General features: G+C 51.2%; 3 protein-coding genes, 2 long non-coding RNA genes and 3 other non-coding genes across 9 annotated transcripts in view; 3 read left to right on the plus strand and 5 right to left on the minus strand.

Moving 5' to 3' along the window:
* Positions 1–19,341, plus strand: part of ZNF287 (zinc finger protein 287) — a 21,748-nt gene extending 2,407 nt beyond the window's left edge. For both annotated transcript variants that reach the window (XM_012747989.3, XM_012747988.3), the window contains exons 3-6: positions 433–530; positions 2,706–2,832; positions 3,304–3,390; positions 12,988–19,341. In XM_012747989.3, coding sequence (XP_012603443.2) covers positions 433–530; positions 2,706–2,832; positions 3,304–3,390; positions 12,988–14,558 — 1,883 coding nt within the window. In that variant the 3' untranslated portion in view covers positions 14,559–19,341. The remainder of the gene's footprint in view (positions 1–432; positions 531–2,705; positions 2,833–3,303; positions 3,391–12,987) is intronic.
* A 35,898-nt stretch (positions 19,342–55,239) lies between these two features.
* On the plus strand, positions 55,240–96,461 carry LRRC75A (leucine rich repeat containing 75A). Its single transcript, XM_020281266.2, has 4 exons — positions 55,240–55,568; positions 84,128–84,256; positions 91,289–91,404; positions 93,802–96,461. The coding sequence occupies exons 1-4, from the start codon at positions 55,317–55,319 to the stop codon at positions 94,340–94,342; spliced, it is 1,038 nt and encodes a 345-aa protein (XP_020136855.1). The 5' UTR covers positions 55,240–55,316; the 3' UTR covers positions 94,343–96,461.
* On the minus strand, positions 95,754–98,324 carry LOC105862012 (uncharacterized). Its single transcript, XR_001149837.2, has 6 exons — positions 98,182–98,324; positions 97,846–97,931; positions 97,565–97,605; positions 97,045–97,120; positions 96,703–96,775; positions 95,754–96,476 (listed from the first exon to the last, which is right to left on the minus strand). It is a non-coding gene; the product is annotated as an uncharacterized LOC105862012 (long non-coding RNA).
* On the minus strand, positions 96,546–96,618 carry LOC142862337 (small nucleolar RNA SNORD65). Its single transcript, XR_012913400.1, has one exon. It is a non-coding gene; the product is annotated as a small nucleolar RNA SNORD65 (small nucleolar RNA).
* Positions 97,202–97,272, minus strand: LOC142862318 (small nucleolar RNA SNORD49). Its single transcript, XR_012913384.1, has one exon. It is a non-coding gene; the product is annotated as a small nucleolar RNA SNORD49 (small nucleolar RNA).
* LOC142862319 (small nucleolar RNA SNORD49) lies at positions 97,686–97,756 on the minus strand. The gene has a single exon (XR_012913385.1). It is a non-coding gene; the product is annotated as a small nucleolar RNA SNORD49 (small nucleolar RNA).
* A 2,110-nt stretch (positions 98,325–100,434) lies between the features above and the next one.
* On the minus strand, positions 100,435–118,205 carry TRPV2 (transient receptor potential cation channel subfamily V member 2). Its single transcript, XM_075994050.1, has 15 exons — positions 117,968–118,205; positions 116,229–116,517; positions 113,583–113,716; positions 111,651–111,941; positions 110,881–111,179; positions 108,994–109,167; positions 108,389–108,544; positions 107,821–107,916; positions 106,941–107,011; positions 106,258–106,423; positions 103,963–104,029; positions 103,524–103,858; positions 102,393–102,520; positions 101,528–101,607; positions 100,435–100,648 (listed from the first exon to the last, which is right to left on the minus strand). Exons 2-15 carry the CDS (start codon positions 116,423–116,425, stop codon positions 100,554–100,556), a joined length of 2,289 nt encoding a protein of 762 aa, XP_075850165.1. The 5' UTR covers positions 116,426–116,517; positions 117,968–118,205; the 3' UTR covers positions 100,435–100,553.
* Positions 118,206–118,258: 53 nt separating this feature from the next.
* On the plus strand, positions 118,259–121,686 carry LOC142861905 (uncharacterized). The gene is made up of 3 exons (XR_012913007.1): positions 118,259–118,331; positions 120,378–120,523; positions 121,428–121,686. It is a non-coding gene; the product is annotated as an uncharacterized LOC142861905 (long non-coding RNA).
* Positions 121,687–122,360: the final 674 nt, after the last annotated feature.

Here is a 122,360-nt window from a genome sequence, read left to right on the forward strand (position 1 = left end):
TCATAAAAGAATAACCACATACAACCAAATTACCCGTGTGAGCCCTCAGAAAGTTTGCCAGCAAAGGTTTGCACCATTTTAATAAATCGTTTGCTTTGTGAGTTGAATTTTACAATGACATACTTCTAAAAAGGTAGGAAAGGTCTAGAGAACATTCCCTTATTAAGAAGAGGCAACTCACAAAATTAACATCATATAAAGATTTAGTAAAAAATTGTGAATTTTGTATCTATACTTAAGAGCTCCAGAGCAAACTTGTTTTTGCAGTCTGCGCGAGCATCTTAGGACACGTCATGCTTTGAAGTAGGAGTTCTGTTTTATCTTTCCTTCTGACTTCTCACTTTAAGAAAGCATGGGCATCTGTTTGGTGAAGGGTTTCCTAGGCTATTCAAACAGGACTAATCTCTGTCATGGTCTCTTTCTCTTCCCTAGCTCCTCAGAACTCTGCCCTTTCCCAAGAGACCCCAGAGGAAGACTCCAAAGGAAAACGTACTTTCCAGACAGGGTGGCTAAATGACTTGGTGACCAAAGTGAGTTTGATTACTCTTGTGGTTTGAAAATACATTAGTGTGTGAGGACATTTTCTGTCCTGGCCCCTTAACTACTGTGCCCCCAAAAGCTCTATCTAGGACTTAAGCCTCAGTTTCTCTTCTTAGTTATCTTGGCCTGTCAAGGGAGGTGACTGTACTGTTTAGGAAATGGGCTTCCATTGCCTTCCCTTGATATGCTGTTCCTCATTCTTTGACTTAAGGTCAGCAAGATTGCATAGAGGTTGAGGGATTGACCTTCACAGCCAAATGGATCTAGGTTTTGGTACCTGGCTCTACTACTGAATATGTGTTTTGGGAAAAAATACTTAACCACTCTTAGCTGAGTTATTCAACTCTTGTAAATAGAATTTGCCTCTTAAATTGTGAGGATTAACTATTATGAGACTTACAGTGAGCCTAGATTACAGTAAACGATTAACAGATAATAGTTGCTAAAATTATTTTTTCTCATTAACAAGTAATTAAAGACCATGAATTCTGTAATATTAATGTTGATCATGAGTCTGTAATTTGAAGGAATAATAATTCAAGCCACCTTAAAGTAAAGATTTACTGTAAAAATATAGTCTTTCTGAAATTAGAAAGCCTTTGGTAACCAAATTAAAATGATAATAGATGATATGAATATATACCTGGAAAACCTAAGGAAACCAAGGGGAAAACTGTTAGAAACAATAATAGAAAAATTGAATAAAGTTACTGCTACAGAAAATGACATGCAAAAATTATTCATGTAAGTATACGTAAAAATCATGTAGATGATAAAATGAAAGATTTCATTCAAGTATCACCCACCCACCCCCCAAAATAAATGAAAATATCTAGAACTGAGCATGATATAAATTTTATAGTACATTCATGTCTTATATCATTTTATAGGACAAGAAAGAAACCTTTACTATTGTAAAGCCATCAGTTCTCCCTAAATTATAAACTGAATATAATTTAAAATACCAGTATGCCTTTTTAAAGATACTGACAACTGTATGAAAAAATAAACATTTAAGAGTAATTTTTTTAACAAAAGAAGAGAGCAAAAAGGGACACTAACCTTATCATCTAAAAGTGCAGCAGTTCAACATTGTGATTGTTGATATCAGTTTTATTTTAAGAAAGACTCTGCATTTCATTATAGAGCATGTAAAAGTATCTTAAAAATTTAAGCCATATCATGTTGAATTTATTCTTAAGGCAAAGCTTGAAAAATAATACCATTCAATTCTGTCATCTGTTTAAAATCCTTTTTTTTTTTTGAGACAGAGTCTCGCTTTGTTGTCCAGGCTAGAGTGAATGCCGTGGCGTCAGGCTAGCTCACAGCAACCTCAAACTCCTGGGCTCGAGCGATCCTTCTGCCTCAGCCTCCCAAGTAGCTGGGACTACAGGCATGCGCCACCATGCCCGGCTAATTTTTTATATACAGATCAGTTGGCCAATTAATTTCTTTCTATTTATAGTAGAGACGGGGTCTCGCTCTTGCTCAGGCTGGTTTTGAACTCCTGACCTTGAGCAATCCGCCCGCCTCGGCCTCCCAGAGAGCTAGGATTACAGGCGTGAGCCACCATGCCCGGCCTTTTTTTTTTTTTTTAAGAGACAGAGTCTTGCTTTATCACCCTGGCTAGGGTGCAAGGGTGTCATTGTAGCTCACTACAACCTCAAACTTCTGGGCTCAAGCAATCCTCCTGCCTCAGCCTCCTGAGTAGTTGGAACTATAGGTGCTTGCCAGCAGGCCCAGCTAATTTTTCTATTTTTTGTAGAGATTCAGTCTTGTTCTTGCTTAGGCTCATCATGAACTCCTGAGCTCAAGCGATCCTCCCACATCAGCCTCCCAGAGTTCTAAGATTATAGGTATGAGCCACCACACCCAGCTAAAACCCTTTCTTTTATGAGATGGAGTCACCAATGCATAGAGTAGTGCCAATTGAAAAATAATAAGTTCTACTTTGTTTTCAAACTTCCCTTTAGGGTCATTGAGAGATTCTCTGGGACTATCTGTATATTGGAGGGGGGTTTTGACTAGACCACTTTCATGGTCCTGCTAAAGCTTAAGATTCTGTGACTGCTCCCGCTCCTGCCCACTACACGTGTACCCATTGTTATCACTGTACCCCTTCCCACTAGTTCTTGAACCAAGTTAAATTATATTTGATATTTTAGGAATCAATGACATTCAAAGATGTGGCTGTTGACATCACCAAGGAGGACTGGGAGCTAATGCGTCCTGTACAGAAGGAGTTATACAAGACTGTGACATTACAAAACTATTGGAACATGGTGTCTCTGGGTAAGGATCATCTGTAGCCCTCCTTCTCCCAACCTGCCCACCAGAGTATCTTTTTTCTCTTAGTTGTTAAAAATGGATTGGGCCTCTGAAGTACTTAGCTGACAATGGAGTCTAGAAACGAGTATCCTCATCTCATTCAGGCACAAAAAAAATGGCTCTGTTTTACTGCCTTTTCTCAAATGAAAAGTTTCTGAGTGAAAGATCATTGAAAGCTATGATACACAGCTGCACAGCACTGCCACCCAATGCTGCCCTGCCCTTCTCTGCTACTCTAAGGGAAGGTTTCTTTGTGGCAGCAAATTTTTATCCTAGCTCTGAAAAGGATGACAACCTAATTCTCTTATTAGATCATGTCCATGAACTATTATTTTCCTGTAGAGGTCTGTCCTCCCAGATAAGTAGAAGTCAGGTAATAAACTTTGAACAACTATTTATCTCCAGGATAAAATTCATTATATTTCTCCTGAATAGGACTGACAGTTTACAGACCAACTGTGATTCCTATATTGGAAGAACCATGGATGGTGATAAAAGAAATTTTAGAAGGCCCTAGTCCAGGTAAGAGAAAAACTAGCACATGAACTTCTTTGCACTTAAGAGTTTATATTCTGGCTGGGCGCGGTGGCTCATGCCTGTAATCCTAGCTCTCTGGGAGGCCGAGGCGGGTGGATTGCTTGAGGTCCGGAGTTCGAAACCAGCCTGAGCAAGAGCTAGACCCAGTCTCTACTATAAATAGAAAGAAATTAATTGGCCAACTAATATATATAGAAAAAATTAGCTGGGCATGGTGGCGCATGCCAGTAGTCCCAGCTACTCAGGGGCTGAGGCAGCAGGATTGCTTGAGCCCAGGAGTTTGAGGTTGCTGTGAGCTAAGCTGATGCCACAGCACTCACTCTAGTCTGGGCAACAAAGCGAGACTCTGTCTCAAAAAAAAAAGAAAAGAGTTTATATTCCCTTTTTTTGTGTGGTGAGATAAGTTTTTTAAGTATGGCCAAGTCATGTCTGCAAAGACATCCCAGCTTATTAAGAACACTGAGCTATTTGGCATTGTTTCCTTACAGAGGCTGTCTCCAGGAAGAGAGTTTCCAAACATCATTTTGATACCTTTCTCCTATCTATTCTTGTTTTATCCTTCTACATGACCTGTAGATCCCATCTCATAGAGCTTTCATTATGCCATTTTTCCCCTTCCTCTATATTTAAACATGTATGAATGCCCCTTAAAAACTTAAATTTCAGGCCGGGCGAGGTGGCTCACGCCTGTAATCCTAGCTCTCTGGGAGGCCGAGGCGGGCGGATTGCTCAAGGTCAGGAGTTCAAAACCAGCCTGAGCAAGAGCGAGACCCCGTCTCTACTATAAATAGAAAGAAACTAATTGGCCAACTGATATATATATAAAAAAAAAAAAAATTAGCCGGGCATGGTGGCGCATGCCTGTAGTCCCAGCTACTCGGGAGGCTGAGACAGAAGGATCGCTCGAGCCCAGGAGTTTGAGGTTGCTGTGAGCTAGGCTGACGCCACGGCACTCACTCTAGCCTGGGCAACAAAGCGAGACTCTGTCTCAAAAAAAAAAAAAAAAAAACTTAAATTTCAAACCTCCTCCTTTTTGAGTTTCTTTATTCTGCCTCCACTTTCCTAACTTATTCCCCTTTTTTGTTTTATAATTATTTAAAAATATAATGTGTTCACAAGATTCAGTAATTTTAAAACTGTGTACGGTCAGATTTATACAGAGAAGTCTCCCACCTATATCCCACATTTACCCAGTTCATCCAACTTCCCAGCATGCAACCCCAGTGGAGATAGATCATGTCCGTGAACCATTGTTTCCCTATAGAGGTCTGTCCTCATGGATAGGTAGAAATCAGGTAATAAACTTTGAACAACTGTTTATCTCCAGGATAAAATTCTGGCTTTATCCTGGAGATAAACAGTTATTCCAGATGTTTGTTTTGCTTTGACTTTTTTTGCATGTAAAGTCAATATAAAAATATTTTTCTCCATTTTTTAATATATAAGGTAGCATACTATATATACTATATTGCACCTTGCGTCTTCTTTGCTTAAAAGTATATCTTCAGCTGAGCATGGTGGCACATGCTTGTAATCCCAGCTACTCAGGAGACTGAAGTGAGAGGATTCCTTAAGCTCAGGAGTTCAAGTCCAGTGTGGGCAACATAGCAAGACCCTGTCTTTATTTAAAAAACAAAAAAACTGGATATCTTGAAAAGTGTTCTAAATGAGCATGTAAAGAGCTAAGAGCTCCTCATTCCATTTTTTATACCTGCATTGTATTTTTTGTGTCTCCTATTTGTTAAACTTGTTCTTCATTGATGGACTTTTGGGTTGTTCCCATTCCTGCTTTCCTCCACAAATTCATTTTGAAAGATTTTAAACCTATAGAAAAGTTGCCGGGCACAATACATTGAACACCTATGTACCGTCCACTTAGAATCATTAATTATACCTTTTTTTTTTAAGACAAGAGTCTTGCTCTGTTGCCTGAGCTAGAGTTACGTGGCATCAGCCAAGCTCACGGCAGCCTCAAACTCCTGGGCTCAAGCGATCCTCCTGCCTCAGCCTCCCTAATAGCTGGGACTTTAGGAACGCGCCACCATGCCCAGCTAATTTTTTCTATTTTTAGTAGAGATGGGGTCTCGCTCTTGCTCAGACTGGTCTTGAACTCCTGAGCTCAAGCAGTCCTCCCACCTTGGCCTCGCAGGGTGCTAGGATTATAGGCGAGAGCCACCATGCCCGGCCTCATTAATGATACTTATTCATCCACTTTTGCTTTATCTCTTTACACACACACACACACACACACACACACACACTTTGTTTTGACACTAAGCCATTTAAAGTTTACAGGCATTGTGACATCTTACCCCTAAATATCTCCTAAGAACATGAACATTCTTCTACATAAGCACAAAAGCATTCTATCACTCTAAATATTTAACATTTATATAATAATTTAATCAAATATATAGTTAAATAGTCACATGTCCCCCACTGTCCCAGAAACATCCTATATAGATATTATTCTCCTCAATGCAGGATCCAGTCAGAAAACACATATTCTACTTATTTATCTCTTGTCTTTAGCCCTTTTAACACAGTGACTGCCACATTAGAAAAAAAAAGTTTTTCCCCTGAGGCTATGGTGTTTTATTAAAATGATCCTTTCTAATTTGTTATTTTTTATTGTTTTCTGTGTATGTGTTACATACAACCCAATCCATGTTTTTAGAATTAAATTGTCAATATTAATTGCAACAATAAGAACATCAACACGATTTTCATAAACTGCTGGATTCTGTTTCATGAGGGCTGGGCTCAAAACTAGCGTGAGTTAAATACAACTCACATGGCAGTTAATGTATTAATTAGAACTGTTCCTAGACTTTTCTTTTTTTCTTTTCTTAATCTTTCATGATATTGACATTTTTTTTGAAGGATCCAGGCCAGTTTTTTTCCTAATGACCCGCAATCTAGATTTGCCTGATTGTTTCCTTAAGATTAGACTCAGGCCAGTTGCGGTGGCTCACGCCAGTAATCCTAGCACTCTGGGAGACTGGAGCAGGCAGATCATTTGAGCTCAGGAGTTCAAGACCAGCCTGAGCAAGAGCAAGACGCCGTCTCTACCAAAAATAGAAAAAATTAGCCGGCGTGGTGGCACATGCCTGTAGTCCCAGTTACTCAGGAGGCTGAGGCAGGAGGATCGCTTGAGCCCAGGAGTTTGAGGTTGCTGTGAGCTAGGCTGACGCCACGGCACTCACTCTAGCCTGGACAACAAAGTGTGACTCTGTCTCAAAAAAAAAAAAAAAAAAAAAAATAGCCTCTCCTTCCTCCTATAACATTTTTATGTGTATATATTATACTACTATGGATAATGGAATTTTTAAAAATTCAGTGTGATTCATCCATTAATTCCTGGTTTTTGTTTTGTTTTCTGTTTTTGTTTTTGATGCTCACTTATCCCAAATTTGGGCAATGGCAGCCCTTCAAACCAAGTCCAACATCTTTGTGACATGTCCTCATTTAGTCTTTGAGCATGCCCTTGCTTTATGGCATAGCAAGATGTTCTTTAGGCTCATCTTGTGCTTGCCTTACACCTGGAATTTCTCCAAGGGATACCTGGTTCATTTTAGTGGGGAATAGTACTTAGAAACCAAGATCTGGGCAATAACTGTATTTACTGTTGTGATTACCATTGCTTCTAGGTCTGTTTACTGGATAGAGCTGGGAAAAATATATGTATGTATTTTTTTTAAGTCATGAGTTCATACTGATAACTCTAATTCAAATCCAACACCACAAGGATATTCCATTTTGTATATTCCCATATTCCATTTTGTATTTCCTTTCTCATACAGTTAATAACCTCTTTTATAACATCAATATATTTACTTTTTTGCTCTATTATGTTACAAAAAAATAGTTTCAAATTTATATCAGTACCACTACTAGTAACAAACTGTCTAGATGAAGTTCAAGATTTCTTTGAAGTCCTTTTTGTCCTTAGAACAGTAAGATTTCTTTGAAGTCCTTTTTGTCCTTATAACACTAAGAGTAGTGTTTTCTTGCTTTTTAATTATTTTTCATTTTACATTTTTGAGTAAATGTATTAACACAGTTCAGAAGTTAAAACTGTATAGAAAGGTATATACTCCCATCCCTTCTTTCCCATTCCCATCTACTCGCTATAGGTAACCATTTTCTTTTTTTTTTTAAGACAGAGTCTCACTCTGTTGCCCAGGTTACAGTACTGTGGTATCAGCCTAGCTCACAGCCACCTCAAACTCCTGGGCTCAAGTGATCCCCCTGCCTCAGCCTCCCAAGTAGCTGGGACTAAAGCATGTGCCGCCGTGCCCAATAATTTTTTCTATATATTTTTAGTTGGCCAGTTATTTTTATTTTTAGTAGAGATGGGGTCTCGCTCTTGCTCAGGCTGGTTTCGAACTCCTGACCTTGAGCGATCCGACCACCTCAGCCCCCCAGAGTGCTAGGATTACAGGCGTGAGCCACCACGCCCGGCCGTAGGTAACCATTTTCATTTGTTTCTGGTATATCTTTCCTATGTTTCTCTTTGCAAAAATAAATCATGAATATATTTTTAAATCTCTTTTTGTGTACAGAAGTAGTATACTATGCATATTCTTACATCGTACTTTCTTATTCCTTTTTTTCTATTTAAGACACTGACTTTGTGTATGTCTGCCAATATTAATGCTAGAATACATTAATTAAACAGGACAGAATATAATATGCCACCTTAGAGTGAATTTCTTCACTTTTTCTAAAAACTTAACTTTGGTCATTAGGTATTATAAGGGTCATAATACTTAAAAAGCTAATTCTTGGCCGGGCGCGGTGGCTCACGCCTGTAATCCTAGCACTTTGGGAGGCCGAGGCGGGCGGATTGCTCGAGGTCAGGAGTTCGAAACCAGCCTGAGCGAGACCCCGTCTCTACTAAAAATAGAAATAAATTAATTGACCAACTAAAAATATATATACAAAAAAAAAATTAGCCGGGCATGGTGGCGCATGCCTGTAGTCCCAGCTACTCGGGAGGCTGAGGCAGTAGGATCGCTGAGCCCCGGAGATTGAGGTTGCTGTGAGCCAGGCTGACGCCACGGCACTCACTCTAGCCTGGGCAACAAAGTGAGACTCTGTCTCAAAAAAAAAAAGAAAAAAAAAAAAAAAAGCTAATTCTTCACTATAATTTGCAGCCTTAGTTGGCAGAATATAACATACGCTTATAGCACAGTAAATTATTTGGGGAATAAAATCGGCACACTGTAAACACTGAAAAAACATACATATTGTAATGGAAATAAACCTGAACTAGAGTCAGGGTAGTCTTCTGGGAGATATTGCCAGTCTGGGATCACTTTAAGTTAACTTCTCAAAATGAGGAGTTGTATAGATCATTGAGAGAGCTTAAGTTGGGGCTGTAAATCTTTAAGAAGGTGCAGTATATAGTTATAAATTTGGGGAGGAGATTTTTCCTCCCTCCAAAGAGCACCAAGACTGAGAAAAGCAAATTCCTTTTTTCCTTTTATAGAATTGAGGTTTCTGGGTTTTGTTTTTCTAGCTGCTGTTTCCATTGTGTGTAATCCTCTGTGTAAGGGACTCCTGTCAACCTCCCTTCTTTGATTGGGCTCCAGGCTTTGTCTTCTACCCCCTAAGCCCCTTGCACCCTCAAGGTGAAGCTTAAGGTCATGAGCATGATTAAGGAACTATGTCAGGCAGCCAGCTTGAGTTCTTGCTGACTCCCTGCCTTCCAGCTTTTATTTAATACTTGATTTTTGGCCTCTGAGGATTTTACTTTCTTGCCAGCTCAGAGGTGTATCCAGTTGAACCTTTGGTTAGGATATCTACAGTGTACTTCAGGAAGTGAAAGCTTTGGTCATTCACAACTAGAATAGTACTCTTGATTTTTAGTGGCCATTAATATCTCAGAACTTTTATAGTTCTTGATGTTTATGCAGCAACTAGACATTCTTTCAGGGTCAGTTCAAATCATACCTCCACCGTGAAGCTTTCCTTGATTACCTGAGTCAACATTGATCTTAGGTTGGAAATACTATACCACTGTCTGGCTTTATTAACCAACAGATGCCACTTCTAACCAACACTTTGGTTAGTGACATATACATATTTAAGCCCTGCTTTATGATCTCAATTTTGGAATTTGTAATAAACTGATTTGTTTTAAAATGTACACGTACAGTAGCAATTTACTTGTGGTCATTGTTCAGACTTGTTACTTTAAGCTTGCTAACTATAACTTCAATACTTCCTTTTCAGGTTTATGTGTAATCTGCCACAGACTGATTCTAATTCCATTGATGTTAGAGTCAGCTTCTGGTACTATGACCTTTTTGTATGTGTGAACCGACCTATACAGTCCATTCACATTCTCAGTCTGTTTTGGAGTGGAGAGTAACAAATCCTAGTTTGAGAAAATTGATTTTTTAATTTTTTTGTTCTATAAAAGTAATATAACTACATACTTAGTACTAAACAGCAATAAACGTAATATAGCCAATTTATTGAGAATTAGAAAATAGAAAAGAATACCTATAATTTCATTGTTGGCATTTTGGTAATGTTTTTCCGCTTCTAATGTTTTTTCATACTAGCTGTGGTAGTGTTTTTTTTTTTTTTTTCATTTAACGCTACTCCTATTTTTTGATGTCAACTATGATTTTTGTATTTGAATAAAAGTAGTCAAAGGACTTCATAAATTCATGCAGTAGAAGGAAGCAAATTAAGTGTCTCCCTCCCCTCAATTATTACCAAAACTTTCTCCCCTTAGATTATCAATATCTGTGTCTGTCTGTAATACATATAGCATATCTTTATACAGATGGGATCTCTTACTCTACATTCTGTTATATACCTGCTATGTTTTTGTTTTCTTTTTTCTTTTTATTTATTTATTTATTTTTTTTTGAGACAGAGTCTCACTTTGTTGCTCAGGCTAGAGTGAGTGCTGTGGTGTCAGCCTAGCTCACAGCAACCTCAAACTCCTGGGCTCAAGCAATCCTGCTGCCTCAGCCTCCCGAGTAGCTGGGACTACAGGCATGTGCCATCATGCCCAGCTAATTTTTTCTATATATATTAGTTGGCCAGTTTCTTTCTATTTATAGTAGAGATGGGGTCTTGCTCTTGCTCAGGCTGGTTTCGAACTCTTGACCTTGAGCAATCCACCCGCCTCGGCCTCCCAGAGTGCTAGGATTACAGGTGTGAGCCACTGCACCCGGCCTGTTTTCTTTTTTTACTTTATGTGTCCTACACACCTTTTCATGTCAATGGTCTCAGTCTTTGGACATTTTATTTGTACCTGGATTTACCTAATTATTTTATCAGTTATCAATATTCCATTATTCCTTATTCTAATGAGTCCCTTACTGATGGGATATAGCTGTCATTTTCAGGGACTGCATACTATTCTATTGAATGCATGTATTTGTAAAGGTATTATACTTTGATATGCATCTTATAAAGTTTCTGAACTATTCAGTACATTTTACTATATTATAAATTATATATTTGATAACACATAAGTTTTGATACTTGCAACTTATGTTTCAAAGGAGAAAGGGGTTGTAACTTAAATTTTCTTTTAAATCATCATACTATAACCATAATTGGCATCAACCAAATACATATTCGACTCCCTTATTACAGCTAGGTTTGGGGTCAGTTTTTTTTTTTTGTTTGTTTTGTGTTTGTGTGTGTGTGCGTGCACATATGTGTGCACTTTCATTTGAGTTTACCTTTTTACAAGTTACTGTAATTTATTTTACCAGTTCAGTTGAGTGGCCACCATATCCAGAGTCTTGGGTTATTTTCTGAAGGCAGTGTAAAAGAAGGATAAACTATTTCCAGAGTTTGCATCTAAGTTGGAAATAAAAGAAATGCACAAAATTGTGAAATACAGTCTTATACTGCATGATGACATTTTGGTCAGCAATGGACTGTGTATACAACAGTGGTCCCCTAGGACTATAATGGAGCATATATAGAAGCCTAATGTATGATACTTGATATTGGTATTGCAAATCAAAGTAGGGGAAATTGTTGATACCCAGTAATGGTACTGGGACTTTTGGGTTTCCATGTAAAACGTATATAAAAATAAAAAGATATATACCATCTAGGTTTGTGTAAGTATTCTCCACAATGTTGACACAGCAACAAAATCACCTCACAACGTTTCTCAGAATGTAATAAAGTGTGACTGTGATCATATAAAGCTAAGTTCTATCATGAGCCCAACATTATATTAGGTTGAACCGTATGAAACTACTGATATTCAGGCATCTTTATGTATTTTAAAAAGGCAGTTTCATATGTGATTCAACCTACTCTGTATTTTAGATTCTGCAAAGGAGTATTTTAGAGGGAAACACAACAGGGCTATATAAACATCTTTTTTAACACATTGACTGCCACACTAGAAAAAGAAAATTTTTTCCTGGGGCCACAGTGTTTTGTTAAAACAAAATGATCCTTTCTAATTTGTCATTTTCTATTTTCTGTGAATTGTATGCAACACAATCCACATTTTAAGAATTAAATTGTCAATATTAATTGTAACAATAAGAACATCAACAAGTAAGATTTTCATGAACCAGCTGCAGGATTTTGCTTCACAAGGCCCCAGGCTGAAAACTAGCCTGAGCTAAATACAACTCACATGGCAGTCAATGTATTATTAGATAGAGAATGTATAAAAGAAGGCCTAAAGTCTGGGATTAGTATGACATCTATAGAAAAGTATGAAGAAGTAGAAGGTAACTTTAAACTTTAAGTTAAGCTGAATATGAGGTATAATAGGAGATTTAGTAGAGTAGAAAAGGCTAGAATACTTCATTATTGAATCCCAAGTGGAGGTATTTTGAACTTTTTTCTTTTTCTCTCTTTAACTTTTATCTTTTAAGACACTAGTCCTTAAACTTTAATATATAGCAAAACCACCTGCAGAGCTTACTAAAACAAATTGCTCAGCTCCACCACCAGAGTTTCTGATTCAGTATGTCTGAGTGGGACCCAATAATTTTAACACATCTGAGATGATAGTGATGTTGATGCTGCTAGTAGGAGGACTGTATTTTGAGAAACATTGTTTTAGGCTGTGGGATATTTATTAGAAATATTTGTGCATACACAATACTCCATGAAATGATGTAGAATTGTAGAAATATGTAGGAATTCCTATATGTGAGGAATATTCCTATATGTATAGGAATATGATGTAGAATTGTAGAGAGTAGATTGGAAGAGAGTGTGATAAGAGTTAGCATGCCTACTTCATGAGCCCATTTTATAAATTAATCCATGAGGCCATCTCAAGTTATCCCACACAGTTTTAGCCATTATTTTCACTTCTCTTAGCTCTGTCACCTGACCTAATCTATTTTATTTATTCTGTACCCATATTGAATAGTGAAGATCCCCTTTTCAACGAGTTAGTCTCCCCTTTTTTTTTTTTTCCTCCTTTCCCAGGCTTTATGGGCCATTTTAATGAGGTTGTCAAAGTTACAGTCTTTGGACATTTTATTTGTATCTATTATTTTGTTTCTATTTTTCCAATTTCCATTCTCCAAATAAAGGAAAACTTTTAAATTCTTTTTATTTCAGAATGGGAAACTGAAGCCCAAGTGTGTACTCCAGTACAGGATATCTCTAAACTCACAAATGATGGAACCCAGACCATCAAATTAGAAGAATCATATGACTTTGATGACAGATTACAGAGGCAAGCAACAGATACCTTCTGGAAAATTCCCACTAATGAAAGAGATTTCATTTTGAAGTCAGACCCTTCACAAGAAGATGACCCTACAGAAGAATATCTTAGTAAATATGATATATATGGAAATAATTTTGAAAAGCATTCAAACCTAATTGTACAATTTGATACCCAATTAGATAATAAAACTTCCATGTATGCCGAAGGCATTGCAGCCTTCAATCATGTCTCACATGGTATTATACATGGGAAAATACTTCCTGGAGACAAGCCTTACAAATGTAACGTGTGTGGGAAAAAATTTAGGAAATACCCATCCCTCCTGAAACACCAAAGTAGCCATGCCAAAGAGAAATCTTATGAATGTGAAGAATGTGGGAAAGAGTTTAGGCATATCTCATCCCTCATTGCACATCAGAGAATGCATACTGGAGAAAAACCATATGAGTGCCACCAGTGTGGTAAAGCCTTCAGCCAGCGTGCACACCTCACTATACATCAGAGAATTCATACTGGAGAGAAACCCTATAAGTGCGATGACTGTGGGAAAGACTTTAGTCAACGTGCACACCTTACTATACATCAAAGGACACATACTGGAGAGAAACCATATAGATGTTTGGAATGTGGTAAAACCTTCAGCCATAGTTCATCACTGATTAACCATCAGAGAGTTCATACTGGAGAAAAACCATATATATGCAATGAATGTGGGAAAACTTTCAGTCAGAGTACACACCTTCTTCAGCATCAAAAAATACATACTGGAAAGAAACCATATAAATGCAATGAGTGTTGGAAAGTGTTTAGTCAGAGTACTTACCTTATTCGACATCAGAGAATTCATTCTGGAGAGAAGTGTTATAAATGTAATGAATGTGGAAAAGCCTTTGCTCATTCCTCAACTCTTATTCAACATCAAACTACTCACACAGGAGAGAAATCCTATATATGCAATATATGTGGGAAAGCCTTCAGCCAGAGTGCAAACCTTACTCAGCATCACAGGACACATACTGGAGAGAAACCATATAAATGCAGTGTGTGTGGGAAAGCATTCAGCCAGAGTGTGCACCTTACTCAACATCAGAGGATTCATAATGGAGAAAAACCCTTTAAATGCAATATATGTGGGAAAGCATATAGACAAGGTGCAAATCTTACTCAGCATCAAAGGATTCATACTGGAGAAAAACCCTATAAATGTAATGAATGTGGGAAAGCTTTTATTTATTCTTCGTCACTTAACCAACACCAGAGAACTCATACTGGAGAGAGACCCTATAAATGTAATGAATGTGATAAAGATTTTAGCCAGAGAACATGCCTTATTCAACATCAGAGAATTCACACAGGAGAGAAGCCCTATGCATGTCGTATATGTGGTAAAACTTTCACCCAGAGTACAAACCTTATTCAGCATCAACGCGTTCATACGGGTGCCAGACATCGTAATTAATTGATAAAGGAGACTTCATTTAGGTTTTACAACATTTAAATTTTATTTTGTACACTGTGTGTTAAAATATTATTCAATAGAAGAAATCTGAAGTGCAATATGATACCACTCAGAAGTATCAGAATTAGTAATATGAATATAACCTATTTAAATTTAATGTGAAAGTTAAGGAAACCTCATTGACTTCTTAACCTTTATTTGATATCAGTTTAATTCATTCTAGAAAGAAACCCTATAAAGGGGTATTCAAAAACTTATAACTCATCAATTCTTACTGTATTTCAAGTACTTCTTTTTTTTTTTTTTTTTTTTGAGACCGAGTCTCACTTTCTTGCCTAGGCTAGAGTGAGTGCCGTGGTGTCAGCCTAGCTCACAGCAACCTCAAACTCCTGGGCTCAAGTGATCCTCCTGCCTCAGCCTCCCAAGTAGCTGGGACTACAGGCACGAGCCACCATGCCCGGCTGACTTTTATATTATATATATTAGTTGGCCAATTAATTTCTTTCTAGTTTTATGGTAGAGATGGGGTCTCGCTCAGGCTGGTTTTGAACTCCTGACCTTGAGCAATCCGCCTGCCTCGGCCTCCCAGAGTGCTAGGATTACAGGCGTGAGCCACCGCGCCCGGCTCAAGTACTTCTTAATGAGGCCTTATGAGTGTAACTTGGGAAAATGTCCATCAAATATAGATTTCACACTAGAGGGTAATCCTGAGATTATGAGAGAAAAAGCTGCTTTCAGGCCTTTATATCTTCCCAGTATTGAAGCCTTAAAATATGCAAAGGATTGCCTCCCCTTTTCCTGTCATGCCATAACTGCCATATGGAGCCAGTAGATTTGCAAAAAAAAAAAAAAAAGCTGAAAGTATTTTAAAGATTTATATGTGACCACTGTTTAATTCCAGTTTCCCTCAAATATTGAATTATTAAAGGAAGAAAAGCTTACTGAAAAATGATGTGCTAGCATAGAAAAACTAATGTGTATATAAAACTTAGACATGTGTACAGATTTAGTCAAACAGGTAAAAAATAAGACACTCCAAGCTTAAATTAATCTTTAAAACATGTTAGGCTTAGTTTCACTGGGTTTTGACATACAAGGTCATCCTGAAGGAAAAGATAGGCATACAGTTCCCATTTTTTTCACCTGACTCCTAAATTCATAACTTAAGGTTTCTCTGTGACTGTTTACTGTAAAAAGTCCATTTCTTCCACTGAAACACATGTTTCTTGAGTACCTACTGTGGTCAGGTCCCAAATTTCCTAATTGGATCCTTTCAGGGCTTAATACAGTATTAAAAATCACAGCTGATTTACACAACAAAAAGTTTTCTAGAGTAATGAGAAAGGACATGATTTTAACTTTTATCATGGAGTAAACATAAGAAATTGCCAAAATGAGTTGCCAAATGCTACCCCCATATCCCAAGACAAGGAAGTAGTGAAAGCAGCTATGTGAGAAAAATAAGTAATGGAAAATAGATTTTTGAGTTCACTGCTCAAAGTGGGTTAGGGAAAAAGGTGAAAGCTTAATGGAGTGAGGAAAGAGAATACATAGGTAACTTATACGTGAAATGTAGTTGAACTTGCTTTACCTAAGAAAATAAGAGTGGCTACATAAAAAAAAAAAAAAGCAAAATTCATCCTGTTTATAAGAAGAAACTAAAAATAAACTGACTGATTTTTAAAGAATAATTGGAAACCTGGTACTCCATACATACAAGTAAAATAGAGATTACTCTTAGTATGTCGGAAAGAAAATTGATTGGAAAAAACATTGATGCAGAAACTTTCATTGGTGCAGTCATCACTAAACAATGATAACTGAATTTTTGGGTCCTAAACAACATAAAACAGAAACTGGCAGGAATGCAAATTGAAATAGGTACAAATACTATTAATATTATAGTTAATATTCACAGCATTCTACTATCTGAATATATGACCATATTCTGAGAACTTAGATTCATCCTGTTCATATTTGTTTCTCCAGTGCCTTGCATATAGCATGTGGTCTATACATATTGGTTGAATTAATGAATAAATTACATAAATTAGAATTGAGTAATAAGGTAGAATTGACTGGCATGGATTGAAAATTGGTAGAACAATACTTTTTTGTACATACATCAAGGAAATATTTAATAAGTATTATTTACTGGGTAATAGGAATTGCTTAAAAATGGAGAATCAGATTTCACGGGACATCTTTGCACAAGGAAATTTTCCTGCACTAAATGAGGGAAAATTGATATATTAATAGATTCTGGTGCCATAAACATCAATTTAAGCATTATTGACCATGCAGCTTCATTTGGACATTACTGTTTATATAAACATCTGACAAATAGATGCTGAAGGAAAGACCTGGGGTGCTAGCATCTTCAAAGTTATGTTGAATGTTTTCTTTAACAAATTGTTGCTTTCCCTTTTCCTCACATTAGTTAACCTTGATGTCAAAGTATCATCCTTCACAAAGCACAGGTTGCAAGATATTCAAATTGTGCTTATTCCATAGTTCTCATGTTAAAAAAAAAAAACCACAGCTGTGTTGAAGATACACTTTTTATTATGCCACTTCATCCCTTACACACACTGCTTTCTCTAGGATGAACATGTGGAGTGTTACAGTCCGTAGCACCTTTCTTTGCATTACTTTGTATTTCCTGCCTTCCTGTGTTTTATGTAAATAATCCATCTATAAAGTCTTCCAATGATACACAGAGGCAATTGATGCCCTTAGAATAATAGTGGAGAATCCTAGATCTTTGTATATTTTTCCATTTTTTACAGTTGTCTGACCCACAAATAATTCAACAGTTTTTAGCAAATAGTCTTATTTTCCATAATTTTCTATTATGAAAGTGCTCATATACAGGAAATTTTAAAAATAAAATGAACTGTGTACCTTCCACCTAGATTTAAAAATTAACATTTTGCCATATTTTTTACTGAACAATTAGAAAATAACTTAGTCATGACATTTCACCTCTAAATACTTAAGCATTCATCTCATAAAAATAAGGACAGTCTTTTACATAACTATAATATCATTACATACCAAAAAAATGAACAATAATTCCCTAATATCTAAAGGCCCTGTCCATGTTTAAATTTCCCCGGTTGATTCAGTCAGTTTTTACTGACTGAATACAATGACTGATAATATTTGTCATATCCGTTTCATCTATCTAGAATAGTCTCCACCTTTGGTTTTTGCTTGTTTTAAGAGAGCAGCACAGTTGTCTTAAAGAATGTCTCACAGTCAGGATTTAACTAGTTTATATGTGGTTTTCATGTGGATTGTTCCTATATTCTGTCAATTAGAAGTTAGGGCCAAAGGCTTGATTGGATTCAGGTGAAACATTTTTAATGGTAACGCTTCACAGATAAGTTTCATATTGTGTCATATCAAAGTGTCATTAATATCCAGTTGACTTACTGTCATTGACGTGACATTTGATCACTCATTTGAGGTAGTAACCACCAGATCTTTCCAATAGAAAGGTAGTTTTTCCTGCTACAGTTTAACAGTGTATGGACTGACACTTTGACAGCTATGAATATCCTGTTTGGCAACTTTACACATGGTGATTTTAGGAACCACTAGTGATTCTTCAATCAGTTGTTTCATGAAGGTTTGCAAAATGCTTATTTTCTAATTCTATCATTCTTTATCATGTACTGACTAGCATTCTCCATGAGAGAACTTTCCCTCATCAACTGGGAATCCACTAGAGGCATGGTCATGCTCAATTCTTTTCCGTTATTTACCAGTTTAGTAGTTTAATTACCAGTGAGGAGTTTAGTGTTATCATCTGCAGTAATGACAAATAAGACAGCATGTTACAGTCAATTATAAATTGTTTCTGATATTCAAATTCTCCCAAATTTGGCCAGTTGGAATCTTTCAAGTAGCTCTTCCGTTCTTTTGACAGTCCCTCATTGGGCAACTTAATTGCCTTCTGACACAAGATATCTTAAGTTCACCTTGTACTTTCAATGCCCCAGACATAGAATGAAACATGTCTCCAGGAATTCCTGGCTCCTTTTAATAGGTAAACTATTTAAAAACCAAGATCTGGCCACTAGGCATGCTCACTGCTACTGGAGCAAGCCTCATTAGCAAGTCTTTGCAACCATTCAACTTAGTCTTCATAAAGACAACTCTCTGCACTCATGTCATCAGTTACATAATATCTCATTATGCAATCAGGGATATAAACTTTTAGGAGGAAAAAACTAAGTCTTGCTAAGCATATACCTAAATTAGAACAGTTCCATATTATGTATACCAGAAAGCAGCAAACTTAACTGCAAGAGGTCCTGTGCCAAGGCTATCAGCAAATTTTACACAGGGATCGGAGCTTGTCAATCTGGCAAATGGGTTAAGTAGAGGGCAATTAAGAGAATGACTAAATGTATGATACCTACTATATTGTGTTTTATTAACCATTACATATCTTGATAACTTACGGTATTTATAAGCTAATAACCCTCCTTTCCCATCACATTTCTTATGGCAGGTTTTTGGTAAGACCTAAATTTTAATCCTGAAGATCTGCTTCATGTAAATCTAAGTATTGGTTTTTCTTACTAAACCTTTATTTGGTCTTTAAAACGTTAAAGCTGTTTTTTCACTGTCTTTTGGTGTCAATTCATTGGCATGTGCCTGTAAATGTATTCTTAGCCCTCTATGTTATTCTCCCTATGGTTCTATATTTCATCATAATTATTAGCCCCTTAGAACACGATAACCATTAAAAATGGCAAGCATGCGCACAACAGTGATATGTGTAAATATGTGAAGTAAGCTTGCGAGCAACACCGGGTCCTCTGCTCTGCGTGGGTGGGGAAACTGAAGCTTGTGATGCTGGAGTGTCTTGCCTGAGGTCATATATCAGCAACAGAATAAGGACTGGAACCCGACAGCTTTAGCCCTTAGTTGAGTTCTTCTTATAAAATAATGTTAAAAGAAAATTCTGAGTACAAATAGTATGTACCTACAATTCTATAAAATTAAGCATTTTTATGAGATTAGAGCACTGAAAGTTTTTTTAAATCCATTTTTCTCTCTCACATACAGTTCTTAAATTCAGATGTTTAAATTAGAAGAACCCAACTCAGGATGCACCTCCCCCTGCCAATTTTTCATCTGTCACCAAGATCTTTCCCAAGTTTCAGAACCATACAGTCATTTTGCTGAAGAATAATCTTAGACCATAACAAAATAAATTCTCATTCCAAAAGTTGAAAAGTAATGATCTCACTCCACTATACATTGACTAAAAACTATACCTGGAGTATTACATTCCTTCTGAGCACCACTATTTTATATAAGCACAGTCATCCCTCAGAATCCCAGAGGATTGGTTACAAGACCCCTGTGGATACCAAAATCCACAGGTGCTCGAGTCCCTGATGTAAAATGGCATAATATTTGCATATAACTTATGTATATCCTCCCATATACTTCAAATCTGTTACTTATAATACCTAATATAACATAAATGCTATGTAAATAGTTGTTAGACTGTATTTTTTTACATTTTATTTTTGTATTTTTTGGGGGGTTCAAATATTTTTCATCAGTGGCTGGTTAAATCCATGAATGCAGAACGTTCAGATACCCAGGGCCAACTGTGTAATACATTACACTAGGGTCCTAGGAAACTGCTGTTACCAACAGGACTCTAGCACCATTAACACGGAGGCAATCAAGAGTGCTGGGATAGCCCACCTATGGTCCTACCCTTTCTGGAACTAAAAGAAAGCAGTAATGTAGAGGATTCACTTGAGAACCATAAAGGCACCAAACAATACACAGTAGGCACTTAAATATTAACTGAATGAATAAATCCATTCACTATAATAAACCTGCATTGTGCAAGATGATGGCCAGATACAGCTGTTGAGGGAAGTGCAAAGTATTAATATTCAGTAAAGATAGCTTCTTACCACTGGACATAGTGGCTCATGCCTGTAATCCCAGCACTTCAAGAGGCTGAGGCAGGAGGATCACTTGAAGCCAGGAGTTTGAGACCAGCCTGAGCAACACAGTAAGAGCTACTTGGGAGGCCGAGGTGGGAGGATCATTTGAGTCCAGGAGTTGGAAGCTGCAATGAGCTATGATTGTGCTACTGCACTCCAGCCTGGGTGACAGCAAGACCCTAAAAATAAACAAACAAAAGCTTCCCATTTTCCAAGACAAAGATGTGTCAACCATCATTTTTTCTTTACTGTACTATTTGTAGAGTACTTTATAATTAAAGCATTTTTTATATTATCACATTCATTTCCTCTTTGCATGTGTTGGACCCCAGAATGGAAAGAGACTGCCTCTCTTCTAGTACCCAGAACACTGATCATGGATGAAACTTAACTTTAAAGAGATTATGTAGTGAAGGAAGAAGTAGTTATCTTGTGAAAACTAGAGCCCAAAAAAGAAAGAAGGCCCAAACCTGAGACCTAGCTGCAAAAAGCAACGTGCCATTTCTTCCCCTGCCTCCCAGGAATGAGCAGGAGTGTAAACCAGGAGTTGGAGGCTGCAGTGCCCTACCATCACACCTATGAATAGCCACTACACTCCAGCCTGGGCAACAAAGCCAGATCCTGCCTCTAATTAAAAAAACAAACAAACAAAAAACGAGCAGAATTACAAAGAGCTGGGAAGGAAAAGAAGCCCAAAACTCTCCAGCTTACCTTGACAGAATTCCCACTTATCAGTAGGTGCTATATACCTTGCAATTCCCAAGTGAGAGGGCAAATGAGGACCTTAAATAGTCCTACTCTCCCAGGTACAGAAAAGCAGGCCACGAATTTTGTCATTTTGGCCAGCACCCCTCTCCCTGCATTCCCAGATCTAAGTGAAGGCCTCTGTTCCACTGCCAGCTGGTGGCCAGAGCTAAAAATGATTTTTACATTTTCAAACGGTTGAAAAAAATATTTTATGACACATGAAAATTGCACTAAATTCAAATTTCAGTGTCAAAGTTTTGTTGGAACACAGCCACACTCATTTGTTTAAATTATTGTCTATGGCTGCTTTTGTGCTACAACAGTTAAAACTGACAACCATAAAGAGACCCCAAAGCCTAAAATGTTTACTATCTGGCCTTTTATAGAAGTTCGCCAACTGTGTCTACATAATGGGGTGAGGGTGTCTAGCTCTATTCACTAAGCCAAACACAGTAAAGTAATAAAAGGAGCAACACTCCTGGGGTTGGGAGACAGCGAGAGTATCAGGAAATTAAAGCTCTGAAGCATGGAAATGAAGGAGTATAGCAGCACACGGCGAGAAGTCCCTGTTAAGGGAAGAATGGTTAGTCTCTGTCAGGAAGCAGGTGGACAGTGCTGCCGAGAGAACTCTGGTCGAGCAGTGATGCCTTCTGTCCATATTTCATGACTAGGCGCCTATAACCCTCCATCTAAAATCAGGGTGGAAGCATGTGGAATGTAGAGTGTACAGATAACTTCAGAGAGTTATATGAGCGGGTTCAAGAATAGTAGCCTTCCCTTTTGGAAGTGGCTTCGCTTACTCTTTCGCCAGACTAGGAAAGAAACGTGGGTTCAAGTTAGCACTTCGCTCCTAACAAGCCGTGTTGCTCAGGCATCCCTTTCCTCTCCCTGACTGCAGTTCCCCACTCAACATAAAGCCGTCCGCAGGGGGGGCAGCTTTTGGAAAGTGAGTTCCCTTTCCATTCTTAACTGTGAAATACCCTTCTGTATAACCCCCCACCCCACACACACAAACACACCCTCCGTCGAAGCTCAACTGCGCCCCCCGCCCCCCGCCTCGAGGTGCGAGTCCACCCGCTGGCGGGGTAACCCCCGGCCCGTCCCGGGAGGCCACCAGCCGTCTGGACGAGAGGATTGTGAAGGCCAAGGAACCAGAGCCCACCTCCCGCAAGATGAGGTTCGGGCCTAAAGATCGTACAAAACGGCCCCCAGCGCAAGACCTGCCCCTTAAACTGCGACTCCCGCCGCCTTCAATACCAGCGTCTCCTCCGCCCAGAGAAAGACCAAAACGGAAGCCCCTCTTCCGGCTCGAAAAGGATTCTGGGACACTGGTCGGGGCCGGGCGCGCCAGCGTTTCTGGGAAACGTGGTCTGCAGACCCCGCGGCGGGCGCGCCTCCACGCAGGCGCAGGGGCCGCGTCCCGCACGCGCGCTGCTCGAGGCTGGCGTCCCCGCGCACACGCATGCGCCCTGCCCAGGCGAGCGGCGGAAGCGGGCGGTGGGGTGGGCTCCTGTGGCCTTCGCGGCCGAGCTGTGGTAGGAGCAGTCGGTTTTCTTAAGGCTGACTACAAACTGAAGTGGGCAAGACAGGCGGAAGGTGTCCGCGCGCCGCCCTGCGTGCACCCGGCCATCTGCAGCGGGGCTGCTGCGGGGAGCTCCGCTTCCGCCGCCTGGGAGCTGGCTGGCGGGGCTTGTTTGCGCGGCCGCGCTGGCCCGCGTCAGGCAGCTGATGTCCTCCCCCTCCGAGATCGCCGCGGCCTTCTCGTTGGGCAGGTGCACAGGGACTCTATTTACACTTGTATTGCTACATCTGGCTGTCGGCCTAGCCAGGGCAACAACGTTCTGTCGTGGCCCCACCTCGCAGGGCAATCCCCGCGGCCCCGACGGCAGGAAAGCCATCGCCTCCAAGGGTGTTAGGGAAACTGAAAAGTGCGCTGTTCTTAGGGCTGGACTCTTCTACTGGAGTTAATATTCACAAACCCTGGAAATGAGACTAAACCAAATTTCTAAATCAATAACCAAATTAATGTTATTCCCTACTGTCTTTTACAACCTAGCAGCAGCAAGCATTGGAGCTGTCAAATCTTTACCCACCCAATGGAAAAGACCAGCAAAGCCGCTTCTTTTGAACACTGCTGATTTTCATTTGCTTTTACTTTTTCCAGTTGTAGTAGACATCTTCCCAGAATGCTCTATACTTGGTAAAAAGATTTTTACAGACTTACAGATAAGATTTTCTCTTAGATGTGGAGTGATTGGTTAAACAATGAACAACTCCACTCTACTTTAGCTCTCCAAGATAAAGCCATTTCAAAACACAAAAATCGCATTTTAAACATTTTCTGTATGTTCTTACAAGTTTAAATCTCTGAAATATGAAAAATTGCGAATGTCTACATTCATTGCACATCAATAAATATTTTGTTATTCCTTTGAGCCACTGTTTCTCTGATGCTCATAAGAGAAATACCTAGAGCTTTGGCCCCCAACTCCTGAGCTGTGGATTGGTACCAGGCCTTGGCCTGTTAGGAACCGGACCCCACAGCAGGAGGTAAGCAGTGATGAGCCAGCGAAGTTTCATCTGTATTTATAGCTGCTCCCCATCGCTCACATCACTGCATAAGCTTCGCCTCCTACCAGATCCCCAGTGGCATTGGATTCTCATAAGAGCGCAAACCCTATGGTAAACTGTGCATTCAAGGGATCTAGGTTGCGTGTTCCTTATGGGAATCTAATGCCTGATGATCTCAGGTGGAGCTGAGGTGGTGATGCCAGTGCGGGGAGTGGCTACAAATACAGATTATGATTAGCAGAGAGGTTTGACTGCACAATAAATGTAATTTGCTTGAATCATCTAGAAACCCTCCTCTCCAACACTCCCACCCCCACCCCCATCCGTGGAAAAATTATCTTACATGAAACCAGTCCTTGGTGCCAGAAAGGTTGGGGATCACTGACCTAGAGGAAAGGACAGCATGAGTCGAAGGTTTAAGCAGTTTGAAGAGTTCAATATGAAAATGATTTGCTTTATTTTCCTTTACACCTTGTGGTCCCCAGGAGAGAGCTCCACACTCACCTTGCTGTTGTTCTGCAAACCTGCTGGTCACCCCATTTCCTCCTCATTTACAGAAGACTTCTGACTTCTGTTCACAAACCCCCTCTCAACCCTAAGTCCCAGCTTCACACTCAGTGGAGTCAATGTGCACAGCAAGATCAGCCCCCACCTGCCTTGCTCATCTTTGAGCATCTCTTCTCCACTCACCCGTCCCAGGCCCCCCACACCCTGCCAGCACCAGCAACTCCACCACTGGAACATTCATTTCAGACACGCTCCTTTTATCACCACCTATGTGTCAGCTACTTGCTTCAGAATCCAGAATGCTCAAATCGCTAACCGCTGGCAGAGCTCCATTGCCTGCCCCCACATGCTCTCTGGATCTGTTAGTCCTCACCCCGACAAGGTTGGTCACATGGTCCCTCACTATACTCACTTTCTTGAAACAACCCAGGCCCTCCAGGAGGTCCAAATATGTACGATCTCATTTTTTTGTGTTCCTCGTAGTCAAAGTCACCACAGATGCTTCTCAGGCCTTCCATCCCCATATACATTGAAATTAATAAAAATAATTTTATTTTGTAAATACAGCCAAGATTTTGAGTTTAAAACTGATAATTATATATTTTCTTTTCTTGGGCACCTTCTTATTATAATAGGAGAAAGGGGCTCTTCAGGCAAACACACACAAATAGGAATAAAGGAGATGGGAGGAAACTCTGGGAGGTTATGAATATATCTAAGTCCTTGATGGTGGTGATGGTTTTATGAGTACATGCATATCCCCAGGCTCATTGAGTTGTATAAATTAAATATAGCTCTTTGACTGTCAATCATGCCTCAATAAAGCAGGTTAAAAATAATGGTCATGGCATCATATTAGCTTGAAATACAATTTTAAATGTTCATTTTATGGGAAAATGAACAATTTATCTCCTCAGTATCTGTACTAGAAGCTACTTCTGAAAGCAAGAGATCAAGTTACTGGCCTTGAAAGCTATCAAATGTTATGAGAGGCAGGAAAATCAGTTTCCTAACTAGTTCAATGAATAAATGCCAAAGGCCTCAACTAAAGTAAAGACAAAGAAGAAAAAAATAAGATTGAAAAAATCCTGGGTACATACAGATAAAAGTTCTAGAACAAATATCAGAAACTCAAGGTTCTACTGGGAACAGGAAGGTCACATGTATCATGAGGCTGCCTGGTGAATCCATGTCTCGCAAAAATATTCAGGTGATGGTTCAATTCAGAGACAGAGCACACGAGAAGCCAGAAAACTAAATTTTATGTAAAAGCTCTCAGTTTTTCCAATGTCGGCATTTATTTCAAATCAATTTAAAATATTAGCTAAATTGAAACTCGTCTGATGATCATATATGACTGTTTTTGACTTCCGAATTAGAGCCATATGAAAGCATAAATGTAAACTGACAGCTGATAATGAACAGTGCAGGTAAACACAAACATAACTCAGGAAAGCACGTGCAAAACAGTATTATCTGCCAAATACTGGAACTTGGACTGTCAGATAAAGTAGTTTCCAATTACACATGGGTGCATTGGATTAATTCATTCAGAATGTTTATTTTGCAGTGCATGTTTTTTAATATGTGGATAGATTTTGCACATTGGTTTTACATATACTTTTTTTTTATAGTCATACAAAAATGTGTTTAGTCCAACCAAAAAAATATAAGTTGTGTGTTGCTCTCCCTGGCTTTCGTAGAATTGCAGTCTCCTCTGAACTGTGGTTTGCAGCCTGGGGTTAGGGGATGGTTCTGGGTGAAAATGGAGAATGAGGCCCTTACTGGGAAGTCCATGTCCATGAGGGTTAGAGGTGGGTTAAGGGCATGGGGGCACCAGAAAGGGGAGGGTTGTATGTAGTGGGAGAGCCTGGGGCAGGTGGAGGCTATGGCGGGGAGCAGCATATATATGAATACAGGAATAAAATTCTACCATTATATATGTGTAAATATAGCATTAAAGTTCATATTAATGGAAAAAAATGTTTCTGTACTTTTACTACATATGTATGTATATACAAATGATATGTGGCATTTCACCTGTTGTTAGGTTCTATGTAAAGAGTATCGTGCGGTGCACGTCTTGCTGCGTTTTGTGTTATTTATATTTTGTTTTCAGATTTATCCATGTCAATCCCTAGAGCTCTGGTTTATTCGTTGCAACTTCTGTGAAGGAACCCACTGTCGGTGTTTCATGCGCTTTGCCCGTTTTTCTATTGAGTTGGTTGTCTTTTTCCTGTTGAATTTGTTAAAGAAAACATAATTCAATGATACTTGTTAGCATGGTAAGGAAGCCTTTATCCAGGACCATCGTGACAGGCGTGGGGACCCTGCAACGGGGTCTTGCAGTGGGGGGAGCTTGGGCTCAACTCCAGTCACAGCGCGGCAAGTGGGAATTTAGAGCCAAGGAGAGGGGTGGTCTGGGGGGGGGGGTGAGCCGGTGTCAGTGGGTGGAAAATCCCAAGAGGAGACATCAGGGTGAGGGGGATTCTGGCCAAACCGACCTAACAGGATCCTCGCTGAATTCAGGCCACCAGACACCGCGTGGGGGTGGGGGAGGCTGAGGAGCCGGAGCAGATATCCAGGTGACCGGCTGTCCAGGCTGAGGGCTTCTGCTCCACTCACCTAGCAGCTCTCTGCTAAGACTGGGTGCTACAAGGAAGGGCAGACGGGCCTAGGAGAAGGTTCAGGAGCCTGACTAGAGTTTGGTCAAGCAGGGAGTATTCGTCACACTATAAGAATTCTTTCTGCATTTCAACACTAACTCCTTTACTCCTCCAAAGTGATATCTTCTCAACACCGACTTCCCAGGTGAATCCAGTGGCATTTTAGAGTCTTCTCCTTCCTCCCCTCTTCTCTTATTTCGTTGGCAGGTGTGTGTTGGGTGTATTGGGTGTGGTGTGGGCAGAGCGTGGTGTTGACTTCTATCCCCCCACACTCCTGCCTCTGTTTGATTTGAGGCCCTGCGGGTCCTGGCCCATGGCTCCCTCATGGTGTCTTCACATCTGCTCTTCCCTGTTCCCTCCACGAGGTTTGCTCAAGGACGGCATGGCCCACCCTGCACCCTCTGCTCCCTGTGGTCACAGAGCTTGACATGTCTGGCTGCTTCAGTCCTCAGTTCTCTGCTGACACCTCCCAGTTTTGAATTCTCAGACCTATGGCCTCTTCTAAGCTCTGCTTCCCTCTTTCCCACGACCTACAGGATAACTCTACTTGAACGGTTGACACCATGGAGAAAGAATTGGGTCGCTTTTAATACATTTCCTCCTCCTCTTTCTAGTTCCCTATAGTTTGTCCCTTATTTTTTAGAGACAGGGTCTCGCCCAGGCTGGAGTGCAGTGGCGTCATCATAACTCACTGCAGCCTTCAAGTCCTGGGCTCAAATGATCCTCCTGCTTCAGCGTCACAAGTAGCTGTGACTACAGGCACACACCACCACACCTGGCTAATGTTTTGTATGTTTTTTGTAGAGACGGGTCTCACTATGTTGCTCAGATTGGTCTTGAACTCCAAACCCCAGGCCTCAATCAATCCTCCTGCCTTGGCCTCCCCATCACAATTTTTTTGTTTGTTTTACTGCAAAAGACTTTAATTTCCAGCAAGTAAACACTAGTTTGAGAAACTTTAAAAGGCATATGGCTGTCTAACAAAAAAAAAACATGTGGAAGGATCTCCCTTGTGACCATAGCTTTCCTAGATCATTGAAAAGCTTAATTCAGGAAATATGATAACCACTAGGACAGGATTTTAGTGCCCAGACTGTGCCTTGTGTTTTGTTTTTATTTTTTTAATTTAAAAATATTTGTCAAATGAAGATTGAATAAATTCAAGGTGTGCACGCGCTGATTGGCATATATGTACAGCATGCAATGAATACCACAATCGAATTAACACCTCCCTCACCACCCCTGCTGTGCTTTACATCCACACGTGTTCCTCTTAAAACTCGAAAGTGTGCACCCTGTGACCACCATCCCCCCATTTCGTCTCCTCTCAATTTTTATTTCTTCCTTTGAATTGGCTTTGCTGATGTTCTCTTTTATCTGTATTTTCTAATAATTTTTTTGCCACTTAATCAGTGAAAATATCTTTTTATTGTTTCTGATAGTACATGATTGTGGTGGGTTGAGTTGTGTCCCCTCAAAAAGATACAGTACGTTGCAGTCCTAATCCCTGGTACCTTGAATAGGATTGGATGAGGTCTCCTTTGGAAACAGGGTCTTTGCAGATGTGCTCTAGTTAAAATGAGGTCCTTGCCTGGAGGAGGGGGCCCTAGCCCACCGCCTGGCACCCTTATAAAGTGAGGGGAAGTTGGACACAGACCACAGAGAGGAGAACCCCACGTGGAGACAAACACAGGGAGACCGCCGGAGACGGCACGGGGCATCCGCAAGCCTGGGGACACCCAGGGTTGCTGGCAGCCAGCCCCCAGGAGCCGGGACAGAGGCGGGGATCAGCCTCTCGCTCAGAGTCCCCAGAAGGAACCAACCGTGCTGACACCCCCGCTTCAGACTTCCAGCCTCCAGAACCGTGCGAGAGTAAATTTCCCTTGTGTAAGTCCCCCCGTTTGTGGAGCTTTATTACAGCAGCCCCAGCAAACTAATACAACAGTGCCCGGAAATTGCAAAGCCAAACAGAGATAAAAGTCCCAACATAATGTCACCGCGCTTGCTCCTGGGCAGCCCTGCAAGCACCGTTTGCAGAAGCCATTTTAGCGACTTGGAATAGAGACTTCCGGACGGCCTCCTGCCGATGGGTGCTGAGACTGTCCCCAGCCCCTCACTGTCGTAAATAATGCTGCTGTGAACATCTATTACGTGTGTGTGTGAGATTAAGCCTGTGTTTGTAACGTTCGATTTTTTTAATGGAGAAATCCAAAGCAAATGTGACAAAATGTTAACCTCCGCTACATCTATGTGACAGATGTGTGGGTGTCTTATTTTCTGTAGGTTTCGGGATGTTTGAAATATTTTGTAATCAAAACTGTATTCAAAAATCAGTCAAACAGAATAGGAAAATGGCTCAGTTGCAATCATACTGTGATGTTAACTTGTTTTGATATCATTCATCAGGTGACACCCACAGAAAACCTGCTGTGACTGTGTGTGTGTGTGTGTGGTAACATACACATAACATAAAAGCCACCATGGTAATCGTGTCACGACACCGTGCAGTGGCGCCTAGCACGTCCCAACGCCGGCCCGCGCTGTCGTCAGCGTTCCGCCGCCCTCGGGGCTGCTCCGCCGGCCCAGCCCTCGGCAGCCACCAGTCTGCTCTCGTCTCCGTGGGTGTACTTATTCTGGATGTTCCACACGAATGGGGTCACGCAGAACGCGGCCTGTCGCGTCTGGCCGCCTTCGCCGCGCACGTGTGCGAGGGGCGCGTGTGGCCCGTCGGCTCTGCCCTTCCCCGCGGAGTGGCGCCGCCGCGGGACCGCCACCCGTGCTCGCCGCCGGAGTCGCCAGCATCCGGGTCTTTCTGCCTTCGCTGCCACGCGCTGTGAGAAGTTGCATTCAAATTTGTTTGTTCGGTTGGACGCCCGTTCTCAGAGCGCCAGCTGTGTGCCTGGCGCTGGGGTTGCCGCGCGCGTGGTGACCCGTTACCGGGGCTCGCTCGCCCCGAGCTGCCCGCTGCTTTCCGCGGCCGCGGCTCCGCTTCGCGTTCTGCCAGCCATTCGTGCGCTTCCAGTTTCTCCTCGTCCTTGCCAGTGAGATGGGTTTTCTTCGTGTTGCTTTTTTCAGAAATCATTATAGCCATCCTGTGAGCGTGAAGTGGTTTCTCGTTGTGGCTTTGATTTGCACTTCCCTAATGACTAATGATATTGGGCATCTTTTCCTGTGTTTGTTGGCCATTTGTGTGTCATTGGGGAGATTATAAATACTTTGTTTCCTTTTTTGTTTCTTTTTTTTTTTCCCAGAGACAGAGTCTCACTCTGTCACCCAGGCTAGAGTGCAGTGGTGTCATGATAGCTCACAGCATCCTCAAACTCTTCGGCTCAAGCGATCCTCCTGCCTCAGCCTCCCAAGTAGCTGGAACTACAGGCTCACATCACCATACTCAGCTAATTTTTTTATATTTAGTACAGACGGGGTCTCACTCTTGCTCTTGCTCAGGCTGGTCTTGAACTCCTGAGGTCAAGTGATCCTCCCACTTTGGCCTCCCAGATGCTAGGATTACAGGCATGAGCCACCACACCTGGCCCCAAATGACCGTTTCTTTATGCAACATATTTAAACTACTCTTTTTCTTTAAAACCTTTAGTTTTATCTAAAGACCTAGTGAAGTTGATGCCTTAGAAAGAGTAGTTTGATAGCAGTGTGCAACGCATGGATGAATCAAGAAAACAACTGAAAGGCTTAGGGTCGTTAGGGTCCTGACCCTTTGATTGAAGCTTAGAGTGAGGCGGGCCTGTTCTCTGGCCTAACTCCATGCCTTTTCCCACTCTGTCATTCTTCCTATTCCATCTTTTTTATAACACTGTCCCTCTGCTCTCTACCTGGTTGGCCACCTTCCTCATCTGGCCTCCTGCGCTCCTCCTCCTCGCTCCAGGCCAGCTCTCTGCAACCTCCCTGCTGCCCAGGGAGCAGTCCCTCCGACAGGGTCAAATTTGAAACTTTCAAATCTTCTTGTCCTTTTCCCCCCCTTTGTCCCTCTCTCAACTCACTAATTTTCTCTTTGAGTCTGTCAAGTATCAAGTTTATCCCATACGTATAGTAATTTTCTAAATTTCAGTGGCTATTTTTCATTTGAAGATCTGAAGATTTTTAGTAGTATCTTCCTAACGTCACCTGTTTCTCTTTTGCCTCTGGTTGTTTTTCCCGTCTTTTCTTGCTCTTTCTAAAATGGAAGTCATCCCTTTTTGGATCTCTGAGTACGCTACATGTCCTTATTTTCAAGGCTTTGTCAGTCTGCTCCACAGTGTGAATTTGGAGTGAAGTCACATTCTACTTTTTTATTTTGTTGGAAAGTTTTTGGTTTTCCTTTTTTTCTCTCTCACTCTGGCCTCATCCCTCCCAATCTAGTGGTTTTGCAGTTGCTCCCACCTGGCCTCTGGCCCAGCCACCGTCCTACAATGACGTTTGAGGGTCTCCTGCCCCTGCCACTTTCAGAGTCGCGCAGAGTCATATGCCTGACTGGTGGCTTGGCGGTGAGGCTCGTCCGTGTCTTCCAGCCTCCCCAGTCTGCAGCTTATGACATGCCATCTCCCCAGGTGGCAGTCAGGAATAGCTGTCTATTTTGACCCAGCTTCCTTTCATGACCTACTCTGCCCTTCGGTTCCACAGTGAGCCTTGGTGGAGCATTTTTACTTCTCTGGATCCCATAGGATGCCAACTCCCAGCCATTGCTACTGACTTCCAACCTGACTTCCAGCCCAGAGCGCAGCAGACCTGAGGCTGGGAGCCCTCTCTGTGCCTGACATTTCTGTTCTTCAAGTATTCATCTCTTTTCTGCATGGTCTTTTCTGTCTTCAATTATTCCTCTTATCTTTCAGTTTATGTAGTATTTTTGGTTTTCAGTTTCAATACTTCATCTGTCACTGCTGTGTGTTTGAAACAGTGAATATGGCCAGGCATGGTGGCTCACGCCTGTAATCCTAGCTCTCTGGGAGGCCAAGGCAAGTGGATTGCTCGAGGTCAGGAGTTCGAAACCAGCCTGAGCAAGAGCGAGACATCGTCTCTACTATAAATAAAAAGAAATTAATTGGCCAACTAATATATATAGAAAAAATTAGCCAGGCATGGTGGTGCATGCCTGTAGTCCCAGCTACTTGGGAGGCTGAGGCATTAGGATTGCTTAAGCCCAGGAGATTGAGGTTGCTGTGAGCTAGGCTGATGCCACGGCACTCACTCTAGCCTGGGCAATGAAGTGAGACTCTGTTTCAAAAAAAAAAAAAAAAAAAGAAAGAAAAGAAAGAAGGAAACAGTGAGTATCTCTCAAAACATAAACATTCCATCTTATCCTCTTGGCTTTCTTCCCTATCCCAATTTTTTGTTTTGTTTGTTTTGTTTTGTTTTTTGTCTAGTGGCTACTATACAGGAGGAATTTAGTGTCTTTCGTGACAGTGGTGGGTGTGGGTGTGAGTTCATACCCAGCCAGTTACCAGATAGTTTCATCAGCTGCTGGATCTTTGATGAGATAGATAGGGAAGGCTCCTTAGGGGTGGTTTATTTCTGAATGGCTTGCTAGATTATAAATGAACCTCTCTCTTTTGTGCCTGGAACCACTAGATATTTGAATTACAAAATCTGAGAGTTTGGTTCCGGATGGAAAACCCACCCCCCCCCACGATTAAGTCATTACATAAGAGGAATGCAAAGCAACCAAGTTGTTAGTGAGAGTTGAATCAGTGATTTTCCAATAACCAGATCTGCTTATGAGCTTATTAGCTCATCTCATCTCAGGGATGTCTCACCAAACGGCGTGCTATAGCCTCTCTGCAGAATATCCACGCCGGTGACTGACTGGGGTAAAGCTGGACACATCCAACCCTGGTACGATACCTCTTACTTAGGAAGCTCCTTTCCCTGAGCCAAAGCAGGTCCTTCACTCACAAAGGGAGGGAGCCCACCACCTTGTGGAGGAAAGCAAATTCAGCACAGGGCTCCAAAGCATGGGTTCTGGAATCGAATTGCCCGAGTCTGAAGCCAGCTCTGTTACTGGCTGGCACTATGATAGGCAACTTAACTCCTTCCACCTTAATTTCCTCTTTTGCTGAGAGAGGAATAATAGTTGTCCTCTCTCCTAGAACTGTCATGAACATTAAATGAAATAATGTGTGTAAAATACTAGTCTGGAATAGCATAGCAGTTCCTTAAAAAATTACACGTGAAATTATGATAAGATTCAGCAATTCCACTTCTGCGTCTATACCCAAAAGACTTGAAAGCAGGGAGTCGAACAGCTCTTTGTACACCCATGTTCACAGCAGCGCCATTCACAATAGCCAAGGAGGAAGCAACCCAAGTGTCTGCCGACAGACGAGGGGGTAAAGAAACTGTGGTATGTACGTGGGATACGAGCCAGCCTTCCCTGCAAAGGAAGTGCATTCTGCCACCTGCTACGACGTGGGTGAACCTTTAGCACATTAGCTGAGCGTAATCAGCCAGTCACAAAAGGCCAAAGTTAGGTTCTGAGCTGGGAGAGACGCATGAAGCCTCATGTAGCAAAACCCTGTTTATTTTGAGCATCTGAATGGAGATGGGTGGAGGCCAAAAGAGTGGAGGGAACGCCTTGGGTTTTATAGAGGGTTTTTGCTGGGGGGGGGGGTGCGGTGAGCAACACCTGCAGAGGTAGGGGAGGGAGTGGCCTCGTCCTTGTCAGGGGGCTTAGGAATGCTAGCGTTGCTGCAGCTGTCTGTGGATAGAGTTAGATTTACAACCTCCAGACTCCCCGGACTCCTGCGGCTTTTGTTTCGCAGGCTTTATGGTCTTTCTAAGTTTTCCATTAACCTCATTGTGCCCTGTACATGCTTTTCGGGGTCCCACCCTCAGCAAACCTAACGCAAATGTTGTACAGTTCCACTTATATGCGGGACATAGAAGAATCAAAGTCATAGAAACAGAAAGTAGACTGGTGGCCACCAGGGGCTGGGGGAGAGGAATGAGAGTTATTGTCTGCTGGGTGTTTGGGTTGGAGATGAGAAGGCTCTGGGGTGGATGATGGTGATCTTGCACAGCAGTGTGAATGTGCTTAATGCTGCTGAACTGTACACTTAAAAATGGTTAAAATTTTAATACATGTTATGGTATGTATATTTTACCACCATAAAAAAAAGTCTTCCCAAAAAGCAAACAAACAAACAAATGGTCTAGGGAGGGCTCAGTCACAGAGTCGCACAGTCACTGGGTTCTGTAAGTACCTCTGTGAACCCCTATCTGTTTTTTAGAATCCTCTCCCTTAACTAACTACTTGACCCCTTGAATTGTTTCCCAGAAATCATGGCCTCGAACTCCTGGCTTCAAGTGATCCTCCTGCCTTGGCCTCCCAAAGTGCTGGGATTATAGGCCTGAGACACCACACTAGGCCTGAAATCATTGATTTTCTACAAAACAAAGGAGTTGGGACTCTGAAGGCCCCAGAGCAGACCTCCTGACACTGGGGCTAATGTCCCACTCTACCTGCCCGAAGGCATAGGACCCCACCTTAAAATGCCCAGGGTTTCCCTTAGTCAGAGAGACAGATTTGAGGCAGCTTCTCCTGTTCTCCCAACAAGAACTCTGTCTTGCTATAGCAATCCTCATTGTCCCAATAACTGGATCTTTGTGCAACCAGCAACTGGTTCCAAACAGAAACCCCCTTGTGGTTTCAACAATGCTTCCCCTGCCTGAAGGGTTTATATGCCTGCGCCACGCTTAGCTCAGGCGTGCTCCTGGGATTTGTAGTTGGTAACATCCAGGCAGGGACTCAGGGCCTACATGGGCTCCCCTGCCCTTTCCCAGCCCCTCTGATGGCAGAAGCACCCCGGAGCCCGCACCAGCCCAGGTCCCTGTGCACGCAGCTGAGACTTCAGCGTCTAGCACCAAGAACTGCAGAACCCTTGACACGTGAGGACTCCATCCTGACCTCCACGCTGAGATGGCTTCTAGCAGCATAAGGCTCTGTCCCCGGGAAGCAGCCAGCCCCATTAAAAGGCCCGTGGGAGGGCCGGGTGTGGTGGCTCACGCCTGTAATCCTAGCACTCTGGGAGGCCGAGGCGGGTGGATTGCTCGAGGTCAGGAGTTCAAAATAAAAGGCCCGTGGGAGAGAGCCCGAGTCTGCAGAAGAATTTATTTACTGTTTGTTCGGGCTATACCCTGGCAACGACAGGCAGACAGGCCCCTGGAACCCCACCCCTCAGAGCAGTTACTCTAGAAAGTTTGCAATTATAAATCCTTTCTCTGCTCTCTGAGATGTAAAACTAGCACCCAAATGGTTTCCAGGACCTGAGACTGAGAGAGAAGTCTCTAGAATGCAAACATTCGGGGGTCACTGTCTGTCTCCCAGTCCCTGGGGAGGTGCTCTTGGGCGCCTCTCTCCCACCCGCTTCCCATAAAGCCAGGGGCGGGGTCTTCCTCCTCCAGACGATGCCAATCAACTAATCGGGTGGCCCGGTCACATGGCTGACCCCCAACACCTTCAGCGCCTTTCCCTTTGGGGCAGTTAAACCGCCTCCAGCCCTTTGTTTCAGGGAAGGTGAGCTCCCTGTGGCGAGAGTGCGACAGAAGTAAACCTGTCCTTACCACTTGGACCAGTGCCGGCTTTGTTTAAGTTGGACCAAGTCCTACTCTCCGGACTGACAGTTAGCTGTTATTCTTACTGCTTTTATCATCATTTGCCAAGGGAGCTGGCTTCTGCCTCTGGCAGCCACCCCGTCCCTGCTGTGTCTCTCTTACCTCGCCAAGCCGTGGGACCTCAGTGATCACGCTTAGAATTTCCAGACTTCTCAGCATCACCTTTTTTAGTTTCAGAGCTACATTTCCCAAAATAAATCGAATCGGAGAAAGCACATCTCTTGAGTGAATCTTTAGAATCCACCTCGACTGCAATGTGTCGACGTAAGTCAGCGAGAACCCGTGACTTATGAGTATATGAATCCTGAATTTCGGCATTTCCAAAGTCCGGCGTCTGGTGGCATTTGGAGCTGATGCTCTAGAGAAAGTTGCTATCACATTTGATACAGATTTCTGCCCAACGACTGTTTAAGTATCTCAAGCAATTAGATGTGTGCTGCTCTGGAGTGTGCCCTAACGCGTGACCGCCATGTGAGTTGTATTTAACTCACGCTGGTGTTGAGCGGGTGCTGAAGCACGCGCACCTGGCGCGGCTCTTTCCCGTGGCAGCCGCCGTGCGCAGGCAACCCCCGCTGCCCTGCCGCAGCCTCTGTGTTTGCGTAATGAGTGGCCCCCTGGGCAAAACCACAGAAAACAATAAAAAATAACAAATTTGCCATTAAATTAGAAAGGATTGTTTTGTTTACGAAGTTTTTATTCTGTTTTCATGATAACACACCATGGCCCCAAGGGAAAACATTTTATTTTTTAGTCTAGCAGACAATGTGCTAACGTCATGACATGGCACAGCTACCAAACCACTCTCCCCTCTCTTATCCCTCCAAAACAATGCCGCTCCCTCCTGGGCGGCCGCAGCTGCAGGGACTCACATAATCCTCTTATCCATCCACCAGATGGCAGGACAGCGAAGTCCGGAGAATCCTCTGTCCTCCCAGAACCTCATTAGTTAAGTGAAATGTTATGACTTCCTAGTTAAACGTTAGTGTGGACTCTCAGAGAGCAGCCGGGCTCAGATTCAGGCGGAGCCTCCTCCAGGGGAACGGGTTGTCTCCTGCAGTACAGTAGGGTGGCCCTGGTGTGGAAGGGGACAGGGCAAAGCAGGGAGGGAGCTTGGGCAGGGAAAGAACTGGTGCTGATCAGGTGTCCTGGGGTGAACTTGCCCGAGGTCTCCCGGGTGACTGTGGCGGAGCAGGACCCTGAAGCCCCACTCCAAGCCCTCTGCCTCCTGAAGACCCCTGGGCAGTAGAGGACAGGCCCACCAAGGAGGCCAGCACTGGCCTGCAGAAGCTCCCTGCCCTCTCTGCTGGGCCCTGTGGATGTTTGAGGACAGACACACTAGAAAGCAAGACCGGCCCAGACCCTCTGTAAGCCACGGGCCAGGAGCCAGGCCCCAGGTTCTGAGAGGGGAGAGGCAGGCATGAGTTGTGCAGCAGCCTCGTGAATCCCAGCAGCCCTTCACTTCTTCCTCACAGGCATTTTTGAAAACGCCGTCCCATCCCTTAGCTCTCAGTGCCAACACTGAGGCCAAGCACAAAGAAGTGACTGCCAGGAGCTCCCCGGCTAGTTGGAGCATGCCCGCTGAGACTAGCAGATCCCAGCGTCTACCTCCCAACCTGGTATCTTCCCAGCACACTGGGCTTTAGGGGAGAGACCGTGTGATTTGCCAGGGGGCCTGCCGCAGCCTCCCCTCTCAACCTGTACAGGGGGAGGGGCAGCGAGGCTCCAGACTACAAGCCTGGCCTGACGCCCAGCCACACCACTCACCACCTGCGTGACCTTGGGCATGTGGCTTAGCCTGTCTGGGCCTTGATGCCTCATCTGTAAAATGTGAATTCTGATTGTACTTGCATTTTAAGGCTGCTATAAGGATAAAATGAGATTGTAAGTGTCAAGGGCTTCCCACAATGCCTGCCATGTAGAACTTTATAAATGGCAGAACCAAAAACCAGATAGAAAATTTAATAGATAGACACAAAAACAAACAACCAACCTACAAATGGGCAAAGGACTTGCATAGACATTTCTCCAAAAAGGATATACAAATGGCCACCAAGCACATGAAAAGATGTTCAACATCACTAATAATCAGGGAAATGCCACGATGAGACACCTCCTCACTCCGACTAGGATAGCTATTACCAAAAACTAAACCAAAGCAAACCAAGCAAAAAACAGAGAATAGCAAGTGTTGATGAGGATGTGCACGAGTTGGAACGCTTGTGCCCCATTGGTAGGATTGTAAAATGGTGCGGCCACTATACAAAACAGTACGGAGGTTCCTCAGAAAAATAAAAATAGAAATATCATGTGATCCAGCAATCCTACTTCTAGGTATTTATCCAAAGAACTAAAGACAGGATCTAGAAGAGATATTTGCACTCCCATGTTTATTGCAGCACTATTCCCAATAGCCAAGCTGTAGCACCAGTGAAGTATCTACCCTCAGATGAATGGATAAAGACACTGTGGCCTGTGCATACAACGGGACATTATTCAGCCTTAAAAAGGAAGGAAATCATGTCATATCCTGCAACATGAATGAACCTTGAAGACATTATGCTAAGTCAACTAAGCCAGTCGCAGAAGGGCAAATACTGCCCGATTCCATTTATGTGAGGTATCTAGAGTAATGAAACTCCAGGAGCTGGAGGCTGAATGGTGGTTCCGGGGAGGGGGCCTGGGGAAGAGGGTTGGGCCCTGCTGTTCAGCGTGTTTAGCTTCAGCCACACGAGATGAGAAAGTTCTGAAGGTCTGTGTACAGCATGTGCTTATAGTTAACGGCACTGTGCTGTACACGCAAAACTCGGTTAAGAGGGGAAATTTCATATTATGTATTTTTTAGAGAGAGCCAGAACGAGAGCGAGCCCCTTCCAGGCTCACTAGAGCCAACCTCCCTCCCCTCCCATCTGTGACAACTGCAGCTCTTGTCAGTAACGCTGATATTCAAAGACTCAAAGAGGCTGATAAAGCTCCTCCCCACCCCCTTCCCCAAAGGCGAGCCTGGATTGAGCTGGGAAAACTGCTCTTCTTTCAAGTTGCCCCTAGTTTGTGGTTTATTGTTTGTCTCCGTGCCAAGCACTGCAGCAGGCTCTGGAGACACGGAAGTGGATAAGAACGGCAGGTCCTTGCCCTTGGGGAGTTTATTTTCTAATAAACAAGGTAATTTCAGGAGGTGTCAAATGGTATGATGGAGATAAACCTGAAAAGCTTTCTCTGAAGAGAGGATGCTTGCCTTGAGACCTAAAGTGAGAAAATCAAGGCCAGCCACACTGGCTCACACCTGTAATCTAGCACTTAGGAGGCTGAGGTGGGAGGATCACTTAAGGCCAGGAGTTTGAGACCAGTCTGAGCAAGAGGAAGACTCCATCTCTACAAAAACAGAAAAATTAGCTGGGTGTGGTGGTGCACACCTGTAGTCCCAGCTACTCGGGAGGCTGAGGCAGGAAGATCACTTGAGCCCAGGAGTCTGAGGTTGCTGTGAGCTAGGCTGATGCCACTGCACTATAGCCTGGATGACACAGCAAGACTCTGTCTCAAACAACAACAACAAAATAAATAAATGAGAAGAATCAAGCCAGATGGCATCTGGGCAGAGGAAACAGTATGTGCAAAGGTCCTGGGACCTTTGAAAAAAGCCCACTGTGTCTAAGGAACAGAGAGAAGGCCAGTGTGGCCTGAGAACAGTGAGTGGGAGGGAGGATAGAATGGACGAAGTTGAAGGTGAAGCCAGAACTGGACAGCGCAGAGCTTCATGGACTGCAGCAGGAGCGAAAGTAAAATGTGAATTCATATCACAGTAGGTTGTCCTGCAAGATATCATCAGCTCTTAACATGCAAGCATTCAATGAACGGAAGGCACCCAGGGGTTCTCATGCAGGGTCTGTAACTTGCTACCGTGGGACTCTAAGCCAGGGGTTCTCGAACTAGGGCATGCATTTGAATCACAGCCAGATCTTGCAAGGCAGACTCCCAGGCCCCGCTCCAGGGCCTGATTCAGGAGACCTGGCAGGGCCGGCGTTGCGTGTCTGGCAAGTTCGCAGGTGCTGCGGATGCTGCGGTCCTTGGACCGCACGCTGAGAACCACCTTCTTGTCTCGAGCAAGTCAGTGATGCTCTATGAGCTTTTTTCTTCTGTCGAATTGCCTTTCTGTCCGGTTGACGCGATGGACAGTGAGAACAGGTATGGGAAAGCCCTTTGTAAGGAGCAAAAGAGACCAACACAGAAGGAGCAATCACCTGAATGCCGCTCCCTCCGCTCCCCTCCGGGCATCTCCTTCACAGTTTGCGAAGAACGTTCCATGTGGCACTAGCAGCTGACTGCTCAGGAGCAGTGGCTATTTTACTCGTGTACTCTACGTTTGCCTCACTCTCTAAACACGTAGATGGGAGCTGGAGGGACAGAAGGCTGCCTTCCGCTGCGGGAGACACCTTCGGATGCGCCCCCAGTGTTCCCTCCACGGCGACAGAGGCTCCATGCTGCTGCGAGTGCCTGTGGCTATTTTCGTCAGCGTCACCTCCTCCCACTCCTCCCAAGAAAGCTCTCGGTGACTCATCGGGAGACCCGGAGACATCTGACGGTTGCTCAGCCGGGATCTGGCCCTTGAGGGGGAGGAGGAGCATTGCTGTCCCCTTGGGCTGTCCTTGAAGAAAAACTGCAAAGATCCACAGACTCCTAGAAAACAGAACCTGGGTGCGGGGGACACACTGGGTGTGTGAATGCTCGTTTGTATTCACTCCCAGATTCAGCAAACATTTGCCGACTGTCTGCTACATAACCAGGCATCGCTTTAGGCTCTGAGGGTTCAAAGCAGCGAGGCCCCCTTCGCGGAGCTTGCGCGTGCGGTAGCCACTCTGTGCCGAAAGGCCGAGAGATGTGTAGTCCGGCCGGGAAGATGGTCACGTAATCAAGTAGAAGAAATGAAGTGTTACAGGGGCCGTGCCGGAGGTAGACTCAGGCTGGAGCACGGGCCGGCACGAAGGGGGAAGAGGGTCCCTAACAGGCACCTAATAATTAAATGGAAAGTGGCATTTTCTGGGTTCACTAAACAGAGGCTGTCATGGGTTGAGTCAACCCCCAAATTCATACATTAAAGTGTCCTAGCACGTGGCCCCTTTCTCTTCCCTATTTCTCACTTTGGGGACGGGAATGTCTGTCCCACACTTGTCCCACCGCTGTGTTCTGGAAGCGGATGACTTGTCTGGCTTCACGGCTTCCTCGCGCGAGACAAGTTTTGCCTCAGGAACAATATTTGGGGCCTCACCCACTCCTGATTTGGATGATGTTTGGATGAGACTTTGAACTTAGAGCTGATGCTGGGAGGAGTTAAGACTTTGGGGCTGTCGGGATGGGTGAAGGCGCTCCGCATGTGAGAATGACGTGTGTTTTGAGCCACAGGGAGGAGTGCGAGGGCTGAATTATGGTCCGCCAAAAATCCTATGTTGAAGTCCAGTCCCCGGCACCTGAGAAAATGACCGTATTTGGAGACAGGGTCTTTAAAGAGGCAATTAAGCTAAAGTGAAGTCATCAGGGTAGGCTACCATCCAACACGGCTGGCGTCCTTACTAGAAGAGGAGACGTGGACACAGGCGCACACAGAGGGACGACGTGCAAAGACGCAGGGGGAGCAGCCTCAGAAGAAACCGACCCTCCCAACACCTCGATCTTGGACGTGTGGCCTCCAGAATTGTGAGAAAATAAACTGCTGCCGTGTAGGCCCCCAGGCTGCGGCATTTGCTGTGACAGCCCCGGTGAGCGGACGCAGAGGCGTCCACGAAGAGGAAGCAGCGCGGCACGGCTTGGTACATGGGCCGCCTGCAAATGGCACCTGGGGTGGAGGGGCAAGGGAGGGAGGGGCCGGAGAGATGGGCACGGGCCTGGCAAGGAGGGCTCCGATGACAAGCATTTGGGACCAAATCCTGCGTTCACGTTCGGAGGCGCCGCCGGAAGGTTGAAGTCCGAGAGCTGTGCTGTGGCCGCCCCCGAGGGTGGCGTGGCAAGGAGGCGGGGACACGGCACTGATGCAGGCAGGAGCCGGGAGGAGAGGGAGGGTCACAGGGAGGTGCTGAGGGCGTGGAACCCACAGGACTCAGTTACAAGCTGAGTGAGGGGCAGGAAGATGCTGAGGGAAACGGAGAAGCTGTAGGAGCCAGGCGTGGGGAGAAGACTGCCCCCGCCCTGCGCTCGTTGCGTCTGAGCCGCTGACTGCTCACGCCTAGGGCTGTGCTCGGACCCGGTGCGTGTGGCTGAGACCCAGCACGTGTGGCAGGTGACTGGCCCCCAGGGAGCGGGGCGGTCACCTAGGACAAGGAGACGGACGGGGCAGGTCTGCAGGGCAATGTGTCATTTAATGCGCTGCAGGAGGGAGGGGCCTTTGAGGACCAGCAGGGGCCATCAAAGAGGAAGAAGGCAAACGAGGAAGGAACGGAGTCTCGCACCAACACGTTATGGAAACGAAGGGTGGAGAAAGTTCCAGACAGAAAAGAGCAGTCAACGGAGGCAAATGCTGCAGCCAGGTCAACACGAAGACTTGGAACTTTGGGTTCCAGAGAATGAATAGAGCCTCTGTCAACAAATAACATTTTGGGGAGGAATGGAAAAGCCCTAGAAGGTGAGGCACAAGCACCGTCTCCAAGGGGCGACCGCGGCCCTAGGTTCATGCCTCTCCGACCTTGAGAGGCATTGTACCTCCTCTGCTTGTACCAGGAACCCCCGTCTTCCAAGTCGTCACTGAAATGCCTAACGGCATGACAGTCATGGGAAATCACACTAGATGTCAGGAGAAAACTGCCGCTCAGGTCTCAGAGACTTCAAGGAACTTCTGCGTCTCTTCCTTTGTTTGCCTGGGCTGTTGGCAGCTGTCTTAGGGTTCTCCAGAGAAAATGAAACAACAGTGTGTATGCGTGTATGCATGCCCGTGTGTGTGTGTGTGTGTGTGTGTGTGTGTGTGTGTGCAGAGAGAGAGACAGAGAGAGATTTATCGTGAGGGATTGGCTCGTGCAGTGACAGAGGCCGGGACCCGCAGTCAGCGGCCACAGAGCCGGTGGTGTAGGCCCCAGTCTGAAAGCCGCAGACTCGAGACACCAGAAGAGCTGACGTTTCAGTTTGAGACCAGAGGCTGCCCGAGCTCACACATTCGGGCAGGAGGAATTCCCTCCCGCTCAGCCTTTTGGTCTATCCAGGCCTTCAACTGATGGGACGAGGCCCACCCACGCCGGGCAGGGCACTCTGCTTTGCTCTAATGTCAACCACATCCAAAAGTGCCTTCACAGGCACACCCAGCATGATGTCTGATCACATATGTTGGCATCCCGTGGACTGGTCAAGTTGACACATAAAATTAACCATCGTAGTAACCAAAGTGCCCTAATTGTGACAGTGTAAATGATATCACACAGAACATGAGCATGTCACAACTTGTCCCTGGCGCTGAGGCCATACTAAGCAAAGCAAGGGCTCCTCGATGGCAGGCTTGGGCATCTGCTGCCCCTGCCAGCCAGGGGAGGGGACCCCAGGCTAGCATCAGAGGCAAAGATCCCTGCCATGTTCGCCTCATCCAGGGCTCTCTCTGCTCCCTAAGGCTCCTAGCGTGTAGGTTTTGGGGGGATTAGCTCTTTATTAGCTAGGATGAGCTAAGCTGCTGTGACAAAAAGACCCAAAGGTACGTATTTACTCAAATACAGAAGTTTATTTCTCACTCACATAACCGACTCCAGCTTGTGTTTTTGGCTAAAGGGTAGCTCTCTTCCACATGGTGAATCCACAGGGATTCAGGCTCCACTGGTGGCTCTACCATAGAGCCTCATTGTCATCTACAGCTCGCCGGCAAAGGGGAGAGGGAATTCTCAGAAGCCTTGGCCAGGAGCGGCACACATCACTCTCGCTCAGTTGCATTGGTGAGAAGTAGTCACACGGCCACAAAACTGCAGAGGAGGCTGTCAGCGCAGTCTGGGCTTGCACCTTGCTCCACCGTCACAAAAGGAGAACACGACGTGGGCGGGCAGAGAAGTTTGCCCACTGAGAGAACTAAATGGCAGGCACTCAGGTGTTTAGATTCTAGGTCTAGACCAGGATTTCTTAATCTGAACACCATTGGCATGTAGACTGGATAATTCTTTGTCGGAGGGCGGGGAGGCATCCTGTGCATTGTAGGCTGTGGGCCAACTCCCCGGGCCTCTGCTGCCCAACGCAGCAGCACCCCCAGCCCCAGTGGTGACAATCAAAATGTCTCCAAACACCACCAAATTGGGGTCACAAAATCGCCCCTGATTGAGAACCAGTGTTCTAGACAACAAGAGCAATGGTCAGAATCTTCTGTCCACTAGAGATGACGTGTAATGAAATGGCGCGCTCACACTTACTCTTTGTCGCTTGGAGAGCTCGTGGTGTGGCCACTAGTGTTTTGCTCACAAAATTGGCAGAATAGTTGAGGTGCTGACTTGAAGTCTCAGAGAGCACTGAGTGATGGGACTGCAAGCCCTCAGACTGTCTGGGGAGAGAAGAACGCTGTGAGAGTGCCCATCACAGCCCGAGCAGCATGCAAAGAAATTGTCTGAAGTTGTTTCACTTCCCTCCATGCAAAAGTCAAAACCACACTGGCTTTTCTGCAATGAACAGACTCTCCGAGTTACTTGTGCAGATTCCCTGGAACTTCTGTGAGAAACAAGATATTTCGGTATGTTGCTGGACACGAGACAGCATTGGTAAGCCCCGGAAAGTTCTTGTTCTTTTGAATATGGGCAACAAGAGAGTGGACAGACTCCCAGGAGGGATGTCTGCAGGAAAGTGACTGTCCTGCAGTGTCAGGCGAGAATCCCTTGCAGCCTGGTGAAAACTGTAGGTACCACCGTGACCACCACACAGCAAAGCTTTGGGATGCCAGAGGTAGGCTTGAGCTCCAAGCAACCTGACGGCATTGTTCTACTTCATAGGACACTGGTTTCCTGGCTGTAGCTGATGGGGATGACTTCATACTCCATGGAGATATTTGGGACATGCTTCAGGGTTTGGATTGTAGTCTCAGAAAATGAACTCTGGGTTTCTGTGTAGCTGCCAGGAGGAAGTATTAGTCTCCTACCTCACCAAGAATATGCCATGCTCTGGGACATTAAATGAAGATGGTTACATAAGTTTTTTTTATTTGGAAGCTACTTGAGTAGATGAAATACAAGGTCATAATCAATAAGGCTCAATTTGAAGCACTGCTAAGCAAAAGGAATAGAGAGATTTGCTTTGCTGCTGGAGTTGCGGGTGTATGTCAGACCGAGATGTGTGTGCAAATACCTAGTACTCCTAATTATGAGTAAGCATGCGAGGATGCTTCACAGACCCATGTGCATCACTCCGTCCAAACAGGCCCGAAGACACCAGACATTGTGGCCTTTTTATTGACAAGTAATCTAGTGTTGCCGAATGATGGTTCCAACCTCAACGTGACCCTGTCACCCTCTTGCTCAGAGCCTATTGCTGGCTTCCCATTGACTACAGGGAGAGTCCAAGCACCTCCCCAGCCCCGAGGCCCTCTGTGGTCTGGCCTGTGCCTCCTCCTCTGCCCCATCTGCTGCTGGCCCCGGCTGCCCCTGTCGCCTCAAGCCCCAAAGAACCGAGTGGAGCCATGAGTGTACCGCGACTTGGTAGGTCCCGGCAATGCTCAAATTTCTCCCTCTCCAACCCCCAAAGCTTGGTGACTACTTTTTGGTTTCAGGAATCAGGTGACATGTTATACTTTCCAGAAAGGCTGGCTGACGTGCACTTTGGCTCCCAGGAAGAACCAGCCACTCGCTCCCATGCCCTTCGTGACACGGACAGCCCTGGGTCACCCAGAACAACACAGCACTTGCTGCACACATTGCTGTCTGCCCCGCGCCTCTGACACCATGAGCTCTTAGGACAGGGACAGCGTCTTATTCTTGGGAGCCCCAGTGCTTGCCCCTGGACCTCGAGAATGTTTGTTCAATAAAAGTGTATTCTATGTCTATATTTTGTTGTTAAAATGAACAGTAATTTTACAGCACATGCAGATGCTGTTATGTGGCTCTTCTCTTTTTGTTAACTGTGGTAACAAACACATAACATAATATTTACCATCTCAACCACTCCTTTTTCTTTTTTTGAGATGGGGTCTCATTCTGTCACCCAGGCCGGTCTCAAACCCCTGGCCTCAAGCAATCCTCCTGCCTTGGTCTCCCAAAGTGCTGGATTACAGGCATGAGCCACTATACCTTGCCCAAAATTTGTCCTTCTGTGACTGGCTTATTGCCCTTAACATAATGTCCTCCAGGTTCGTCCATGTTATAGCCTGCGTCAGAATTTCCTTCCTTTTTCAGACTGAACAACATTCCTGTATATGTTCAGAGCACATTTTGTGTATTCATTCTTCTATCAGTGGACACTGGGTTGCGTCCACCCCCTGGCTACTATGACTAATGCTGCTATGAACATGGGTGGACAAACGTGTTTGAGTCCTTGCTTTCGATTCCTTTGGGTATATACCCAGGTGCAATTCTTTTGGGTACTTACTGCTTTCCATAGCTGCTGCACCACTTTACATTCCCACCAGCAGTGCACAAGGGCTCTAATTTCTTCACATCCTCACCAACACTTGCTATTTCCTGTTATGGTGATCTTCTGCTACTGATCCATGACAAAAGGCAAGAGCACAACCGCAGTAGGCAGAGCAGTGCCTCTGTCCCCAAGGAGGTCCACATCCTAATCCCCAGAACCACCAAATATGTCACCTTACCTGGCAAGAGGGGCATTGCAGACATGACTAAATTAAGGATCCTGAGATGGGGAAATGATACTGCAATGTCTTGGTGGCCCAGTGTGACCACTAAGATCCTCAGAAGGGGGGTCAGAGAGATGCGATAACAAAAGCAGGTCAAAGCAATGAGGTTCAGGGAAGATCCGTGATTGAGGAATGTGGTCAGCTCTAGAAGCTGCCACAGGCGAGGCAGTGATTCTCCCTGGAGCCTGGGAAGGAATGCCACTCCACTGACACCTTGGTGATAGCCCAGCCAGACCCATTTCGGATTTCTGACCTCCAGAACTGTAAGATAATAAAACTGTGTTGTTTTAAGCCACCAAATTTGTAGTAATTTTTTACAGCAGCAACAAGAAACTAAGACACCGTTATTGGGGAAATGCAAATTAAGGCCTAAATAAGATTCTGTTTTAATTGGTCAAGCAATTGGAAAAAATTAATAAGCCAATAAGCCTATAAATACCAAGCCTTGGAGAGGGGCAGGAGATGGGGACGGGAGGAGCTCTCACCAGTGCTGGGGTGAGGGGACCGTCATTTGGGGTACCCACCTTGGAAAACAATCCAGCATTAACCCTAGAGTTAAACGATTCCACTCCTAGGCTACACCAGGGCTTTAGGTATGTGAAAGGAACGTGTAAGAATATTCATAGCAGCACTCTTGACAATGGCAAAAACCTAGAAAGAACTTGAAGGCCATCCCTGGGAGAGCAGAGAGATAAACCCAGGTACATCCACACAAAGGTCTATCATGCACAGCTGAAATGAACAAACTACAGCGAGAGGCAGCGCAAGGATGATTCTTACCAATACAATATTAAACGAAAAAAGTCACTCCAAAAAAATAAATACAGCAAGATGTATTTTTATAAAGTTAAAAACAACCAAAATAAAAATAGATGGTACTCTTTAGGAACACAGATATATGCAGCACAACAGCCTAAAGAATGTGGAAACAAAGGGAAGGGGGTTGCCAGATAAAGCAAGATTGGGCGTGGTTTGAAATGTTAAAATCCGGGCAATAGGTACGTGTCACTAGACTCTCCAGCTTTGTGTGTGTGTGATAAAAAATAAATTTTAAATACCATAAAGAGGAAAGCGAAGACCAATGAACACAGAGTCAGGGTGCAGGTAATTCAAGTGAGGGAGACGGGGCCACGGGGTAGAAGGAAGCCCAGCAGCTCAATGGCACTAATCACTGAGGATCTGGCTTGGCTTTGATTTGTTTTGGATGGTGAGTTCATGGGCACCTATTATATAACAAACTAAACAACTAAATTAAAGCAAGCCATGCATGGAGCAATGAAGAAATAATTAGCAAAGTAGCAGGCAAAGGCCTGAAGTCAGCCCACACACAGTTCTCAGTGCCGCTGGTGCATGGGCCCCAGGATGAGTCCCCCGGTGCTCTGCCTGCGAGGACAGACCTCAGACCTCATGGAGCCGGGCTGCTGGCTCTCCTGCCCTGCTCTCTCCCTCACAGGCCATTTCTCTCGTCATCCTTTCCGACCACCTGAGAGAATGCCCGCTGGCAAAGGCCTGAGCAAGGCATCTCAGCTTCTAGGCTCCTAATGAAGAGCTGGGCCAGACATTTGGAATGTCACTTAGGTGTTTTGCTTGCATTGTCCAATTTTCAGACTAAAAGATAGCGGGTTGTATTCATCTTGGCATCTGTCATCATTTAGGGACACTGAAGCACTTTACCCGGTTGCCGAAAGAAGGCATGAGGGTTGGAGGAGCTGCGGAGAGAGAAGTAGGCTAACCTGGACACCTAGGAAGGGGTTGAGTCTTCTTTTAAGGAGAAAATCAACTTTTGAAAGAAAAAATTATTCTACGGTACATGGTGGTTTGGATGCTTGTTCCCCAAACCTCATGTTGAAATTGGATCCCCAGTGTTGGAGGTGGGGCCTAACGGGAGGTGTTCGGATCCCTCACCAAGAGATTAATCCCCACACCCCTGGGGGAGGGGGCAGTGAATGAATTCTGGCTGTATCAGTCCCTGCCAGAGCTGGCTGTCCAAAAGAGCCTGGCACCTTTTGACATGTGGTCTCTGCACACACCAGCTCCCCTCCCGCTCCACCAGGAGTGGAAGCGGCCGGGGGCTCTCCCCAGATGCCCAGTCTGGAACTTTCCCAGACATCAGAATCATGAGCCAAATAAACCTATTTTTCTTTACAAATTACCCAGTCTTGGGTGTTGGTTATGGTCACACAAAACGGACTCAGACGCTTGGTAGAGCAGTGTAAGGAAGACTGTGTTGGGGACCACTGTAACAGGGCAGGGGACACAGTTGGGCTCAACTCCAATGACAGCTTGGGAAAGTGGGAACTTATAGCCAAGGAGCAGGATGGGGGTGAATGAGTGGAAAATTACTGAAGAGGGGACCTCAGGAGTCAGGGGACATTCAGGCTGAGCCACCTAACAGGATTCTTGCCAGACGCAGGTCGGGGTGCCCAGACCCCAGCTGGGGGCGGTAGAGGCCGAGACCCAGGGCAGCTGTCCAGGGTGGGGGCTCTGGCTAGGCTGATTTACTGGGACTCTGCTCTTTGCTTTACAAAGAAGTGCACGCTGGGGCCGGGGAGGAGTTTGGTCACGCAGAGAACCTTTGTCAGCTAGGAGACACGGCCCCTGTGTTGCAGGCATGTGCGAGCGTGTTTCCAGTGTCCCCTCAGAGCCAGCACATCCGTTATGCCCTAAATCCCTCCGAGTCCATAAACGGTCCTGTCCCTTTGGAAATCTTAATGAGAACTCAGGAGAGAAAAACCCTCACTCGCCTCCTCCCTACACCCAGCTCTTCCGGCTCGTCTCAAACTGCGGTTCCCGGCCTGGCAGTGGCATGCGCAGCCCTGGACACTCGGTGGCAGTGCACGTGCCCCTGACCGCCGACCGGGACGCCCCGGCAGCCTGTGCCTCCAAGCCCTGTGGGGGAAGTTTGAGCGCCACCTGCTTGCCCTTACTAGCTTCGTAGCCCATCCCTGGGCCCTGCTGGCCTTCCCTTCTCCCCAGACATACCACAGGTCATCCCAGCCAGGACGTGCTACCGCCACGTTGCCCTGTCCCTCCGTCCCAAGCACCCCAAGAAACCTCAGCACCGGATCAGCCCGCCCCCTCATTTGGTGGCTCCGCTTCGTGAGCTGCTAGGGCAAACCGCGAGGCCACCCTGAGCTCCGTGTCCCCTGCCTCTGCAGAACGCTCTGCCACTGCCCGTCCCGTCCACCTTCCTCCATCTGTCCCAAGCAGCTCCCCTCCTCCGCCGCTCTCCACAGCCCACACGCTGCCCTCTTCTGGGCACCTTAGCAGGTAGCTTTCGATGTCATTGAAAAAAAGAGAGTGAGACCATGAGGCAAAAACTCCTCCAGTTTCTCCTCCATCTGCAAACGTGTCTGCCTCTTCCCTCTTCCCGGTCTGAGTCAGAGCCGGGGGAGGTGCAGCCCCCCAGCAGGGCTGGGGCCTCCCTCCCCACTGCCCAGGGGCCTTCGGTCTCTCCTGCTTCCTTCCCGCCGAGGTTCTCTCCCTGCGTTCAAAAATGAACACCAACTACATGACAGCATTTTCAAATGAAAATGTTTAAATACATGCTGAGCATCTGTATTCTCTGACACAGCGCAGACTCGGTCCTGGGCTCCAGCTCTCCCGTCCCTAGTAAGGAGGCCCTGGTCACATTCCGACTTTCTCCAAGCTCCGGCGTCTTCTGCTACAAAAAGGGGTATCATAACACCTTTTGTATGATTGTTAAGAAAAGGGTTATGCAAAGGTTATTATAAATGTGAAACTCATTGCAGACATAAGAAAGAGCTTGACATGGTGGAAAAAATATTTACGATTTGATCCACGTGAGATATTTTTATTTAAACATGTATATAATCTGAATGATCTTTAAATATCATTAGGCATCCTATACTTCACATCCTTACAACTTGATCGACTGAAGTAAATGTTCCAAAAAAAGTCATGATGAGAATTCCTTAATTCCAAGTTTGATGGTGAGAAAAGGCCAGAGCTTCCATGTCACGAAAATTACTCACTTAAAAGAGAAAGGCTGAGAGGATAAATTCCATGATTACCTGTTGAACAAAGCGATCTCTCTCTTACAAAACAAAAGGCAGCCTTCTAGGCTCTGTGCCCATCCTATTCACAACCAGGTTTCTTGAGAGAACGAGCTACAGTAGCTCTTTCAACTCTCCTACCTGCCTCCCATTTGCTCCCTAATTCTCTGCTAACTGCTTTCCTGAAGACCCTCAGTAGCTTCCATGCCAACAATCCAACTGGCATTTCAGTGCCCTGGTTCATTCCTGCATTTTCCGGAGCACCTGACCGATCCTGAGTTCCTGGCACGAGCTACCGCACTGGAGCTGGTCACGGAGCTTCTCGTTCAACGAGGGCACACCGAGCTCCTCCAAAGTGCCGGCGCTGTGGAACATGGGCACTGCTGGGTGGTGGCACCCACCAGTGAGACCTGCCCTTGAGGATCTCACAGGCCATTACTGCAGACTCAGGTACGGGCAGTGAGACTTGGAGAACACACGAGAGGGACACCTGGCTCTAGCCAGTGGGAGGCAAGGGAGTCCTAGAATCCATCCCTGAGGACCTGACACTCTAAAGGCCAAGGAGGGATTAACCAATGAGGAGACGAAGGAGGATGTCCTGGGCAGAATAATCACATGTGCAAAGAAACAGTAGAAGCACAGTACAAGATAATACTATCACAGTCGCGGGGCACTACAGTCACATAGAGACTGGGGCATTTGGGGAAGTGACACCTAAATTGAGTCATAAGAGCTGCCCAGGTGTCTACTGAGGAGGTGAAGAACACCCTGGGAAGACAATGAAGTGTGTGCACAGGCACAGGGTGGGGTGCCTTGGGAGAGCTGTAAGCAATTCGGGCTGATGGAGGAGGTGACGGGCTGAGGACAGTAGCACCTGGGGAATGTCAATGCCATGTTAAGTAGTTTGTACTGAAAGTGACAGAAATCGCTGGGGGTGCAGCATATATAGAGAGACTCCCCTTTTAGAATGATCGTTCCAACTGCCTGTGGAAGGTGCAGGAGGCAGGACTGGAGACAAGTCAGAAAGAAGGCTGGGCTGAGAAACCACAGATCCTCAACCAAGGCGGTGGCTGCAGGTGGGGAAATGTTTTCGTAGCAGGATCAAGGGTATAAAGCCGTACTAACAACACAGGCTTTCGAGTCAGATCTAATGCGAATCCCACTCTGCCCTTGACTGTCTGTGTCACCTTGGGCGAGTCATCTAACCTGAGGCAATTTCCTCACCTGGGAAATGAGGGCACTAGCAAAGCCTACAGCTAGGGAAAGGACTCCACAGCACAATACATGCAGACGACACAGCCCCAGGTGGAGCACACAGGGAGCTGCAGCAAATGAGGGCTCCATCCTTGTTATCGTTACCTTTTAATAGACTTGCTTAGCCAGATGCAGGTTAGCCAGAGAGGACACAGGACTCCAGGGCTTCTGGCCTGCTGTTACTAACAGAAAGCAGAGACGGAAGTAGGCAGATTGGGAGCGAGGCCTGGAGGAGGGTACGTTCATTTGTTGAGTGTGAAGCACCTGCTGTTGGCAGAGATGGCCTTCTGTGGGTCCCCACACCCTCACACATCTTGCTTGCTGTGTGTGCCAAGAACCCTGACCACTTTTTAGCAGGCCGCTAATCAGTGTTGTGTTTGTAGCAAGCCACCTTGAGGGAGGAGGTACTGTCTGCCTGTAGGACGAAGAGCAGTCTTGCTAACTGCTTATATAAGCAGTAGATTCCTCAAGCTCAGTGTTCCTCAGCTGTGATGCAAGCCAGCTGCATGTGGAGCACCCATCTGGGCCCGTCGCTTTGCCCCTTGGGACTTGGAGGCCAGGGGGACTGGTGTGACTATCCTGGTGCTCACGCTTCTCGCTGTGCCCTGAGTACTAAAGTCTTAGGTTTCTGACCCCGGAGTCTCGTGTCTTCTGCCAGCATCCATAAATCAGTGACAGGTTCATTTATTGGCTTATAAATTGGAAAGAGAGACTTGGAGTTTTCAGTGTGCGCAAGCAAAGGATGGGGCCAGGAAAAGGATCCCCCAAAGGAACTCAAGAAGGAAACCTAGAGGGGAGTGGTTCCCTACAAGCCAACGGAGTAGAGTTTCAATCAAAACAGAGTAGGCAATGGCATCCAGTGATGCTTAAAAGTCAAGAAAGATGAAGACTGAAAGTGGCCACTGAATTTAGCAACTAGGTCACCAGCCAAAGTATCTCAATGACGTGGTGTGGCCAGAAGCCAAAGGGAAGCAGGTGAGGAGTGAACGCAGGTAAAGAAGGAGAGACAATGGATAAAAGGTATTTTTAAAAACTTAGCTGAAAAAGAAGGAGAGTGGTGAACAGTGGTGACCAGAGCAAGTGGGGCCAAATAAAACTTTTCAAATAGAGAGAAGAGATTTGAGTAGATCATATACTAAGGAGAACAAGCCAGAAAAGAGAGAAAAGTTGGGGGGAGATTAAGGGCAAGGGGAGGAGGGTGGAAGCAGGTCTCTGAAGAAGAGGAGAGGGCTGACTTTCAGATCCCTGGTGAGGGACTCTGCTCATCTCTCCCATTGAAATGGCATTTGGCCCAGCCACACACCCTCAGGCAGGCCACCTGCTAGCTGGGCTGTGCAGTGCCTCCAGGTGGGTGGCGCCCACTGTCCCTAGGGAGGGGCCTGGTCAGCAGGTTTCCTTGGGGGCCACCTTGCCTGGTGGCCACAGATGAGAGACACAGAAGTACTTCCCAACCTGGGTGCTCTGGAGATGCCAGCAGGTGTGTTTTGCACACAAAGTGTTCAGGTAAGTTTGGAAAGTGCTGCTCTGAGCTCTGCGAAGCCAGATTGTAGAAGACTGAGTGTTCTCTGCTGGCACAGATGGGCATTTGGGAATGAGGTGTCTAAGGGGAAGAGAAGGCCTGCAGGGGGAGAGATCTGTATGGGCAGACCCTGTGGTCATGGAGTAGGAAAAGGAACTCTCATTTGCAGAACATCTGTACTCTGGAGTTTATATTAATATATTGACAAACATTCCCTGCTTGACCAAACTTTAGTCAGGCTCCTGAACCTTCTCCTAGGCCCGTCTGCCCTTCCTTGTAGCACCCAGTCTTAGCAGAGAGCCTGCTAGGTCAGTGGAGCAGAAGCCCACAGCCTGGACAGCCGGTCACCTGGATATCTGCTCCGGCTCCTCAGCCTCCCCCACCCCCACGTGGTGTCTGGTGGCCTGTCTTCAGCGAGGATCCTGTTAGGTCGGTTTGGCCAGAGTCCCCCTCACCCTGATGTCTCCTCTTGGGATTTTCCACCCACTGACACCCCCCCCACCCCACCCCCTCGGCTCTAAATTCCCACTTGCCCGCACTGTGACTGGAGTTGAGCCCAAGCTCCCCCCACTGCAAGACCCCGTTGCAGGGTCCCCATGCCTGTCACGATGGTCCTGGATAAAGGCTTCCCTAAGTGCTCTAACACATGCCATCGAATATTTTTTCTTTAACAGTGTCCACCTGTTTTACTTTCCCAGTTCTTGACATATCCCAGCCTGACAGAGGAAGAACAGGACTCAGAAGCCGGGGGCCTGCGACACACTCAGTGCTCAGTAAGCGGTGGCGCCCAGCTATGGTCTGGGTCCAGCACTCCTGCCCCTGTGGCCCACACGTCCTTACGCCCTCAAGCAGCACCCAGGGCCTGGGTCAGACAAGCTGCACAACTGCTGCCCCTGCTGCAGCCCTGCGCTGGGACCACGGCAGCCACCAGGCCTACCAGGTGGCCTGTGGTCCGCGACAGGGACGGTCTCCTATGTGCCTTAGCGTTCTCTCCTGCAAGGCCCTGGTTGGCTCTGCAAGCACGTCAGATCCCAGGGGTCTGGTCCTTTACAGGCTGGGCCCGGCAGAGGCGGGGGGGGGGGGGGGGGGGGGGGGGGGGGGGAAGAACGCGGGCCAGCAGGTGTGTGGCGCTGGACCTACTGGCTTTGCTGTACCAAGACTACCCCCAAGGACCCTTCTCCAAGGGTGTGAGGGTGAGAACTAGAGGAGACAGGAAGCACCTTTTCGGTGCAGACCCGCTGAGAGCCCGAGGGGAGCAGCAGGCCCTCTCCATAGCAGGGCAGGCACACAACACACCAGCTGGCAGTTCCCGGGCTCGCGCCCCGCAGGGACACCAGTTCTCAAAGGAGTGTGCACCCGAGTCGCCTGATGCGCTGGCTAAAAATGCAGCTCCCAGGCCTCAGAGGAGATGCTCATTCAGTAGGTCTGGGGCGAGGCCTGGGAGCCTGCGTTTTCAACCCGCGCCTCAGATGCTTTGGGCGCTGACGCCCAGTGGGGCCCACTTAGAGAGCCGCCTCGGGGCTGGAGGACCCCACCCCTGCGCTCCAAACTTTCCCCATCTCGCCCGGGCCCCCTCTCCCTCCCGCGGGCCTCCCTCGGGCCGGCGGTCGCGGAAGCCTCAGGGGACCTGTTGGGGACCGAGAGCGACGGCCCTCGGGGCCTGCCCGCCCCCCTGCCCCCGCCCCCGCCGCCGCGCCACGGCCCCGGGAGGCGCGCGCAGTGGCCGGCGGGGCGCGGCGCCCGGGAGGCGCGCAGAGGGGCGCCGGCGGCCCAGCCCGCGGCCGAGGGGCGCGCGGGGCGGGAGGCGGGAGGCGGGAGGCGCGGCCCGGGCGCCGGGCGGGGGCCGGGGGCGGGGCGGGCCGGCCGGGGCGGGGCCGGCGGCTGGCGGCGAGCGCCGGGGAGCGCGCCCGGGCGCGGGGAGGGAGGAGCGCGGGGAGCGCTGGCGGCCGCCCGCCCCCGCCCCCGCGCCGCCCGCGCGCAACAGTTCCCCCAAAGTTGCAGCCTGGGAGGCGGGCGCGCCGGCGGCCGAGGGGCGGGCAGCCGGCCGGGGACGCGGCCTCGCGGCCCAGCGCGGCGAGCCCCGGCGGGCGGCGGCGGCGGCGGCATGGGCACCCGGCAGACCAAGGGCAGTCTGGCGGAGAGAGCCAGCCCCGGCGCGGCGACCGGCCCCCGCCGCGAACGGCCGGACTTCTGGGCGTCGCTGCTGCTGCGCGCCGGGGACAAGGCGGGGCGCGCGGGCGCCGGCGTGGGGCTGCCCCCCTACCACCGGCGCGTGGGCATGGTCCAGGAGCTGCTGCGGATGGTGCGCCAGGGCCGGCGGGAGGAGGCGGGGACGCTGCTGCAGCACCTGCGCCAGGTGAGCGCGGGGAGGGGGCGCCGGGCTGAGCGGGCCCCGGGAGCGCCCCGCCCCTTCCCGGGGAGGCCGGGGCGCCGAAGGCCACCGCGGGGGGCCCTCTCCCGCGGGGAGGGAGCCCTGCCTGGCAGCAGGTGCCTCTGTGCTCCCGCTGCATTTGGGGCCTCAGGGCAGGGCAGAGGAAGGCCGGCCGAGTGAGGCCCGGCGATGGGGACCTGTTGGAATAATGTCCCCACTTCTCTCCTCCGCAGGCAGAGAAGGCGGCTGGTCTCCAGGATGGTTGGTGGGAGGGGGTGCAGGGATGCATGCCGGGTCTGGGCCAGGGCTCTTTTCTTCCTTTCTACCCACTGGCTGGCAGTCACTCCCAGCCAAGGGTCCTCAAGGAGTGTGCTGTTATCAGTTGGAACCTGGCTTCCCGAAAGGGAGTCCAAGGGTGCAGCCCTGGGGCTACTGGGATTCCAATCCGTAGGTCATTCACCCGCCTGGGAGGCGTCCTGGGTTGTGGTTCAGGAGGAGACGGTTCACCTCCCCTGACCAACTTTGGCTGGTCCTCACCCGTGAGCCCCTGTGGGAAGCAGGGGAGCCGGGGCAGGCCGGGTTTGGTTTCCTGCAAGACTACCTGGCCAGCAGGAACACAGGAGGCTGCCAGCACTCTGCCCTCTGCTTGTGCCTGCCCCACTGGTTAGGGAGCAGACTCTGCAGATCTGCACGGTTCCCTCTGCCTTGGGGCTGCCCTGGGCTGATGGTGTTACCCACCTCTCTGGCTCTTTTTCCTTTCTCAGTTTCTTTTGGGGGAGGCCATGGCCAGTGCCGTGGGTTTTGTTGTGTGCAAGAGAGACAGGAGGGTGCAAAGCTGTTCTCCTGTATCACCAAACAGGTTGTCTTGGTCTGGCTTTGGGGTAGACAGACCAGGCCCCATATTGCTGCTAGATTGACCCCGTTAGAGGTGGAGCCTTCTGCGGATGGCAGAGAGGGGATCTCTAATGACATTCCTGAGGCTTTCCCATCCCTGAGGAAAGAGGCTGTAGGAGTGCCTTCCTGGGAGGAGCTTCCAAAATCTAATCAGACCCACATCCCTGCTGGGTTTTGTAGCACTCTACCCCACCTTTGTATGTGGTGCGCTTGTACCCTGGAGTATCGCCTCCAAGGTACGCACTGCACAGGGAAAGGGAAGCAGAGACCTGGGGACTTCGGAAGGCTCAGGGCTTCTGCTCCTGCCTCTGCTATTCCAAACAACGTCCAGAATGATGCCCGAGATGCTGCTGAGTCCCCAGATACCTTCTCTGAATTGAATCATCAAAGAAAGATGACATTATGCACCACTGAACTTTGGCAATGTATATTTGTCTTTTGAAAATTGGAAACCAATGTGTACGGCCTTTGTAGTAACTTTCGTTTTCAAACAGAGTAATGGATTTTCCATACCATCGTATCCTATTTGCTCACCAGGCACACCAGACAGTGAGAAGGTTTTACTGATCACGTGCTGTTCCCCCAGCACTGGGGTGGGTGCTCTGGGGCTACAGAAGAGCAGTGAGATTGACAAGCCCTTCTCAGAGGGCGAAAGAACAGAGTGAAGCTAGATTCTCCAGGGCCAGTTAGTTGGAGGCCCACAGGAGGAGGCTGGACCTGAAGTGGCAGATACCTGGGGCTCCTCAGCCCCTCTAGGGCTCAGTATGATTCCACCTCCAGGGGAAACCGAGCTTCCCCATTCCTTGCAGGACAGTGGATGAGCCCCTGGAGCCCCCTGCGCAGTCCTTGAGACGGGGCACTTCCTCGGGTTGCACGTGGGTCTCGTTGGTATCCTGGAGCCCTCCTCAGCTTCAGGCCTCGGGCAGACTCGTGGGCTAGGAGGCGGCTAGCAGACCTCCCCCTCTCCACGCGATAACAAGCCCTCAGGCTCTGGGTTGTGTTGGGTTCCCTTGACCCCGGGCTGGCGGGTAAGAGCTGTGGGCCTGGAGAGCTGCCCTGTGTTGCCTGAGACGGCCACACCAGGGCCCTTCCAGGACGTGGTCAAGGGCCCAGGGCAGTGTGCGAGGGGCGCACAGGGTGTCTGGGTGTCCGTGACAAACATCAGCGGTTTTCTAGGAGCCTGAGGCCATCTGGAGGAATGTCCAGCTGGGTTTGTGCTGTACACTGAAAGAGCTCTCCTGGCTCTTTCTCCCAAGTTGTATTTTCCTTCCCAGTTTCCTGCTCCCGTCTGGAGGAGGGGATGTTCAGAAAGGGATGACAGTCAGTGAGGGACGTGGGAACACACCAGGCCTCGCCAGGGTCACAGCCAGGAGAGCCTTTTCTTCGGCAGCGCAGTGGACAAAGACGGGCCGCACGGCCCGCAGGTGCTGCTGGAGAGCCGTCCAGGAGCCCAGTGGGCTCCAGGGAACAGGAACAGGGCCAAGGAGTAGCAGGAGTAGCAGCAGCCAGGACAGTAGCCATCGCGCCCCTTCCCCTTGTTCCTACAGCACATTCTCCTAAGTTTAATAACGCGGGTTTGGGCTGCTGGATTGGTGTATGCCTGGCCCACACGGTTGGAGGGGTCTTGGGATCCTTAATTCCCGTGGTTCTTAACCTCTTGGGGTCCTTGATCTTTTAGTGGCTCTCAAAGAGCTACACACGGGCTTCCCAGACATACGCATGAACACACGCGATCTCACAAGGGATTTCAGAGCTCCTGAAACCTGTCTACACACTCCACGTCAGAATCTCTGCTCCAGTCTGCTGCTACCCGTCTCCCTGCTGTGACTTGCTACTGGCTGGGGATTGGAAGCAGGGGCCCAGGACCATGTGTGGCAATTCCTGTTGGGCTGAAGGATTGTGGCTGCTGGGTTGCTTTTTCCAAATGCCCCTTTCTCATCTACGGTTCACGGGGTGTCTCTCCAGTTTGTCACTTGCTGTAAAGGTATCAGGGGGCTTCATTCAGCACAAATGACCCTGAACTGTGGCCAGCAGTGCAGGCAGGAAGCCAGGCAGCCGCCCTGAAGGAACAGAGAGGACCCCCTTCCCTTTCAGAGCAGTGTAATCTGAGAAGAGCTGGGGCCAAGGATCAAGTCGCTTCCGGTCTCCAGTCTGCTGTGACCTTGGGCCAGCAGATAACCTCTCTGAGTGTTTCCTCACACTCAGAGGGATCTGGGGTTCTGAGGAGAGCAAATGCTACAAAGTGTGCAAAATTGTCTTGGTGCTGCCAATCGAGACTGGTTCTTGCAGCAGCCGTGATAAGAAACAGGAGAATCTGCCCTACTTTGGGTCTGGCCAGACCAGGGCCGCGTCATGGTAGTCTTTCACAGCCCAGCCCAAGGATTTTTGGATTCTGTCTACCTGGCCAGGGCTCAGTCTGGATCCAGAGCTCACTGCACATTCAGAAGCAGCTGGAGCAGGGGTGCATGGGGACGTGAGAAGCCTGCTTTGGATGGGAGAAGCCATTCCTCTCCCCTTCCCCGGTCCCCAGTGCCCAGGCCTTGCCCTTCCCTGGAGGTCTCTCCCCAAGTCTTGGGCTCAGGTGTGCCATCTTTAAGGAGCCCTGGAGAGGAGGTGACCTTCTGTCATGGAGAGAGGGCAAGTGTTAGACTACTGGAAGATGAGGTGTCACCCCTTCAGCCCAGCAGTTTTTCTGAGTCCCAAAAATTTTAAACTGGGTTGTTGGCCCACTTCATGGAGCACCAGAACAAGGGGTCCATCTCCCTAGGACACACCCAGGTGGGTGGCCCATCTCTTCCTGTTCCCATGAGGAAGGGCTCCCTCATGTGGCACACCCCTCCTGGGCAGAGCTGTCCAGTGTTAGCCTGCCTGGCACCTGCCACCCCAGGGGTGTGGCTTTGGCCTGGACTCCTGGTTGTCTCTGCTGTTTCGGGTGACAGGGCTGGCTCCACTCTATACCTGGGAGCAGGAGCCACATCAGCTAATGCAAAAAGGCACCACCAGAGACCTATGTCACTTGCACCTTAAGAAGAGCTGCATAATGGACAAGCACTTGGAGGCTCCCTGGAGATCTGCAGCCTGGGTGCTCTTTCCTACCTGAAGGCAGAAAGATGAGCAAAACCTTTTTCCTCCCACACCCCAGCTAAGAAAGCCTCTTTAGGCGAGCAGGCTGGAAGGCCACCAGACAGAGTGGGGAGGCCCCACACTGGGCCCGGCTCCTCTTCCTCCACCTGGAATGCACCTTGCCCTTCCCAGGCCCCTTCCTGGGCGTGTCAGTCCAGGCCCCGCCACACTGGGCGGCATTCAATCATACTGTTTTCCCCTGATGTCCGTTTTGTTTGTCAGACAAGGTCATGTGTTTCCTGAGGGTAGAGACCCCCCACCCCAGTTGTCTGCAGTAAAGCATTGGAAACCGCAGGCTGTGACGAACCTTGGTGAGTCTGTGTGCCGTAGATGTGTACATGTGTATGTCTGCTGCTGCCATCACAGTGTGTCCTCAGAAAACACTCGGATCCGGCTATGGCTGTGCAGCCGTGGGCTGATTAGCAGCTTGTTAGTGCTGTCATGAGACGCGGCATGTTTGCTTTGCGTGTGGTTGGATTTCTGGGAGCGAGGGCCATGGGGCTTGGCTGTTCCTGGCAGGCTGCCAGGCGGTGGTGTTCTTGGAGAGAGGAGTGGCACGGTGCCCGGCCTCCGTGGCACCACGAGATCCCGGCCGGCAGGTGCAGTCTGGGGCCTCTGCCGTGGTGGCGAGCCTGGCCCCACGCGCCTGGTCTGCGCTTGTGCTGAATCACGTTCGGTCTCGCCACAAACAGAAACCTTCCTCTTCAGAAGCCGCCACTCTCTGAGCTGGATCCGGGCCTTTCCGGTGATAAAGGTGCAGAAGGGTTCCTATGTCACAGCCCCCTTCATTGGCTTCCCAGGCTGCCAGGGACACTGTCCAGACACACAGCAGCCCGTGTAGTGGCCAGGCATGACCACAGGGGCTGTGACTGGGCCAGTTGTCCTGACCTCAGAGTCTGGTGAGGCAGAGGTGGGGTCCTTTTCCCCAGAACAAATGCCACCTTCTCAGTGATTACCAGAAGCTACTTCGCTGTCTTCAGAACCCCTGCAGTACTCTGGCCTCCGGGGCGGGTGCTCCTACCACTGTCACTCCAGTTCCACGTCCTCCCGTGCTTTTCTGAGGCCGTGGCGTACGTAGGTCGGGTACTGGCGCACAGTCAGCTTTCAGGAAATCCTTATGGAGTGGACTTTAATCTTGTCAGGCACACTCCCCCAGCTCGGTCCCTGCTGCTGCTTCCCAGGAGCCAGATGGGTTTGGCTCCGACTTCTCCAGTGTTTCCACTCTGAGCACGGCCAGGGTGTCCCCCAGTCACCGGAGAGTGAGTCGGTACTATGACTCCTCCCCACACTCTGCTCCCAGCAGCCCCTCCCGCATCCCCGCCCACCTCCTGCAGGGGGGAGGCTCCTTGCAGAGGGTCACCCAGGTCTTTCTCGGGGAGGGGGGGAGTCAGCACGGGAGGAGACTTTCTCTCCAGTTGGGGACCCGCAGCCAGTCATCTGGCTCCCCTCCGCACCGAGAGCAGTGGTGCAGGTGTATGAGAAAATCACGCACACACTCTCGCCCCCTGGCTGTGTTCTTGCCAACTGTCTTAGTCCATTTGGGCTGCTATGACAAAGTGCCATAAACTGGGTAGCTTATAAACAACAGAAATTTCTTTCTCAGGGTCTAGAGGCTGGGAAATCCAAGATGAAGGTGCCGGCAGGTTCGTGTCTGGCGAGGGCCCACTCTCTGGTTTGTAGATGGCACCTTCTTGCTGCGTCCTCACATGGTGGAAGGAGTGAGGTCTCTCCCGGGCCTCTGTGATAAGGGGACTGATCCCATTCATGAGGACTCCACGTCTCCCAAAAGTCCCACCTGCTGATACCATGGCCTTGGGGCTTAGGACATCAACATCTGAATTTGGGGAGGGAGGAGCACAAAACTTCAGGTCTGACTGTCTGGCCTTCTCCAATAAGAGAACCCGGAGGCAGGGGTGGGGGCGGGGAAGAGGGCCTCCGTCATCTGAAGTGGCAGATTCATCTGCTGCACCTTGGGCTCACCACTGCTAGCAGAGCTGGGTGTTCTGAAAGAGAACAGAGACCTTGGCACGCCGGGCAGGGTGGGGACTGCTCCCAGTGCCTGCTCTCCTCCTGCCCCCGCCCCCAGCCCAGCCCGGCCCTGAGCTGTGCCCACGTGGCTCTCTGGGAGCATTTCCCAGCTTTTTTTTTTTTTTTTAACTTTTATTAGCTCAGACTCCTGGCTGCTGCAGCCATATGGAGTTCTGCCGATGGCTGCTGCTCAAAGGGATGTGGCATTTTGATGTTTCTAACTTTATCTAAACCCGGATAGACACAAGAGCCCAGCTGAGAGCGGGGAGTGCCCGTGTGTGTCTGTGTGTACGTGTACGCGCATGCGTGAGCAGAGGCGGCCTCACGTGGGTCTGAGGCCTGTGCCCCCATCCAGAGCTGCCCCTCACCCCTGTTCAGCCCTTGATTTCCAAGGGTACCTCTCTGCCTCCCGCTTCTGCGGCTTCTCTTCGTGTTTCTCGCTGTGTCTCTTCCCTGCTGTGTCTCCCTTCCCTGGGTGACACTTTTTTAAATGCCTCTTGTTAGCCGGCCAGATCTTGGTCAGCTTCCCTCTGCAGCCCTCCCATCCTCTGCAGGTGGGGAGCGTGGCACTGGGGCCGTGAGAGCTGGAAGGAGTTGGTGGGGGCCCAGGAAGGCGCCCCGGCTCACCACAGTTGTGCCCGGCTCCCTGCAGTTGTCCGGGTGTCAGCTGAGCCTTGGCGGACAGCAAGCCTCAGAGACACCCCTCCCAAGTGCACGTGGCTTTCTAGCCCATAAAGCACGTTCTCGTGTTTATTTTCCTCCTTAGATAGTTTTCCAAGATTGGCAGGATATTGCTTAAAGTAAAAGGGTGGGTCTTTTTTAATATTATAAAAGCAGTGTACAATCATAGAAAAATGAGAAAATACAGATGAACAGGAAAGAAAAAAATCAGTATATATTAATTCATTTATTTGACAATCATGTGCCTGTTCTTCCAGGCTCATTTCTAGGCTCTGGGATGTATCAAGTAACCGACCAGGAAAAGACCATAGTAACACCTGTTTCCTGCCCTCGGGGGTCGGGGGTGGCAGAGACCCCAGGGTCGCAGGGCACAGGCGGGAGGCTGCCTTCATTGGGAATTGGGAGCCCTCAATTCTGGTCCCAGCGGAGACCCCAACTTGCCTGGCCCCTTCCCTTCTCTGGCCTCAGTTTCCCCATCTCCAGAATAAAGGGGTGGTGGCTGAGATGACCACTGAGGTTCTGCCAAATGCCTGTGGTTTCAGAACGCCCCATTCATCCCCACATGTGGTCAGCGATTTCTTCCAGGCCCTGAGCCAGGTTCACAATGGAGCCCTGGGGTCACCCGCCTTGCCCCGCAGGTACAAGTGTTGGGACACAGAGGTTCCAGGACACAGAGGGGACACAGACACCTCCCCTCCGAGAGGTGCTGGGGCCGACCCCCACACATTCGCTCTCCCGGCCACAGTCCTGGCTGGCCTACCCCTCATCTGACAGAGCCCGAGAGGCCAAGTCACACAGTGCTGGGGACAGAGGCCGGAACCAAGAGACCTGCGGATCACATGTGAGCAAAGCCCGGTGTGGCAGAGGCCCGGGGTCGCTGTGAGCTGTGAGCCCTTCATCCCACAGTGTCAGGGAGGAGAGCGAGGCTGGGCCTGTGTCAGCCTGGGCAGGCCCGGCGCGAGTGGGCACCTGGCTCCCGCGCCCCCTCCGCCCTCTGTGGGGGCTGCCCAGGCCCCTCACACCTGCCTCTCTCCCGCCCTCCACTTCCCACTCTGTCTTCCTTCTCCCAGGGCTCGCTCCCCGCTCCTCTGGATGGAGCCCAGCCTCGCTTCGAGCCTCTCTGCTGCCCACAGAGGCCTGGGCCTGCCAGCCCCGGCGGAGCCCCGGGGGCCTTTGTCCTAAGGGGCGAGACCCCTGCCTGGTGCCTGCCTGCACCCTAGTACTGGGGTCTTTCGTTCTGCAGAGCCCGTGGGCACCTACAGCGTGGCTAGCACCAGTAGAGAGAAGTAGGGGAAGCAGGGGGTCGGGGTGCTCATTTCTAGAAGGGCTCAGAGCAGCGGCTATGCCACTGAAGGCTGGCAGGTAACCGTAGGTCTGGCCATCGCTGGCCAGATTCCAGGCCTGGCAGTGACTCCAGGGCTGGGGCCAAGAGCTTGAAGCAGTGGCCATGGGGGCACATGCAGGCTTGAGGACAGCTACGCTGGCTGCTGGGCAAACCCTCCCTCCCACAGGGCTCAGGAGCGGACACAGGCGCTAGGCTGGCAGTGCAGGGAGCCACGTCTCCCCCAGCTTCCCGATTGGGGCTTTGCCTCATCTGCCCTGCCTGGCCCTCCCAGCAGCCCTGGCACTCGGGCCTGGCCCTCTGCCCTCAGCCCAGGCTTCCCCAGAGCACGCCAAGCCCCGCGGGGCACAGCCTGGCTATCTCTAGGCCCCTGCACTGCCCACTCCAGGTACACATCCCCAACCCACAGCTGCCGTCCCTGGGGAGCCACTACCCACAGCTACAGGCAGTCCAAGGAGGCTTGCAGGACACCCCTCTCCCACTGAGGGCACCGGGCAAGGGGAGCCCTGGAAGCCCTCCCCACCCAAGCACACCATGCACCTGCTGGGGGCATCATGTGCAGCCTGCAAATCCCCTCCCTCCCCACCCACCCGCTTAGTCCTGTCCATGCACTCACTGCCTCGGAGCTCTGCACTCAGCCCCCACCCAGACAAAGAGGGGCAGGTGTGGGGCTGGATTCTCTCCCATGGTGCTGGGGTCAGGTGAGGGCCTGGGGAGCCTGCCCCACACCTGGACCTAACTGTCAGGATCCCACCCTTGACCCGGACCTGTCCAGCCCAGCACACCCCCTGCTCCTGGCAGCCCCCCACCTCCCCCTGTCCCATGGCCTGGCCCCGTCAGCACCTGCCTCTGCCTCGCCTGAAGCCAGCAGGGGAGCCCTCCGTGGGTGCAGACCTTGGAAAGAGCCAGCTGGTAGGCGGTGGGGGAGGGAAGAGCAGGACAGGAGCTGCAGGGGCGCCTGGGGAGGGACCCCTCTGTGGCTGATGCCGGCTGTTCCAGCTCCCGTGGCCCCAGAGGAATCCCACCTGGGAACGAAAAATGTCTTTCTGATTTTTGCTCCTAGTAAATGGTCAGGCTGGAGCTGCAGGATGAGGGCAGGCACAGGGCTTGGAAGGGCAGATGTGTCCCCTCCTCTGCTGATGGCGGGGTGCCTCTCCCACCCACCGACACCGGCTCAGCCCAGCCGTCCCTGGGGGAGGACAGGAGGTGGCCAGCGAGACCTCCTACACCACACCTGCCTGCACCCAGGGGTGAAAGATTCAAGCTCTGGGTTCCTGAGGAAGGGCCTGCAACACACGCAGCGTGACTGTGAGGTGTCCCCGAGATTGGTTTGTAATCCCTTACTTAGGGCTCCTGCTGCCCTTCCTGTGGGGACGCTGCTCCTGTGTTAGGGTTCTGCAGAGAAACAGAACCAGCGGGGATGTGTATGGACATGCAGAGTGAGCCGGCACACTTCCTCACCACGCATGCGCTGAGCAAGACAGAGCAGGGGCCACAGAGGAGGAACCTGGTGGAGGGGGTCTGTTCCCACCTGGCGTGAGGTAGGTGCTGGCACCAGGTGCGTCCTGTGGCCTCGTAATGTGCTACTTGACCACTTTGCACATGTGACCTCGCTGGCTCACTTTGGGCGTTGGTCCTGGGTTGCTGCACCAGAGGACAGGCAGGGCTGGGGCTTTAATGTCCCTAAAGGTCCAAGGGGCCAGATCTGCCTCTTCCCTCTCCCTGGAGGAAATGGAGGGAAAGGGGTTCCCAGGGCTCCTGTGGCGTGGAGGCCTGCTGCGCTCAGCTGACGTGTTCCACAGAGGCACAAATGGCCGAGAGAGGAGGAGTTGGCTGCAAAGGGCACAGGGGCCTGGACCAGGTGCCGGACTCCCGAGGCCTAGCCCACCCAGCGGTCCCGGAGAGTATTGGGAGCTGAGGCCTGGGTCTGTCTCGAATAACTCAGTGTTTTCCAAGCCTCCTTGGGTTGGGACGGGTGGGTCAGGTCCCTCCTCAGGGCAGGGTGGAGGAAGAGCTCTGGGACACAGAGGGCCTTTTCTGCACCCCACTGTCCCAGGAGCCAGCAGGAGTGGGAGGCAGGAGGGCCAGAGCTCGGGAGAGGGGAGGAGTGGGGAGCCTCGTTCCCTGAGCACGTTCTCTAAGTGACTTTCCCGTAGCCTGTCTTTAAAGATGTTGAGACAGTGGTGGCTAAGGTGACAGTAACCGAGCACTGGAGGAAGCAGAGCAGGATCTCGACTACAGACCAGCTATTCCAGTAAGGGCCATGCTCCATGAGCTCACCACCTCCACGTCTGAGCTTGGCCATCCCTCTGCTCCTGGCAGCTCAGGAAAACCAGAAACTTTGGGGTGTAGAGACCATTCAGTGAGTGAGTTCAGGTCACCCAAGAATGCCCATCACTTCGGTTTCCTTCAGTGAGACTTAGGACAGCTTCTAGCCCATACAGTGCCTTTGAGAGCAGTAGAAGAAGGCACCTCTCTGGTTGGGCGCAACTAGAGTCAAGGCGTGGTGAGTTCAGCCCCACCCAGACGCCCTTGTGTGGTGCACGCCCTGCACAGCCGTACGCGGCAGCCTTGGCAAGAATGTGCAGAGGTTCAGAGGCTTTATAGCTATGGCTGGTCAGGAGCCTTACCCCTCCCCCCACGCACCTTCTTGGGCACAGCCTTCTCAGATCACCGGAGGCAGGAAACAGTGAAACAGCCAGATGCTTGCCCTCTTTCTCCCAAATTGGGAAGCTGAAGCAATTGGGCATCTTCTAGAAGACGCCAGATCAGCACTCCTGCCCCCCAAAGGGCATCAGACAAAACTGAAAACACTCTGAGTGGATCTGGAATCACACCCAGTCAGGGACACTGGGGCACAGGTTGTCCTTCCTCGTGGGGTGCCCATGGCTCAGGGCCCCCACTGTCCTGGAGGTCCAGGAGTTCCCCCATCCCCCACAGCTTCCCAGGCTACGTACATTCTGCCAGTCCTGGGGGGAGTAAGTTCTGGATGCTCCAGCCCTGCACGTAACCTCTGCTTCTCCAGCCTCAGTAATTCCAGTCGGATTGTTCCTCCTAGGACGTGCCAGTCTTCCAAACTTTTTATTATTCTCAGCTGCAGGCTTATGTTTTCCACGTCCTTCTGGAGTTGTGGGGTTGCAGAGAGAAAATAGTCTCAGGCAGCATCCTCACTGTGGGGTTTCCAGACGGATGTTGCCCCAGAGACCTTCAGGAACAGAGGGGTTGGTTTGGAACGTGGAAACTCCAGACACAGAGAGAACGAGCTACCGCATCCCGGAATTTGCACCTCCCAGCAACGGCCAGTGGAGCAGGGCGGGAACGAGAGGAATGGTTCCGGTACAGCACGTCGCAGAGGCAGGCTGCTGTGAGCCAGGGACAGGGATCCCTGAGGGCGCGGGGACGTGGAGGGGTGTCGAGAAGGAATTAGGCTGCTGTAGAAAACTGGCAGGAGGCTGGTTGGGAACCGCCCCGAGGGGTCTCCCCGGGCCGTGCTCTAGTGAAGAGGTCCACCAAGGGACACCTTGCGGCTGGGATTCCTGGACGCTGGGCAGGGAGAGAGGCCTGAGCAGAAAGCTCAGAGCCCCTGCCACACCAGTGGCTCTGACCCCTGACCTCACCCACCTCCACGCCCAGGCCCAACTCCAACCCCTCCCTCCCAGTGTCTCTCCAAGCTGTGTACAAACTCGGTGACCTCCCAGAAACCAAGCAGGGGCCCCTCCCTTCGCTGAGGCCACCATCCCGGCCCCTGTGCAGGCTGGAAGGCTCACTGGGCCCTCTGGCTGCGGCCTGGCCCCCGTTGCTCCCCAGTGGGGAGAAGCAGCCTGCGATAGGAGCGGCCCTGCCGGGCTGGGGCCCCGCGGCTCCTGCTAGGAAGCCCTCGGGAAGGGCATCTGTGGCGCCTTTCCCGGACCAGCCACTGCCCAGAGGGTGACACACAGTCCTTGGTGATTCCATTTTGAAAGGCCTTGGGGAGAGCAGCCAAGCGTGGAGAGGAGGAGGAGGCAGGCAGGGCCTCACCCGCAGCCAGGGATCCGGGGACCTCCCCTCCTCCTCCTCCTCGCCCTCCCGCTTCCTGCCTGGAGCCTGCGAGGTGGAGTCCTCATCCAGCACGACTCATCTCGGCTCACCGAGGGAGGGCAGCGAGAGGTCTGAGTCCAGATTCTTGGAGGTCTCGCCTTGGCCTTAGCCTCGGCCTTGCCTCTGACCTTGAGATTGAAGGCAGTAAAGCTCTTAGCTTGTTGTGATGGTTAATTTTATATGTCAGCCTGGCTAGGCTGTGGTCCCGGCTTTTGGTCAAACAGTAGTCCAGATGTTGTGAAGGTATTTTTTAGATGTGATTACCGTTTAAGTCAGTAGACTTACAGTAAAAACAGATTACCTTCGATAATATGGGTGAGCCTTGTCCAATCAGTTGAAGGCCCTACGAAAAAAGAGGGGTCCCCGAGGAAGAAGGAATTCTGCTTCCAGACTCCAGAGGGCAATGCCAGCTCTTCCCCAGGTCCCCATCCTGCCCTGCAGATTTCAGACTTGCCAGTGCCCACAATCGTGTGAGCCAATTGCTTAAAATAAATCAATTTCTCTCTCTCTCTTTTTCTCCCCTCCCTCTCTCTCTCTCCCCCTCTCTCTCTCTCCCACACACACACAAGTTTCTTATTGGTTCTGTTTCTCAGGAGAACCCTGACTAATATGCTACACTTACCTTCCGAGGGCTGGTGACCGGGAGAGGCAGAGTTAGAAACCCCCGGGGGCCCTCCCGTGCCTGCCACTTGCTCGCTGTACGAGAGCCCTCCAGCCCTCAGCTTCTCACTCCAATAAATGGGCTGTTCCTAGGAAGTCTCGCCTATTGGAAAGCAGAGCTTTAGGGAGCCAGAGGATCCTCTAAGTCTGTGGTCCCCAACGCCTGGGCTGGGGACCAGGACCGGTCCGTGGCCAGTTAGGAGCTGGGCTGCACGGCAGGAGGCGAGTGGCGGGCACGAGAGAGAGGCTTCGTCCGTGCTGACAGCCGCTCCCCAGCGCTGGCATCACGCCTGGGCTCCGCCTCCTGTGGGGCACTCGGTTCTCGGAGGAGCGCGAGCCCTACCGCAGACTGCGCATGCGGGGATCCAGGCCGAGGAGCTGGGTGGAGCTGGGCGGTGATGCCAGCGCTGGGGAGCAGCTGCAAACACAGAGCAGCAGCAGCAGAGAGGTCTGGCTGCACAGCACCTGTAATGCGCTTGATTCATCCCCACACCGTGACCACCCCCCAACAGTCCGTGGAAAAACTCTTCCATGAAACCGGTCCTGGTGCCAGAAAAGGGGGGGATGCTGCTCTAAGTCATTCCTCCGCCTCTCTGCCTACTGACAAATCCTCTGCCGCTGGACCAAACCTGTCATTTAAATTGGGCAAAATTTACTGCAGAGAGGGAGAGATGGACTTAAATGCATTCAGCAGCGGTATAAACAACTGCTTATATTATGTTCAGATTATTTCCCAAGCAGAGAGATTAGGAGGGCGCTGGGGTGGATGACAGAGTGCCGAGAATTCGAGGAATGCAGGAGCCTGTGGACCTCGGGGACCATCTGGCCCCAGACTTTCTGAAGAATTCCAGTCCCACAGCTACTCCAGAGAAGCCAGGGAGGGGCTTGGGAAATAAGTTTGGGAAATGCTACAAGTACCACCTCCCTTTTGGAGAGTTATAAAGCGCAGTAGCCGAAATGTCCAGCGGGAGAAAGAAAATGGATATCTGTTGAATTCTTTGTGTTCCACACCTGTTTGGTCCATGTGCCTCTTCTGCGGCTCTCTCCCACTCCAACTCCCATTCCCAACCCATCCCACTCCCGCTCCCACTCCCATCCCACTCCCATCACACTCCCATCCCACTCCCACTCCCACTCCCATCCCACTCCCACTCCCATCACACTCCCATCCCACTCCTGCTCCCACTCCCATCCCATCCCACTACAATCTCACTCCCACCCCATCCCACTCCTGCTCCCACTCCCATCCCATCTCACTCCCACTCCCATCCCATCTGACTCCCACTCCCATCCCACTCCTATCCCACTCCCATCCCACTCCCACTCCCATCCCATCCCACTCCTATCCTACTCCCATCCCATCCCACTCCTATCCCACTCCCATCCCACTCCCACTCCCATCCCATCCCACTCCCATCCCGCTCCCACTCCCATCTCACTCCCACTCCCATCCCACTCCCATCCCATCCCACTCTTGCTCCCACTCCCATCCCACTCCCACTCCCACTCCCATCCCAATCCCACTCCCATCCCATCCCACTCCCATCCCATCTCACTCCCACTCCCATCCCACTCCCATCCCACTCCCATCCCATTCCACTCCCACTCCCATCCCACTCCCATCCCATCCCACTCCCATCCTATCCCATCTCACTCCCATCCCATCCCACTCCCATCCCACTCCCACTCCCATCCCACTCCCACCCTGTGCAGGAATGAGCCGTGCAGCCCTCGAATTGTGGGTGGGGAAGCTGTGGCATTTAGGGGAGACTTGCCAGGGTCCCACTGTGACTTGGGGTTAAACCCAGGACTGGGACCAGGTCCTGAGTCACGTCTGGAAGTGGGCCAACCCCTATGTGCACCTCCGGCTCTCTTTAGAGTTTTCTGAAGAGAAAGCATGTTTTTGGTGTTTATTTGTTGCTACTGCCGTTTCTTCGATTTTAATTAAATTACACTTGGCAACAGCCGGGCATCTGTTTCCAGAGGCCTGTTTCATGTAGAGGGTGTCATTTTTAAAGACTTCGAAGTTAAACACAAACAACACGCAGTCCTGAAGCCCCTTGCTGAGCGAAGCTGCCAAACACTGCCGCCCAGCCTGCTGAGCCCTGCCGGGCGGGCGGGCAGACCTGCGGCCACGCTTGTCCTGTCGCTGCTATTAAGAGGGCTAGCCTGCTGGGAGGCCTGGCTTCAGAAACCTGCAGGGGCTGCGTGGCCTTGGAGGGGTGGGAGAGAACCCACTGTTCGCCCCTCGCCCCTCAGCCGGGCTGGGCAAAGCCCCATCAGCAGTGTCTTGACTTGGACCTCCGCAGGGAACCCTGCCAGCAGCGTCTGGCTGGTGTCAGTCAGCTGGGTGCTAATCGGCGCCTCCTTGGGTGCCAGGCTCATGGGCCTGTGGGGGTGGCAGGCAGGGAGTCAGGCTGCCCTGAGGAGGAGGCAGCCTCCAAGATGGGGCCCAGGGCTGGGCAATGCCCACCTTAGCTTAGCTGTCAGCAGGAGGGTGGGGAGGCCTCACCTCCGGATACGGCTCCTGTGCGGCTGGGTGTTTTGGGGGGAGAGGGGAGCGTGTGGTTGCTTTTATTACTTTCATGGCTTTGCTTTGCTTTGGTGTCTTCCAAGCCTGAGCAGCGTGCCTCCGACTCTCAACCCAGCAGTCTTCCCTCTCCGGGTGCACAGTGCTCTCCCCCGGGCTCTGCAGGGCATCCTGTCATCCGCCCAGTCCTGTCCTCGCTCTTCTGGAAGCGTGCACACGCACATGCACAAACACACAGGCTACTTACAACTACTTGGATTTTCTGATTTAATATTCAATATATATTGAAGTGGACTTCAGGAGACCGAGGCAGGAGGATCACTGAGGCCAGGTGTTTAAGACCAGCCTAAGACCTGTCTCTACAAAAAATAGAAAGATTAGCTGGGCATGGTGGTGTGCACCTGTATTCCCAGCTACTCCGGAGGCTGAGGCAGGAGGATCACTTGAGCCCAGGAGTTTGAGGTTGCACTGAGCTATGATGATACCACTGCACTCCAACCCTGGTGACAGAGTGAGGCCCTGTCTCAAAAAAAAGATACATATATATACATATAGGTATATGTGTATGTGTATATATGTAAATGGAAAAATTTAAACCTAGTGTTTCCTTAAGCTTTTAAGTGGAATGTACCAGTTTCATTATTTTGCTCACAAATCTGGTCAATTTAAACAATTGTGTTCAAGGCTAGAGGGTTTATAACTTAAGTAATTAAATTTCTTTAAATATCTTGAAGTGATTTTTATAAACTTAAGATACCTAGTTTTCTTAAGTTAATTCATACCCACCCTAAAAAGCAGGACTCTCCCAGGTTCCTAAACAGTTCTTAAAATTTAGTAAGTTGGCCGGGCGCTGTGGCTCACGCCTGTAATCCTAGCTCTTGGGAGGCCGAGGCGGGCGGATTGCTCAAGGTCAGGAGTTCGAAACCAGCCTGAGCAAGAGCGAGACCCCGTCTCTACTATAAATAGAAAGAAATTAATTGGCCAACTGATATATATAAAAAAAAAAAAATTAGCCGGGCATGGTGGCGCATGCCTGTAGTCCCAGCTACCCGGGAGGCTGAGGCAGCAGGATTGCTTGAGCCCAGGAGTTTGAGGTTGCTGTGAGCTAGGCTGACGCCACGGCACTCACTCTAGCCTGGGCAACAAAGCGAGACTCTGTCTCAAAAAAAATAAAAAATAAAAATTTAGTAAGTTAAGCTTATAAATACGGTGACTATTAAGTTCTCTGAAACATTTCAGAACTGTTACAAACTTGGCCAAATCCTCGTTCCATGTTCTGCTTAAAATCAGTTACCCACTTTGAACTGGGATTGGAAGGCCAATCTGTTAGAGACGCTGATATGCCTAATTCTCTCAATCATTACCAATATGTGAAATGCCAGATTTATATATTCCTACGCTTAATTGGATTTCATTTCCTTGCGTACCTCCCTGTTTCATTCTAACCTTTGTGGGCTACAGACGCTGAGGAAGGAATTCCAGTCCAGAGCAATCAAGCCGTGGGTGCAGCTGCTTTTGCACCCCAGTCCCCCCTCCAGGAGGGCGGGCCTGGCCCGTGTCTTCCGGTAAAGTGACTTGTTTCCTCTTTCTCCAGCCTTCAACCCCCAGCCCCTCATCACCAGACTCCTCCTCCTGCAACCGGACAGCTTCAGCGCTGGGTTCGGTTCTTTTTGTTGCTTGGTTTTTTTCTCTTCTGAGTTCTTGCCCTGGTCTTGCAGCTATGCAGCGGCCTGCTCTTGGAGGCCAGGATTTCGAGTCCTAGGCCATGCCAGTGATGAGAACCCCAGGGAGTCAGAGGGAGACCCTCAGTAGCCCCTCCCCTTGTGGTACGGAAGTCACGCTGCTGCAGTGCCGACCAATGTGTGTATTACCGGGTTTCCCCGAAAATAAGACCTATCCATAAAATAAGCCCTAGCAGGATTTCTAAGCATTTGCGCAAGATAAGCCCTACCCTGAAAATAAGACCTAGTGATGGGCATGGCTACGCAGCACATCTGCACAACCCATGCATTTCCTCGCAGAGTGGTAAAGAAGACGAGCAGCCCTTCTCATCTGCCCCATGAGAGCTCTATGGCTCGACAGGAGAGATTGGGGCCAATGGTTCTAAAGGAAATAGAATTGCAAGAAATTCAGGATGGAATTCGGGCTTTGGAGAGTTATGATGATGTTCCAGAAGAAGACGAGTTAACTATATTTGAATAAATGTAGATTGTTGTACTGTACTTAAAAAAAAATAACACATCCCCTAAAAATAAGCCCTGGGTGTCTTCTTGAAGAAAAATAAATATAAGACCCTGTCTTATTTTCAGGGAAACACGGTAATATATTTCTGACTATTTCCAATGACTGCACTCACCACTTTTTTTCATTATGGTAAAATACACATAACATAAAATTTAACAGTGTGACCATTTTCAGGGGTACAGATCAGTGGCATTAAGCACATTCACAATGTTGTGCAACCACCACCACTTTCCATCTCCAGAACTCTTCCATCTTCCCCAATTCTACTTTCAGTCTTAATGAACTTGACTACATTGAATGACTAAATAATCTGGGTCCCTCCTATAAGTGGAATTGTACAGCATTTGTCCTTTTGTGACTGGCTCACTTCACGTAGCTTAATGTCCTCAAGGGGCGTCCTTGCTCTGGCATGTGTCAGCATGCCTTGCACCCCTTGTTTTTAAATGTTCTTTCTCCTACTGAGCTGAGCACTCCCAGGGGTCCTGTAGGCAGCATCTCTGACGGCCAGCTCCACCCGGGGAGCAGCCAACGAAGCAGAGTGTGTCGGGACTACCTGCACCGCAGAAGGCCGGGGCCGGGGAGACAGCACGTGGATCTCTGGCCCTGACGGTCCTTCGTTGCCCTCAGCTGAGGGGAGGGGTCCGGCCGACCTGCCTCGATCTTTTCCCCTTTTGCCCGGTGTGCCGCTGGGGAAAATACCACCTCTGTCCCCATTGCTGTGTTAGTTTCCTGGGGCTGCTGTAACAAAGTACTACCAACGGGGTGACTTAGGACAGTTCTGGAGACCGGAAGTCTGAGTCAGGTGCGGCAGGGCCGCACTCCCTCCTGGGGCTCCAGGGGATTCTGGTCTGTCCCCTTCCAGCTTCTGGTGGTTGCGGCCACATCACCCCGTCTCTGCCTCTGCCTTTTCTGGGTTAGTCTTCTGTCTCCTATAAGACACCTGTTTTGAATTTAGGGCCCACCTGGGTAAACCAGCGTGATCTCATCTCAAGATCCTTAACTAATCACATCTGCAAAGACCCTTTTTCCAAATGAGGTCACAGTCCCAGTTTCCAGGAACAAGGTGTGCGCGTGTCTTTTGGGGCCCACCGTTCAGCCATCTGCGTTCTGTATCCATTTCTCTACCCAGTTGTGCGTCTACAGCCGTCCCCTCCCTTCCCCGTGGCACTGTATGACCCCGTCCTTCTTCCAAAGAGACCTTTGGGATCCTGGAGAAGCAAGTCTTATCTGGACCTGGCTCCTTCACTCTGGGATGTCCTGTGTTCTCTCCCTGGGGGCTTCCTCAGGCTGCGTGCGTTACCCTAACAGCACCTGACATTTCCCTTCCTTCCCCGGGGAGTCCCCCGGAAGACAAGCCAGAATGCCACAGGGGCGGGGCGGGAGTCCAGGCACCCAGCTGAGGCCTGGTATTCCCCGGCGTGTCCCTCCCTCGGGAGCCCAGGATGTTCCAGAGGCAGGAGGAGGGCGCGTTCCGCTTCCTGCTTGCCTGCTGGACTCTAATTAATTTCCTTCTGGCGGACTGCATTTGATTACAACCTCATTAAGCAGTTTTGCACATGCGGGCTCTTGCGGTTTCGATATTGATGCTGTCTGCCGTTGCTGCTTAGTATTCAGAGCTGCTGCCTGCCTGCTCCCCGGCTCTGCTGTGGCAGAAACTGTGGAGTCACGCTGGAGGAGGGACAAGCCGAGCTAATTTCCCGCGGGGCCTTCCTTCTGGGAATGGGGTTTCAGATGAGTCTAAAGGGAAGGGGCTGAGGTTTAAAATAGAGCCTGCGCCCAGGCTGCTCCCGCTTCCCTCTGAAACACCTGAGACACACCAGAGACAGACGGACACGCGGGGACGTGCTGGGAACTGAAAACAAAGACAGGTGGACAGTCTGGGAGGAACCTCCTCTCACTGCCAGACACATGGAACTGGTCCAGGAAAGACACGATCCAGGCTCCCCTCCGGAGGCCGAGACTCCCGAGGAAAGGGGGCAGCCGCTTTTTCCCTCCATCCGAGGACATCAGGCGACTGGCCCCCACCGCGCAGGTGACTGTTTGGGGGTAGGGACAGGGCTGCCTCCCCTGTCCCCTCCTTGCACCCTCTCCCACGCCTCTGTCCGAGTCCCTTCGGAGGCAGCTGCCCTGCGGAAGCAGCAGGAAGGAAGGGGAGAGAGGGCAGTCGCAGAAGCATGGCTGCTGTCCGCACCCCCCAGTCCAGCCCGGCTGGTGGACTTGGCCGAGCACGAGAACTGTCCTGGCACACAGACGCTATTGCAGATTTCCGTGGACGCCACTGTTAGGAGACCCAGGCCGTGAGGTGGGTGAAGCTGTCCCTTCTCAAGGTCAGAGTCGTGTCAGTTCCGTGTTTGGGACTCAGCCCGGGGCTGGGCTCCCGACAGGCCAGCGCCGGGGAGGTGGGTTCAGCTCCTACCGTGAGGAGGACAGGGACAGAGGTGCCGGTAGATGCGGGTCTCACTCCATCTCGCCTTCTTCGAGGTGAGAGAGTGGGGAGAGAACACCTGGACGCAGGACAAACACCCTGCAGCCTGGACCCCACCTCTGAAACTGAGCTGCGGCCGGGTCCAGGAAAAGGCGAACCTTGTGGGGAAAGAACAAAAGGCCACGAGAGGAGGCCAAGCTGAGATGGAAAAGAGAACCAACAAGATGAGGTGAAAGGGGAGATTAATGAGCGCAGTAAGAATTGCAAGAAGATGAAGCGCTAGCCGATCTGCCGTCCTCACGGAGACGCAGGGATGGCGGCGGGACATGACGTCGGTGGCTTGGAGGGCGCACTCGAGCCCTCCACGACAGCGTGTTATGCAAAGAATACAAAAAAGATAAGTCCGGAAACGCAGAGCCAGTGTCGTCTTCCTGAAGAATAGCCGGGCTGGGGGAAGGTCTGCGTGTGCAGAGGGAAGGACCCCAACCCCGGAGGTGAATCGGTGAAGGCCGGCCCGGGACTGCCCGGCGGGAGCACGTTGCGAGGGGCAGGAACGAGGCCGCGCGCGCCCGCCTGCGCCCTCCTGTCTCAACAAGGCGTGTGTGCCTGCCTGCTGGGGCCACACCCTTTTTTAAAAAATTGTAGTAAAATACACAACATAAAATTTACTATCTCACCCATTTTTAAGTGTGCAGTTCAGTGGCATTAAGTGCGTTCACTTTGTTGTACAACCAACCTCCAGAACTCCCTTCATCCCGCCAAACGGAAACTCCAGCCACAAACACCAACTCCCACCCTCTGCCCCAGCCCGGCACCCAGCGCTCCGCGTTCTGTCCCTGGGAATTAACTACGCCAGGGAAGCACACAATATACATTCTTTTTGTGTCTGGCTTATTTTCCTTAGAATAATGTCCCCAGGGTTCGTCCCTGTCCTAGCAGTCAGGATTGCCTCCTTTTTTTTTTTTTATTTATTTATTAATTTATTTTAGACAGAGTCTCACTTTGTTGCCCGGGCTGGAGTGCCATGGTGTCAGCCTGGCTCACTGCAACCTCCAACTCCTGGGCTCAAGCAATCCTCCTGCCTCAGCCTCCCGAGTAGCTGGGACTACAGACATGTGCCACCGTGCCCAGCTAATTTTTTCTATAGATATATTTTTTAGTTGGCCAATTAATTTCTTTGTATTTTTAGTGGAGACAGGGGTCTCACTCTTGCTCAAGTTGGTTTGGAACTCCTGACCTTGAGCAATCCACCCGACTCGGCCTCCCAGAGTGTTAGGATTACAGGCGTAAGCCACCGCGCCTGGCCTGCCTCCCTTTTTAAAGCCGAGTAATAGTCCATGGTGAGGATAGAACACATTTTGTGCTCCACCCGTCTGTCACTTCCACCTTTTGGCTACTGTAATGCTGCTATGAACATAGAGGTACAAATGTCTGTTTGAGTCCCTGCTTTCAGTTTATTTGGTTACGTATTTCCAGCAGTAGAATTGCTGGATTATATGATAACCCTATGTTAAATTTTTTAGAAACTGCCATACCATTTTCCATGGTGTCTGCACCCTTTTGCATTTCTACCAGCAGGACACAAAGGTTCCAATTTCCCCACGTCCTCACCAACCCTTGTTATTTTCTGGGGTTTTTTTTTCGTGGCTTTTTGGATCAGAGAAGTTAAATTGGTTTGTATTAGGAAGAGCAGGGCTGCATGCCCAGAGGGTCTTCGGGCAGAATGTGGGACAGGGGGCAGCAGGAGAGACAGGGAGGGGTTTTAGGAGTTGGGGGTGCCGTGAGTGGGGTGCATGACTTTGATGACTTTGAGCAATTGCCATGAAGATATCGGGTGCTTTGTGGGCACCCTGGGTGCTGAACTGGTGTTCCCAGGAAGGGACAGTGTGCTGGCACTTTCTAGGAGACACAGTGGGGGCCTGGTTAGAGGCCAAGACAGCCCTACAGGCACCAGGGCTGAAAAAGCAGCCAAAGAAAGGAAAGTCCACCTGCAGGACTGGGAGCCCGAGGGCGTGGGGTGTGTCCAGGGCTTTTGCAGGCAGTATCTGATGAGCCAGGTTGTCTTCAGAGGTGACGTCAGCATGCAGGCGTTTTCAGGTCGGCCAGAGCTCCGGAAGGAGCCGCTGTGCGTTTCTTCCGGGGTGAAACGTGCAGCGACGTTCCGCTGTGCAGGGACACGAGGTCAAGGAAGCCTCGAGGAACGAGGAGGGGCTGTGAGCGTGCACGCTCGGCGCCAGTGCCTTGCGCACACGTCTGCAACCCCAACACAGAAGGCCCGGTGAGACCATAAATAGGGTCATCTTTGCATTTTAAAAAATAATAGTAGCAGTCAGGATCTAAAAATCCCCAATTATACCGAGAAAGACTAATAAGAGGAGGGAGCAGTTCTCAGGCAGGTGTCAAAACTCCCCAGGGGTGCCCCGCCCAACCCCTTTCCTGAGCTGTCCCCCAAATGCCTACGGGTCCTCGTCCCCCAGCACTGGCTCCCCAAGGCCGTTGTTCACTGGGTGGAAAGTCCAGGGCCCCGTCCCTCGGGTTGGATGTGACTCCTTCTACCCGACAGCAGGTGGACACGGGCTCCTCTGGACTCCTGAGCGCCACCACACGGAACTGCGCCTGCAGACGGGAGCCTCACTGCAGCGTCAGGGTGATGGGGGACAGAGCTGTGTGTCAACGGTTTGCCCAGGACCCCAGGGACAGCCTGGGGAAGCTCAGCCCCTCCCAGCGGGTCCCCAGCTCCTAACCCGGCTACCCACCCTCAGCCTCTTTCTCCCAACAACCACATTCTTCTAACCCTGCGACTCAAAGGTTTTTTGGTTTTGGGGTCCCTTTATCCTCTTTAAAATGATTGAAGACCTTAAAGAGGTTTTCTCTATGTAGGTTGTATCACATATCTTTTTTTTTTTTTTTTTTTTTTTTTTTTGAGACAGAGTCTCACTTTGTTGCCCAGGCTAGAGTGAGTGCCATGGCGTCAGCCTGGCTCACAGCAACCTCAATCTCCGGGGCTCAGCGATCCTACTGCCTCAGCCTCCCAAGTAGCTGGGACTACAGGCATGCGCCACCATGCCCGGCTAATTTTTTTTTGTATATATTTTTAGTTGGTCAATTAATTTATTTCTATTTTTTTGGTAGAGACTGGGTCTCGCTTAGGCTGGTTTCGAACTCCTGACCTTGAGCAATCCGCCCGCCTCGGCCTCCCAAAGTGCTAGGATTACAGGCGTGAGCCACCACGCCCGGCCTGTATCACATATCTAATGCGAGTTACCGTGTTAGATATTAAAACAAAGAGATTTTAAAGATTTCCTTATTCATTCATTTAAAATTAATACATTCAGCCTGGGTGCAGTGTGGCTCACGCCTGTAATCCTAGCATTCTGGGAGGCCAATGCGGGCGGATCGTTTGAGCTCAGGAGTTTGAGCCTGAGCAAGAGCAAGACCCCGTCTCTACTAAAAAAAAGAAAGAAAGAAAGAAATTAGCTGGACAACAAATGTATCTATAGAGAGAGAAAATTAATGCATTCACATGTGGAAGAAATAAATTTTTACAAAAATAACTATGTTTTCCAAAGGAAAAAAACTTAAGGCCAGGCGTGGTGGCTCACGCCTGTAATCCTAGCACTCTGGGAAGCCAAGGCGGGTGGATTGCTCAAGGTCAGGAGTTTGAAACCAACCTGAGCAAAAGCGAGAGACCCCATCTCTACTAAAAAAATAGAAAGAGGCTGGTCCGAAGGTAGTGAGTTATCTCACGTGATTGTTCACAGTCAGTTACAGATTGAACTCCTTGTTCTACTACTTTCCCCCCTCCTCACTACTGCACTTGACTAGTCTTAAAAAAAAAAAAAAATTAAAAAAAAAAAAATAGAAAGAAATTAATTGGCCAACTAATAATATATAAAAAATATTAGCTGCATGCCTGTAGTCCCAGCTACTCAGGTGGCTGAAGCAGGATCTCTTGAGCCCAGGAGTTTGAGGTTGCTGTGAGCTAGGCTGACGCCACGGCACTCTAGCCTGGGCAACAGAGTGAGACTCTGACTCAAAAAAAAAAGAGCTTAAGTGAGAAAAGTGGTGTTGTTTCCCATTTTGTGACTCTCTTTGCCGTCTGGCCTCCTATTAGACAGCTGCGTTCTCAGAGGCGTGCTTTCAGGTCTTGCAACAGGTTATTTGATTGAAGAAAATCTGGCACCACGCAGCTGGATCTCGGGGAAAGAGGACCCCGCTGTGCCCTTAAAACAGTTTCCATGGCTCCTCCCAAGGTCTTTGGGCAGCACTTTGAGAAATGTTCTTCTGACCCCACCCCACCCCCCGTGTGACTCTCTACTCACCCTTTGGAAACTCGTACCCCAGCCCCAGGCCCCATCTCTGGCCCCATGCAACGAGCCCCCAAACCCGGGTATTCGGGCCGTGGCCGTGCGGGGCCCACTTCCTCGTGCGGCGAGCGTGGGCCGCAGGTGGGGCGGCTCGGTCCCAAGGCAGTGAGTGACTCAGTGGCAGGCCAGCCACACTTCCTAAGCGTCACTCCCCACCAGCCGTGACTCAGGCACACCTGCTGGTGTTCCCAGACTTCCTCGCATGGCTCCTAGAGCTGGTGCGGCTCAGCGGTGAGGAAGGTGGGCTTCCCCTCGATGCCCCGTGCTCCGCAGGGCAAACCAGCCCGCCACGGGTAGCCGCGCCCGGGGGCCTGCAGGGACCACATCTGCATCCAGCTCGTCACACCCCTCATGCATGCAGCAGGCTTCACGTGCCCCATCTCGTCCCCAGGGCCAGGGCAGAGCCAGTGTCAGCGGCCCCAGGGCCGGTGTCCGTGCCGGCCACGTGCAGACGCAGACGGCCCCTTCCTGGCGCTATGGCCCAGGCTGCAGCCTTCTGTGCCCCCTGAGGGTCTGGTGAGCTCCCCTCCCTACCCTGCCCCGTGAGTGGCCCCCAGTGGGTGGGGACACAGTCAACCCAATAAACCTGCGTGGGGGACGCATGGAGAGGACACCAAGGAGACCAGACGTGGCCAAAGTCCTCAGGACCCGAAGTGCCCTGGAACTGCACAAGCGTTCTGTGGGTCTAGGCGGGGTAGAAATAGAGAAATAAAGCAATAAAGTGTGAGCGGCCTCTGGCCAGGCTCCATCTGGTTTCCCGCTGCGGCCCAGGGACCTTGGGGAGCCCCACCCCAGCTGGAGTTCACGGGGAGGGCGTTGGCCATGACTTACAGTGGCCCAGTGGCCTTCCTGGGGGACCCCGCCCCCTGCGCCCCCTCCCTGTCCTGCCCCTCCTAAGCAAGGACTGCGCGAACCCAGAGGGCAGCACTGCGGGGGATGGGGCCGCTGTCGGCCCGCTGTGCGCCCAGGTGCGGGCGCAGGCGATGGCCACAGCGTGGCTCTGGGGAAGGACATTCAGGTCTTCCCAGACCTGCCCAGCCTTCTGAGTTGGCACCTATGGTTTGCTTAGGACAGGACAGCCTCGACTGGCCTTGGGGAGGGGGTCTGGGAAGACGACGCGGGGCTGGTAAGAGCACGAGAACCCTCAGCGGTCATCTAGTCCAGGCTCTTCAGGTTTTCTTTGGCCACAGAACTGCCTGTCTGTCTGTCTGTCTGTCTGTCTGTCTGCAGAGCAGCTGTCTGGAGCTGCTGTGCTGGGCGCCGTGGCTGGCAGCCTTGCTGCCTCCTCTTGCCCTGCTCTTGCCCACCCTTGCTCCAAGATCTCGGGATACAGCTCGCTAACTGCTAGTGCCATTCCTCTGCCCTTCGCAGATGGGGAAAGAGACCCCAAGAGGGAAGTGGGAAGTCTCCTGCCACAGACTCACAGTGAGCTGGGCTCCAGCCACAGCCTAGAAGCCAGCTTTTTCTCCCAGGGGCATCTGGGCACGGGCAGCAGGGATGGCCGTACGGGAAGGACCGCTGGGTGCCCAGGGCACACACGGACGGGGATACACAGGGGCAAAGCGGAGGAGAGACAGAGGCCGGCATCACATCAACAACTACACAGGAGTGTCCCAGCTCGCAGACCGTCTGCAAAGGAAAAACTATTCCAAGCCTCTGACCTTCTCCCTGTGGCCACAAGTCCAGCCTCTGACCTTGGGAATAAGCCCCCGTTTCCACCCTCTTCTTCTGCCCTCCTCCCCCACCTCCCTGTCCCCAGGAAGGGGAGCCTCAAGCCGTAAGCAGGGTCTGGCTGGGGAGCCAGATGCCGGGCCACAGCCTCTTTGGCCACACGGGCCTTCTGAGACCAAAGATAGGAGCCCTTGACTCTCAGCCTTCCCACCTACCCAGCCTCCTCCGGCCCCGGGGAGGCGCAGCTGTGACTCTGCGTGTTCCTGGGTGATGCTTTGTGTCCTGGGACCCCGCGGGTCCATGCAGCTCCTGCACACGCTCCTGGCTGCAAGGCCGGCATGGACTGCGTGTGCCAAGGTCCCTACCCTGCCCTGTGTTTTTCTAGGAAGAGAGGTGGTGGCTTTCGACACATTCCCAAATGGGTCTGTGCATAAGGAGAGGAGAGGTCTTTCCAGGAGGAAGGGCAGAAATAAAGAAGGGGCAGAGAAGCAGAGCCACTGCTGGTGACTCTCCTCCCTGTCAGAGGCTTTACATGTATTACTTGGTGTTGTTTCTCTCACATACTTGTGATGCTGGAGTCACTGTCCCATTCTACAGATGAGGAAAGTGAGGCCTACTGATGTTAGGTCGCTTGCCTCTGGACACAGCACTGTCTGAGGAATGGAACACACAGGGCAGGGCCAGAGGTCCGAGGCCAGTGTTATACTAGGGACTACAGGGGCTGGGTCTAGACCTTGGCAGCCAGAGCAGAAGCTTCCTGCCACTGCATCCACGCCAGACCTTGAGCCCCGGATCCAGGTCCCTGGAATTATGTCGGCAGCCAGAAAACCTGGGCAGGGCTGGCAGTTTGCCTGCAAGCTTCATTCCTGCCATGTGAAAAACAAAGCCCTCCAGTCCAGCCCCTCGTGTCCTCACTGACGCGGGAATGAAACTGTAAGGAGCGGCAGGGAGCAGAGTGCCCCTAACCGTGCAGGTAGGACCTGGCTGGCACGCGGGCTCTGAGGGGCTGTCCCCAGGAGAGAGGCCGTGGCATCTGGGTCCCTCCAGATCCACCCAGCAAAGACCCTTAAATTTGCTCATAGAAAATCCAGACACCAAAAGGCAGAGCAGAGTCCCTGCCCTCCACCCCCCTCCGGCCCTGCTCACCGCGGTAGCTAATAGCAGACGGGACCCTGCAGAAGGGGCCCCGGGCGGCGCCTGGCCCACCCCACCCTTCCTGAAATCCTGGCAGCTGGAGCTGTCAGCCACTGTGGGCCTCGGCCCAGCCTGCCCACCTTGCCGGGAGTCTAGGAATCACGTGGGGAAGGTGTTTAGGAAAGATCGGAGTATCCCAACTAAACAACAAGGAGCAAACCCCCGCTGGAACTCAGCTGGTCACCCACACACTCCCCATCCCAAGGTCGCCGGGCCTCCCAGGCCCGGGCCTCCTCTGGGCTGCGCTGGCTCGGGGAGCTCCGGAGTGCGCGGCGGGTGGGCCTGCTTCCCCGCCCAGCCGGGGCACCCCGTTCTCCGGGTGGGAATGTCGTCATTGCCTGCTCTGTGCAGGTTGCCACAGAGGGGACCACAGCTCTCACCAGAGACGGCGGGAGTTGGGGGAGGCAGCCTGACAGGGCCAGGAGCTGTGGCCACACTCCCGCACGTGGAGCGGCACAGGGCTTAGTCCAGCCCCCCACACCCCCGCCGCGGGCAGACAAACTTCTTACTTCTCTAAAGGAGATGGCTCCTCCAGCTCAAGGGGTCCCTGACCTCCTTGGAGGAAGGTCGGAGAATCCTTCGATGGCCCCTTTGAAGGTGGCCAGAGATCCTCCTGCTTCTGCTGTTTCCTCAGATGCCAACACGCCGTATTTGGGGCAGTGTGTCCTGAAGCCCCAGACCCGCGTCCCTCCCCAGACCCGCGTCCCTCCCCAGACCCGGGGACCTCTGCTCCAGCGGCTTCTGCCAGCCCCCCATCAGGGGACCCCGCCTAACTGCCTTCCCGAGGGGGTCCTGGCGGGAGCGCTCTGGGTGCTTGGCAGCTTCTCCCTGCAGCCCACAACGCAAAGCCCCCAAGGCAAGGGGACGCTGGGGTCACGTCCTCTACAGATGGGGCAGTCAATATAACTTCAGAAGCAGGAAGAAACCACAAATTTACATCGATAAACCGTCCTGTCACAGGCAGAGTTTTGCTGTGCATGCCGGCTCCAAATTTTGCCCCTGAAGCAGCCACCGACACCGTGGCAGGCGCCTTGGCTTCACCCTCCGGGCGCCGGAGAGACTAGGCCGGCGGGAGAGAGGGCGCGCACAGACGGGCCGCACTGCAGCCCCTCCCTTCCTCAGCTTGCAGAGGGGAGGAACAGGCCTGCTCGCCCAGGCCCGCGGAGGTTCTGCAGGCGCTTCCCTGCCAGGGCTCTGGGGGGCCGAGCCACCGGCAGGGGCACCCAGGGCCTGCGCCGCTTCTCCTGGGGGTGCCGGGCGGGGAGGGCGGGCGGCCACCCTGACCTCTGGGCACCCTTGCTCTCGCAGGACCTGGGCATGGAGTCGACCTCCCTGGACGACGTCCTGTACCGCTACGCCAGCTTCCGCAACCTGGTGGACCCCATCACTCACGACCTCATCATCAGCCTGGCGCGCTACATCCACTGCCCCAAGCCGGTAGGCGCTGGGCGGGAGGCGGGCGCCGTCCGGGCAGGAGAGGCCCCTCCCGCAGGCACCAAGAGGGTGGGCTGAGGTGCCCTCCCTAGCGCCATCAGCACAGATGGGTTTTGTTTGGCCCACAGGGTGAATTCGTTGCCAACATTTAAAAACGATCATTTTTCACATGATCCCTATATTCAGCTGCCCTTGAAAAACCGGAAACTGCAGCAACATGAAGCCCTGTTCCTACAGGGCTGCAGCTGCGTGGCCATCCCTGTTGTGTGGGGCCAGGTGCACCGTGTACAGTTGTACAGGTTATACACTGCACAAACACAGGCTTGCAGGGAGGTGGGGTGGGGGGAAGCAGGGGAGAGCTAAAACCCAGCGCTCTCCCTGCCCACCACACCATGACCTGTGCGGGACTGTGTCCCCCCCAGAGGAGGACGTGCTCTTATCTGCACAGAGGTGGCCCGGAGGCCGGCAGCGGCCTGCGCGGGGCTGTCCGGGTTGCCTCAGTCCCCACCACGCCCAGTTGTCTCCAACTCTGGGTGAGGTCCTTCGACGCCCGCCCCTTCTCTCGTGTCCATTTCCTGCGTGGCCCTTCAGGAGGAAGAGCCCAGGGCTCTCCAGGCCCCCAGCTGGCCTGGCCCCTTCGGGTGGGAGGTTCTGCGCGTCCCTGCGGCTCGCGGGCCAGGCCGGCCTTGCAGGGAGCCGGGGGCCCAGGCGGGGCATCTGCATACGGAGCTTCTCTCTGTCCATGGCCCACTGCATCCCTCAACCCCCAGCAGCTGCTAAAGAGGTGGCCATGGCGGGGACGCAGGGCAGGACCGAGGGCCGCTGGAGGGAAGCGTCCCCGTGCCCCTGGCGTGATACCTTGCTCGCTGGGCACGCAGCGGGTGGGAGTCGGCCCCTGCGCGGGAGGAGGGGGAAGACGGGGGAAGGGGGGGAGGGGGGAGGCGGGGGGAGGGGGGAGACTGGGGGAGAGGGGAGGCGGGGGGAGGGAGAGGCGGGGGGAGGGGGGAGACGGGGGGAGGGGAGGCGGGGAGAGGCGGGGGGAGGGGGAGGTGGGGGAGGGGGAGGGGGGAGGGGGAGGGGGGAGGGGGAGGCGGGGTGAGGGGGAGGCGGGGTGAGGGGGAGGCGGGGTGAGGGGGGAGACGGGGGAGGGGGAGGCGGGGGGAGGGGAAGGTGGGAGGGGGAGGTGGGGGGAGGGAAGGTGGGAGGGGGAGGTGGGGGGAGGGGAGGTGGAGGGAGGGGGGCTGGCTCCGTCTCCCGCTTTCTCTAGGGCCCGCCCCTCCAGTGCGGGGCGGGGGCTGCCTGGCGCCAGGACAGCGCGGAGCCTGGGCTGCACCTCGAGTGGGAAGGAAGGCCACCATGCGGGAGGGAAGGAGGGCTGCGGGTAGCGCGGGAGGGAAGGAGGGCCGCGGATGGTGCGGGTGGGAAGGAGGGCCGCGGGTGGCGCGGGAGGGAAGGAGGGCCGCGGGTGGGAAGGAGGGCTGCGGGTGGCGCGGGAGGGAAGGAGGGCCGCGGGTGGCGCGGGAGGGAAGGAGGGCCGCGGGTGGCGCGGGTGGGAAGGAGGGCCGCGGGTGGCGCGGGTGGGAAGGAGGGCCGCGGGTGGGAAGGAGGGAAGGAGGGCCGCGGGTGGCGCGGGTGGGAAGGAGGGCCGCGGGTGGCGCGGGAGGGAAGGAGGGCCGCGGGTGGCGCGGGAGGGAAGGAGGGCCGCGGGTGGCGCGGGTGGGAAGGAGGGCCGAGGGTGGCGCGGGAGGGAAGGAGGCCGCGGGTGGTCCGGGAGGGAAGGAGGGCCGCGGGTGGCGCGGGAGGGAAGGAGGGCCGCGGGTGGCGCGGGAGGGAAGGAGGCCGCGGGTGGTCCGGGAGGGAAGGAGGGCCGCGGGTGGCGCGGGAGGGAAGGAGGGCCGCGGGTGGCGCGGGTGGGAAGGAGGGCCGCGGGTGGCGCGGGTGGGAAGGAGGGCCGCGGGTGGCGCGGGAGGGAAGGAGGGCCGCGGGTGGCGCGGGAGGGAAGGAGGGCCGCGGGTGGCGCGGGTGGGAAGGAGGGCCGCGGGTGGCGCCGGAGGGAAGGAGGGCCGCGGGTGGCGCGGGAGGGAAGGAGGGCCGCGGGTGGCGCGGGTGGGAAGGAGGGCCGCGGGTGGGAAGGAGGGAAGGAGGGCCGCGGGTGGCGCGGGTGGGAAGGAGGGCCGCGGGTGGCGCGGGAGGGAAGGAGGGCCGCGGGTGGCGCGGGAGGGAAGGAGGGCCGCGGGTGGCGCGGGAGGGAAGGAGGGCCGCGGGTGGGAAGGAGGGCCGCGGATGGCGCGGGAGGGAAGGAGGGCCGCGGGTGGCGCGGGAGGGAAGGAGGGCCGCGGGTGGTGCGGGTGGCGCAGGAGCCCGAGGCGGGCGAGGGGCGGACTGGGCTCGCCGGCCTGTGGGGGCGGTGCAGGGGCAGGCCAGCCTTCCCGAGCAGACCCGGCCGCAGCACGCAGGGGTGGCCGCCCCACGGGACTCTTGGAAAAGAGAAGACACGAGAGATGCTATTTTAATGTCCATTTTTGAATTGAGGAAAACAAAATTCAGGTAATTCAGCGACCTGAGAAAGGTTGGGGCCCACGCGGTCACCGGTGCTGGGGGACACGGCACGGGGCTCTGGGCCGTCCCTGCTCGTCACTGCTGGGTGCCCCCTCCCCAGCCCTTCTCACGGGCCCAGGACAGCCGCGGGAGAGAAGGACCCGCCATCTCTCTGAGCTGCCCGTCAGAGCTGTGACTCCAGGGCGGTGGGCACGTGGGCCGAGGACGCCTGTCCTCTGACCTGCCCTCTGACCGGGCGAGGGGCTGTGCCTGGGTTCGAGTGGCTATAACAAATCATCATGGACTGGGGCTTACAAACAACACAAAGTTATTTCTCACAGTCTGGAGCTGGAAGTTGAAGATCAGGGTGCCGCTGGCGGGTGCTCATAATCCCAGCACTTTGGGAGGCCAAGGTGGGAGAATCGCTTGAAGCCAGAAGTTCAAGAACACCCTGGGCAACACAGCAAGACCTTGTCTCTTAAAAAATTAGCCAGGCATGGTAATGTGCCCGTAGTCCCAGCTACTCAGAAGGCTAAAGTGAGAGGATCACTTGAGCCCAGGAGTTTGAGGCTGCAGTGAGCTATGATTGCACCACTGCACTCCAGCCTGGGAAACTCTTGTCTCTAAAAAAAAAAAAAGTGAAGACTGAAGATACCAAAGCCCATGGAAAACTGTCTGTTTTTATGCTTAGGTCTGATGGAGAATGGGCAGCTGTGCAGAAAGCGACTGCTCCAAAAACGGCAATAGGCTGGGAGGGGCCCAGCAAGGCCCGTCTGCTCAGATTCACCTTGGCCTGTGTAGTGTCCCTTCGTCCTGGGTGTGGGCAGGACGCCCTGGAACAAGTGTCTTCAAGGGGGAAGGGAGAGAGTGACCTTTCTAGGTTTTGTGTGGCTGGCTTTGGGGACGGGTTCTGGTTTATTTTTTCCTTTTTTTTTTTTTTATTTTTTTGAGAGAGTCTCACTCCATTGCTCAGGCTGGATTGCTGTGGTGTCAGCCTCGCTCACAGCAACCTCAGACTCCTGGGCTCAAGCCATCCACCCACCTCAGCCTCCCAGAGTGCTAGGACTACAGGCATGAGCCACTGCGCCTGGCCTAATTTTTCTATTTTTAGTAAAGATGGGTCTCACTCTTGCTTAGGCTGGTCTTGAACTCCTGGCCTCAAACAATCCTCCTGCCTCGGCCTCCCAGAGTGCTAGAACTACAGGTGTGAGCCACCTCGCCCAGCCTGTTAGCTATTGTTAACATTGAGTTCGACAAGCCAGGGGGAACTCATTTCTGTGAGAACATTAGCGCACATCTAGTCTCAAGTCAGCTCTATTAGGTGTCCCCTAATAGAGCTAATCTACTGTACCTGTGTACCCCGCAAGGAGCTGGGCTCCCAGGTTGTGGCCAAGCCTTGCGGTCCCGAGCATCGCCCTGCGCGCGGCTGCCCCCTTGTGGCAGTAGCGCGGCATTGACGCCTCCTCTTCCTCTCTGTTCCCTTCCTTCAGGCTCAGCTGCGCAGGCCTAGAGGGTGGAGGGAGTCCGTCCATGGCCCAGATCTTGGAAACTTTGGGAAGTTGTTGGAGGAAGAGCTCAGTTCTCTATTTTGGAGACTGGCAACGTTCTGTCCTGGGAGGGGGGGTCCCAGCATGACTCGGACCAGACTACCTCATCCCACCACGTTGTCCTTGCAGCCTGAACCGGTGCTTCTCCACGGTGGGGAGCTTTTATTTAATAAATCCCTGTGCCCGAGCTGCCCACCATCACTTGGGCAGCCAGGGCATCAGTGTCTTTTAAAGCTCCCCCCGGCATGCAAGGTTCTACGGTGGGGAACTGTGGTCCTAGAGGTGCTATCTCTGTTGTCACCTCCCATTCTCCCTTTGGCCTCCCAAGTTGGCCTTCAGCCTGGCCCCCACCACAGCCACCCCTCCCTGAGCCTGTGCCGGCCAGGGCCTCATTGGAGACCTAGTGGCCTCTGTGGGGGTCTGACCCCACCTGCCACCCTTCTCCTTGGTACCCAGGCTCTGCTTCCTTCTCCTGCTCTGACTCCTGTGTCTGGTGTTCCCTGCGTCCCCCTCGGCTCATTCCCTGGCCAGAGATGCTCATCAGATGCAGATGAATGTGCCCAGCCCGGACCTGTCTGGAGCCCCCACCCCATGAATCCAATGCCACCCCCAGCTGGAGGTCCCATAGGCCCCTCAAACTAATCACGGCCCCACGTGAGCGGGTCGTCCCCCACACTGCCTTTTCACCCTCTTCTCTGAAGCCCCCTGTCTTCTACCCAGGTCCCAAGCCCAAAGCCTCAACCCTCCCCACACCCCCAAGCCCGTGCTCAGACTGTTTCCTCCTCACTCAGGGATGACTCGTGTTTCCTTTTTCCATCCAAAATCACTAACCCACGTGCTCTTAAAAGCTGAGCTCCAATCTGAGCCTGGGCAGAAGTAATCTCTCTTTACCCAGCCGGAGTTCGGCGCCGGCCGCCCTGGCGCACAGCAGAGTATTTGGCCAGCGTGGCGGAGAGCCGGCTGCGTGTCGGGCTCTAGTAGACTACTGCTACCGCACCAGTAGCGACTCGCCTAATCCTCACACTCCTGTGAGCTCCCCTCACAGGTGCTGATGGGAGGCACAGAGAGGCCAAGCGTTTGCCCAGAACCACACAAGAGGGGACAAGGAATGGAATGCCAGGACTGGAATGCCCGCAGTTTGGCCCCCAGTGCCCGCTCTTAGTTAAGCGCAGCGCGCTCAGTGCTGGCTTCTCCACTAGCAGAGCCGCGGTCAGCGCCGCCGGGCGCCCACGGCGCGGCCAGGCGCTGCACAGGCGGGGCGGCCCTCCCACCCCGCGCTGCCGGCCACAGGTGCGTCTCTGCACCAGGCCTGGCTCTTGCTGCCTTGGCCCGTGGCACTGGACGGTTGGCAGGCGCACACTCTTGACCCGCACTCCCTCCCAGACGGGCTTCGTGCCCCCTCTGCCCAGCAGGTCAGGCCCAGGGGACTGTTGGGTTGACTTCCCTTGGGTGACGGAGTTGGAGTCTGTCTAGTACCCTTCTGCTGCATCCTTTAACCCAGTGTCTCCCTCTGCTCGGGCTGCTCTAACAGAACGCCACAGACTGCGTGGCTGAAACAGCAGACCTTTATTTTCTCACACTTCTGGAGGCCAGAAGTCGAAGGCTGGCAGGTTTGCTTTCTCCCGAGGTCTCTGCTAGGCTGGTAGACCGCCTCCTTCTTTGCCCTCACGTGGTCTTTCCTCTGAGCTTCTCTGGGTCCTAATTTTTTCTAATAGGACACAAGGCCTGTTGGATTAAGGCTCATTCCTGTGGCTTCATTTTACCTTAACCACCTCCTTAAAGGCCCCGTCTCAATTAGCCGGGCATGGTGGCGCATGCCTGTAGTCCCAGCTACTCGGGAGGCTGAGGCAGGAGGATCGCTTGAGCCCAGGAGTTTGAGGTTGCTGTGAGCTAGGCTGACGCCACGGCACTCACTCTAGCCTGGACAACAAAGCGAGACTCTGTCTCAAAAAAAAAAAAAAAAAAGGCCCCATCTCCAATTACAGTCACATTCTGAAGTGCTTGTGGTTGGAACATCAAGATATAGATTTGTTTGGGACACAGTTCAGCCCATCTTACCCAGGGTCTCAAACTCAAATGTGGATGGGCTGGACAGGTAGCATGGGTGAGTGAACAGAGCTGGGAAAGACTTGACCCCTCATTCTTCTATCTTCCCACTTTTGAGAGAGACATAGGTAAAAATATTCCATTTTCCTCTTTACTGTGTGAAATACAAGAACAAGGACATTTGTTCACTGCTGTCTCCCAGCTTCCTAGAACAAGTGCCTGGCACCTAGTAAGTGCCCAATAAATATTTGTGGAGCAAGTGAATGAACAGGAAGGCCCCTGGGGAGTGGCAGGGACCAGGTGAATCCTGGCCAAGGGGCCAGTGGGCACTCAGCTCCAGCCAACTATTGTCAGACCACCTGGAATGCAGACTCTTTTTTTTTTTTTTTTTTTTTTGAGACAGTGTCTCTCTTTGTTGCCCAGGCTAGAGTGAGTGCCCTGGCATCAGCCTAGCTCACAGCAACCTCAAACTCCTGGGCTCAAGCAATCCTCCTGCCTCAGCCTCCTGAGTAGCTGAGACTACAGGCACGCGCCACCATGCCCAGCTCATATATATGTGTGTGTGTATATATATATATGTGTTAGTTGGCCAATTAATTTCTTTCTATTCATAATAGAGACTGGGTCTCGCTCTTGCTCAGGCTGGCTGGAATGCAGACTCTTAGATAAACCTCAGGTTTTTAGTGCTGGCAACGAATCCACAAAGACTAAAACCACTGTGCAAACCAGTTTGCACCCACTGCTGCCTGCTAGGGGCGCCCACCCTGGGCTGGCAGAGCAGGCACCTGCCCACTCAGTCTTAGGGTGCTGTGGTGCCAGGGTGATGGGAAGCCTGGGGGCAGGGCCAGTGCACCCCAGGTGCTCCAGTGACTCGGGGCCCCACCGCCTGTGGTTGCCTCTGCAGGAAGGCGACGCTCTAGGCGCCATGGAGAAGCTGTGCCGGCAGCTGACATACCACCTCAGCCCCCACTCCCAGTGGAGGCAGCACCGGGGGCTGGTGAAGAGGAAGCCGCAGGCCTGGTGAGTGGCAGTCCCTAGGCGGGTCTCTGCCAAGCTGAGTGTGTGATATACGGGGGCCTCTCGCGGCAGGGGGAAGGGATGGCCCGGAGAGCCAGAGGGGGCCATCTTGGGAGGACTCAGGCAGGGGAACAGCCAAGAGGGCATCCCAGGTGGGCGTGAGCATAGAAGAGCTGGATGGGGCGGGCAGTTGATTGGGGGTGGGGGATGTGAGCAGCTTCTGACACCTGGTGTGCTAACAGCAGGCCCTCCTGACTGAACCTGCCAGTTCTCAGATACTCCCAGAGGGGCCCAGCCCCCAGCCCTGTCCCTGGTCCATATAGCAGCAAGGACCTTCCCCTGAAGATCAGGGAGGAGTAGGGGGACACATAGGACATAGAACTTGTGAGCTACATACCACTCCTAAGTACTGCAGGAAACAGTGGGGCGTCAGGAGACTACCAGGCTTCCTAGAAAAGGGAGCACCCTGCCTTTTTTGCAAATGACCATGGCAGGGCCGCTGGCCTTTGGCAAGGCCTTGGTGCTGCTGCCGGCTCATCCTTGCAGTTCCCTGCAGACTGGGGAGGGAAGGACTGTCCCCCTCCCTCACAGAGAAGAAAGAGCTCTGGCACCTCCTTCCGTTCTGGCCACCCCCAAAACTGAGACAGACAGATCCTGGGATGCTCTATGGAGCTGGCCACGGCAGGGGTTCCACATATGGGCGTAGAGCAGGACAGGGGCCCGTGGTACCTGGAATGCCACAAGGAGACTGAGCTAGTTCTTAGGGTGGAACAGCTGCAAGTTTGACTAGCCAGAACCTAGGAGCCTCTTCTGTCTCCCCAAGACATGCCCACGCTCAGTCCATTCTTCATCTGGAAGCCATGGAAACAGGGTCTCATTCCCCTCCAGTGGCTTCTCATCACACGTAAAACAGAATCCAGACAGGGCCCTGTGTGGCCTGCCCTTCCCCCACTCTGGTCTCTCTCTCTCACCCCCACTCTCTCCTGGAACTTTTCCAAACTCTTATGATGGCCTGTGCTTCCTCTCTCTTCATGAGTCAGCTCAGGTGTTACCACCTCCCTCCTGAGTGGCTGTGTCCCCCAGCTAGTCTGTCATTCCCTCTCACGTCTTCCATGTGTGTGGTCTCCCCCTGGAAGAATGGAAACAGGGCTTTTGTCCATCCTGTTCACCATGGTGACCTCAGTGCCTGGCACCCAGTGGGAGCTTAACAAACACTTGTTAAGGGAACGAACAGGTGGCAGGAGAAGTTACTGTTGCTGTTTGGCCAAGATCACCGAGCTGGCAAGTGGTGGTGAGGGACTCAAACCTAGCTCAGGCCGTCACCACCACACTGTTCCCTGGGTGTAACGGGTCTGCTTTATTAATGGCATTGATAACAGCAGCCAACAATTAAATCATGCTGAATAAATGCCAGGCAGTGTTCCAAGCACTTAAATGTCACACCTTGAAAGCTTTACCTTCAAACTCCCTGAGGCTGGACCCCAGTCAGAGGTGAAACGAGCAAACTGGGGACAGCCTCCCACTTCATATCTCAAGGATAGAGACCTGCCTTACCTTGCCAGGAAGTCCAGGCTGTGACCCTTACTGTGTGCTCTTTGAGCGGGCTGGGAGCCCCTCCGCCTCCTTCCGTCCCAGGGCACGTAGAAACATGGAGAACCAGCATCTCACCGACACCAGCAGAGAGGAGTGGTGGAAAGGGCACACTCATGTCAGCCTGAGCAGCCTGGGCTCTGGCCCAGGGCAAGAAAGGAGGGGGTGGCAGCTGGCAGGGAGTGAGGGGTGGAGAGAACTCATCCTCTAGGCTCAGAGCCCCTGCACCCTCCTGTGGTCCTGTAAGTTGCCCCTAGGGATCCCCACATGGTGGGGAAGAAGGCCATGAAGGAGGGGCCTCAGAGATGCTTTGTGCCACTCTTGGAGGCAGCTTAGCTGCTACCCAAGGGTGGTGGAAGCGGGAAGCTCAGGCCAAGTGATTAATAATAGCAGCAGCAAATTTGTGTTCATCACTTACCTATACAAGACACTGTCCTAAATGTTCTACATTAACTCATTTCACATAACAACCCCATTAAGGTAAATAACTGAGGAACTGAGAGATTAAGTAACTAAAGGTCACAGAGTAGGAAGAAAAGGAGTGAAGATGCAAACTTGGGCATCATGCAGAAACTCAGGCCTTCCCTTTGGCCCTGCAGGAGGGCAGCCGCAGACCTTCAGCTCTGGCCTGCTGGGCCCAGGTAGCAGAGATGTGGCGTAGTGCCAGGGGTTTCTCCCACTCCTGCACTTGCAGTTCAATCTGCAAGCTTTGTGAAAATGATCCCTAGAGGCCAAGAGCCAGGCCACTGCTGACTCTGAGAGAAAGCCTTGTCCCATGTGCTTAACTTTGCTTGTCCCTTTTCCCTTCAGCCTAAAGGCTGTCCTGGCCGGGAACCCTCCGGACAACACAGTGGACCTGTCAGGCATCCCGCTGACCTCCCGAGACCTGGAACGGGTGACCAGCTACCTGCAGCGATGCGGGGAGCAGGTGGACAGCGTGGAGCTGGGCTTCACAGGCCTCACGGATGATATGGTCCTGCAGCTGCTGCCAGCACTCAGCACCCTGCCCCGCCTCACCACACTGGCACTCAACGGCAACCGGCTGACCCGGGCCCTGCTGCGAGATCTCACAGACACCCTTAAGGACCCCAGCAAGTTCCCCAACGTCACGTGGATTGACCTGGGCAACAATGTGGACATCTTCTCTTTGCCCCAGCCCTTCCTGCTCAGCCTGCGCAAGCGCTCCCCAAAGCAGGGCCACCTACCCACCATCCTGGAGTTGGGCGAGGGACCAGGCAGTGGGGAGGAGGCGCGGGAAGGGACAGTGGGTCAGGACCCTGGGGGGGGTCCTGTGGCACCTTCCAAAGACCATCATGAGGACAAGGAGACTGTAGCTGCAGGCCAGACATGACACACAAGTGAGGGCCTCACCAGGGAACCCTTGTGGGGTACAATGACCAGGGCAGAGGTCAGGGGTCCTCGTGCTAGGAGGCTCAGGCTATCACCAAAACTGGCCTGGGTAACCCACCCACAGAAACGCAGACAGTAGCAACCAAGAAAGGGGGAATTATACTTCCTGTTCCTCTCCATCTGCCCCCTATAATTCCCCCTACCAGCCTTTCTGGCTTGAAAGTCATCCCTGTCTAGAGGCTCCTGACACCCCTCACCTCAGCCCTTAGCCTCCCCAAAGAATTACGGGAGCAGGCATATGGCTTTAGCCAATGTGAAAGCCAAGAACTTTCCCCCAGAGCAGTTGTGCCCCTACAAGTAACCCAGGATTTTCCTGTGAAACACTTGTTTTATCTGGAGGAGTAAACTCCATCCAGATGCTGAATGTGTCCCCACTCTAGGGAGATTACCATCTTCACAACTCCCAACTGAGGAACCTGGGGGGAGAAGCCGAATTCCATCTATGCTGAGGGTGGTCTACCTGCTCATGGAGCCTTGGGCTCCTTGGAACTGACCTGTGACAGGCGCCTGCCCAGAGAGCCAGCAACCACTACATCCCTCAACACCTAGTGCTGTGTGGCAGTGCTCAGGGCACACAGGGCATGCGTGGAAAGGCCCAGTAAGAAACCCATCCCCCCAAAACTGCCAGGCCTTCACGTGGGACTCAGTGTCCTTAGCATGAAAGCCAGAGATGAGTTTTGCTTCCTTCCCATCATACTTGCCATCAACCCATACTTTGAGAACATTCCTTAAGACCTACTACAGAAGGCTCTTAAAAATCCAGGACCATGAAGTTGAGTCCAAATTCTTGGTAGACCCAAGTAAGATGGCTGGGGAAGTCACCTGGAGGCTCCAAAGAGAGCCTAATTTGGCACCGGTTTTCACCTACATCATCTTCCCCCTTCTCCCCCTCCTCTCTAATCCAAACACTTCTGGCCTCTACCAGTTAAGAGTCCCAAACTATACACAACAGGTAGCCCCTAGTCCTAAAAGTATGGTTTAGTCCAGGGAGACTGGGAGCCAATCATTCTTACCCAGAAAAACAGAACAACCTGATGGCCCTCAAGCGTGGTAGGCAAGATTCCAGCAAAATGAACCTACACTCTGGGCCTTGCATGCCAGTAAGGGTTTTAGCTGGGAGTGATTCAAATGCTTCAGGAGCTAGAGGGAAGCCATGAAAAGGGACAGAGCCCAGAGGCAGCAGGGATTAGAATCAAGTGTGTAGATGCCTTAGATGCTCTGGAATTTTTGCCCTCAAAACCTGAAGTTGTTAACAGCAAAAAGCTTTCACTACAGGGAATCGGAACTGCTGATACCCGACAGCAGTAGTCAAATTTGCTTTTTCTTCAAATACACATTTTTAAGAATCAATACCAAAGAGTATCCTTTATTATAGTATTAGTTCATGGTAAATGAATGAAAACATTACTTTCAGGAGGAATTAACAATTTTCATCTTAAAGAACTTGCCCCCCAATATAACAACCAATTAGTATTTTGGGTTTTTTTTGAGACAGTCTCACTCTGTTGCCCGGGCTAGAGTACCATGGCATCAGCCTAGCTCACAGCAACCTCAAACTCCTGGGCTCAAACGATCCTGCCTCAGCCTCCCGAGTAGCTGGGACTACAGGCATATGCCACCATGCCTGGCCAATATATGTGTATGTGTGTGTGTGTGTATATATATATATATGTAATTTTTTTTTAGTTGTTCAGCTAAAGTTCTTTCTATTTTTTAGTAGAGATGGGGTCTCGCTCTTGCTCAGGCTGGATTCGAACTCTGCCTCAGCTCCCAGAGTGCTAGGATTACAAGCGTGAGCCACCATGCCTGGCCAAGTATGTTTGTTAAAAAGGTATAGAAGCTCCTACTGGGCAGGCTAGCAAAGGACAGTGCTAGAAAACTTAATGATACCAAATGTGCCTGTTCTAGAAAAAAGTTGCCCAATACATTGCTTGGCTTGAGAATGTCCTTGCTTACACAAGGCAAGTATGTTTCTACACCAATGTTGTTGAAGCCAGTTAGGTTTTCAGAATCCAAGTTGATAACAGCCACTGGTCCTTCACTTCAGACTGACATCCATCCTCTGGGGACACAGCCTGCAAAGAAACTAAATTTCAATTTCACTTTCTGCTCTAACCAACAGCCACTCACAGGACAAAAGATATCTTCAGAAAACCATAGGCTCACCACTACACAATCTGCCGGTAATTCCAGCTATTTTGGGTGATTTCATCATATGATATCCTTTTCTTCAAATCAATTTTAACAAAACCAGCTGTTTATTCATTCTACCACAGGGTCATTGCCCAGATCAATGCTTACCTCCTCCTCCTGGGCTGAGCTGCTGTGGCTGCCAGCTCTGAACCTGTACATTCCAGCACTCAGTTCTCAAAACCTGGGGGAATAGAGAAGGCACACGCACTTCAGACAGACTGCAGATTCAGAGACATTTCTGAGAGCCTCAACTATAAACTTACAAATTTAAGTCCATCCTAACAAGAGCCCCTTAAGACCTTTTTGGAGGTGATTTTGGTGTATTAACAAAGTCTACAAGTCCTAATTTAGCTTCTCTTGGAATTGTAACCTTCATTTAGTCTCATCATTTTAAACGGATGGAGAAAACTACATCTCAGCAGATAACACTCTCCACAGAACAAAACTTACCTCACAGGCCAGTGCTCCTGGGTCCAATACTCAGCCAGCCACTGAACATGCTGGTGATCCTTCACCAATTTGCAACCTGGATGAATACAGCAAGTATAGGTCACAGTTCAGACAAATTTACTCCTGCAAAACAGCATCTGGTGGACTTGTTGACTGCAGTCAGACAAGAGTAGTTATCGTCAGTTATCGCTTCTGACGGCACTTCCTATTAGTGATTTCATCAGAGCAGTCAAAACACCTCACCGTCTCCAGTATTGCTCCAACCGGAGACCTGGACGTGACCTGAAACTAAGCTAAAATTACCTTAAAGCAGCCAGAGGAGACATTTAAGAAAAACTTTGTTTCCACTTATAGCTTTGGTTCAGATGCAGTTCTAGGTTAGGAATGTTTGACTCTATATGATGGCTTGACACAATGTTCAATGTATAGAACTTACAACTGCAAAACATCAATTCCAGCTCGTTGAAGATAAAATTACAACTAGGTTACATATTAAACCTTATCCAGACGGAGCTCTCACCTCATAGTTACCCTGTCTTCACTCTGCAGTGCGCACACCATCTGAAACGGAATAAGGCCAAGAATTTAGGGCAGATTCTGGCAGTTACGTCCAACTAAACCGTGGAGGTTTCAGGGACTGCGGTCAGACAAGCATAAACGTCGTCAGTTATCGTCTCTGACGGCACTTCCTATTTCCAGTATCATCAGGACAGTCGAGCCAGGCCTCCGCGTAGGCCCACTAAGGCCCTACCCACGTGGAGCACCCTCCGGGCACCCAAACTGCAGGCAGACCCCCCTTACCCAGTGCTCTCACGTCTGCCCACTTCCCACGGCGGGCCGGGTAACCGGGTCCCGGCCTTCGCGGATCTCAGGCTACTGCGGTGACCCTGCCGGAAAAGCACGCGCGCCGTGAGCCTCGGCCCACAGCAGCGGGGTCCCCGCCGCGAGACGGCCGAGCGCCCGCCGTGGCGCAGGCCCCGCAGCCCACGTGAGCGCAGGCGCGAGACCCCCCGCCGCCGCCGCCGCCGCCGCCCTCCAGCTAGGCTTCCCCGGACCCCTCTCCGGAGGTCAGAGGGGCTCTAGCTCTTTATTTGCCCCTGCCGCCAGTAGCTGGCCCGGGGCGCAAAGACGACTCACCTCCATCGCACAACTCCAGCGGAAAGGCCGCGTGTGTGCGGCCCCAGCCCCTTAAGGAGTCGGAACATCTCATTCCTCACAGGAGGGAGGGAGATAGTAAACGCTCACCAGGAGTCCCCCCTCCTCCTGAGCCTGTGGTCTCGCCCACGGCCCGGGGAATTCTGGGTCACGAGGCGCGCGATGGGTTCCAGAGCGCCTGCGCGAGGTTTGGAGCGCGGGCTTTGTTTTTCCTGTGTTGCCCAGGCTAGGGTTCCGTGATGTCAGCCTAGCTCACGGCAACCTCAAACTCCTGGGCTCAGGCGATCCTCTTGCCTCAGCCTCCCGAGTAGCTGGGACTACAGGCATGCGCCACCATGCCCGGCTCATTTTTCTATATATTTTTAGTTAGCCAATTAGTTTCTATTTTTAGTAGAGACGAATCTCGCTGTTGCTCAGGCTGCTTTCGAACTCCTGACCTTGAGCGATCCTCCTGCCTCGGCCGGGCCAGCGATTTGGTCTTGAGCGAATTACTCTTCCTTTTTCTGCGCCGGATTTCTCATCTTGAAAGTGGAGACACCTGCACCCCAGGCAGGAGGTTTTTCTGAAGATCACCTGAGCAAATACACTGGACACTTCTCCGCAGCGCCCTGGCACAGCAAGCGTTCACAAGTAGGAGCTGCTTCCGAATCTATTACAATAAGTGTCGCCAATCTACCCTCTCCCCACAATGATTTCAAAATATCCACCGAGCCTTGTCTCGACCCCCTGGGCACTGACAACCCTCATCACTTTCTGTAGGATGACCTTTAAGGACCCATTACACGTCGTATCTTGATGCACGTCCATCCTCTCCCCTGTATGTAAAGCTCTGCCCTTCCCTGCCTCTCCTGATTTCCTGGGGACTCCATCCGTGCCCCTATGTCGCCTGCGATGGAAACTCCCTCTCTGCTGACGTCTTTCTTTCAGCATATGAACATGCTCAGGTCTCCTACTCAAAAAACATTCAGTCTGAAACCGGCCTTTATGGTATCAATAAAGGCCATGGTGGGACCTGGTAGGGCCTGAACTCTGCAAAGGTATAGGCATAAAGTAAATATACAACCAGCCATTGTTCCCTAACTTTAGTCCTATAACTGCTTACTACTCAGGAGTCACATAGCTGATAATCATAAGGCTTCTACGTAAGGCTTTCTACGTTGCTCCCATAGATGACATCACACTTGTGAAGCCTAAGACTAATTTTTGAGATATCTTCCAGGCCCTGAACTCGGTGGACCAGCTGACCCACCGGGACTGGTCTTGTGACTGGCCTCCCCAGAAACTGACTCAGCACAAGGAGACAATTTCTACCCCCCCACGATTCCACTCCGACCCAGCCAATCAGCAGACCCAATTGCACCTGTGATATTAAACCCTTTCTCCCCTGTAATCCCTGCTGTCTCAGTGAATTGGCCTTCCTCTTGAGCACCAGTGAACCTTGTTGGGCTGTAACAAGTCCACGCATGCACATTTGCACACAAATGTTACACCAAAGTAGAGCAATTCATTTCAACTGCAGAAAACTGGAAAGGCAGTTGTGAGACAGCAACTTTTAAGCTGGCCTCAGAAATAAGTGTAGGATTTTAATGGGGGGGGATTCAAGGAGCAGCCAAGTCAAGGGGTCAAACGAGGTCCCTCAAACTGCATAAAGAATTTGGTGAGACTGCCAAGTGGGGAAAAGGAGAAGGACTGGGATATAGAGGAAGAGATGTCTGGAAATGGCTTGGGCAAAATTGTGGAAGGCTAGGGATACCAGCTAGGGCATTCCACGGGCATTGGGAAGCTTCTCAGGCCTTCAGAGCACAGAGGTGATGTGTTAGTCTTTGTCTTAGGAAAGCCCCTCTGGTGTCCTGCAGAGGATGGCTTGGAGGGGTGGGATGGAGCAGGAAGCCTAGTGGGCAGAGAAAGCCATGATTCAGAGCCTGAACTAAGACAAAGAACTCAAAGGAGCCTAGTTTTGAGAGATGTGTTGGAGTCTCTCAGTGGGTGTCTGGTGGCTGTGTTTGCCCGTGTCCACCACCACGTCTGCCATCACAGTGGGCACAGCACCTCGGCCAGCTGCCTGTACCCAGGAAGAGGACAGTCCCAGGACTGGGGCAGCAGCTGAGGGTCTCCGTGCCCAGGCGAAGACAGGAGAAGCCTAGCCTCAGACACAGACGTGTGCACACAGAGACATGCAGACGTTACCAGCCCAAGGGAGCCAGCAACTTTGCTCAAATAATGTTTCCAGAAGAGTTAGTTGTGAAAAAAATATTTATATTTGCCACCAAAATTCACTGGGCCCTCAGAGCCTGCAGGTGTGACTAGAAGAATCCCTTGCTCGGTCCTGCTGGCCTCCTACTGCATCTAGGCCATCAGTGGGACTGGAGAGGCTGGAGGGGCACATGGTCTTCCTCCAAGGCACCAGCCTGCCCAGGTCGGGAGGCCAAAGTGAGGTCCCTCATCGCACCTGTGAACAAATGAGTAGCACTGTGACTTGACCCTTGAGTGTGTCCCCAGAAGGCAGGTGCCGGGGAAACCAAAGGGGCCACAGTCATAAAAGCAGATCATCTCCTGTGGACAGCCAGTGATCCTGGAGCCCCACAGTCCCTCTCCCTTCCTCCCTACTTCCATGAGCATTTCTGGCACCCCTGCCATGTGCCAATCAGGAGCCTTTCCCTAGAAGCTTAAAGTCCTCCAAGGTGACAGCCTTGTATGTCAGAGACCTGAACATCAGAGACATGCTGAAGAGCTGGAAGAAAGTGAGTTAGGTGCTCAGGGGGCTCAGAAGAGAGAGAGGACCCATCCTGCAGGGGAGATGGTACATTTGGACACCCAGAGGAGAAGAAGGGCACTTCCAACAGAGACAAGAGCCAAGGAAAGCAAAGAACAAGAAGCACTGCAGACGGACTGGCCAGCTGGCATGTGGGTGGAGGTGTGGAACTAGCTTGGACAACAGCTTTGGGCCCTGCTCAGCGCCAGGCCTGCAGTGCCACTGGAGCAGGCGCCCGGTGCAAGTGACTGCAGGCCGGACAGGAGGAGGGGACGAGCGGGAGCAAGGGCAGCAGGGAGCAATAACGGCCTCAGAGTGTTTCCCAGGTGACTGCCTGAAAGCTGGCCACCAAAGGCATGGTGCTGGCAAGGACAGGAGGAAGCGCCGTGCTAAGGGGCAGCCCCTGTGAGAGGAGCTGGCATGGAGGGAAGCAGCAAAGTGGCCACAGAGGAGGCCCCTGGGCCCTGCCCCAGACTCAGCAAGGCTGTGTGGCCAAGCAGACACACATACACATGCACAGGCGCACACAAACACACAACACACAGAGCAGGGGCTCCAGCCACCACGGCTACTCACCAGGGACGCCTGCCCCTGATGGCTCCTCACGCACCGTAGGCAGCGTCTGCTCCCACGCAGCCCAGTTCACCTCCTCCACCCTGAGGGCGACACAGTGGCTCTGAGGCCTTGGGAAGCCAGCAGTCCAGCCTGTGTTGGCCTGGGACGGCGAAGAGGACATGCTTTCTCTGCAGGATACTGGGCCACCAGATTGCTGCACCCAGGCCAAGTGCCCATGCGGAGGAAAGAGCATCCGTCCCTCCTGGCTGTTCACAGCAGCCCGGGTTGCCCAGAGCAGCAGAATTCAGCTCAGGTGTGTCTTTGTGCTCACAGGTTCAGGGGGTCTTTTAGGGCTGCTCAACAAGGCTACGACTCCCTGTCTCCCTGTTCTCTGTTCATGTGTCTGTTTCTGGCTGTGCAACTGTCACCAGATTCCCTCTCCAAGTGCCCCAGCCTTCCCTGGCCACAGAAGGCCTGGCTCTTCACGGAAGGGGCTGAAGCTGGGAGATCAGGCCGGGAGAAGTGGGGTCGGGGAGCAGAGCAGCCGGGGCAGGGCTGGTACACCGGGAACCCAAGGGCCCGTCTGGCTTCTTGGCCTCCTCACTGTGCCACATTTCAGGCCAGAGGAGAGGTCAGGGATCACCAGGAAGGGACCTTGAGTTTAAGCCACTGGGACAGGCAGACGGCCAGACAGACAGTGGCAGCTGTGCATCCCTGACCTTGCCTGCCTGGGCACAGTCCCAGCTGCTTCTCTGCCCTGCCCTTCCCACCATACCTGGCTTCCAGCAGCTGTCCCCTGGCTTTCAGGAGAGTGAGGCTAGCCTGCACAGCAGGGATTGCTGGTCAGCGAGGCCCCCAGGCCACCCTGCCCTCCCTCCTCACTCACCTGAAGCACCAGCGCTCATCAGGGCTGCCATTTGGCCTGGTGCCCACGGTGAGCATCACACCGGCCCGCTGCTTCTTCCTCCTGCACCACCAGTAGCCATTCTCCATCTCCAGGACAGCGATGGCTTTCTGGGGATGAAGGATGCATCAGACAGAACAGCTTGGGACCCTGACTGGAGGAAGAGGTGCAAAGGGCAAGGGGAGCATGACAACACTTTACAGTATAACCCACAGTCGGCTAAGCATGTGGATTTGAATCGGGCTCCAGGGTTTGAAACCTGTGTGGTGGCAGGTCCTTACCCTCTCTGAATCGCAGTTTCCCACTTGTAGTCTGAGGACAACATACCTTCCTTGGTTGCTGGGAAGTGAGCATGTTACAAGCGCTCGACGACTACCTGCCCTTGTATCATCCCGGGCTCCAGGATCCCACACCGCCAGGCACCATTTGCCCTGCCCCACAGGTGTGCCGTCCCCAGCACACAAGCAAGTCAGGTGGGGCACAGAACTTTTCAGGGGAGGGCACCAAGGCTCAGAGAACATGAGGGGCTCCCCCAGGGTCAACAATGGATCGGCAGCAGAGTGCAGCCTCCTGGGCAAGGCCCACCCTACATCAACTGCCCAAGACCCACCCCAACTCTTCTCTCATCAGGAAGCAGCCATTGCTTCCACTGTAGGAGGGTGTCACATGAGACCCCAGCTGTAGGGGACTCTGCCCCCTAAGACCCCAGGCAGGGTCAGCCCAGGACTTCACATCCCGACCACCTCCCCCACCAAACCGACCCCATTCTACATACAGTGGACACAGAGTGGGAGCCCCATGAAGGCAGGGCCTTTGTCTTGGTCTCTGCTCTGTGTGCAGCACCCAGAGCTGTGCCCAGCTGTACCGGGAAATACTTGATAACAGCAATAGTGGTGCTACAGTAGCTATAGCAGCACACTGAGCACCTCTACGTCCTGAGCACTTTACACCTATAAGCTTCTCGGTCTCGCCACAAGCCTGCAGAGGATGGGGAGACACAGACAAGCTGGGCTGCCTGCTCCGGGCCCAGCTCCCCAGGGTCCTGAGCACTCCTCACTGGCCCGGCACATGGGGTGGGGGTGGGGCAGGGGCTGGGATCCTCCCTGGCCATACCTGCAGCTTCCAGATGCTCCAGCTGTCCGTGGCGACACTGTTGACGGTCTCGCTCATGAGGGCGATGAGCATGTTCAGCAGCAGCACGTAGGTGAGCAGCACGTAGGCCAGCAGCAGCAGCAGCACCACCCCGCGGAAGCGCAGCTGCTCCTGGAAGGCCAGCTCGCCCATGCCGATGGTGAATTTGAAGAGCTCCAAGGAGGCATCCAGGATGCCCCGGTATGGGACCCCACTGCCCTCCTCATTCTCCTGTCCCTCCACAGGCTGCGCTGCTGTGGCATTGGGGCCTCGGGGGGCCCCAGGGACCCAGGCCTCCCGACTCAGGCTCACCAGGGCTGTGGGATGGAGGGAGAGGGGTCCTCAGCCCAGAGAGACCAGCGGGCAGCCCCGAGGATGCACAGGGTGGGCAGGGACAGGCAGAGGTGAAGAGGGCCTTTACCTACAGCGAAGCCAAAAAGGAAGATCAAGTAGACCAGAAGGAAGCGGAGCAGGTCCCGCAGGATGACCTGGAACACACGTGCCCAGGAGCTGCGTGGGTGGCTGGACCCCCCGGCACGACCCCAGACCCCTGCCTCAGCCCAAGTGTGGTTCCCATGTTCACCATATAGCACACACACATATATACACACGTGTGCACACACAGGCCCTGTGGAGCCACACTGAACAGAGGGGTCTTTTAAAATCTCAAATCACATCATTTTCCTGCTTTAAACCCTACAGGAGCCAGGCACAGTGGCACACGCCTATAGTCACAGCTACTCAGGAGGATGAGGCAGGAGGATCCCTTGAGCCCAGGAGTTCAAGGTTATAGTGTGCAATGATCATGCCTGTGAATAGCCACTGTGCTCCAGCCTGGGCAACACAGTGACTCCATTTCTGGATATATATATATATATATATATATATATATATATATATATGCATATATATGTATATATACCAAAAAGAATTGAGAGCAAGGACTGTAAGAAATATCTATACACCCTAAGCAGCGATATTTACAATAGCCAAAAGGTAGAAGCAGGCCGGGCGCTGTGGCTCACGCCTGTAATCCTAGCTCTTGGGAGGCCGAGGCGGGCGGATTGCTCAAGGTCAGGAGTTCAAAACCAGCCTGAGCAAGAGCGAGACCCCGTCTCTACTATAAATAGAAAGAAATTAATTGGCCAACTGATATATATATAAAAAAATTAGCCGGGCATGGTGGCGCATGCCTGTAGTCCCAGCTACCTGGGAGGCTGAGGCAGAAGGATCACTCGAGCCCAGGAGTTTGAGGTTGCTGTGAGCTAGGCTGACGCCACGGCACTCACTCTAGCCTGGGCAACAAAGTGAGACTCTGTCTCAAAAAAAAAAAAAAAAAAAAAAAAAAAAGGTAGAAGCAACAGATAAGTGCGTGCATAAAATGTGGTCTATCCACACAGTGCAATACTATTCGGCCTTAAAAAGGAAGGAACTTCTGTCTGACACATGCCACAACATGGATGAACCTTGAGGACATTATGCTAAGTGAAATAAGCCAGTCACAGAAGTACAAACATTGTATGATTCCACTTATACGAGATACCTAGAGCAGTCAGATTTGTAGAGAAAGTTAAACGGTGGTTGCCAGGGGCTGGGGGAAGGAGAGAATGGGGAGGTATTTAATGGGCATTAGGTTTCACTTTGGAATGATGAAAAAGTTCTGGGGATGGTGATGGTAACGGTTGCACAAAATGTGAACACGCTTAATACCGCTGAGCTGTACATGGTTAAAATGGTAAATTTTACGTTAAGTGTATTTTACCACATTTTTTTTTTTTTTGAGACAGGGTCTTGCTCTGTCACCCTGGGTAGAGTGCAGTGGCATCATCACAGCTCACTGCAACCTCAAACTCAAGCAATCCTCCTGCCTCAGCCTCCCCAGTAGCTGGGACTACAGGTATGCACCACCATCCCTGGCTAAATATTTTACCATAATTTAAAAGAAAACCTCTGGGGGCCTCCAAACCTCTCCCCATGGCAAAGCCCCCATCCATCCCTTCTTCCTTCCTCCCCTGCACTCTCCCTCACTCCCTGGCCACCCTGAGGGCACTCCAACCTTGCTCCCTTTGCTGTTTGTTCCCTTTGCTGAGAATGCTTCCTCCTCGACCCTGGGGTGGCTGAATCATTCTTTTAGGTGTTAACTTCAATGTCACCTCTTCAGAGAGGCCTGCCCAGACCATCCCACCCCAGCATGCTCCACCCTGTTTATTCTCCATCACACTGTCCCATGTGCTTCCTTTATGGAACTGAGCAGGCTGTGCGTTCTTACTTGTCTTCCCAGGGTTTCATTTCCCCCACTGGACGGGGGACTAGCCTGTTTTGCTCACTGCTGTATTCCCACCACTTAGAACAGGGCCCGGCCCACAGTAGGCACTCCTCAACATTTGTTGAATAAATAAATGAATGGAGACACATGCACCTGCCCACACGTCCCAAGGCACAGACACTCGTGAGCTTATGTGCATACTCTCTGCTCCGGCATAGAAAGATGTGTGTGCTCCTGTGCAGACACCTGCAGACACACATGTGTGTGTGTCTGCATGCACATGCAGAGCTCTGGGAGCAGGTGTGTACATGCCCGCACTCGAGCTTACATCCAGCGGGTGTCTGGGTGGTGACACGCAGGTGCATGCTCCCTCTGCCCAGGTTGACTGTGGAGGATGCTCCTGCCTGCTGAAGCCAAAAGGAGTCCCCCAGGGGCACCCTCTTCCCTCACCTTCTGGATCATGACGCTGTAGATGCCTGTGTGTTGGAAGCCACGGGTATAGTAAAGCAGGTTCAGCCAGCCCAGCACCAGCGAGGACACAAGCAGGGGCAGGTACCACTCGATGGCCAGGAAACACAGCACCTGGGACAGCACTGTGAGCAGGGCCTGGACCAGGCTGTGTGGGGGCAGGGTCTGGGTCGGCTTCCAGGCCACTTGACAATATCCCTCCAGCCCCTACTGGCCAGTGCTGGCCACCACTGCCTCTCCCACAGTGTGGCGGCTTGAGGTGTCCTCCGTCTGTCTGGGACTGGACCCAACCAGGGCCTGACCTCCCTCTTGGACAAGTTATTTAACCTCTGTGGGCCTCAGCTGCCCCCCCTATAAAATGGGCATAATAGTAATCACGCCTGACTCATAGAGTGTTTTCAGGGATTGAGACACTACATGGAAAGAATCCGGGCTTCACAGGTGTGTAGCAAGGGCTCAGTAAATGTCACTGTCATGGTCATGCTCTACAAGGACAGGAGAACAGAGGGCTCTGGGCTGGACGGCAGCCTGGACTCCCGGGTCTGCCCTACATGCAGCTCCTGGCTCCCTGGAACTCCGCTAAAGCCAGCCTGGTGCCCCCTGCCATGCCCACCTCTCCTGGGCCTCAGAGACAGTGAGGGGAGGAGGGGTGAGGCCACACGTACAAGAGGATTTCAAAGTAGCTGTCCATGAAGGAGGTCCAGATGAACAGACGGCGCCGCCAGAAGTACCACAGCTGCAGAGGAGGAAGGAGGACACAGGGCATTGAAACTTGCTCTCCAGGCACAAGGTTGCCCCGCTGCCCCTCAGGGGCTGACACTGATCCCCTGAGCGAGTGCTCCCTGCCTGCTGGCCTGGCCATGTGGGAGCCTGGCGAGGACCACCTCGGGGGTTGGTTAAAGTAGCAGCTTGGGTTATGGAAGAGGACACATGGATTCCTCTGATAGCTAATACGGCTTTGGACCCTCTTTCCAAAAAGAGCAGCCACCCACAGACACCCAGACAATGCCAGGGGCCTCCTGGTTCCCACGGATCCAGAAGAAGAGGCCAAGTGTGGTGTACAGGGAGGAGAGTGCTTCTCTCCCACCTTTGGCCTCACAGGAAGCCCCTGTCCTCCAGTCAGCCTGGGTTTGGTGCCCGAGTTCTGCCCACTTTGAGAAGGCCCTAATGTCTGGGCACCCAGCCCTCCCCCCCGACTTTTGTGCTCCCCAGGAGAGGAAAGGCCCAGCCGAAGGACCTGGGGGCAGTGGCTTCCAGCTTGATTCCTAGGGAGGCAAAGCCTGCACTGCCAGGGAATCAGAGAAGCCATCTGCCACCGCACAGGTATCCAACAACGCACAGCAGGGAGGGTACCGGCCGCCTTGGCAGCAGGGTGGGAACTGCTGACCCGCAGCCACCCTGGGGGACTGGGTATGGGAGTCAGTGTCCCAGTCAGTGAAGGGACTGTGGCTAACACGCTCTAAGGCCCCCTGGAGCAGAATTCTAGGTCTGCCTCTTGGTCAGCAAGGAGCCACACAGGGTGGGGAGATGGGGAGGAGCCCTCACCTGGCCCAGAAGGAGGTAGACGCCCCCTAGCAGGATCAGGATGTGGCCGAGCAGCAGCATGGAGTTTCCCGCCGTGGGCTTCAGGGGGAGGAAGGCCTGTTGAAGACACTCAGGTAAGACCCAACAGCTCACCCTCCCAGAGCCAAAGCCAGAGGCAATGCAGACTCCAGGGAAGGACAGCCTGATTCTAGTCTCCTGAGAGGCACATTGTGTAGTTATGAGCATGGGGTCTGAAGCCAGACTGCCTGGGTTCAGACCCTGTCTCCACCTCTTACAGCCTGTGTGACCTTGGATAAGTTACTTAATCTCTCTGTGTCTTCCTTCCCTCACCTGGGGATGGTGATAATTTATCATCTCTGAGGGTTATTGTGAGCATGAATTGACACATGTCAATCACTTAGGATCCTTCTCACATATGGTGAGCACTCAGTGAGTATTTGCCATTATTATTGCTGTGGGCAGTAAGCCTAAGCCCCAGCATTATCCTTTGTAGAAGCGGATGGTAATCCTGCCCCATCTTCCTCCGGGGCTGCTGCCTCCCCCAGGACGCGCCCCCACCCGCCCTTGCCTTCTCCAGGGCAGGCTGGTGGTAGGCAACAGCTGTGAAGATGAGCATGTAGATCAGATAACACAGGAAGTTGAAGAAGAACCTGGGGATGAGCAGATCCCATTTCGCCTGCAGCAGTTTGTTCAGGGGCTCCAAGACCACCATTCGGTGTCGGTGCTGGGGAGGGAAGGGGAGAGCCATGGGTACATTCAGCAAGTACAGATGGGCACCCACTTCATGTCAGGCTCAATGCAAGGGCGGAGAGAAATAGAGGGGAGAGGATGGGGAGTGGCTCCAACACCCCCAGGACTCCCTAATGACCTCAGCCCAGCCCTCACTGCCACAGAGTGACCGAGGGCCTTGCCCTACAGAGGAGCTGCTGGTCAGCAGAGAGACTCTCAGTGGTTGCCACGGGACCCCTGGAGTGATCCCCATGTTGGGTGACCCTGGAGTGTAGACTGAGTATGGCCCGTCAGCCGGGGTCAGGGCCACAACCGACGAGACATGCAGCCACGGCCCGGTTGGCATAGGAATGGGGCAGGAATCCAGTAGGCAGCCCTGATTTGTGGACCTTGCTGGAAGGCTCTACCAAGCCCTCCAAGCACAGTCACACCCCCACGGCTCACCGGGATCCTGCAATGAAAGGCAATGATCTCCAGCACTGAGTTCTCCTCACAGCTGTCCACAGAGGCCAGGTCGTACAGGGACACCCGGACAGGCCCGTAGCACCACTCGGTGAACTTTCGGGAAAGGGGCTGGCATGGTCCTGAGAACTCCCGCTGCAGAATGTGCCTGAAAATCTGCAGAGTAGCCTGGTGAGCTTGCCTGCTGGGCCCCCTTCCGCTCTGATGCTGGGCCAAGGCTGCGGATGCCTAGCTCCCCGCAGCTGCCCACGGTCTGCAGAGCTGCAGCAGACGTGCACGCGCTCCACACACGCAGGTCCTTACGCACAGCCACATGTGCCCAGCCACAGTGCAGACTCTCACACCCACCCACCGCATATACCCCGGCCTGGCTCTTCCTTCCCCACCCCCACCGCGTGGCCCTCTTTCCTGGACACCTCAGGAGGCAGGGAGACCCCCAGCCCGGGCGTCCTTGAGGCCCCTTAAGGTCAGAGGCTACTAGCTATACATGTGTGTGCACTTCTGTGATAAGAATCCAGAGCTTTCGACAGACTAGAAAGGGGTCCCTAACGCAAATAGGTTAAGAAGCAAATTTGATTTCGCAAATGAGGCATGGGGGGGAAGTCTACATGGGGGATGGGTTCCACAGGCCACACACCAGTGCCTCTAAACAACAAAGTGAGGTTCACACACCCCAGGAGGCCAGGAAACTTGGAGGGCAGGAAAAAAGGATTAACACTTCCATTTATGTTTATTTTTATCATAGCTTTAAGAAAAAAAAATCCCTGCTTTCTAAGCATTGGCCCTATGTAACTGCACAGGTTATACGCCCATGAAGCTAGCCCTGATCACAGGGATCAGACAACTGGTAAGCCACTTAGAAAAAGTGGAGCTGCACCATGCTCACTCTTCCTGCCAAAATAACTTCCTGCTAAATCAAAGTTTTAGGCAATAAAAATGAAAATGCAAAAGTTGGGAAGAAAATACGTACATGGAGACTATATATTTATACATAATAATCATAATACATATTATATATATGCTATATACATAATCTTATAGCAGGAATTAAGCAATAGCAAAACCAAGGAACCTGCTGGGCGTGGTGGCTCATGCCTGTAACCCCAGCACTTTGGGAGGCCAAGGCAGGAGGGTCACTTGAGGTCATGAGTTTGAGACCAGCCTGAGCAAAAGAGAGAGACCCATCTCTACAAAACAATAGAAATATTAGCCAGGCGTGGTGGCTTGTGCCTGTAATCCCAACTACTAGGGAGGCTGAGGAGGAAGATCGCTTGAGCCCAGGAATTTAAAGCTGCAGTGAGCTATGATGACACCACTGCACTCTGCACTCTAGCCTGGGTGACAGAGTGAGACCCTGTCTCCAAAAAAAAAAAAAAAGCGCCAACCAAGGAAGCTTAAAGAAAAAGATAATTACACTTGTATACATAAACATTTTTAAATTCTGTATGGTGAAAAGATACAATAAAATTGAAAAAACAAACAACGAACTGGGAGAAAAATTTGCAAGGATAATAGCAGACAAAATACTAAGTTCATTATAAACAGTTACCAAACAGAAAATCTAACAGCAAAAATAGGTAATGGATATAAAAAAACTGTCTCCTAATAAAGAAACCCTAATGACTTAAAAAAATTCCCTGTATTTCATAATGTAATGCAATATATTAATTCAGTAGTCTAAATAATTTATTAACACACATACATTAGAGGTGTATACTGAAAATGTTCTAACTAATAGGAGTGCTCCATCGCAAAATGGAGTACCCAAGACTCTTAACCACTGCCCCAGGCTCTTTCTGCAGAAATTTCAGGGTGAGTGCTGCTGCTTCCTAGAAAGAGGGGAAGAGGAGGGATGAGACAGCTGCTCACCTCGATCTTGCCCTCCTTGGCAGCCAGCTTCAGGGGCGTGAGGCCCTGCAGGTTGGGGATGTCCTCGAGCTGCACTTCCGGGCAGAGGCGGGCCCCAGCTTGGAGGAGCCTGTCGTACATGGCGATCACCAGCGCGCTGTTCTCAGGCGAGTTGTCTGCGATCATCACCAGGGCGTGCAGGGCTGTGTTGCCCAGGGAGTCGGTGGCCTGCAGGCTGGCGCACTGGTGGGGGTTCTCCAGGAGGTAGCTCACCACATCCCACTGCTTGGTGCATGCGGCCAGAGAGAGGGGCAGCTCGCCTATGGGCCGAGGGGGCAGCTTGGGCCTCGGGCCTCCCAGCCTCCACCTGCCTACTCCTCATGCTCCTTGGACAGAAGGCCAGGCCTCCTCAAAATCGGCCAGGCTTCTTTACCATCTAAGGGAGCAGAACAGGGGCCAGCCAACCAGGTCCCCATCTCCCCTGCTTCTTGCTCTCATTAGGCACGTGCTGCCGCTTTGTTCTGACTCTGCCTGGTTGCCACAGGCCAGTTCCAGCAGCCACTCCCCTCTCTGGGTCTGGGCTTGGGTGCATGCTGAGCCTCCTTATCCAGGCAATGATAAAACATCTCTTAAGACAAATTGCTTTTGCAGCAGCACGGTGGTTAGAAGAAGGGTGTCAGGGTCAGACAGACCTGGGTTTAAGGGCCAACTCTGCCACACACTAACCATGTGGCCTTGGACAAGGTCTTACCCCCTCTGTGCCTCAATTTATCCAAGAAAGCCTCGCTTACCGAAATAGAAGCAAGTCCCTTGACCCTTCTGGAAGAAGTGGCCACAGGCCCGGGCATGTACGTCAGCCCCGTTCTCCACCAGGAGCATCACACACCATAGGCTCCTCTTCTCGATGGCAATGTGCAAGGCACTGTGGCCTCGGTAGTACTCATCTGTACACTGGGCATTGACCAGGGGCCGAGGATTGCCTGAGTCCCGGTCGATCTGCAGCAGCGGCAGGATGCAGGCGTTGACCCCATCCTGAAGATTCAGCACGGCCTTCATCAGGCACGTCTTCCCCGTGGAGCCCTCTGTGGGAAAGAGGGAGGGGAAGGGCACGGCGGCGCTCAGACCTGGAGCAGCTGGGCTGCCCGCCAGCGTGTACGGCAGGCCAGGCTCCCAAGTACCCGTTGGGAAGATAAAAAAAGATGACTACTCACTACTGGTGGGAGCACAAACATGTTACAGGATATTAAGGTTCCAGGCACCAAGTAAGAAAATACCTACAGGTATGACTACAATTTCTGCCCCAGAAACTAAGTTTTCAAGACATAATTCATCGTCCATGCAATGTTCCAAGAACATTCAAAACAGTATTTGTAAGTGGCTCCACCATTTAATGGCTCCATCTCCTCTGGCAAGTCACTTGGCCTCTCTTAGCCTCAGTTTCCCTCACTGTAAAATGGGAATATTCCAGGATTAAATGAAATAATATAAACAAAATGTTTAGCACATAGAGGGCCTGGCACACAGCTAGTTGAGGCCAAATACTACAGACAACCCTATGGGCATCAATAAGGAATGTGTTAACTAAGTTATGGTAAATCTATACAGTGGAAAACTCGCTCTGCAGTTGTTAAAGTGACTGAGTCCCATATGTACTCAATGGAAAGTGCTATAAGATTTATTACCTGGGGGAGAAGAACATTGAAAATTAGCACATGTCAAGGCCCCGTGAATGTAAATATATTCCTAATGTATCAAGAAAGTACCTCAGACTTGTGGGGGGAGGGGGGAATGGGCATTTATTGAAACCTTAAAATCTGTACCCCCATAATATGCCGAAATAAAAAAAAAAGAAGCAAAATGCAAAGAGTTCTCATGATACAATATATATATATACATATACATATACATATATATATATATATATATATAAAAGAAAGTGTGAAAAAGACGCATCCTAAACCATTAACAGGGGCCCAGGACGACAGACTGTTTTTGCCCTAGGCTTTATACTTTCCTACTATTGTCAGAGTCCCCACGTTATTTTTCTAATCAGCTCAAACAATAAAGATACTTAGATTTTGGGCAAAGAGTGCTCTCAGATGGGTGAAGGGTACATGTATTATATATTATATTATATCTCGCAACACTATTACAAAAATATAAAAATAAAAAGTTTGAGGCCGGGCGCTGTGGCTCACGCCTGTAATCCTAGCTCTTGGGAGGCTGAGGCGGGCGGATTGCTCAAGGTCAGGAGTTCAAAACCAGCCTGAGCAAGAGCGAGACCCCGTCTCTACTATAAATAGAAAGAAATTAATTGGCCAACTGATATATATAGAAAAAATTAGCCGGGCATGGTGGCGCATGCCTGTAGTCCCAGCTACCCGGGAGGCTGAGGCAGAAGGATCACTCGAGCCCAGGAGATTGAGGTTGCTGTGAGCTAGGCTGACGCCACGGCACTCACTCTAGCCTGGGCAACAAAGCGAGACTCTGTCTCAAAAAAAAAAAAAAAAAAAAAAGAATAAAAAAAAAAAGTTTGAGTATCCTTTCAGTCACTGCAGTGGGTTGGGGGTGGCAGAGGAAGCTGAGAGCCCAGCGGAGCGGGTGGAAGTGAGAGGCGGTCAGGGGCGGCCTGTCAGCTCCTAACCAGGGTCCAGGCCCACCCAGCCAGCCCAACCACCAGCCCATAGGACACCGTGGCCCTAGTCCTGCAGGGCAGGGTCTACCTGTGTACTCTGAGTCGGTGAGGTACTTGCTGGTCCGGCGCAGGTACTCTGGTAGTCCAGCCAGATCCTCGGGGACACCCCGGGAGACCACACTGAAGAGCCGGTCACGGTCAAAGCGGTTTGAGTCCGGCTGGCTGTGGGGGATGTGGTTTGTGACTCATGCAGGAGAAGGGCCACAGCACCCTCCCATCTCAGGGGGCGCTTTCAGAGAATCCTGTAAACACTGGACACCCCTCAGGTCCAGAAGCGCCATCGAAGCCCTTCTGAGGGCCTCTGCTCTCCTACTGCAGACCAAGGAGACCCCAAGTGCTAGGGGCCCAAGGAGGAGGAGGAGGGGCCTGTCCAGGTGCTAATCTGCTGCATCCCTGTGACTCCAGTCATCACAGGCAGTTTTCAGCATCAGGTGCTCATTTGCCAGGCGCCGAGATGCATCGCCTCTCAATAGACTCATCACCCCATAGGGTCTATCTCAGCACACGCAACTCGTGGTGGCTCTTGAGCTTGGGTGTAGGTCTGGACAGGACTGCAGGGCATCCCTGCAGACTGACAGTAGCTATATGCACCACTGGCCTCAAAGAAAGAATGAAGAGCCCAGCGCAGTGGCTCACACCATAACCCTAGTACTCTGGGAGGCCAAGGCGGGAGGATCACTTGAGCTCAGGAGTTTGAAACCAGCCTGAGCAATAACAAGATCCATCTCTACTAAAAATAGAAAAATTAGCTGAGTGTGGTGGCGCATGCCTATAGTCCCAGCGACTCAGGAGGCTGAGGCAGGAGGATCACTTGAGCCCAAGAGTTTGAGGTTGCTGTGAACTATGATGATGCCACAGCACTCTAGCTGGGGCCACAGAGTGAGACTCTCTCTAAAAAAAAATTAAAATATGGGATAGCAGAAAAAAAAAATTAAATAATTAAATAAATAAATAAAAATAAATATAAAGAAAGAAAGAAGAAAAGCTCCCTCCTCCTTTCAGAAACTGCCTGTTGACTACAGAATATTCTGTACCTTAGTCCTCACATCAGTCCTACAGGCCAGGAACCACTCTTCTCCACTAGACAAACAAGGAGGGAGCGTAACTTGCCCAAAGTCACACAGTGCAGAACTGGGGATCTCATGGGGGCTTTGTAACTCTAGGCCCTGACTCCAAACCCCCAGAGAGATTCTAAGCTGGGCAGTAAGAGATTTCCCAGACACAGAGTGTCATGTGGGCCCAACACTGAAACATATCAGACGCTGTCCAGAGTTTTACTGAGAAGCCACACTTACAGGGAATCTCTCCCACAGACCCCAAAAGTGGTCTGGTAGCTCATCAGAATCTGGCAGTGTCTGGTGACGGGAAAAGGGGAAGGGCCTGAGGCACGCTCTCCTGGGCCGTCTCACTACTCACAGGGGCTGGCTCGCCTCTGGGGCTCCTGGCACTACAACCACAGCTATGAAGGGACAAACAAAGGGGGTGCTATTTGATGCTTTGAGGACTTCAGGTTCCAGCTTAACATCTTCTGTAGAATGGGCCAATCAAGAAGGGGTTGGTGACGCTCTGGTACACAAAGTGATTGTTGGGATCAGTCATGTTTTAAGCCTTTCGGCTGTGACTGTGATTACAGCCAGCCCTGCCTACCCCATGTAACACCAGGAGGCTATATGTCCACCTCGCCCTGGCCAGACGTGCCATCATCCACCCAGCAGGCCACATGACCACAATGTGACCAAGAGGGAAGGCTCTGCTGCTGACTCGGGAGCCCTGCGGGTGGGCAGTCTGGCTGGGGGAAGTGGCCATTTGGAGAAGCACTTCCTGTTACAGAGTGACATCATGGTCCTGGGGTAGGAAAGTCCAACAAAGGCCCAGAGCGAAGCTCCGAAGGGCATCAAGGGGCCTGTTCTGCTCTGCTGGGCAGGCTGCACAGTTCCCAGAAGCTCCCATCTTCTCCTGCCCTGGTGCTGCTCTTGGCCACGGTCATCTAGCACACACAGTATGGGGATTTCAGCCTGGGAGGCCAAAGCTGGCGGGCATATCTGAAGGAGGGAGGAAGGGGCTTCTCTGGCAGAGTCTTGCCTGGCCCATGAGGATTCCCCAGCCCTCACACTAGGGGGATGCCAGATGCTCCCCCCAGTCCCCAGCAGGACTGGGAGCAGTACCCCCAGGGACAGTGGGCTCACACAGTCTGAATTGGTAGAAAGACCACAGGAAAACCAAGCACACAGGACTCCAAGCAGAAGCTCATCACTCTCAATCCTTAGAGTTTACACCCCCTGGGTGGTAGGTGCAGCCGAGGGACAGAACCAAGGACCCCAGGGACACTTCCAGATATCCTTGACTCCCTCCCTGAACGGAGTGTGGATCCTCCCACCATCCCCCATAGCAACCATGACAGGAGTGGGGGTCAGGACACAAACAAAGGGGATTTAAGGGTCAATTGAGTACTTGGAGCTGGAAGAATGTGTCCCTATGAAGAAGAACACGACCTCAGAGAGCACAAGGCCAAGAATGGGGAAGGTTCCAGAAGGAGCAGAGCAGAGCAGGGGTCAGCCTGTCAGGTGCAGGAGCTGTCAGAGCCAGACCGAGGAAGCGGCAGGCAGTGGGGAAGGCGCACTGGTGCTGTGCTGGCGCTGAGGGCCCCCCTGCCCCGCCCCGTCCACTGCCTCACCTGGCACCTGCTCCCTTCCGGTAGTTGAGGTTCACTTTGATCTGAGGGGAGAAGTTCCGGTCCTCACTCTGGAACGGTGACTCCATAGGGGGTGGCCCGCCCCCAAAGCCCTGCTTTCCTTTGTCCTCAGAGCCATCTTCTTGACCTCCGTCAGCTGTCTCCAGCCTGAAAGCTGGAGGGCTGGAGGGTGAGGTCATCCTCAGGGCAGGAGGCTGCTTGGTCCGGCTGGAACCTCAGTGGATATCGGGATGTCAAGGGTCCCTTCCTCCTCCCAGCCTCGGTCTGGGGCCTGCAGAAGGAGGTAGACATGTAGCAGTGCGTGCAAGGAGATCCACTCCCGGCCGGCCAGGGGCTCCCCACAGAAGGGGAAGTGAGACGGGAGGGAGGAAGGCAAGGCTGAGGAGGCAGAAGAAGGCCTATGGTATGAGGGCAGCTCCACTTCCTAGAATGGGGAGGAACGGGGACCCAACTGGGCGCCTCTTAGACGTTGTCCCACAGGAAGAGCCATGAATGTCCCCAACTTTTCCTCTGGGACTTCTGATATCTGAGGGGTCACAACCCCTGTTCCGGGGATAACAAACATTTGCGTTAACAACACAACCCTTTCTCTACATGACTTCTTGCCCAGCAGCCAATACTCACAACAGATAAAAGTGCAGCTGCGGGGTGGGGAGGGCCACTCAACCCCTCCCCACAGAACGCAGCTCTCCAGCGCTGGGAAAACCACTAGTCTATTAAAACTCTCCTTTTGCTGCCAGGACAACTAAGGCTCAGAAAGGGCAAGTGACTTTCCCAACGTCACTAGTTGCTGGCAGAGCCAGGTCTAAAACCATCATGATGTTTATCTTCAGTTCTCAGAGTCTTTCAGGGCCCGTCTATATTTTCAGTCTGACTCAACTCTGAGGGCATCGAATGCCACCTCTCTGTGCCTCCGGGTGTCTAGGGGCTTCAGAGCAGGGAGCAAGGCCCCTTGCTGGCTGTCCAATCTCTCTCTGCCACCCACCTCAGGCCCAAGGCTGGCCCTAGGGAGCTCAGCTGACAGCACAATCTCACCCTCACAGGAAAACTGAAACCACAGCCTCCAGCATAGCAAGGGGTGGGGCCCCAGTCAGGGTTGGGGAGCCCCCCTGCATGCCAGCATGCAAGAGCAGAGAGAAGGAAAACAAGTCAGACATGGGGAGGGACACAGCAGGGTGGGAAAAGGGAGCAGGAGGCAGAAAGAGAAGAGCAGGATGAGCCACGAGCCAGGGGAAGTGGAGAGGGGGTGCTGGGGGCAGGCCCAGGCCCACACCCAGACCCAGGACCTGTGTGGGACATTTTCCCCTAGAAGCAGGGGAGGATGGGACCTGCCTGGCTGCCTGAACTTGTAGTTGTGACCCATCACCCTTTCTGTTCACATCGGGCAAGAGGTGGGGGCGGTCTTTCCCCTGCCACATACCATTTAGCCTGGCTTGTGTCCCCAACCAAATCCTGGCCCATTCTGCCTCCTTGGCCACCCCCCAGCCCACCAGTCCCAAGCTCCAGCAGCCGCAGAGATCTGTCCAGATCCTCCCCCACCTCCAGTGACCCCCCACCCACCCTGGCAGGACAGGAAGGGGTGCGGAGGTGCAGGTAGTGGGAGTGGAGCCCCACACACACCCTGGCTCCAGGCTGCAGATGCAAGGAGCCCATTCAGCCTCCCCTGTCGCACTTGGGGGCCCAGCGCCCTCCGACAACCCTGGAATTGCCCACCGACTTACCCTGCACGGGGAGGCAGGGCGTGGCGCCGGCAGCTGCGGGCCCCTGGGATCCCTGAGCGTCTCCGCGGCAGGGGCTGCGGGAGGAAGTGAAGCCGGGAGGGGCGGCGGGCGCTGACAGCGGAGGAGCCCCGGAACCTCCTCACCCGGCTGCAAGCTCTGAGCTCCCGCAAGCGGGTTGTGGTCTCTCTGCGCTGCCTGCCCTCAGCCCACCCTGCCAGTCGGCACGGTGGGGAGTGAGGGTTTAATGCGTCAGGACAGGCCGGCCACCAGAGACTGACCATCTGGACCAGTGGCCACACCCTGCTCTTGGGAAGACACGCCCCGACCTCGACACCCCCACTCTGTCTAGCCGCTGAGGCCCCAGGTAGGGGTGGGGACAATGAGAGGCAGCCCTTGGGTGTTGAGGCATGGCCTTTGACGGGAGCAGGCATGGGGTGGGGGATTCTTGCCCCACTACACTGACATCTACCCCTTCCTCTTCCTCACCACCACAGTCTTCCAGCAGCCATGTGGCTCTTTACTGGGTCCTGACTGACCCATCATGGCGTGAGAGCTGATGTGGACGACCCCCAGGGAGAGGAGAGGTTCGGTCCAGCAGATGCCCCTGAGAAGGCAGCCTCATCCACCCACCCCACAGTCTGGGGGCACTTTCCCACCTCCCAACACCTTCCCCCAGTCTCCTGACTCCAGGGACCCCATGGCTTCAGAGTCCCCCTAGTTAAAGGTACTTCCAGCACCAGCCAGCAGGTGGGGACAAGGAGACCAGCAGGCACTGCTAAAATCGGACCTCCTTGCCCTTCCCTGCTCTGGTCTCAACTTTGGGGCTTGGAGAGCCAGCTCTAGGACTCCTTCTCCTCCACTCTAAACTCGAAGCCCCAGCTCTACCTCCAAAAGTGGCCTCTCTTTCTGCCTGGTCCAAGCCAAAATCATCTCTCCCCTTGGCAGCTGCAGCCTCCTCTAACCTGTAAACCTCATCCTCATAACCTGTTCTCTTAACAGCAACTGTACTGATCTTCTGAAAATGAAAACCAGGTTGCCTCACTCCTTGACTCAACCCCTCCCCTCCCCTCCCTCCACCTCCATGGCTTCTCCTGGTCCTTGGAATAAAAGGCGAACTCCATCCTGTAGCCCACGCAGTCCCATGACCTTCTCCACTGCTCCACCTTCATTTCTTCTTGCAACCCTGTTGTGCATGTTACACTCTAGACTCCCGCTGTCCAATACGGTAGTCACTAGCCACAGTGGCTGTTTACATTTAAATCAATTGTAATACAAATAAACATTCAGTTCTATGGTCTCATTAGCCACATTTCAAATACTCAATAGTCACAAGTGCCTAGTAGCTACTATACTGGACAGCACAGATAGAGAACTTTTCCATCAACACAGAGAGTTCTACCAGACAGCACCGAACACATTTACATCCATTAGACTTTTTGAACACATTTCAGTCTCTGCATATACCTGTTCCACCTGTCGGGGACACTACACACATGTGCACACAAGCTCATACACCCGATGCCCTTGCTCTAGCCAACTGCTACTCATCCATCGCCTCTCCATTTAAACATAACTTCCTCTAGGTAGCCTTTCCTAGACCCTGGACTAGGTTGGGGTCCCCACTATGTGTTCCCTAAGCGCTTTGTACTTCCCTCATCACAATCCATTACCCATTATTGTTAATATTTATTTAATTGTCTGGCTTTACCTTTAACAATAACAAATACTTATTGAGCACTCACTTTGTGCCAGGCAATGTGCTTTACATGTAACCCTCAGACAACCTTATTTCACAGACGAGAAAACCGACAGCGGGCAAGTTTAGATACCTTGTCTAATGCCACATGGCTGGGAGGTGAGAAAGCAAGGACTCAAATCCAGAGCCACACCCTTACCCACCATGCTCTCCAAGGGCTGAGATCTTGCTTTTTTGCTGTATCCTCAGCACCCAGCACAGTGCCTAGCACCCAGGTGGTGCTCAACAAGGCTTTTAGGCCCGGCGCGGTGGCTCACACCTGTAATCCTAGCACTCTGTGAGGCCGAGGCGGGCGGATTGCTCAAGGTCAGGAAAAAAAAGAAGGCTTTTAATGACAAGGTGACTAACCATAAGGCAGAGGGCATTGCTGTGCTGTTGGGCAAAAAGTGAAAATTGGACACCCTCAAGTCCTTTAGAGGCATCACCAAATCCGGTGACAATGAGACTTGGACAGACAGACAACCCTAACTGCAAATTCAGCTTACAAATAGTCCTTGGGTCATTGGCTATCAGGGAAATGCAAATCAAAAGCACAGTGAGACTTTACTTCATAACACTAGGATGGCTATAACAAAAAAGACAGATAATAACAAGTGTTGGCAAGGATGTGGAGGAATTGGAATTCTCTTTTTTTTTTTTTTTTTTTTTTTTGAGACAGAGTCTCACTTTGTTGCACAGGCTAGAGTGAGTGTCATGGCATCAGACTAGCTCACAGCAACCTCAAACTCCTGGGCTCAAGCAATCCTCCTGCCTCAGCCTCCCGAGTAGCTAGGACTACAGGCATGCACCACCATGCCCAGGTAAGTTTTTCTATATATATTAGTTAGCCAATTAATTTCTTTCTATTTATAGTAGAGACAGGTATCGCTCTTGCTCAGGCTGGTTTCGAACTCCTGATCTTGAGCAATCCGCCCACCTCAGCCTCCCAGAGTGCTAGGATTACAGGCGTGAGCCACCACGCCCGGCGGAATTGGAATTCTCTTACATTGTTGGTGAATTGTAAAATGGTGCAGCCACTTTGGAAAACAGTCTGGATGCTCCTCAAAAGTTTAAACGTAGGTTACCATATAACCCAGCAATTCTACTCCCAGGTATATACTCAAAAGACATGGAAACATATGTCCACACAAACACTTGTAGATGAAGGTTTACAGCAGCATAACTTGTAATAACCAACTGGAAACAATCCAAATGACCACTGACTAATGAATGGATAAACAAAACGTAGTATATCCATATAATAAAATCTTTATTCAGCCATGAAAAAGCAATAAAGTACTGATATATGTTACAACATGAAAGAAACTTGAAAATTTAAGCTAAATGAAAGACAGCAGTCACAAAAGATTACATATTGCATGATTCCATTTGTTTATTTTTATTAAGTCTTATGAAAGAGGACATATCAAATATTAAACTGGTAAAAACAGATACAATTGATTTTAGTTAAAAGATTGAGATGTGATCTGCATGATCCCATTTATATGAAACATCCAAAATAGGGTAATCTCTAGATACAAAAAGTAGATTAGCGGTTGTCCAGGGCAAGGGGATTTGGAGGGAAATAGGGAGTGACTGCTAAAGGGTATAGGGATTCTTTTGGGGGTGATGAAATGTTCTAAATTTGATTGTGATGATGGTTGTATAACTCTGTGAAGGTACTAAAGACCATTGAAATGCACACTTTAAATTGGTGAATTGTAGGAAAAGTCCTCTGTGAAGGGAAGAATGCTTGTGTTTTTGATGGGAAATCAATCGAACAGAGAAGCAAGACTTTCTCAATCCCAATGCCATTGGATTCACATTTCAAGAAACTTCATTCAGTCCAGTCTCCACATAAGGAAAATCTCCCCCAATCAGCCTTTATGCCCTATCTTTCCAATTGTGTCTCATTTCACTTCGTAACTTTTTATAAATGTTTCTTTTATTTGCATTTTCAGATAGATTTTTAATAAAAACAGGAGAAAGATCACAAAAAAGTGTAGCAGATGTGTCCTCTGGGGAGGGGAGCTGGGGTCAGGGATGGGAGGGCAATTTTCTTTTCAGTGTGTTTCCTTAGCACTATTTGAAATTTTTACCACTGGCTTTAAAAAACAAATATGGCAACTCTGGTTAAAAATAAATCCAACTCAAGCGTGCAAGAGATGTCTAAAGCCTGTGCATAATTAATACAAATTCTAAAAAGAGGTAGGAGAGAGAATTTCAGAGACTGAAAGGTGGAAAGTGTTTCGGGGTTACAAGGAAGGAAAGATGTGACATATGAGGGGTACCGGGAGGGGAAGGGACAAACCAGGGCCAGGACCTGCAGCCTTTGCTTCCCTTTGTAGCACTAGCATAATCTGGCCCAGAGCCAGGGCTGGGGCCATGTCCTCTGGCCAGATGGAGCTTCCCTGAGCAGCTTGTGTTTGAGACTGACAGAAAAGAAATACAAACAAGCCAGCTTAGTAGGCTGCACAGGCTTCGCGAAGCAAGGGAGACTGAGGCGGTGGAGAGAAAAAAATGCTAGCGGGTCCTCAGAGAGCGCCAGAGGAGGCCTGAAGCCACGAGCGCCTCCTGGAGGGGAAGGGGACCAAAGTCCCGCCGGCTGGGCGCAGCCTGCCCGGCCCGGGAGTTTCCGCTCTCACGGAGTGGACCGCC

This window comes from Microcebus murinus, chromosome 18 (genome assembly GCF_040939455.1).
Source record: "Microcebus murinus isolate Inina chromosome 18, M.murinus_Inina_mat1.0, whole genome shotgun sequence".
NCBI classification, from domain to species: Eukaryota; Metazoa; Chordata; class Mammalia; order Primates; family Cheirogaleidae; genus Microcebus; species Microcebus murinus.

Coding starts and splice junctions, on each gene's coding strand:
- LRRC75A (XM_020281266.2), top strand. CDS start 55,317: ATGGGCACCCGGCAGACCAAGGGCAGTCTGGCGGAGAGAGCCAGCCCC. Junction 84,257..91,288: donor ACATCCACTGCCCCAAGCCG/GTAGGCGCTGGG, acceptor TTGCCTCTGCAG/GAAGGCGACGCTCTAGGCGC. Junction 91,405..93,801: donor AAGAGGAAGCCGCAGGCCTG/GTGAGTGGCAGT, acceptor TTTTCCCTTCAG/CCTAAAGGCTGTCCTGGCCG.
- TRPV2 (XM_075994050.1), bottom strand. CDS start 116,425: ATGACCTCACCCTCCAGCCCTCCAGCTTTCAGGCTGGAGACAGCTGAC. Junction 108,545..108,993: donor CCTTTCATTGCAGGATCCCG/GTGAGCCGTGGG, acceptor TTCCCTCCCCAG/CACCGACACCGAATGGTGGT. Junction 107,012..107,820: donor TCTACCTCCTTCTGGGCCAG/GTGAGGGCTCCT, acceptor CCTCCTCTGCAG/CTGTGGTACTTCTGGCGGCG.